The sequence below is a fragment of the Panthera onca genome, chromosome D3, assembly GCF_046562875.1.
Source record: "Panthera onca isolate mPanOnc1 chromosome D3, mPanOnc1 haplotype 2, whole genome shotgun sequence".
In the NCBI taxonomy this organism is placed as follows: domain Eukaryota; kingdom Metazoa; phylum Chordata; class Mammalia; order Carnivora; family Felidae; genus Panthera; species Panthera onca.
The window spans coordinates 16,070,534-16,213,381 of record NC_138350.1 but is presented as its reverse complement, the minus strand read 5'-3'; the positions used below and the strand labels follow the sequence as shown (position 1 = coordinate 16,213,381).

The window sequence follows — 142,848 nt, the reverse complement described above, 5'->3', positions numbered from 1 at the left end:
GCCCACAAAGCCTAAAATATTTGCTATCCAACCCTTTACATAAAATGTTTACTGATCTACTCCAGCGAATTGCAAACTTTTATTAGCTGATGCAGGGGACGCTTTGGGTTGCCTATCTGTTGCACGTCAGGTTTTCAGAGAAGCAGGCTCTGAAATGGAGTTTAACGTGCGGGATATTCCTTAGGGCATGCTTTTGGATCACCACTTGTGCCAGGTGGGGAAGGAAGCAGAAAGAAAGAGGTCGATCTGTAATGCAGGCTCAGTGATCGCCTCAACTGACCCCATAGAGAGATAGGATGGCCTTTTGGGGTTGTCCTAAGTTGGGGTAAGGTGTTCAGGTGTTCAGCCCTTGAAACCCTACATTAATCAGTTGTTGGATGTCCGCCGTCCCGGGAAGGGTGCATGGTCCCTGGTGAGGTGGTTGTCTGCAGCTGAATCAGTCCTTAAAGGGGCTGACAGCTGAGGTCAAGGGCTTTATTGAAAGACTATATTGAAAGGGGTGGTGGGGCACCTGGCTGGCTCAGTTGGTTAAGCGTTCAGGTCATGATCTCATGGTTCATGAGATCAAGCCCCGTGTTGGGCTCTGCACTGCCAGCACGGAGCCTGCTTGGGATGCATATTCTCTCTCTCTCAAAATAAATAAATGTAAGAAAAAAGAAAGGGGTAGCAGATTCCACAGTCTTCTCACTACCCCACAGATCTTCTTGACATCTGCCTTGCCATCAGAACTCTGATTTTGTTTGAAGCAGCAACATGACGAGCCCCCAGGATACATCCTGACTCTGTTAAGCCTCTCCTGCTTCTCGCCTGGGCCTGTGCCACCTATTTATTCTTCAGCCTCCTTTACAGCCAGCAGTGGTTTACTGGAGTCTAGTTCTGGCCAATAGAGTAGAAGGGGAAGTCCGCAAGGATGGGGCAGTGTGGTTCTAAGAAAGATAGTTTGTTTTATGATGAAAAGGGACAAGCATGAGAGAAGGAAGAGTTGGCTGGCAGCCCCCCTCCGCTTTCTTCCTGCCTCAAATGTAGGCATTGATGCCTTGGGCTGTGGCAGCCATCTTGAGGCCATGAGGCAACACCTATGCATTCGTCAAAAGACAAACACACTAAGAATGGCAAAAGGGAAAGATAGAAAGATAGAAAGATTGGATCCTTGGTGTCATTATTTGAATCATTATATTGGGCCTGGAACTGTCTACCTTCAGTCCTCTTGTTCAGTGGGATAATAGTATGGCAGGTCATTCCTTGCCCCAGGCACTGGGTTTTCATTCTCCATCTGTAAAATGGGATAAGAATAATACTTCCCTTGTGGAGCTGCTATGAATCATCAAATATCTTGGCATATTTAAAGTGAACTATATAGGAAATAAAGCCAAGGAGGATTCTATGGTAACTGATCTAAAGAGAGGAATGACAAATATAGTAAAAGCCATCGTTACCAATGAGGATCACCAAATTCCTAGAAAGAAGCAGTTGGCAGCTTGAGGCAATTAGCTTTACAAGATTTCTCTTACCTTTTAAATATATAATACATGATACAGATATGTATATAAGGATCTATATAAAGATACGTATTACTATATATACACACACACACACACACACACACACACACACACACACACACTATGAGTTAGATATTCTAGTACTTACTGTCCCAAGCATTCTAAACTGATAAGGCAGGGGATTGTTCTATCATATGAAACCCTGCACAAAACTTCAATGTGTGAACAGAAAACTATCACAATTCTAGTTAAAACTAATTTGGCGGCTTGCATCGCCCTCCTCTACTCCCCTCCTTCTGGACACTTTCATAGACCTTTAGAACCCTGAGGGAACCCTAGTTTCAAACCCCTAGAATGGGTGGTATATCAGTTACCTATTGCTACAATGATGCTGTCTAGCAACACAAAATTTCAATGCACTTAAAAATCAGGGTTCGTTGCTCTTTCGTCTGAGCTGGTTGGCTAGACAGTTCTGCTGATCTTGGCTGGACTCCCTCTGATGTGTGGGGATGGCTGATTGTTGACTGATCTAGGATGGCCTAAGCTTGGGCAGTTGGGGAGAGCTTTGCTGGCATCCTCCAGCAGGGGTAAGAGGCATGTAAGAGGGAGATCAAAGCTAATCATGCCAAGTACATTTCCCGCCTCTGGTTACATCACATTTACTAACCTCTCTCTGACTAAAGCGAATCACATGGCCAAGCCCAGAGTCAGAGTGGGAGGGTGCTTCCAAGTTACATGGTGACCGGTATAAAGGAGGGTGAAAAGCTATGGCTTTATATATATATGGTGTGTGTGTGTGTGTGTGTGTGTGTGTGTGTGTGTGTGTGTGTCACCTGTGGTCTCTGAGAATCCTCCTGATTTTAAACACATGATCTTGAAAGCTCCATAGAAACCCCACCTTAAAAAGGTGGCTTTTTCTACTTCACTGGTTGGGCCTCATGGTTTGTTTGTTTTTTCCTTAGGGCTTATGCTTCAAAAAGTTATGTGCTCTCAGATGCTTAGGCCAGCTAGCTGTTGATCATTTCCCCCATTTGTGTGACTACAAATAGGACTTACCCACTATCTGTATCCCTAAGTTTAAGCACAAGACTAGAAGCATTGCACTAGGGGGATCAAGGAGCTTATGGTCCCAACTCAAATTGCCTGGAGTGGGGAGGGGTGACTCGTAGTTCAGCAACACAGGAAGACTGTCAAACGTCCTGATGGTATGAAATCAGCCATATAAAAGAGTGGAACTTAAGTCACAGTTCTGCTTGTTCTGTGATGCATAATTTCATCAGGATAAAAAGGAAAACACGAAGCATGCCTGTATAACTAAGTGAGGCTGGCACAGCAATTAGGCCCTGTTGGTGGGGGCTTGGTTTACTCTCCTGCTCTGAATAATTTCTTTATTTGTGTGGCACCCACACAGCTTTGTGCCACTGAGCACATGTGTTCTCACTCTCCTGTAAATACTTGATTTTTCTAGTCCCACTCCCAAGTGGTTTCTTTCTTGGGAGCTGCTACCACTTGAAAAGTTTGTCCAAACAAAAGTCTACCTTCACCTGGTCAGGCTTTTAAGGAAACTGTCCGCCTCTATGCATTTATGCATCTTGTTTTTATTCATGTCTTTCATTTTTCTCCTCTTTCACCTCGATTAAAATTCCCGGGAGGGTTGGCTTGAAGTTATGCGAGTCTGTAGAGAAACAGTGGTTATGCAGCATACATGATGTTTCAGGACCACGGACAGAGCACCTCCCGCTGTGTGGATCTCGTATGCCTACAACACAGCCTGTGGAGAACAAACCTGTTGTTTAATTTTCCTCTGTGTAGGGCACCATTTCATCAAGAGACGGTTCAATGGTTAACAGCTTGAGTCTGGGGTTAGAATGTCTGAGTGTAATTTTGCCATCTCTCCCGTTACTAACCGCTTGACTCAGCCTCGGTTTCTCATCAGTAAAATAGAAATCATAATAGTGTCTAACTCCCTAGAGTTGTCGGGATTAAATGGCATGGTAAATTGAATTATTGGCCCCGATTCTTCATTCCTACTGGTTTGCATGCTATGAAACTTGGCAGTCGACAATATGGCTTGTTCATCCTATAGAATGGTAGCAGATGAGATGTAACCAGTGACAACAAATATGCTTAGAAACACTCTCCTGTGCGTCTGTCCTTACCACGAGCAAAGCTTCCCCTAGGTAGTTCCTTCCTCGTCATCCTGGGCCCTGGGGTAAACCTATGGGGTCAAATTTGAACTCAACCCTCAATCTGGAACATAGAGTCTGGAGCCCCATCTATCCCTGCCAAGTTGCAGCCCACACCTAGACCCATGAGGATAAATGATTGCCGTATCGAATCACTGAGTTTTAGGGCTGTTTGCTATGCAGCATAATTGAGGGAGTAGCTAACCAATAAAAGTAAAACAAAGTATGTAATACACTTAAAACAGTGCCTGTACAAAGTAAGCGAATTATTCATTTTGGCTCTCCAGGTCATCATTATCAGGAGATGTGAAGATCAGTGGTACATGACTAAGATCTGGCTGTCTGGCCTTGGGCAAGTCATTTAACCTCACTGGTCCTCACTTTGCTTGTGTACAAAATGAAGCTAGGAATGCCCCTTCCGAGTATGTCTGAAATCATCAAAGGAGATCTGAACCTAAAATGGTATTGGAAACTATAGGTTGGTCAACTGTAAAAGCAATGTGATCAGGTGCTTCTAACACATCCTATGTGTTAGAAACAACATTCAGATTATGAAATCCAGTCTGAAGACCCAGTAGTACCAATGGGGGAAAGAGCCATGAAACCAAAAAGCTACTAGCTTTAAACTGATTTACCAGTGCAACCGTTTTTACGGATTTGATGCTAATTCCCAAGTACAGAGTCAGGCCTCACCAAATAAGTCACACACATTGTGTAATTTAGCATCAGGAGAAGATCCAGGTAGCTCCCATCCAAATAGCTCTTGGGTCCAAGAGACTCTCCAAGTAGTATCTTGTGATGGCTGGAAAAAAAATGCTTCCATGAGCAGCATTCTCTTGGAATAAGGATCTTGATTTTGCAGGTCCCTTTGAAAAGGTGTCTAAGTTACTAACGGACACACAACGATAGTTACACATCTAGCAAAAGATGAGCAAGCTGTCTACCAGCTGGGAGGGGGAATGAGACTGAGAGCAGATGTGTTCTGATGGTGGGGGTGAGGTAGGCTGGAGGGACAAAACACAAAACATGAAATCCAGTCAAGCAGGAGGAATTGGTGGGGGGAGGAAATAGACAGTGGTAATTGTGGAAGGTTGTAGGAATTCTCAATATGCCTGGGTTCATAAGAGCATGTGGAATTTACACAAAGATTTCTTAAATCGGATGCAAGAAATACTAAAACAGAAGAACTGATAAGTTGGGCTTTGTTACAATGAACAATTCTTCCCCTTCAAAGATGTTAGGAAAATGAAAAGGAAAGCCACATACTTAAAGCCCTTACACCTAGAATATACAAAGAACACTTATAACTAATAAGACAACACAATTTTTGAAAGGGGCAGATTATTTGAAATTCTAGTGTAATTAACATGCAGTGTTGTTAGTTTCAGGTGTACAATATAGTGATTCAACAATTTCATACATGACTCAGTGCTCATCAAAATAAATGTACTACTCTTCATTCCCTTAACCTATATCAAACATCTGCCCACCTCCCTCTGGAAAACACCAGTTTTTTCTCTATAGTTAAGGGTCTGTTTTTTGTTCGTTTTTTCCTTTGTTTCTTAAATTCCACACATGAGTGAAATCATGTAGTATTTGTCTTTCTCTGACTTATTTCACTTAGTATTATATCCTCTAGATCCATCCATGTTGTTGCAAATAGCAAGATCTCATTCTTTTTTATGGCTAATATTTCTGTGTGTGTGTGTGTGTGTGTGTGTGTGTGTGTGTGTGTATGTGTAAACACCATATCTTTATCCATTCATCTATGAATGGACATTTGGGTTGCTTCCATATCTTGGCTATTGTAAATAATGCTGCAAGAAACATAGGGGTGCATATATCTTTTTGAATTAGTGTTTTCGTTTTCTTTGGGTAAATACCCAGGAGTGGAGTTACTGAATCATATGGTAATTCTAGTTTTAATTTTTTTTAGAAAACTCCATGCTGTTTTCCACAGTGGCTGCACTAGCTTACATTCCCACAAACAGGGAACAAGGGCTCCTTTTTCTCCACATCCTTAACAAAACTTTTTGTCTCTTGTGTTTTTGATTGTAGCCATTCTGACAGGTGTGAGGTGGTATCTCATTGTGGTTTTGATTTACATTTCCTTGATGATTAGTGTTGTTGAGCATGTTTTCATATGTCTGTTGGCCTTCTGTATGTCTTCTTTAGAGAAATGTCTGTTCATGTCTTCTGCCCATTTTAATTAGATTGTTGGTGTTGTATATTGGTCTTGTATAAGTTCTTTATATATCTTGGATAATAACCCCTTATCAGATATATCATTTACAAATATTTTTTCTGCTTGGTTATTGTTTTTATTTTGTTGATGGTTTCCCTTGCTGTGCAGAAACTTTTTATTTTGATGTAGTCCTAATATTTTATTTTTTGTTTCCCTTGCCTTAGGAAACCTTTCTAGAAAAATGTTTTTATAGCCAGTGTCAGAGAAATTATTGCCTGTGCTCTCTTCTAGGATTTTCATAGTTTCAGATCACACATTTAGATCTTTAATCCATTTTGAGTTTATTTTTGTGTATTGTGTAATAAAGTGGTCCAGTTTCCTTCTTTTGCATGTAGCTATCCAGTTTTTCCAACACCATTTGTTAAAAAGACTGTTCTTTACCCACTGCATATTCTTGCTTCCTCTGTCAGAGATCTATTGACCATATAATTGTGGGTTTATTTCTGGGCTCTCTATTCTGTGCTGTTGATCTGTGTGTCTATTTTTGTGCCAGGGCCATATCATTTTGATTACACAGCTTTGTAGTCTATCTTGACATCTGTGGTTGTGATACCTCTGGTTTTGTTCTTTTTCAAGAATGCTTTGCCTATTTGAGGTCTTTTGTGGTTACATACAAATTTTAGGATTATTCTAGTTCTGTGAAAAATGCTATTGGTATTTTGATAGAGACTGATTGCATTAAATCTGTAGATTGCGTTGGGTAGTATGGACATTTTAACAATACTTGTTCTCCCAATCCATGAGCATGGGATATCTTCCCCTTTGTACATGTCATCTGCACTTGCTTTCATCAATGTTTTATAGTTTTCAAAGTACAGGTCTTTTACATCCTTGGTTAACTTATTTCCTAGGTGTTTTATTCTTGGTGAAATTGTAAATGGGAACGTTTTCTTAATTTCTTTTTCTGCTACTTCATTATTAGTATATAAAAGTGCAACAGATTTCTGTATATTGATTTTGTATCCTGTGACTTTACTGAATTCATTTGTAGTTCTAGTAGTTTTTTGGTGGCATCTTTAGGGTTTTCTATACATAGTATCATGTCATCTGCAAAAAGTGAAAGTTTTACTTCTTCCTTACCAACTTGGATGTCTTTTACTTCTTGTCTTCTCGTCTGATTGCTGTGGCTAAGAGTTCCAGTACTATGTTGAATAAAAGTTGTGGGAGTGGACATCCTTGTCTTGCTCTGCATCTTAGGGGAAAGCTCTCAGGTTTTCCCCATTGAACATCTGGATTTTTCATATATGGCCTTTATTATGTTGAGGTGTATTTTCTCTGAGCCTGCTTTGTTGGAGGTTTTTATCATGAATGGAGGTTGTACTTTGTTAAATGCTTTTTCTGCATCTATTAAAATGATCATAAGGTTTTTGTTCTTTCTCTTCTTGATGTGATGTACCACATGGATTGATTTGTGAATATTGAACCACCTTTGCATCCCAAGAATAAATCCCATCTGATTGTGGTGAATGTTTTTTTAAAATATATTGTTGGATTTGGTTTGCTAATATTTTTTGAGGAATTGTGCATCTATGTTCATCAGAGATATTGGCTGTAGTGGTTATTTTTTTTTTATTGTTTGTTTTTGTACTGTCTTTATCTGGTTTTCTTATCAGGGTAATGCTGGCCTCATAGAATGAATTTGGAAGATTTCCTTCCTTTTCTATTTTTGGAACTAGTTTGTGAAGAATAAGTATTAAATATTTTTTAAATGTTTGGTTGAATTCACCTGTGAGGCCATCTGGTCCTAGACTTGTTTGCTGAGAGTATTATTATTATTATTGATTGAATTTCATTGCTAGTAATCATCTGTTCAAATTGTCTCCTAATGATTCAGTTTTGGGAAATGATATGTTTCTAGGAGTTTATTTCCTCTAGGTTGCCCAACTTGTTGGCATATAATTTTTCATAATATGCTCTTATAATCCTTTGTATTTATGTGGTGTTGGTTGTTTCTTTGCTTTCATTTCTGATTTTGAGTCCTTTTTTTATGAATCTGGCTAGAGATTTATTAATTTTGTTGATCTTTTCAAAGAATAAGCTCCCAGTTTCACTGATCTGTTCTATGTTTGTTTTGTTTTTTGAGTTTCTATTTCACTTATTTTTGCTCTACATTATTTCTCTCCTTCTACTGTTTTTTTTTTTTTTGTTTGTTTGTTTGTTTTTTTTTTTTTTTTCTTTTTCTGGCTCCTTTGGTGTAAGATTAGGTGTTTACTTGAGATTTTTCTTTCTTCTTGAGGTAGGCCTATATTGCTATAATCTTCCCTTTTAGAGATGCTTGTGCTGCGTCCCAAAGATTTTGGACCCTTGTGTTTTTATTTTCTTTTGTCTCTGTGTATTTTTAAAATTTCCTCCTTGATTTCTTGGTTGACCCCTTCATTGTTTGGTAGCATGTTATGCTACCGATATGATTAGATTCCTCCATGTATTTGTGTTCTTTCCAGATTTTTTCTTGTGGTTGATTTCTAGTTTCATAGTATTGTGGTCAGAAAAGATGCATGATATAGTTTTAATCTTCTTGAATTTGTTGAGACTTGTTTTGTGGCCTAACATGTAATCTATTCTGGGGAATGTTCCATGTGTACTTGCAAAGAATGTGTATTCCACTGTTTGGGGATGGAATGTTCTGAATAGATCTATTAGATTTATCTGGTCCAATGTGTCATTCAAAGCCACGGTTGCTTGTTTTTTTCTGTTTGCATTATCTATTAATTGGGATGTTAAAGTCCCTACTATCATTGTATTCCTATCGATTTGTTTCTTATGTGTGTTAATAGCTGCATTATGTATTTGGGTGCTTTCATGTTGGGTGCATAAACAGTTATAATTGTTACATCTTCTCTATTGGATTGTTCCTTCTATGAGTATATAGCATCCTTCTTTGCCTTTTGTTACAGTCTTTTAAAATCTATTTTGTCTAATATTAGTAATGCTATCCCAGCTTTCTTTTCACTTCCATTTGCATGATAAATGTTTTCCACCCCCTCGCTTTCAATCTGCATGTGTCATTAGGTCTGAAAGGAGTTTCTTGTAGCCAGCCTATATATGGGGCTTCTTTTTTATCCATTCCATCACGCTATGTCTTTTGATTGGAATGTTTACTCTATTTACCTTCAAAGTAATTATTGATGTGTTTGTACTCATTGCCATTTTGTTATTTGCTTTATTGTTGTTTTGTAGTTCTCTGTTCGTTTCTTCTCTTGGTCTATTTTCTTGTGGTTTGATGGCTTTCATTAGTAATATGCTTAGATTCCTTTCTCTTTATTTTTTGTATATATGTATTACAGGTTTTTAATTTGGTTACCATTAGGTTTATATATAATATCCTACATAGAGAGTAGTCTATATTAAGTTGATGGTCACTTAGATTTGAACCCATTTTAGAAGCACTAAATTTTTACTCCTCCCCACCGCAACACACATGTTTTAGGTATATGGTGTCATATTTCACATCTTTTTATTTTGTGAATCACCTGCCTGATTTTTATACATACATTTCGTTTTCCTGATTTTCTTCTTCCTACTTTTCTTACCCCTGTTTTGGTCTTTCTTTGTCATTCAAAGAATCCCCTTTAGCATTTCTTGTAAAGCTGATTTAGTGGTAATGAATTCCTTTAACTTTTGTTTGGGGAAACATTCTCTCCTTCTATTCTGAATGATAGCATAGCTGGATAGAATATTCTTGGTTGCAGGGTTTTTTTTTCCTTTTAGGACTTTGAATATATCCTGCCACTCCCTTCTGGCCTGCAAAGTTTCTGCTGAAAAATCAGCTGATAGCCTTATGGGGTTTCCCTTAGATGTAACTGTTTTCTTTTCTCTTGCTGCTTTTAAAATTCACTATCACTACATTTTGCCACTTACTATGCCTTGAGTGGACCTCCTTAGGTTGCTGTTTTGTTTTGTTTTGTTTTGTTTTTTTTTTTGTTTTTTTTTTTTTTTTTTTTTTTTTTTTTTTTTTTTTTTTTTTTTGAGGGCTCTTTGTGCCTCCTTGATCTGGATGTCTGTTTTCCTTCCCCAGATTTTGGACGTTTTCAGCTATTTTTATTCAAGTAAATTTTGTTCCCCTTATTCTCTCTCTTCTCCTTCTGGGACCTCTATAATGCAAATGTTATTACACTGATGATGTCATTGAGTTCCCTTAATCTATTTTCATTTTTAATATTCTTTTTTCTTTTTCCTGCTCTGCTTGCTTGATTTCCATTACTGTCTTCTAGCTCACTGATCCATTTTTCTGCTTCCTCTACTCTACTATTTATTCCCTCTAGTATATTTTTTAATTTCACTTACTGAGTTAATCTGATTATTTTTTATATTTTCTATCTTTTTGTTGGCAGTCTCCCTGAGATCCTAAGTCTAATGAGTATCTTTAGGACAATTATTTTATCTTTTCTGTCAGGCATATTGCCTATCTTTTTCATTTTGCTCTCTTGCTGTGATTTTGTCCCCTTCTTTCATTTGGGACTTAGGCTTCTGTCTCCTCATGTTGTCCAACTTTCTGTGTCTGTTTCTATATATTGGGAAAGTCAGCTATGTCTCCTGCTCTTGAAAGTAGGGGCTTGAGGAAAAAGAGGTCCTGCAGTAAAAAGGACAGAGTATTTGAATAGACACTTCAGCAAAGAAAATTTAGAGCTAGTGAGTGTGTGAAAAGATGCACAACACCATTCACCATTAGAGAGATGCACATTCAAACCACAGTGAGTACCACTCACATCCAAATAGGATATCTAAAAGTAAAAAGACAGACAACACCAAGGGTTGGTGAGGATGTGACTTCTCTACTGCTGGTAGAAATAGATAATGGGACAGCCTTTTTGGATAACAGTTTGGCAGGTTTTTTAAAATAAAATTAAACATCCATTTGTGATCCAGCAGCAACTCCACTCTTAGGTATTTACTCAAGAGGATGAAAACTTGTATCAGCACAAAGATCTGTATGTCAACATTTATAGCAGCTTTACTGATAATAACTCCAAACTGGAAAGAAGTCAAATTGCTATCAATTGGTGAATGAGTTAAAAAAAAAAAAAAAAGATGTGGTATGTCCATACAATGGAGTACTACTAAGCAATGGAAAGGAGTGAACTCTCAATACTGATCATGCAATAATATGGAAATATCTCAAAAGTGTGAAGTTAGCTGAAAGAAGAGAGACTTGTATGATTCCATTTATATGAAATTCTGGAAAATTATAATGATAGAAAGCAAACCAGTGGGGGAGGGCACAGTGGAAGGAGGAAATCAACTGCAAAGGGCATGTCAGAACTTTTTGAGGAAAATGGTAATGTTCTATAGCATGAAAGGGAGAGTAGTCCTATGATTATCTCATGAGTATTAAAATTCACCAACTCCTATATGTGAAATTGGCAAATTTTGTTGTATGTAAAATATATTTCAATAAAAGTGACCAAAAAAACCCACCGAGCTCGTGGTAAAGAAAATATTAATATTGACAACAATAATTAAACCCCTTTAATGAGTCAGATGCTCTGCATACATTTGTCTTCTTTTCTAGATCTAGGAAACACATGCTCAAAGGTATGAAACAACGTTCCTAACGTCACACATCAGGGAAGTAAGTGGCAGAGCTGGGACTTGAACCTGGAAAGGTGAAGGCACAGCCTACACATTTTCTACAGGACCCCTCAACTGGGCTCTGAGACCAACAACCTACCATCCTGTGGCTTGGAAATGGAGTCAATTGCTGGGGAAAGATGCAACCCTAACACCTGAAGAGCGTCTGGTTTCTCCTTGGGAATTAGCTAACAATTACCAAATCCATGCATTTAATGAGGTGGAAAGTGGCCTATGATAACAGCAATTAGCACTTAAACATTGCTCTTTAATATTAGCTTGCTTTAAAGGCATGTTTATTAAACACTTTCCACAGCCCTGGGAGGCAAGAGAAGGATGGAACGGCTGGCTTTCCAAGAAAGCCAACCGAGGTGAGGAAGTGGGCACGTTATCTTCCAGGCCAGTCTCCTACCAGTCCATAAGAAAACAGTGGCCTCAGTTCATTCAGCCAACAACATACAGAGAAAGGGCACATGGTGAATGAAAGATCTCTGATTCACAGCTTTGATGTCAGGGAAAGTAGGTGTGAAATGCGGTATGCCTTTTGGCAAGGCCCTTCCCCTCTCTGAGCATGTTCCCCCAGTGGGTCAGTATGTGTGATTCCAAGCCCTGCATATGCCCCTTGAATTCCCATTCCAGGGATGACTGAATCCTTAGGGGATCACCCAGTTCAGCACACTGGTTTTGCAGAGGGAGTGACTGAAATCTTGGAGAGGGTGGAGCCTTGTTTAGGCAGTCTTTCCGAAGCAAAGTTTAGTTCCATGATTTAGGGAGGGTGGAATGAATAGGTTTGGAATGAAGGAGGAGTGGCTGAAAAAGCCACTCTGTGGTTCAGTACTTTTGGGACAGCCTGAATCTGAGGGAGGGCTAAACACATTAGGGGAATATGTTGGATAAATAGAACTCACCAGTGAGTGAGTAAGGGTGTGATGATAAGTAGGTTGTAAGCCAATGAGTTTCCAAGGAGCGAGTGACCAAGCGAATGAATGAATGATGGGCCGTACTTTCCTGTTTCTTTGCATGCTTTGTGAATTTTTTGTGGACAGCCGGGCATTTCGAGTATTGTGGTAACTCTGGAAATCAGATTTTCCCCCCTTCCCTGAGGTTTGCACCTGTTGATGGTCAGGGGTTGCACCTGTCTGTTTAGTGACTTTTCCAAACTCCCCCACCCCCTATCCCACAGAGATTGTATTCCTTGTCAAGTGTGGTCACTGAAGCGTCCACTTGGCTATCCAAGTGCCAAGACCTGAGCCCTGTCATTTCCTTAAAATGCAAACATTCAGTCCTTAAGTCATTTTCTTCACAAAGCATTGTCCTGGTTGTTGGAAGTCTTGGGTTAGGTGTCAAAGCTTTGATTTTTGTCCAGAGTTGACTTCATCAGGGTTTGAAAGTTTGGTTGTTTGAGTGGAGGCTCTGATTCTCCGAGCGGCTTGCTCCATGATTTTTGGTAATGCCAGTGGGATACAGAATTCCCGGTTAGTCACGGTTCCCCATCCTTCCTATTGCCCCCCACCCCCCGTGCCAAGTTAGCAACCATGTAATGCTGTCCTGGTATATTTTTCTCAGAGAACTACCTCTCTCTACGTGTCTCTAATAAAAGTGTGAAAATTAAATAAGGGATATGAGAACCCCGTGTTTTAAGAAAATAAAAGGGGGAGAGTATATTTCTATATGGAAAAGAGGAATATTATTTTGTGCTCCATGTGTGGATTGACTGCATGCGTATAACTCACTTGCGGTTACTCGTGTGGTTTTTCTCCTTGGAAGAGTGGAGAAAGGGAGATTTTTGCCCAGTCTAGCTGAGCCAGTGTCCCCTGGAACCTGCTAGGAAGCGAGCCCACAGGTAGGGGCTGGGGGTGGGTCAAATGAGCTCTTCCGTGAAGATCATTATTGTGACATTAATCGCCAAAGAGCCTCTTGGTAACTCCCTCCCTCCCTTGCCAACCTGTCCTCCATCCTTTGTCTCAGAGTCCCTCCGGGTGACCCAATTTCACTTCCTAGGAATTCATTCTATGGCAGAAATCACGTCAGCCAGGCTCACAAAAGTGAGGCAGATCGCGGAGGCAGGAAAAGCCACTTTCAGGTCAGGGCTGCCGCTCAGGCAGAAGGGTGACCGCTCCGCTTTGCTGAGCACCTACTGTATGCTTTAAAAAACAAGCTCATCCCATCCCCCCCAGCGGCTCGGTGAGATAGGCACCATGACTTCTACCTTATAGAAGGGAAAACCAGGACGGTTTCATCACTGGCGGAGGTGAGATGTGAACCCAGCTAGGGAATTGTATGTCCATGGTGCCGCACACTTGTTTGCTCACTTCTGTCTGTGCTCACTTCCAATCAGTTGCGTCTGGTGTGGACAGTTCTGTGAAGGCCCCTATTCACATCCTCTTTCCTGCCTTGCCTCAAGTGTGTGCTACACACTTTGCTTTTGGTCCTAGGCCTCTTGAGTGCCATGAACTCCTGCTGCATCTTGTGTGGACCCCCACAAGGGAGTCTGAAGCCCCGCTGAAAACCCTTGACCAGTGAAGGTGGAGAGCTGATGGGCAGATGGTCCTGGGAGGCGTTCTGTAGACTTCTCAGGAGGTCCTGGTGAAATGGCCCCTTCCCTTCCCCCCATGGCCCTCAGCCAAGACACATAATACACATAACATGTAACATTGGCCTTTTCTTCTTCTTGTCTTGTTTTCTCTGCTCCCCGGGGTCGCCCCTTGATGAAAGGACCTGCACGCAAAGCCTCACCCCAGCTTCTGCTTTCAGGAGACCCCACGCAAAGGCAGGCACCATAGATTTCTTAGATCAGGAAGCATTCTGGAGATGGATGTTGGGATTCTGATTGGTGAATGTAGGAGGCTTAGGTATGCAATTACAAGGTGGAGTTTTACACAGACTGCCAGACCAGACATGCCCACAAGGGGGTTGTCTGTCTTCTTCAAGACAATCCTTATGACCAGTGTCTTGCTTCACACGGATGGCAGAAGTTCCTACACTTTGGGGCTAGCTTACAAGCTACCCAGGGGGAAACCGTACCATGAGCACACTGTTGTGCTAAGTTTTCGGTGCGACAAGACCCCTCCACGCGACAAGACCCCAATCGTGTCCATTGAGGCTGCTATAACAGAATGTCACAGACTGAGAGGCTTAAACAACAGACATGGGTTTCTCATGGTTCCGGAGACCTGAAAGGACCCGCTTCCTGCCTTCTTGCTGGGTCCTCCCTTCGTGGAGAGAGGGAGGGAGGTTGAGTCACTTAGTGTCTTTTTCTCCATTTATAAGGGCATTTAATCCCATCATGACCTAATCTAATCCTAATTACCTCTAAAGGCTGCCCATCCTAATACCATCACACTGGAGATTCGGAGTATACCTTTTGGGAGGACACATTCTGTCCCTAGCAGTCTCTGGTCCCTCAGGTTAGCCAGTGAGAGATGCTTCTCCTACTTACTAGAAACTGAATCCCTCGGGGCGCCTGGGTGACTCAGTCGGTTGAGCACCCAGCTCTTGATCTCGGTGCAGATCATGACCTCACCGTTCATGAGATGGAGCCTTTCATCGGGCTCTGCGCTGACGGTGTGGAGCCTGCTTGGGATTCTCTCTCCCCCTCTCTTGCTGCCTCTCCCCTGCATATTCTCTCTGTCTCTCAAATAAATTAAAAAAAAAAAAAAACACAACAAATCGACTCCCTCATTTGTGAGATCTTCCCCAACACCATTAATAACAGTCATGCTAATAAAGAGAATAATACCCTTGTTCTTTCCTTCCCCTGTAGATATGGTCCTGTGCCCAGGACAGCAAGCCCTGTAGTTCTATTTCATAATCTCCATTTTAGAGATGAAGACATGAAAACCCAGAATGTGTAGCAGCTGGCCTCAGGTCACACAGCTGAGTCCCAACGTGAGTCAGGTTCGATGTCAGAGGAGCTCTGCATCCCACACCTCACCCAGTTCACTGAATGAATGAATAGCTCCCCTTTAAAGTATTTTTTTAATGTTTATTTTTGATAGAGAGAGAGAGAGAGTGAGCGCATGAGTGGGGGAGGGGCAGAAAGAGAGGAAGACACAGGATCCGAAGCAGGCTCCAGGCTCTGAGCTGACAGGGCTTAAACCCACGGACCACGAGATCATGACCTGAGCTGAAGTCAGACACTTAACCGACTAAGCCACCCAGGCACCCCTACCCTTTTTTGACATTATCCCAGAGACTGTCAACCTTGGCACTATAACATTTTCGGTCAGGTCCTTCTGTGTCATGGCAGGAGCCGTTCTGTGCTTTGTGGGGTGTTGAACAGCATTCCTGAACTCTACCCAGTGGATGGCAGTAGCACCTCTCCCTCCCCCCACTGCGACAGCCAAAATTATCCCCGCTCATTGTTAAATAACCCCTGGGGTGCAAGATCGCCCCTGCTGAGAACCCCACTATTGGAGGTATCTCGTTCGGTTTTGATTAAAGCTAGGATTCCGTTGTCCTCATTTGGAAACCACTAGATTAGATGATTTTTTAATTTCCTACTTCAGGTCCCAAGGGATTTACACGCTTCCCCGAAACTACACACAGAACTCTGTGTGCGTGGGTACACGTGCATGCTCACGTCTTGCCAGGGAGGTAATTCATATTTTCATGGTATTTTTAAGGTGGCCTGAGAACTGCCTTCTGCAGTCCCTTTCCAGTCTGATGACTGGGCCTTTGGGGTTTTCAGCCCCTCTTTCTCTTTTCTTCTGCCCTCTATCCCAGTGTCCCTGCTCCATTGTCCAAAAAAAAAAAAAAAAAAAAAGGCATCTTGGTTCATCCTTTCTCCATTCCTCCTGGGGAAGAAGCTGTCACCTTGCCTCTGGGGGCTGGGGAGAGTGGCAGTGAAGGGAGGAGGAAAGAATTTCTAGAGAATCACTGAGCTGTGGAGTAAGAGATTATTGCCTAGCTGTTGCCATGGGGATCTATAAATCAGCCTTGCTGCTTAGAACCCAGAGCCGTCTGGCACACCAGCTCCCTGCCTGCTTCCCCAGGGGCAGCCTCGTTTCCTTGTGCGCCCCCCCCCCCCCCCCCGGGGTCCTCAGCCCCGGAAAGGCCAACCCTTCACAGGGTCTCTTTTCCTCTCTCATCTCCTGTGCTTCGGCCTGTCTTCTCCCTATTGTCTTGCCAGACCTGCTCCTTCCTTCTTGGCTTGGGGCTCATTTCTCCCCCTGGGAGGCAGGGTAGTGATTAAATATACAGACGCTGAAGCTCGACCGCCTGATGTCAAAGTCCAGTTCTGTCATTTCCCAGCTGTGCGACCTTGGGCAAACTACTTACCTTCCCTGACCCTCAGTTCCCTGATTGCAAAAGGGGGAGACTGAGTCTCAGCCTCCCAGGGTCCTGGTCATGACTCAGGGACGTTACACGTGTGAAGCTTCTAGCACAGTATATCTATAACTAGTACTCCAGAATATAACTAGTTCTCCATAAATATTAGCTCTTCTCGTCGCTGTGAGTAGTTTCTCATTTCCATTTCTTATCAGCCATTGTCCAGGCAGCTAGATCCTTCTATCCATTCACTGCAAAGTTTGTGAGAGCTGAGGTTGGTAGATAGTGTTAAATGTGATTGAACAATTCATTCTTCCATTGGCTAAATGTTTGTTCATTATCTAGTCTTTGTTCAGAGGTGAAGGCATGGTTTCTGTCCAAATAGAGTTCATACCCTGGTGAGAGAGAGAAGGGGGCGGGGGGGGGGGGAGATCCCAAATTACTGAAGTGATAACAATGGCCACGTCCAATGCTGTGATCCAGGGGGTTAGAGGAGGAGCTGAATTTGGTCTTTGTAGCCAGGGGAGGCTGCCTGGAAGAGGAAGAGCCTGAGCCAGATCTTAAGGAGGCAAAGATGTTAGCCAGATAAAGCCTTTCCAGGAAGAGGGGACAGTAGGAGTAAAGGCACAGAAAAGAAGCATGAGGACAGTGTGCACCTGTGTGTTTGGGGCCACCCCCCCACCCCCCCACCCCCCGCGCCGCCAAAAAAAAAAAAAAAAAAAAAAGACAACCCTGCTTGATTTGGAGCATTTGCCAATATCCACGGTGTAAATATTGTCACCACTGCCAGTTTCAAGCTCCCAGTGCGACATCACGGAGTGTGAATATGAGAAGAGATGTGCACAGTTGGTTCTCAAGGGTCCGTAGGAGTGGGCTATGCCACGCCACTGGCTTTGGGGACTCAAGCAGGGGGTCAGTAATTAATTCAGTATTGCTGCAGATAGAATCCAGCGCAGCTAAGGCAGTAACAACTCAGGTCTGCTTTGGCCGATGATTTGTGGCTCTTCTCTGAGTCCCAAAGCATCAGCCTTGAGTATTCCTTAACTCCCTGAGAACAGTCCACCCACACTTCCGTCACACTTACTATGTGCCAGGCGCTGAGCTAGCTCCGGGGGGGTACAGAGATCATAATGCCAAAGAGCCAGGATGCACGGATGATAACGATCACGATGCACTTTCTGCTGCAGTGACTGCCCAGGCTGGCAGGTGTAGACACCCCTTTGCCTCTCGGTAAGCACAGAGGGTCCCTCCCACCTACTCCTGGGCTCCGTCGTTGGGGGAAATCTGACTCTGAAAGTCTGATCTCAGGCCTGGGCATTCCGAGTTTTGGAAGCCCAGGTAACTGGTTAGAGGTTGGGCGCTAACTTGGGTCACAGAAGAGAATTTGGTCCCGGAATTGCCGCCCCACCCCCTCCCTGTTTAGAACACCCCCAAGTGTGGTCCCCACCAAGATGGACCTTCTCTCTCGCTTCCGGCCGACTGTTCGTTCCCCATAATTATTTAGCACATGACTCCAGAAGACCCCCCGAAATCATTTTGTTACACCACATTCCATTCTATAACGACTGTTCGTTTCAATTAGCCGTCAGAGGCCTGAGGCAGAGTCGCTCGGCCCTGCTCGGATACATCACCACCTTTGTTTGAAATTGGATTTAAGGCAGCCGGGGCGTGGGGGGTGGAGTGGGGGGATAAATATTTTATCATTTCTTCCTCCCCGATGTTCTGCCGGTTCTCATTTCCATGTTTCTCCCCCTGCACGGCAGCAGATTGCCGACTATAAATTTGAAGGGAAATAGTAAACGTGCGAACATGATAAATAAACATGTTGCTTTTGCGGGGACGGATATTATCATCCAGATTTATGGCTCTCCTCGCCTGCCCGTTTTATTGCATTTGGGGAAAAGCCGAGCGAGGTTTCCGTGTTCCATTGATCAACTATCTGCCCTTCGCCCTCGTCACCCCCCACCCCCCCTGAGTCACTGAAATATCAACCTGGACCGGGGACACAATTTCTCTCCCAGGAAGTGAATGCATCTTGACAGGTGTTTTCTTTGGGGACAGATATTTATAGCTGCAACCACGACTGCACCGCTGGGCACTATTGTCTACACCCGCCCCTTCCTCAGTTCTCAAAAATTGAACATATTTTTGTTCTCCTGGTGGGAAAAAGTGGCAAATCAATGATTTAAATCTCCATTCCTCTGTTTCTCTCTTTCTGCCTCTTTCTCTGCCTCTCCCTAGTCTCCCCCTCTCTGTCTTCCACCTTCTGGACGGTCTCTGGATCATTCCCAGGTTCGAATCCCAGCGTTGCCCCCGATTTTTGTGTCACCCGAGCAAATGACTGACCTTCTGTGAGCCTCTCACCCTCGGGGCCACCGCGCCTTTTCTCTGGTGTTCCATTGGTGTCACCAATTTACAGGGAGAAATTCGGGAATTATTTCTATGCCTGTCTCCACCTTCCCTCCCCGGTCTCACCCAACTCGCTTGGGGACGAGGGGCTACGTCAGCTTGCCTTCTTTTCTCCCTCCCGCACCTGCTCCTCCGCCCCATGTTCTCCGTCTGTCACCGGACCTGCACCCGGGACCTGCCCCGGCAGAACCTTGGTGGCCCCTTTGCCTTCTTGGCTGCTGCCTCTCCCCACTTCCAGTCTGTCACCAAGTCCTGCGGATTCCTCCTTGTGCCTCTCTCTGCACCCCTCCCCAGCCCTCCACCTCTAGTTTTGAGTATCCCCAAAGTGACAGGCATTGAGGGGGTCTGGACCACAGTCCCGTCTCAAGAGGATCACTCCAGCGGGGTCTCTGCCCCGCCCCCCTCTCCAGGCTTGCCGCGCCCCACCCCCACCACGTACTTACTGTAACAGCTAAGGGACACCCCGTGGAACCCAGGCCTGCAGTTCTGTTGCTAAGGAAACCACTTCCTTGGTTACCGGCCTGGGTAGCGCGTTGCCTCACTGTGTCTGCCTCCAGCAGCGTGGCCCCCTCTCTCCCCAGGAAGATGAGGAGGCGGCAGGAGAGGACAGCAGGGGTGGGGGGTAGTGAGCAAGAGACAGGCAGAGAGACAGAGATCGAGAGATGGAGAGATGCTTGCACAGAGCAGAAATCAAGAAGGCGCTCCGGACGAAACGGAGGCGAGGCGAGGCGAGGGGAGGGGAGGGGAGGGGAAGGGCGGTGAGGGCAAGACAAAAGAAGTTTAATGAGCAGCTGGAGGAAATAAAAGCACAAAGAGGAAAATGGAGCGCCGGAGGGCATGTAAAGACAAATAGCCAGAAAGAAATCGATGCGAGAGCGAGGGGATCTGGGGCTCCCCTGGGGCTCCCCGTGGGCCCTGCCCCCCAGCATCCCCTCGGCCTCCCCATCCTTCTCCCCCTCCCACATTGTGCCCCAGAAGCACGTTTGCAGCCACCTCCTGGGTTACTGGAAAATTCGGGAAATCCCAGCCGTCAGCAGACGCCGGGTGCTGCCTGGTCTCTAGAGGTGACAGAGGATGGGCCAGGGGTCCTGGCTTCCGGGCTGGGCATGCCACTGCGCTGGGCATCCACTGGAACCCCCAGCTTTCCTTCCTCCGATGCGCTGGTGCCGTCACTCTGGATGTGCAGAGGGACTTTTCGGGGAAGGCCCTGACTGGCCAGTTTCTGCCATCACCTCTGTGGGACGTGGGCCAGTTCTGGCTAGTGACTGGGCATCAGCACGCAACGCCCCAGTCCACTGGGGTTGAGAATACCCTCCTGGGGTCAGTCACAAGCCACCTAGGGACTTTCCTTCTTTGCCCCATTCCCCTCCTTAAAAGCTTTCCGATTACTTACAAGTATCTGCTGGGTACCTGGTAAAATGTAAACTGCGGGGACCAGGATTTTTCTCTTTTTTGTCCCTTTTTAAGCCTCTAGAAGCTAGAGGAGTGCCTGGCCCACTGTAGATGCCCAGTAAAATATTTGTTGAAGAAACGAGGGAATGAATGAATGTTGCCTTCGTTCCTTCTGGGTCTGACCTACAGATTTGATTCAAGAGGACTGCTGAAGTGTGATACAAATGGGCAGAAATTGGCCAGAGAGGAGGTTGCCTAACTGGCCATCTTGCCCCGGCCTAAAGGGGTGGGAAACCCCCTTGCCCCCTGCCCTGCAGTGACCTGTGGTGGGAGAATATGGCAGAGAGTCTGTGAGATCTGAGGAGGAGAGTCCGGGAAAGCGTGGGGCTGCAGGTTCCATGGCTTCCCTCCCTTCTGGTCAGGGAGGAACAGATCATAGAAAGGGGAAAGGAGATTGGCATATGGCTTCAGGGCTCAGCTTGGGACCAGAGTCAAGGCTCTGTCTGAGGTCAGATGAGGGCCCAGCCAGCGTTCAAGGTCAGGGCCCAGAGTGACCAAGCAAAAGACCCACCCAGGACTAGGCCTGGGGCTCAGTCTGTGGCCACAATCAAAGCAGTGGGCAGATTCAGGCTCGGTCTGGATGTAACATCAGCATCCATTTTGGAGGCGGGCCAGGGTTTAGCCTATGACCCAGGTGGAGTGCTGTCGGTGACTTGGGTCAAGACTCCGTGGACACTTATACCACACCCTCCCTCCCTCTCTCTCTCTCACACACACACACACACACACACACACACACACACAAACACACGCCCACTTGTGAAATCGCCTTACACAACACTCCATGACAAGGTAGAATACTCAACAAAACTCGCTTTTTAATGATGGTGTTGACCTGAGGAATCTTCGGACTGAGGCTTGTGGCCTGAGTGGCCACCAGCAGAGCTGGCCCAGGTCTTGGACCAAGAGTCACCCCAGAGAGCGCTGATCTCTAAGTGGGAGGGGAGGCCACGCCCTCGACTGCTTCTCAAAAGACTAGAAATTAGCCTGGGTGGGGGGTGGGGGAAGAAACATGGTATAAAATACATTCAGGGCCCCCTGGCTGGGCCCTGCAGTGGCCCGAATCCCACAGCTGAGGGAATCAGGGAAGAGAAACACAGGCTCAATCCCTAAGCCCTTCTCTTCAAGTGGCCAAGTGCCAAGGGGCAGAACGTATTAGTTCTATTCCTCTTAAAAAAATATATCTCTTTACACGCTCCTTCTCCCTAGTCTCTTGGGTATTTGGGAACGAGCATTTTTACCTGTCCCCCGAGCCTTCGAAGGGGCTGACTGGGGGGGCTGCTCCAGACAGAATAGCAAAGATCTGTGACCTATGGCTTTTGCATCTACGTGGTAGGGAATGAGACAGGTGCACGGGTATGGGCTGGATGTGAAGCCATTGGTATCCGAGGCGGGGGAAGATGGGTCCTGAATCAATGCTTTCAAAGACAGATAATTAGCAACCCAGGTCCTTGAGAATCCTTTGGTTTGAGGTCTTAACCACCAAGGGGGCAGTGCTTGTATGGAAATGAAGAACCATTCCCATTCTGAGGCAGGCCAGCCCCATTGGACTATGACCAAGGGGAGGTCAATGGGCTGAGAAGGTAGTAGGGTCATGGTCCCACCTGATTTGGAGCACTTTGCTCTCTCATCTGGATAGCAAAGGACCCACTGGTAGGGGTCAGAGGGCAGTGTAGGGCGCCACAACAGAGAGCTGTGTTACTCAAGATTCTGCATGTGGCCATCCTGGCGGGGTGACTGTTGGCGCCTGAGAACCCCCAGAAGGGAGATCAAAGATCCCAAGGTCACCTTCTGGCTACAGCAGGGGAAGAAAGGGCAGAATTCCGGCCCTAGAGGTGGCCAACCAACCCGATGGCTTCTCAGGAGCACTGTGGCGAGAGGTGGGCTCATGACAACAGCGGCCCCACGCGGTGGTGCCCGTTAACGTCCTGTGAGCATCATGGCCTCCGCACCCCACCCGGGCTGTCTGAGACCCTTCTTCAAACAGAAGCGGCCTGGGTAAGTGTTGGTGCCTGTGATTCCGGGGGTGGAGGGGAGAAGGTAGGGGGAGGCCGTGAATGTTCAGCCCAGAAGGGAAGAGAGTCTGGGGCCACTTTCTCCTGCTACAGTCCCTTCCACTCTGTCATCGAGGTCCTTGACATCTGCAGTGGGACACCCATGTCCTGGGGCCACCGTGAGCCCTCCCTCCCACAGGTGGGGCCCAGAGTGGCGGGGGGGGGGGGGGGGGCAGGGGCAGAGGAGACAGAAAAGGGTCCACGTGGCTAGAACATCTCCAAACCAGGGGCCCCCTGTGCCTCCAAGGGTGGGAGTGCCCAGTCTCTTCCCTCGAGCCTTCTTGGTCATGCAGGAACGTCACTGAAGGCCGACAGCGGCCAAGGGGATTGTCCCCAAGCCAGAGAGAGAGGACAGATGGGTTGGGGTGGGGGGGGGGGCGTCCCCAGGAGTCTCGAGACCCCCGCTCGGGCGGGACTCCCGGCCCCTTCCCTGCCTGATGCATCATCTGGGGTAGTAGTCGTCGGGAACGCCGGTGAGGTTCCTCCCCTTCAGGGCCGCGTCCACCATCTTGATGTAGGCAGAGATGACCTTCTGCATGTCGGCCGTGTAGGGGTCGTACTCGAGCTTCCGGAGCCCCGAGCGCTTGAAGTTGCCGTCCTTCTGGCTCTCCACGCACAGCAGCCGGTCCTCCCTGACGGCCACGCCCAGCAGGCTGACCATGCGGCCCAGCTGGACGAACAGGTCCTGCTTCAGGTCCTCGAAGTGCACCACCAGCACCTTCTTGCCGAACTTGAGCCAGTCCAGCGTGTGAGTAGCCCACCACGGGGCGTAGTTCCGCACAAACTCCGGCCACTCTGGAGAGAGGAGGCAGGGCCGGGTCAGAGGGAGGAGGGACTCTGGGGACAAGGGTCAGGTGGCAGCGGACGCAGTGACTGACAGCGACACCCTTACCCAGTCCTTCGGATCCCCAAACTGGCCTGATTCCTGCCCCCTCCGTGCCGCCGCTTCCGCCTGGAAGGTTCTTCACCTTGTCTTTGGGGATAACACCACCACTCGTTGGGTGCTCACTGTAGGCCCGGCACAGACTTATCCATAAATACGTGTATTTACTGTACCTTCTATATGCATTTGTATTCACGTACAATAAGCGTATGAATAGAGCTACTCATTCACTTATTCCTCATGATTCTGTGCGACAGGTACGCTCGTTTTCATTAAACAGGAAAAAAAAAAGAGGCACAGAGAGGTTAAGTCAGGTGCTCTTGGACACACAGCTAATCATCGGTAGAGCCAGGATGGGACACCAGTCTGGCTTCAAAGTCTAGGCTTTTCACCATCAAGTTACCCTGTGTAGTAGCAATTCTCCTCTTTGGTAACGGTTATCTACTCCCAGGTCCTACGATAGTAGGACCTTTGTATACGCAAGCGGATTAAAGCATAGGAGGTTTTGAGCATGGGGCCCCAGGCCCAGGAAGTGCTCAATAGATGTTGACTCAATACTCTTCCTGTCATTATCCTGAGATGAGATCTTGCCTTCCCCGGCTCTCCTGGCTCTGGGCTCCGCAACCCCCTTTGAACCCCCCGCGTATGTGGTCTCTGATGGACTGGGCTGGGGGTAGAGTTGAAGTCAGGTGCTCTATATCGTCATCTTTGCCTTCGTGTTGTTTCTCTACTTTGTATCATCATACACTATGTTTTGTTTTGTGGTGTGTTACCTGGCCATGGGAAAATGGCAGGGTGGATTGTCACCAGCAACGGGAAGGTGTTTGGGGATGGTCTGACTCGAAAGGCAGGCTACAGGAGAATGTGAGTGACGGCTTGGGGAAACCCTAGAGAGGACCTCAAAGAGACACCAGCCAGCCCTGGAGCTGCTGAAACTGACAGAACGAGAATCTGGGTAACTGTGGAAGGAGATCACAGAGGATGCTGGGAAGGCAGAAGGGGATTCCAAACCCCCACTAGGACAATCAGAGGGGGCAGGCGCCCCAAAACGCTGAAGCCAGACCCTCTGCTGCTCACAGAAGCACCACCCTCCAGAGGGATTTGTTTATTGAACGACAGTCTGGTGAGTTTTCCAAGCTGGGTGGGGGGTGCCCAACTGGTTCTTAATAACTAAATCCTCAACCTTTGCTGGGTGATGGGTGCCCATGATCTCATTTAATCCTAGAAACTACCCTGCAAGGAAAGGGCTACTGTTCACTTGTATCACCAGTGAGGAAACTGAGGCTCAGAGAGGGTAAGTGACTGGCCCGAGGTCACACAGCCCTAGGCAGCACCCTCCAGACCAGGCCTGTCTGATCCCAGGTCCTAATCCTTTCCAGGCACCAGGAGCCTCACCCCCACTGCCTTACACCCAGCAGGGGCTCAATAAATGCTTGTTGAACTAAATTGAAATTCCCAACCGCCAAACTGTGACGTGATAAAGGGCTCCTCTTTCTTTGCAGAACACATCAAGACCTGTGGAGAGGCTCCGGCTCTCCCAGTGGCCCCCCCCGGAACACCACCGCTGCTTGGGAAATCTATATCCTGGTGACAAGGATATATTTTATCCTGACGATAAATTATTTACAATGTATCTGGCTAATTGGGCCCACACTGTTGTAATGGGTTAAGACCAGATGTATGAGTGATTAAAAGAACATATAGCATGTGTATAGTTTTTTGGTTTTTTTTTTCTTTTTAAGAATCTCTCCACTCCTGAGTCACCTCACGACGTCCCGGATGGTTCAGGACACCTGCTGCTCTGATGGCAGAGGCCCAGGTGGACGGAGATGGTACTCAGTCACCTAGTAACACGCAGATCGGATTTCTAGGCTTGGCCACTTCTGACCATCTCAAATATTTGCTGGAGGGGGTGCTGCACGGTGGCCGTCGAGGAGAAGGAAGGACCCGCCTGCACGGTGGTCAGAGTCCTGCAAATGGGGCTCCTGGCCTTCAATGCAGGTGGGCGGAGACAGCATGGCATCCTTGGAGATCACCGGGGGATGGGACTGTATGTTGCCTGAGCACCTACTATGTGTCGGCCACCTCCCCTTTTCCCAAGAAGCCTGGAGAGTGAGACTTGGGCCCATTTTACACGCAGGAAAAAGGAGGCTCAGAGACACGAAGCCAGTGGCTCAAGGCCACACAGTAATCACCCAAGACAGGATTTGAACCCTGACTGAGCCTGGCGCCTGCCCTCCTAGGAAACCCTTCGGGATCAGCTCCTAGTTTACCACGGCTCACTTCACCTTCGGCTGTTGTTCTACGACTCGGGGTCCGTTCACGGACAACTTGGGAGTCAGACGGACGGCATTCGCAACCCCTTTCCTCCCTAGAGTAGCTGAGGGGCTCGGTCGGTCTCCCGGTGGCTCAGTTTACCCATCGGCAGAACAACTGCGCAAAGACCTCCGTCCTGGGCGTGCTGGGCAGAGGGAATGGAGTAAGCGCAGCAAAGACCCTGGCACCTGGCCTGGGATCCAGCAGGTGCTCCGTAAGTGCTGGCTACGGTCACGATCATCCTTGATGCTGGTGCCCCAGGTGCCCCACCTGTCGCATCAGAGCTTCCGGGCAACACCCGAGCTGCCTCGGCAACGGCTGTGTGCCTACCCCAAAGATGGCCATCCTGGCTGTTCCTAACCCACTTCATCAGAAAGAAGGATAAAAGGTGAAGACAGAAGCCCCGATTAGCACAGGATTCCCGGTAACTGATCGCTGCCTTCAAAGCGGGTAATAAAGGCGAGCCGAGCCACGGACCGTTGGTCACCAGTGCTGGTTCCGCCGGAACGGTCCCACACGTGCGCCTGGCAGGGCCCCTCGGGCCCCTCTCTGCTCCCTCTTGTCGAGAAGAACCGGGGCCTGATTAATAGCTTAACTGCACTTAATTCCCCATGGAATCATCAAACACAGTCTGTTTCATTAGACAGATCAGGACGATTCACCTTGTGTAATCATATCACATAAAACTTTGCTTTGGACCCACTCCAGGGAGATTGTAAAATTAATGTTATGGAACCCAAAATGGGGGGGGCGGACGGGGAGGGTTGCAAGGGCCTTGACCCAGCTCTAAAGGGGAAGGGGGCAGAGGCAGGGTGGGACGGATGTGCTCAGCAGCTAGGGGAGCTCTGCTCTTAGGGAGGTGACCGTCACCTGCTAGGGGAGGGCATTCTAAGCCAGGCGTTCTCAAACTTGCAAGTGCCTAGGAAGCTTCCCAGAGAATCTTGTTAAAATGCAGATTCCCATTCAGGGACCCTGGCAGGGGGTGGGGGAGGGCTGAGATGTGCTTTTTGAGAAAAGCTTTTTAGAAGCTTCCAGGTGATGGACACCACTGATCCACAGGCCACACTCTGAGCTGCGAGGTTTTTATGAAGGCAGTGGTTCTCACGTTGGGGCATCAATGTGTATCAAACATCTGGAGGGATGGGTAAGACCCAGATTTGCCAGGCGCCCGCCCGGAATGTGACTCCGCAGGTCTGTGGTGGGGGCCGCAGAATGTTTTTCTAACCAGTTCCCAAGTGATACTGATGTTGCTGATGCAGGGACCCTAAAAGCAAGGGTCTCAAGTCCCTCCAAGGGCCAGGCGTTAAAGCAGAGAGAGAAATGGTTCTTTGGGGGAAGGCTCTCAGAGCACTTAAGACTGGGGTCAGGCCTGCCTGGGAGGTGATGTGGTGGAGAAGCCCCCCCACCCCCCTCCCATCCTGGACTCAGCTTGGGACCCCAGGCCCCCAACTGGAGATAGATTTGCTGGAATCTCTTCTCTCCCATCCCCTGCAGCCTCGTGGTTGGGCCTGTCCTGACACCTCCCTTATCTTTGGTTTTCAAGCTCCCAGCTGCCTTGATCAGGAAAGAGGCAAGGGGCTCCTGGGAACTGGAACTGTCTGAATCTGAGACCAGGCGCTAAACCAGGAAAGAAGCAGTGAACTCATCAGGAGGTCAGAGACCCCTCAAGGTAAGAGAGCCCGGTAGCTAACGCCTGGGGTTGAACCCCAGCTCTGCCAAACCCTGGGGCCTTGGCCAGTGAGGTGAATAAGCCTTCCTGGGATGGTGTCCTCGCCTGTGCAATGGAATGCCACCTTGACCACAAAAGCCTTTCTTCCCTCTTCCGGGAATTAGAAGGGTTAAATGCCATGAAGCACGCAAAGTGCCTGGCCCCATGCGAGCCTCCCAAGTGAGTCCCCTCCCTTGTCCCTGGGGACATCGGGATACCTGGGAGCCAGAGAGCTGGATTCTACTCCTGCCCTAACGACCTTGGCAGGTCCCTGCCTCTCTCTGGGCCTCAGTTTCCCCATTAATAAATAGACAATCAGTGGTTCTCAGTCCTGCCTGTATCCTGGACGCTTTAAAAAATACCGATGCCTGGGATCCACCACAGCAATGGTCCGGGTGCTGTCTGGGCACTGGGACTTCCCCACACTCCTCCAGGGATGTTGGCGTGCAGTGGGGGCTGGGGACCCCTGGGCTTGGTCAGCCCCAGGTCCTTTCCAGCTGGACCAGCAAAGTCTGTGCTCAGGACAGGCCCTCTGTCCTGGGCGCCTGCAGACTTCTCAGCCTGGCCCCGAGTGGTGTTCATTTTCGATTGTTCTGTAAGTAAATCGGAGGACCTCTCGGGGAACAAGGGCACAAATGTCACCGCCTACGCTTCCACCCTCTGGGGGGGCTGGTGAGGCAAGGGAAGGCGCAGAGGAACCCCCTGACTGAACTGGGAAGCCAGGGCACGGTTGGCCGGACAGGCACAAGAGTCTTAATGAACGAGGTCACTGCTGCAGGTGTAACTGCCGGATTGCTCAGTGCACACCATCCCGTCAAGTTCCGGTCCTCTCTGGGGAGGGGCCAGGGCTGGAGAGCAGTTTTGGGGAGTCGGGGGGGGGGGATGTGGAAAGCACCCCTCAGTGTTGAGGCTGGAGCAGGCTGGGTAAGGTGGAGAGAGCTCACATTTACAGAGCACCTACTGGCCTGCGAACCCCACCGTTCCATCGACGTTTTGCCCCATCCGTTACCACTGTGGTGGTGAAGGGCCGGGGCTCAGGAGCAAGACTTTCTGGGGTCAAACCCCAGCTCTCCCGCATCCTGGAGAAGCCTCTTCACCTCCCTGAGCTTAGCTTGTCCCAGCTGTAAAAGCAGGGTCAAACGAATGGGGTTTCAAGACTCTCGTTACTGCGATGGCGATGCGGGTGGAAGCCGATAGGGGATGCTGAGAGCCAGAGGGATTAAAGATACTCAAGAGGACAGAGCTTGGGTCTGACGGTAAAGCTCTCTCCATTATCGTGGGCCACCTCCCTGTGAGACATTCATCCACACAGCTGTCATCTAAGTACCAGAGGTGAATGTCAAAGGCAGATCATATTAAGATTCACTGCTCGGGGGGGGGGGGGGGGGGGGGGGTCAACGCGGTCACCTCCCAGCTGTGTGACCAGGCGCAGGTCACTTAACCTCTTGGAGCCTCACAACCCAGAGTTGTTAGGGGTGGTTCACCGCAGTGCTGCTCTGCGAGTCCTTAGGAGCTCATGAGTGACCTCATGGCCACCAGCCACCGACCCGGGGCTGAATTCAGGTCTCCTGACTCCCAGGGGAAAGGGCTCCTGAAACGGTTTCAATCCATCCCATATCAATCATGTGAGGGTTTCTATCTCCATAACGAGTCACACTTACAGAGTGGTTTTAAAGGGTTAAATTCTTAGAGCCTCACGATGATTACCCCCGTCTTATAGATGGGACAAACTTAAGTCCAGGGGAGGGAAGTGGCGGAGATGGGCATTGAACCCAGGGAGTTGCTCCTGGGCCCAAGCCGAGGCCCTTGCCCGCTGCCCTAGGGCATCACACTGGCTCTCAGCAGGGGACGCTGGGGGCGGGGGGAACGCAGGGGGCCTGCCTGGATCCCTCGCGGCAGACAGCACCGGCCGCTCACCCCAACCTGCCGCACCCCCGCCTCGCACCCCCCTCCCCCTGTACCTTTGCCCTTCCAGTGGGCATGTGCAGCGAAGCCGATGTGGCCGCCGTACTTGCGATTGAACTCTGCCATGAGCGCCTTGTAGGGGTTACGGATGAGCAGGATGGCGGCATCGAAGGCCTCGATCTCCTTCTGGCCGCTCTCGTGCGTCTTGATGCAGATGGTCCTGCCGCTGCGCCAGTGGTCCCGCTCACCTTTGAACCCTTCCCACGGGCAGGGGAAGGGGGGTACAGGGCCATGAGCGGGGGAGGCGAGGAGTCCCGCCACACCCTGCCCACCCAGGCCGCCTCTGTTATCCTTCCACGTTCATTCACACTCCCATTCCTTTCCTCCTGTATTTACTGAGCACCTACTACGTGCCAGGCATTGTGCTGGGAGGTGGGGATAGACTCTGCAAAAAGACCCGTGCGTCTCGCTGTCGTTGGGAGCCAGATTCTGTAAACCGTGACCGAAATAAACGTAATGAACCACAGCGCTGCCGAAGAGGCATGGGATGCTCGCTGAGGCACAAGAGGCACCTGACGGTGACACACTGGGGGAGCCCTCTTTGGGTGGACTCCCCATCCCCAGGCATGGCCGGTGAGGCGCTTTGGCCGCTGGGATGAGGACAGAAGCGGGTCTCTGTCAAAGCCCCCAGGTGCCCCACATGCTTGTTTACTCTTGTATGCTCCTCCATCACTGCGAGACGGACGTGCACTAGCAGGCTGTTGGTCCCAGATGGTGAGAGACTCAGGGAACAGACACGGATAAAACCCACGGTCTGGAGCTGCGCAGCCCAGCCCGCCTAGCCAAGATCGCGGACCTAGTCAGGCGGCATCCGGCAAAGTTTCCTGGAGGAAGAGGTGCTTAGGCTGACATGTGAAAGCCAAGGAATCTACTAGCTCGACAGAGGAAGGGAAAGGTGGTGGGAACAGCGGATGCAAAGGCCCGGGGGTGGGTCGGAAGGAAGGTGCCACATGAGTGACTGCTGAGAGCAGAAAGAGGGGAGTGTAAAGCCAGATAGGACGGTAGGGGCTGTGACCAAGAGTTCAGCACGAGACCCCAAACATTAGGCAGCCCTTAAAAGGATTTAGGCAAAAGAGAAAGGGACATGATCAGATTTTCATTTCAAAAAATGGGGATGGGGCGCCTGGGTGGCTCAGCTGATGAAGCCTCTGACTCTTGATTTCAGCTCAGGTCACGATCTCGAAGTCTGCGAGTTCGACAGAGATGGGCGCCTGAAGGTACGGAGCCTGCTCGAGAGTCTCTCTCCCTCTTGCTACCCCTCCCCTGCTTTCTCTTAAAATAAACTTGGGGGGGGGGGGAAGCTGGGGAAATGGAAGAGATTTTATAGATGAGGAAACAGGCAGAGAGAGAGATCAAAGAACGTGCTTTGGCTATACAGGCAGCGAGAGGCAGGGTCAACATTCAAACCCAACTCATCCAGGCTCCTGAGACCGAGTTCTCCAAGTCGCTTAGATGGCATCTTGCAAGCCGCGTAGAAATGGTACCGTACCGGCACCTTCAGGATACCGGCTGTGTTTCCAACTCAATGTTATTTCTTTGGCCTCCGTGTCCTCATCCATAAAATGGCACCATGCAGCTTCTCTTTCACAGGGCTGCTGTGAGAAACCACTGAGGCACACAGTTGTACGTGTTTCGATAAACAGCAGCTCAAAGAGAACAAGTCTAGGGGCGAAGCCACGGACTGAGGAGCCACCCTGCCTCCTCAAACCTCAGAGTTCATTTTTTTCTCTCCTGGCCCACGCACGAAGGTTTCTGAGGCTCTGCCTTTGGCTTTTAAGGTGGATTAAGATGAGGCCGGCATGGGACCTACTTCTGTTCCTGGAGATCAGGCTTCAGAAAGGTCTGGCACCCCCCCACCCCCACCCCGGGGTCACAAGGTAACAACGCCAGGAATGGAATGTCATGTCCTGAGCCAGATTCCGTCCTGGGACTTGCCCAGTGAAGCTGTAGGAATTAGTCCAGCCTTGCACATCGGCGCTGGCCCGTGCCCACAAGGAAACATGAATCCACAGCCTTTGAGGCCCACGGGCAGCACAGTGTCACGGGCCACTGAGGAATGGGGTCTGGGAGCGTGAGCCCGGGACACAGGATTTCACGGCGTGCAGTCACACATGACATCGGTAAAGCCCCTCATGACGCGGACGAGGGGCTACCCGACTATGATTTCATTCTCTCTCTGCCAAAATCTATGTCACCACCGGCACAGCAACAGAAACACAGACGCAGGGGTTGCACAAGAGCGCATACGGGTTCTCAGAGAAGAAAAACTACAACGTGGCAGAGGGCTGAGACTAGTTTAAATCAGCCCCCGGGGGTTGCTGGGACCCTCAGTCACATTTCACTTTGCTACGGGATGGAGTCAACCTCGCACAATATTTGTCAAGATACAAAAAAACTAAACACCAGAGAAGACCTGCTTTGGTCTCGGGTTGCCTGAGAAGTTAGGCTGCAGGGTACCCTGGAAAAGTAGGGAGGTGGAGAAAATTCCACTTAGCACAGTGCCTCCCAGAGAGAGGAGTTCTGCATCTAGGAAGGCGCCTTTGAGAAGCCATATGGGATCCACATGCCTGAGGACCTAGCTCAGCTGTCCGCCAGGGAGGGACCTGTAGGTAATGACAGAGCAATCACGGGTGCAAGCCTGGGGCCAGAGCGGAATTGCGGAACTCTACCACCAGGGGGCGCCCTCTGGCGCCCTGTGGGACACAGGACCCAGCAACTCCACTGCATCAGTGTGAAATACTATTAGAGTTGTGGGTACATTTTGCAGTGAAGGAAACTGAGGCACAGAGAAGGGCAGAGACTCCACCCACATTCCTGCAGGCCCCGGAGTTTACTGGGGCAGGAAAGACCTACTCCTGGCTCTGGACACGGACACCCTGGAGGCTGGCAGTCCTCCGGGGATGATGGGGTTTATTTTGAGGCACTTCTCAGAAAACTGGTCCTGTGTCAGCAGGGCCAAGAGGCTGCCTCCCCAATGCCCTGCCCCACCTGTGGGCCCCCAGGGGCAGAGAAGGGCCCTGCCCAATCTGGGCAGTCACCCAGCCCCTCCCACCTCTGGGTTCTGACAGGCCACAGAGCAGGAGCCTGCACTTGGGGCTGTGGGGTCCCTGAGATAGGAAGGGGGACGGAAGCGGGGGGGGGGGTGGGGGGGGAGAGAAACAGACATCAAAATAAGGAGATAAAGATCAGAGGGAGACAAAGACCAAGTAAGAGATGGACACAGAGAAAATCATAGTTTGCAAATGACCAACCTCCCTGGGTAAGAGGAAGAGAAGGCAGAACTCAAGGGGTATAGACATGTGGATTCTGTGTGGGGAGAATCCATCTACCAGTCAGTCAGTCATTCTCTCCCTCCATCCCTCTTCTATTCAACAGTCCCTCGCGGGGGCAGACTGTTACCAGGATGAAGGAAGACGAGGTTGCCGAGAAAGTGAAGGACAGAGAAAATTCCAGGCAGCCCATCAGAAGTGGGAGGGCCCTGGGGGTCCCCCACCCCACACGAGTTTGTTCCAGAGGAGGAAATCGAAGGTTCAAGGGGCAGGGGACAGACCCCCAGTTATCCAGCTAGTTAGAGGCAGGGAGGAAGGAGGAAACTCCAAAAGTTGCCAACCAGCAAGAGTCCGTGGAGGCTCCATTCGTCATACAGAAACCACCCGCTCTGGGCCCATCCCTTCTAATCAACGTCCTCTTAAATGTCCCTTCCACTGTGCCCTTCTCCCCACCACTGTCTCTGCGGCCGAAACGTCCCATCCAAACTCTGTGGCCAGAGAGCTATTTCACACATGCACATCTTAGCACAGACCCCCCTGCCCTAGAACCCCTCTTCACCCCACTCCCTGCATGAGCCTGCGGCCCCAGGATAATGTGCACTGTCCTCAGAGGGCTTGCACGGGCTTTGCCTGTCCGGTCCCGGCTGCCCTTCCTGTGCCCCACCCCCCCCCAGCCCTCCCCCCTTCCAGCACCACCAGACTATTTGATTCACCAATCACATGGTCTCCTCTTCCGGCTGTTCCTCACATGTCCGCCCACCCCCGTGGCTTCTGCCCGGGACTCCCTCCTCTCCTTTCAGGTGAGTCCTGTCCACCTTCTGCACATACAACCCCCACCCAAGACTGAATCACAAACTCTGTAAGCACGCATCCCAGAGCCGGGCCCATAATGATCAGCATTATTAACAGTGACATGACATTTACAACAATAAGGGCCCCGCTACAAGGAAGGAGAGCGCTGGATACAAGGGAGAAAAGCAGGAAGAGGGGAAGTCGGCCAGAGACGCTGCAAAGGGGGATGTGACCCGCAGCTTGGGGAGCAGGTTTCCAGGCAGAAGAGCTAGGAAGGGGGTGGGGCCCGAGGTCCCAGGGAGAGGAAACCCGCGTGCAAATGGCTGGTGTGTTTTCCACCTGTGAAGTCATCATACCTGGGGTTGGATGTGTGAAAGGGGCAGCAGACTGGCCCCCCAGTGGGGGCAAATCCACCCCCCCCCCCTCCACTCCAGGACCCTCCAGCTCTGAGGACTTCCTTATGCTGTGGTGGTGGCTGGAACGTGGGGTTAGCAGAACCGACTGATGCTATGGGGGGGGGGTCCTCTATGCACCTGCCCCCCACTGCCAGCCCCCAACTCCCAGGGCCAACTCACTGTTCCCTGCAAGGGCTCAGGACACAGGAAGCATTTTGAAGCCCCTCACGAAAGGGGAGCTGCTCAAAAAGCTTCAGCTGCCCCTCTCGGAGGGACCTAAGGAAACGTGCACACGGTGTGAGCCTGAGGACCGGCCAGGGAGGGTGTATGTTCTCCCTCTCTCTCTTTTCCTTTTTAAAATTTTAATACACACCTCGCCCCCCTAATTACCAACTCTTGATATTCCCCCAAGACTCGAGTGTAAAATACACGGTATTTTAAGTTTATTTACTTATTTTGAGAGAGAGAGAATGAGAGAACAAACGGGAGGGGCCGGGGGGGGGACAGGGAGGGGCAGGGGGGGACAGAGGATGTGAAGTGGGGTCTATGCTGACAGTAGACAGACCGAGGTGGGGCTTGAACTCATGAACCGACCTGAGCCGAAGTTGGATGCTTAACCGACTGAGCCACCCAAGTGCCCCTAAAATACACAGTATTTTTTGAATGCTGTGGGTCCAGAGGTGAGAATACTGGGCTCCCGGTCTAGGAGCCAGGGGCCTCACTCGGTGCCCGAATCACCTGGAGAGGTTTTAAAAAACTGACACCCTGTTCCCCTCGTAGGATCCTGATGGAAATGGTCTCAGGTGCAGCCTGGGCATCAAGACTTGAAATGCTCCCCGGGTGATTCTCATGTGTTGTCAGAGGCCAAGCCCTTTCCTTTGCCTAATAGTTGACTGTCCCAGTTACAGGTCGCTTAAAAAAAAATGTATACTTTACAACATAGCCTCACACACACGGTCTCGTTATATTTCTTTCAAAACCGCTAGGAGTTCAGTGTGGACATCCCTACAGTATAAATGAGGAGACTGAGGCTCAGAGAGGCAAAGAAATGTTGCCCAAGGTCTTGTACCTGGTAAGAGTTCGGTCTGAAAATTCAATCCCCTGACTCCATTTTAAGATTGTTTCCTGTGGTCCAAAGTTAGGTTGAATTAGACCAGAGGTGGTAAATACCTGGCAGGTGGCCACACTGTTCCTCCTCCTACACCGTCAACAGACATCACTACTAGATTAAGGCACTTTGGTTTCTGAAAGAGAACAGAACCTCAGAATCCTTCTTAACACACAGATTCACTGGAATGGACGCATGAGGTGATACCACTTTGCATCCCTGGACTAAATGCTCCTGAAGGACCCTCCTATCCGTAACGTTCTAGAATTCCAGAAATAGGCTTGCTGCTGCAGCCACAGGAAGGTTAGAATGTGAGTCAGCCATGGGATGCTTTCGGAGTCGGCTTCCCCCCCTGCCGTTCTCCAGGGCAAACCGGAGAGAGTCCCGTCTGTCCCCGGGTTCCTCCCAGCAGCTCCCATAAAGGCAGCTCAACTTAGTGGTTAGGAGCAGAGATACTGTTGAAAGCCAGGCCTGGGTTCAAATCCTGGTATAAGCAAGCGAGACACCCAGTTTGGAGCCTCATACGTATTAAGTGCTCAATAAATGATCACTTATGCCAAAACTAAAGCCTGATCGATATACAGAAAGTCGGGATTCTAAGGCCAACCCCCTACCTGCTGCTAAGCCCATCCTTCAACCCGTCCCTTGTCATCCTTCTTGTCTTTCTTTCCTCCTGCTTCTTACCCTCAGACAGATGCCCCCTGGCTCTCCCGGAGCTGGGATGGAAGGATGGCTCTCTGTCAACACCAAGCTGCGTCCGGCCAGTGCTTGGACCATAGTATTCACAGCCTCCATTTACTGAACACTTACTCTGTGCTAAGCCTGTTACACATACCAACTCACTAACCTTCACAATGACCTCACCAAGTACATACTGTTAGCTCTGATTTGCACACGATGACACAGGCCCAGAGAGGCACAGAAGCTGGCTCAAAGTCACACAGCCAGGAAGTGGTCTTCATCTGGTTTACAGACATAAAGACCCACAGCCAAGGGCTGCCCCACATACGTCCCCTGATATTCCCCCGGCCATGTCTGGGAGGGGGCTTCACGACCCATGGGTATTTCATCCAAGACATTCAGTTCCCCAGTGCGAACCCCCAGGGCTTTCTTGCCTATGACGGAGAGGTAAGGATGTGGGCTCTGAAATGCAGACAAGACACCTGACCAACAGCAGGTGCTCCATAGGCACCCCCAGAACGAACCTAGTTTTGTTACCTCTGTATACAGCACAGGACTGCTGGTCAATAAAGGTCTGTGGTGAGGAACCTGCACCTAGTAGGTGCTCAAGGAACGTTTGTGGCGACCTCAACGGAGGGAAGGTACCACATGCGTGCAGTAGGTGCCTGATGGCACAGAAGCTGCTCAGGCGATGTTGGTGGGCTCTAAGCGAAGGGAGGGGGGGCCAAGCGCACAGTAGGTCTTGGCGAACGTGCCCGGGTGAGTGGAGTGGCGCACAGTAGGTGCTCAGGAAGGGTATTCCCATGCCCTCCCGATGGGTCCTCTCTGCTCCCCTCTGCCTCCTCACCTTTGTTGTAGAGAGAGCCGTCAAAATAGTAGCTGCCCGTATAGAAGCCAGTGGCCAGCTCGATGAGGTGGCGAGCCCACGTGTTGCCAGCACCTGGGAAGCTGGCCAGAGCGATGAGCTGCTTGGACTTGGCTGGGAGGAACCTTCTGTCCATGCAGCGGTTGTCTGCAAAAGGCAGGGCATGGTCAGGGGCGGACAGCGCCCGTCCGGAAGGGACCAGGGCCTTGAGCCCCATCCCGGCCCGCTTCCCAGCCATACGACCCAGTGCACAAGACAGAACTCTTTCCGGGCCTGCCTCCCCATCTTTAAAAGGAGAAAATGGTCCCTCATCACAGGATTGACGTGAGGGTTACATCAGCTCATGGATGAAAAGGGTTGATCACATAGCAGGGATTCAATGAACATCAGCTACAAGGAAGCGTCTTCTCTCCTGCCTCAGTTTCCCCCCGGAACAGCGAGTCGCTCTCTCACACCGCCCCCAACTCCACCGTCCTTCCCTCTAGATGCAAACCCTCATACGGCATCCACCTGCATGGGATCCAGTCCAAGGTTCTGATCTCGGCCTCCAAGTCCCGGGTGGCCTGGCTCCTTCGTCCTCCGGGGCTCATCCCACCCCCCACCCCCGCCTGCCGGCCCTTGGGGTCTCCGCACTTCCTATCTGTGCCCTGCTCCTTCCTGACTCGGCACCTTGGGTAGGAGCCTTCGCTGCCCTCCCACCTGCCTTTGCCAGGCAGACTGCTGCTTTCCTTCCACTCCGCTGAATCAGCACCGCCTGCCTTCCCTACTCCCTGGGCTATCATTCTCGAACACTGTCCGTCTCCCCCATATGGCTCATCTCAACTGTTACTCGAACGACTATTTGTTTAGTTGGAGACCCTGCCTACATTGCTTTCTGCTGCCTCCCCAGCACTTTCCGTATCATTTGGCATAGAGTAGGGACGATACCAGTGTCTTAAACGGATGGATGGACAGACACATAGATGGGCAGGTAGAAGGACGGATATCACGGCGGATGGATGGGTAACAATATTTACTTTGCAGGCATCTTGTACGGGCTGACATGATACATGTAATATGTTAACGCGCCAAAGTGCTCGGAGGGGGTAGTTGGTTATTTTTAGCCTTCAGCTTCCTCATCTGTACATGGGTTGGGGCAGGTGGGTACCATTCTGATCCTCTGGCTTTCCAGAGTCCTCCCAATGCCCCTGTTGTCAGAGCCTCAACACCTCCCACTGCAGCCCGCCCCGGAGCTGAGAAGGCACCGCGGTGGTTTCTTTTGGCCCCTACGGATGTAAGGGAAGCTGAGGGAAGGCCAGCACAGGGGACTCTGCAGTGGAAGGGGAGAGGAGAGAATCCTAGAGTTGGGGCTCCAGCCCTGCTCTGCACTCTGGGCCAACGACCTCAATCCTCAGTTCGGGTTGTGGACAACCCCCTCTCCCCTGCCCGAGCTCGCCACGCTGCTCCACATCCTACTTCTACCCTCTCATCCTTCCCTCCCACTCCTGGGGAGGGGCAGAGAGAGAGAGAGAGAGAGAGAGAGAGAGAGAGAGAGAGAGACCCAAGGAGGCTCCTCACCCAGGACTAAGCCCAATGTGGGCCTCCATCCCACGACCACGAAGTCATGACCGGAGCCGAAATCAAGAATCAGACACCCAACCGACTGAGCCACCCAGGTGCCCCCAGATCACTCCAGGATTAAACACTTCTGTTTCGAGGAGCCACTCCCTGTCCTCACCCCGTTTCCACCCCACTGCTGGCAGACTTGTCCACACTCTCCAATCCACTTCCTCCTACTGTTCCCAGCAGCGCCGTTCCGGGCTCCAACCCGCTGCTGCAGGGAGCCTGTCCCGCCCGAGGCACCGGTGACCGCCCCCGGCTCAGCATCTGATACCGCCCTCCATCCCGTCCTTCCCAGAATTCCTCCCCAGGTTCCACATGGTCTTTCCTGTTCTGCCAGACCTGCCATTACTGAAATCTATGAGTCACACTGGTGTCTCGTAATGGCCCCTCGAGGGAAAAGTTTGAAGTCCCGAACTGAAATTCCAATTCCTCCAGCGACTTGCTGGGTGGCCTGGGGAAAATGATGGATCTGAGCCTCAGTTTCCTCACCAATAAAATGGGACTACTGACAACCATGGTGTCCTTGGGAGGGTCAAATGAGGGCGTGTGCCGTTAGCACAGGGCTCTCCCACATAGGGGTGCCAATCAACTGTGGCTCCTACTACTAGTCCGAGGGCCGGTTCCCCTCCCCCACTGCCCAGGTTGAATCTGTGCAGAGCACAGCCGACTCTGGAAAAGAAGAATCCGGTCTTTGTTGAAGCCAAGGGGGTATCTGGGAATGGTTTTCGTGGAAACATACTGCAAAACAGCCTAGGTGTATAACTTTCTGGAGTATGGGAAGGTCTTCTATTTTGTTTTAATAAACATTTATTCATTTTTGAGAGACAGCGTGAGCTGGAGAGGGGCACCGAGGACCCGAAGTGGCCTCTGCACCAACAGCAGTGAGCCAGACGCGGGGCTCGAACCCACAAACTGTGAAATCGTGACCCAAGCTGAGGTCACAGGCTCGAGTGACTGAGCCACCCAGGCGGCCCAGGTCTTGCGTTTTGAAAGGGGCGTGAATTATCCACTTGTCACTGAATAGCCCATTTAAAATGTGTGCATTCTACGCTATGCAAAGGTCACTTCAAAAACCGTAAGCAAATACTGAATTAAAATTAAGGATACGGACCCTGAAGTGTCACAGTGTTTGCAACTGAACAGCTGACCCTCAAACAGCATGGGTTTGACCTGTGAAGGTCCACTCACCTGCAGATTTTTTAATAAACACAATAGGCTACCATAAATGTGTCTTCCTGAAGATTTTCTTAACGCTTTTTTTTCTCTAGCGTATTTACTGTGACACAGCATACGATACATGGAGCATTGAGGCTTGCAATCAAGAGCAAGCCGTTGGTAGTTAAGTTTTGGGGGGAGTCAGAAGTGACATGTGGATTTTCGGCTGTGCAGGGTGTCAGCACCACCCCAACCCCTGACTTGTTCAAGGGTCAACCGGACCTTGAAATGCATGACGAAGGCAAGGACCAAGGATGGCGAAATGGGAGGTGGAGGCTAAATGTAACAGAATGTTGACAAATGTGAAATCTATGGGACACATTATGGGTGTTTACGGTAGGATTCCATTTTTTTTGTTTTTTTTTAATTTCCTGGAGGCTGGACATTTTTCCATCATAAAATGCGGGGAGGGAGGAAAAAAAAAATCTGGCCCCTCAATTTCTCCAGAAAACAGAATGCTCCATTCAAATACTTGAGTGGGAGGCCAAGACCCTCCCTGAGGTATAAAGGCTGTTGTTTTCAGCCCTAAAAAGAAAGTTTGTTTGGTGCTTAAGCTCCGTCAATCAAACAAATGCTGGAGGCAATACTGTAGAGAACTCTGGAATCAGACGGACCTGGGCTTTAGTCTAGGGCTGGTAAGGGGGAGCTGTGTGATACTGAACGAGTCTCTTCCCCTCTCTGAGCCTGTTTCCTTACCTGTAAAATGCGGCTAGTCACCTTACAGGATTAAATGGATAAGATGTGTGAAGTATTTCCAATATATGCTGAGAAGCTGTGGTTAAGAGTGGAGCCTCAGGGGGCGCCTGGGTGGCTGTCGGTTAAGCATCTGACTTCGGCTCAGGTCATGATCTCACAGTTTGTGAGTTCGAGCCCTGCGTCGGGCTGTGTGCTGACAGCTCACAGCCTGGAGCCTGCTTCGGATTCTGTGTCTCCTTCTCTCTCCGCCCCTCCCCCACTAGTGCTCTGTCTCTGTCTCTCAAAATAAACAAATGTCAAAAATAAAAAATAAATTTAAAAGAAAACATTAAAAAAAAAAAAGAGTGGAGCCTCAGGACCCAGACCACCTGGGTTTGACTCCCAGCTCTGCCCTGTCCTAGCTGTGTGACTCTGGCCAAGCTACCCAACCTCTCTGTGCCAGGTTGCATCAATTGTAAAAGAGTAATGATAGCAATGCCTCGGTCACTGGACTATCGTGGAGGATTAGAGGAGTTAATTCGGTGTAAGTGGCTTAGACCGTATCTGGCACTCAGGTGTTCAATGACCATCTAGTTCCTGGCAGGAACATGAGTGTTTAGCACATAGTAAATGCTCAATAAATGGCAGCCGAGACGGACCAGGCTTTTGGCAGCCCTAACAAGCCACAGGCCTCTCAAACCTCGCCAGCGTCGAGGAGCTGCAAGCCTGACGTGGAAAAACTGGAGACCAGTAATGGCCTGGGGACACGGCACAGGGAAGGAGCAAAGTCATCAATGAGGGGCTCTTTATCTGCTATTGAAAAGGCTCCAGGGGCGCCTGGGTGGCTCAGTCGGTTGAGCGTCCGACTTCAGCTCAGGTCACGATCTCACGGTTCGTGAGTTCGAGCCCCGCGTTGGGCTCTGGGCTGATGGCTCAGAGCCTGGAGCCTGCTTCCGATTCTGTGTCTCCCTCTCTCTCTGCCCCTCCCCCATTCATGCTCTGTCTCTCTCTGTCTCAAAAATAAATAAACATTAAAAAAATTTTTTTTTTTAAAAAAAGAAAAGGCTCCAATGTCTGTTCCCCGTCCCCATCAAAGCCATTCGCGGTCATGGAATGATTAATCTATGTAGAACTCTCCGCTAGGCTAGGGGACACAGTTCTGCACAGACTGACAGACACTTCCTGCAGGCGAACAAAGGCTCGTCCCCCTCACGGGAGTGTAAACAAAGCCAAGAGCCACACTTGCTAAACTGATTCCCGCTCCCTGGGCTCTTAGCAGGACCTCAGGTGCCACGGAAGCAGCCACCGATGGCCACCCCTGGTAACCCCATGGGACCGAAAAGGGGACAAGATTTTGCTGGGGCTGCCACTAGCTTTTGGCACCTCTGTGCACATCAGGAAAAGGCGCTCTCTCCTTCCTCTGGGCAGAGAGAGGCACTTCCATCCAGAGGGCAGAGCACGGGCTGGCTTTCAGGCACCACCTTCCCTGTAGGTTGTGCCTGTGCAGTGCCCAACCTGCCCAACCATACGGGGTGGCCCGGTTCCTGGGAGATGAAGAGGAGTCTAGCCCAATGGTGTTCTACTGGGTCTCCAGGCTTCAGGGGGTATGGGGAGTGTTCTTTACACTGGGGCTAGGGCTTTCTAGCAGGGGCTCTGGAGTCAGAAACATGAAAACAAACCACTCTTGTAGATGTACAATTGTGGCCAGTTCTCACCTCCCGGGTCTTGCTTCTCCTACCTGGAAAATGGGGATGATATTGCCCTGGTCACAGACTCACTGCAGGCTTTACATCATGAAATGAGCTGAGGCTTCACACAGGACCAGCGCATAGTAGGTGGTCGGCATATTCAGACATCGGGGTAACCCCTCACGGGGCTCCCTTGGGCCGAGTGTCCTGTCAAGGCACCTCTCCAAGAGCCACCCACCCGTCGTGATGCCTCGGTCAGGGGGGATGGTTTTCATCTAGAAGTTTTCTCAGTGGCGTGACCTCAGGCAAGGCCCTGAACTGTTCTGAGTCTCAGTTTCCCTACCGTCAAGGGGCCGTGATGATTATTCCCGCCTCCCAGGAGAGCTGAGGGGATTCAGAGAGAAAGCGTGAACTAAGGACTCAACACGGACTCTGGCGCAAAGAATGTCCCGGAGACGCATCCTCAGCACCGCGGCCACGGGCTGGCAGCCACAAGGGGCGGGAGGGGAGCTGAACAGGAAGTGGGGGTCCCACCAGCAAAGGGAGGGAGGGGGGCAGAAGTGGAACGTGTGAGATGGAGAAAGAAGAATCTATACCTCAACAGACTCCTAGAATTCAAAGGGCTCTTGGAAGTCCACATTCTATAACTTCATTTTACCGATGGGGAAACTGAGGCCCGGAAAGGGGAAGTGGCTTGCCCAGGATCCTGCAGCGGCTCTGTGTTGGTCCCCCAGGTCCCCCACGCCCAGCCCTGGGGACGTCACACTCAAGCTCACTGCCTCCACTGCAGGAGAAGAGCCACCAAAGCGGGGGGCTTCAGTATGCGGGACAGAGATGAGGGTCTGCAGACCGCCCCCTCCCCCTCACCTGAGGCCCTCCTTCCGTTGCCCGTCAGGGTCGCTAAAGCCAAGTTCCCCAGCCCCCTACGCCCCGGTCTGAGCAGCACCAGCGGCATGAAAGGGGCTGACCCGGGCACCTCCGGGGAGGGAAGCCCCTGGACAGCATCCGGGGGTCAGCTGGCGGAGCCCAGGCTTACCTTGGACCTGCGTCTGGTACACGATGAAGTAACGGGGGGTCCCGCAGCTCTCGAACTCCTCGGCGCTGCACTTCTGGGCGCAGAGCTGCTCGTCCTCCCGCTCGTGAAGCGGGAAGCGCGTGGTGGGGAACCCGCAGTGGCAGGCGGTGCCCGCAAGGGCCGCCAGCGGGTACTCCTGGAGCGGGACACGGGGAGGAAGGAGGTCACCAAACCGCGGGACTGACCGGGCTCGCAATGCAGAGGAGGGCTGGCGTTCCCAGCGTCCCCTTCGCGGCCAACTTCACTCTTACAGCTCTGCCCCGCCCTGCGCGCCTCCTACGCGGCTTTATTAAGCGGTAACTGACAAATAAAACCAGCACCGGCGTCCGCGTCCACGCCGTAGCTGCCAACACTGGAGAAGGAAAGCCGTGTGATTCAATTGCATCGAGGCCCTGAGCCGGGTGGGCTCCGCTTTTCCTGCAAAGGCGGAGACTAGCGGAAGGCGGAAAGTACTGGAGACACCTGAGCTCCACGAGGAAGCTTTCTCCGGGAGGACCGGAAGGAAAACTTACCAGGAAATGTTCTTCTCACCGTCGCCCGCCCTGCCACCGTTAAGTCCCCCGGGCGGAGGGGGGACACGAAGCCCACGCCTTGGGAGAGGCTGTGTGAGCCCGTTCTTTGACGACAAACAGGATACTGACAGCCACGTGCAGCCACGATTTCGTGGCGACAGCTGCTCCCAATTGCTTCATTTGTCCCGAGGAGCGGCAAAGCGGGGGGGGGGGGGGGGGGGGGGGGGGGGGGAGGGGGACTTGGATTCGGAGGGGACTGGGCTGCCCCTTGCCAGACTGGCCTCTGCTCCAGATCCGCAGCCCTAAATCCTCCCCGATAGCGGGTCCCAGGAATAATCTAGTAACAAACCAATTCAGCAAGCGTGGCACCATAGGATCGGTTTCTTTCTAACAGACATTGAATAGGGACTTCACCTCTTAGCAGAGACAGAGAGAAAGACAGGGAGGGAGAGACAAAGACGCTGGTACGCAGGTGGGTCTGCGTGGGCCGTGACTGATGGCATTTTCTAACAGGTGATACGCAGCGAGCCTCCCCCGATATCCTAGATCTCCTCCACCCGTGGCGCGGGCAGTGCTGTACCCTCAGTCACTTAATCCCCGGGATTTTTTTTCCTGTGACCCCCTAAGGAGATCAGAAGAAACTGGAAGAGGGAGGTTTGCAGGGGGGGGCTTCCTATCCACCCACATACCCTCAATTCCCAATCCCACGTGCAGTCTGACCCTTTGTTACACGCTGCTTTGCCCTGGGACCTCATTGTCTCACTGTTGGCGTCCCACCTGCAGGCTCCAGGGCCCTCGGGGACCAAGGACTGTCCACCTGGAGGGGATGCCATGGAAGAGGGGCATCCATGCCCACCCGAGAGAGAGAAAGCTGGATCAAAAGCTGGTCAAACCTCCTAAGCCTATGAACTTGGCCCCTGACTTGCCAGGAAGTCTCTTAGGAGCAGAGCAAGCACTCAGGAAATGTTTGGTGACTTGAAGTTGCCTGCCTGGAGGCTCTGGAAGCCTCTCTGGGGAGGGGGAGGGAAGGTCTCTAGGGTAGCTCAGAAATTCAGAGCGTAGGTGTGGCAGGGGCCTTCCCCTGTGCGGGCCTTGGTTTTTGTCATCCGTGAAACGGGGGTGAAAATTCTCGAGTCTAAGCCTTGACGTGAGAGGTGAAGCGTGAGATCCGTGCTCGGTGAGTGGCAGCCCTCTGCGTTCCTGCGAGGTGTGCCTCATGGATCAGGGGCCCCCGTGAGGGCTGGGCCAAGCAGGACAATTCAGTGCAGGTGGGGCATTCGGGAGTTGGGGTCCAGGCTGGAGCACCCAGCAGGAGCCACGAGGCAGGCCCCCTCCACAACCGCCAGCATCTTTGAGGACAGACACGCCATCTTGGTGACCGTGCATCCCCAGCACCGAGCATGGGGCCTGGCACAAAGTAGGTTCTCGGCATGGGCAACCACCTTTCTGTGGTGGGGGAGGGGCGCTTCTGCTCGTGCAATGAGCTCACCTTGAAAGAAGGACAGAGTTCCTCAGACATCACTGAGTGCCAGTGTTGTGCCCAGCTGTGCTCTGGGTATGGGGGGGGGGGCATCAGTGTTCAAGGCACAGCCCCTACCCTTGTGGAGTTCACTCTCTGGTCAGGGAGGGAGGATCTCGGGCTGAGAAAGGACCCACAGATCATCTAGTCCAACTTCAATCCAACGCCCAACGTTCTGGATGCCACACCTGCCCTGACTCGACGTGCTTGCCTCCGGTGACGGGGAGCTCACTCTGTCCCAGAGTGGGGCTGCCCTTGCCTTTCCCTGACAATCGTCTACTCATGCCTGTAGGCCCAGTTAGGAGGTCAGCCTCAGGCCTGAGCATTCCCCACGATTAGAACAAACCCGCTTCCTCAGGGGGAAAGAAATCGACCTCCTGTAACTTCCACCCCTTAGATCCAGAGGAAACTGTTGCATTTCTCTCCCGTGTCACACATCAGAGGGATGACCCCCTCATCCTGCCCGAGCTGTGGCTTCTCCAGCCAAGAACCCCCTTTCCTCCAGCTGTTCCACACTGCCCCCCGCCGCACCCCACCCCCCGGAGCTTTGTGAACAGGACCCCGGGCTCACCTTCTCAGTGCAGAGATCCACGCACTTGTCCACGGACATGTTCGGCATGGCGGCTGTCACGGGCAAGGCCAGGGAGAGGTTGTCGGGCCTGCGGAAGCAGCCTCGGAAGACAGCGCTTCCATCTGGAGGGCCAGAGGGGAAAGCAGTGATCAGATCTCAGCTTGGCAAACCACTTTCTAAAGAAAAGTGCTTTTATGTATTTTTTATTGTTTGCTTATTTTGAGAGAGGGTGAGAGAGCATGTGCCTGTGAGTGAGGGAGGGGCACAGAGACAGGGAGAGAGAGAATCCCAAGCAGGCTCTGTGCTGTCAGCTCACAGTTCCAACTTGGGGCTCGAGCTCACGAACTGTGAGATCACGACGGAGCCCAGATCACGGGTCAGACGCTTAACTGACTGAGCCAGCCAAGTGCCCCGAAAAGTGCTTTTAAATCGAAGCCCAGAGAAGGCAAGAGTCTTACCCAAGGTCACACAGTGTACCAGAGCGGAGACGGATCGGCTACATAATTCAAAGTCTTCTCAACCCTGGCATCTTTGTCAACGGTCCCGGATGTTCCTGTGGGGCCCTATTGTCCCCTTTTGTCAGCGTTCCTGTGCCTTATTCATCCTCCACAACGGTCACCCCCCCATTCAGGGGGATGATACACGCCATGGAGGGTTTTCGTGATCCCCTCAGGAGACGGCTGCTCGAGGATCGAGGGAAGCAAAGTACCCAGGGCTGTCTTCTCCCTCCCATCATCCTCTGCCCACCCAGTGCTAAGCACCTACAGGTTACGAGGGACTGATCTGCCGGAGGGACCGCCTTTAAGATAACCCGATCAGGCACACAACAGGGAATTCGGAGGCCGCACAGTCACCCCAAAGCAACAGGCAGCGATGATGCCTGAGGCCCGGTTTGCCACGAGCAGGACCCGAGACAGTGTTTTCTTGAGGTGTGCTCTCAGGAGAGGGGGGCGGGGGAGAAGCAGGGCAGGAACCGAGCAAGGATGTCACCTCGGCTGGGTCCCACCCAAGCACGGATGACAAGCCGTGCCACAGCCGGTCCCACTGCAAGGAAAGGGGCCCGGCCTTGGCCGTGTGTCCCCCCTTCCCCGCCGTGCGTCAGATATTGGCCGCGGGACACAACGTCCTGGGAGAGCCCGCTCCTCTGGGGCCACGGTTTATTTTCGCACAAGTGGGCACCAGACGTGAACCACTGGCTGCTGGCAGTCACTGCAGGGAAAGGGGACGTGGGCGGGCCCCTGTGGCACCCACTGTGTAGGGCACACAGATGTATAAATAAGGACGTTCCCCACCACACTCACTCGCATTAACACGTGGAAGCCGGGTGTCCAATGACGAAGCACTGGGCAATAAAATACAGACCACCACCACAATGGGACTCCATGCCCCTGCCAATAATGACAACGGCATTCAAGGCTCCTTTAGAGAGCTAAAGATGCGTTCAAGATGCTAAATATAAGCAGAGACTATCAAGCTGCCCATATGACCAAATACCAATTTTGTACAAAAGTGATCTCTCAGGGGCGCCTGGGTGGCTCAGGCGGTTAAGCGTCTGGGTCTTGACTTCGGCTCAGCTCACGATCTCAAGATTCTGAGGCTGAGCCCCACGTCGGGCTCTACCCTGACAGCACAGAGCCTGCTTGGGATTCTCTCGCTCTCTCAAAATAAACAAACATTTAAAAAAGGCTCATTTATTTATTTATTTTTAACGTTTATTTATGTTTGAGAGAGAGAGAGAGACAGTGCAGGAGGGGGAAAGAGACAGGGAGGGAGACACAGAGTCCGAAGCAGGCTCCAGGCTCCGAGCTGTCAGCACAGAGCCCGACGCGGGGCTCGAACCCACGAACTGTGAGATCATGACCCGAGCCAAAGTCAGATGCCTAACCAACTGAGCCACCCAGGCGCCCCCATAAAAAAAGGTGCTTTTTTTTTAATAAAAAAATGAACCCTCAACATTAATCTCTAGAGGGACCTACGCAAACATGTTGACAGCCACAGTCATCTCTGAACAGCAAGCATGATGGTCGTTTTATGTCAACTTGGCGAGGCTATGACGCCCCAGTGTTTGATCAAACATACGTCCAGGTGCTGCTGGGAAGGTCCTTTGTAGATGTGGCTAACATTTATAATGAGTTCACTTTGGGAAGACTTACAGGAGAGTTTCCTTGAGCACAAGGGTGGGCCTCACCCAATCAGTTGAAGGCCTTAAAAGCAAAACCTGAGGTTTCCCAGAGAAGGAATTCTGCCTCAAGGCTGTGGCATTAACTTCTGAGTTTCCAGCCTGCTGGTCTGCCCTAAAAATGTCGGGCTTGCCAGCTTCCACAACTGCATGAGCCAATGCCTTAAATAAGCCTCCTAACGTATATATAAATAAAACTCCTACAGGTTCTGTTTCCCTGGAGAACGCTGACGAATGGAGTAGCAGCATAGGCAATTTTTATTTCCATCTTTTTAAAACCCTTTTCTTTTTCTACAGTGAATATGTATTTTTTCAATGTCATTAAGACAAATCTAAAAGTTTTTAAATGCCCCTGTCAAATTTCCCAAAAGGTTCGTGATGTCCATTTAATTTTCTGCTGTTGTTTGTTTATTTTTGAGAGCGAGAGAGAGCGAGCATGAGTTGAGGAGGGGAAGAGAGAGAGGGAGACACAGAATCCGAAGCAGGCTCCGGGCTCTGAGCTGTCAGCACACAGCCCGACCCGGGGCTCAAACCCACGGACCATGAGATCATGACCTGGGCCGAAGTCGGACGCTTAACCGACTGAGCCACCCGGGCGCCCCCCATGATGCCCATTTAAAATTGAGGTCAGCCGTGCTCATGTTTGAGTTATGTGAACCTTTCCAGAACACGGCTTTCACGTAAAACCAAGGACACCGTTCCCACAGTGTGCCTACCACGTGTGAGCTGCTGTGCTGGGAACTTCACAAACATCACCTCACTGCACCTTGGGGAAAACTCTGGAAGGCGGGGAGCAAACTCTCATTTTGCAGCCGACAGTGGCAGGACTTAGACCAGGAGGTCATGGGACCAACTTAAGGCCCCCACCGTTGGCAAAAACTTACTATGGATCGCCGTCAGCAACAAAATGTCAGCCCTTCGGAAAAAGGGAAGCAAGTTAAAGTTGCAAACATGTATATGCCCCCACTCTATAGTCTGTCTCTGGGTCTCTCCGGGGTGTCAGCCCACCCCGTTGGCATATACACATCTATTCACGTTCACGTGCAGGGAAAGGGCTACGGAATCGCTCCCCAGGCAGAAAGACGGTGGAGGAGGGGGAGGGAGGGAGTTCAGGAATGATCGGCTTAAATGTCAGCTGTCACCCTAGTGATTCCTTCTACCACCTGGCACCCAGTAGCCCGAAGTCATTCCTCGCGGAGGCAAATCTAGCAAACGGAGAAGACATCTGGAATTTGGTTAAATGGCTAATTTCCAGAGCGCGCCGCAGGCTCGCACCATCCAGTTCTCTCTTCCCTGCTTTCCTGGAGCTCTCGCTCCTGCTCCAGGCTGGGGAGGGAGGTGGCGGGGGCTGTGGAGGCTGGGGGTGGCCAGGATGCTGCTGACTCGCCCTGTGGTCCTCCAGGCCTCGGTTTCCCCCCTTATGCATGGCAGGGTGGGGGACAGACTATGCAGATTGCTCTTCTGGACAGGACAGCCCTCCAGCCCCCAAATGAGGAACTGCTACCCCCCAAAGGCCACCAGTGTCCTGTGTGGGGAACACGCGACAGTCTCCCATCCCGTGGCCCAGGATGCTCAGAGGGAAGCCCCATAAACTCATGAGTCATCCCGAGGAAGATTTGATCATGCTCAGAGAAATGTGCTACCCAAGGGGAGGTCAGGGAGGGGAGCCAGGCATTTGAGCTGAAGACTCGCAGCAGTGAGGTGGGAAGCCCAAAGCAGGTGCACGGACCCTCGCTTACCCAGAAAACTCAGTTAGCTGTCAGCCCACTCGGGTCACAGGGCAGAGACACCCCGCCTTGCTTTTAGAAACAAGGGAGTTCGCCTTCTCTCTTCAACTCTGCTACCATTCACTGAGTCTCCACTGATGCCAGGCTCCCTGCTGGGTGCCTGGGATCCACTTAACCCTCACAGCACCCAGATGGGGTAGATGCTGGGGCCTCTCCCGTTTCACAGACGAGGCGCCTGAGGCTCAAGGAAGCTGCCTTCCCGTGGCACAGAGCGATCAAATGACGGAGTGAAATGGAAGCCAGGTTTCTCTGTCTCCCAAGTCCATGCTCATTCCAATAATAACGATGCTGTTATGATAATGAGACGCTTATAGTAATATCAGAGTATCCCCGTTACGATTGTGGCTCCTGAATTATCAGTCGCGTGCTATCCTCCGGGAACCAGGCTGAGCGCTCCCAGGCGTGGCCTTGTTGAACACGCACATCGGCCTGTGATCTCAGGATCCCCATTTTGACAGATGAAGAAACGAGGCTCAGAGGGCTGAAACCACTCGACCCAAGTCAGCTGTGCCACTCGAAGAGGCAGAGGGGATACTGGAATCTAAGTGACACGTCTCCTCCACTCTGGAGGGTATTATCGGAGGCTGTGCGCCAGGCAATGTCTAAACACTTGATATACTTAAAAGAAGTTTTAGTGTTTACTTATTTTGAGAGAGAGGGAGAGCGTGTGCACGCAAGCAGGGGAGGAGCAGAGAGAGGGGGAGAGAGAGAATCCCAAGCAGGCTCCATGCTGTCAGTACAGAACCCAACGTGGGGCTCGATCTCACAAACTGGGAGGTCATGGCCTGAGCTGATATTAAGAGTTGGGCTCTTACCCCACACACCCTAACACTTGATATACTTGGTCCCCTATTCCCTACAAGGAAGGTCTCTTTCTCCCCATTATACAGAAGGGGAAAGTGAGGCTCAGAGGGGGACAGTGACTTGCCCAAGGCCACACAGGTGACAAGTAGCAGCTTCTGGATTCCAACCCAGGAATGTCTGAGCTCAGAGTTCTCACACTCTCTGGGCTGTCTCTCTTTAAGAAGCCACCCCCGGGCCTTGAATCGGCATTTTCAAAACACTGGGCCATTTATTTTGTCCCAGGATCCTGCCCTTCACGCTCGCTCCACTTAATCATTCACAAAGTCAAAGCTGTCGCCCTGGGACATCTGGACACTGGAATCGGATTTCTTGGAGCGCCAAAAAATGCCCAGGTCTTGACTCTGAGTCTCTAAACCCATATTCAAATTAACCTTCCTCTTTCCCACCAGGACGCGAATCAAGAGACCATCTCCCCCGGGTCATGGCTGAGGCCGTGAAGGTTGCTACGGGAATCAGTTTTGGGGTGGAGGCTAAGAGTGGCCCCTTTGGGACTGGGGCAGTCCTGGGTACACTGTAGGGATCCGAAGCCCACGATCTCTTGCCCTCTAGGGTGCTTCCTTCATGGATCCCCACCCCCACCCTTCTGAGACTGTGCTGGGGAAAAGAGTTGTGTCAGAAGCAGGGGGTGGGGGGGCGGTGTATGGACACCCGTGGGGTGAGTGCATCCGTCTGCCCATCAGCGGGGCGGGAGGGGCTGACCGTGAGATTAGCCGTGGGCCTGGTTGTAGTGAGGGTGTGTCTGGGAGGTGGGACGTGTGTGCATAATGCGTGTGACAAGGAGGCAGTGTGTGCATCTTGTGGACACGTGCGGTAACGTGAGAACCGATCTGTTTGGGCATGTGAATGCTGAGCACCGAGCCCACCAATGCGGCCACGTGGCTCTGTCTCGGTGGGAATGTAGGACCCTGAGGGTGTAGGCTGTCTCCTGATGGTGGGCATCTGTACGTGACCGTGTGGTTGTGCGTGGGACCTCTACCACGGGGCAGAGATGCAATCCTCGGTGATCTCTCTGGGTTGCCTGGCAACCATGTAGCTTGGGTGGAGAAGGGCTCTCTCTCTCTCTCTCTCCTAGCGGAGGGCCGGGCTAAGCCGCAGCCAACTTCCCCCCCAGACAGGCTCGATGCCACCAGGGGTTGGGCATTTCTCAAAAATTCCCTGAACAGCCAGGACCTCAGATCCTGCAAGCATGTCTGTTTCCCCAGTGCGAGGCTACTTCATGCTTATACCATACAAGAGACAAGATCACAAGGCTCTCCCCGGGATGCTGAGAGCACGGGGACCCCCACGCCTGGAGCGCGCAGCCGGGGCACTGCTGGGATCTGTTTCGGTCCTGTGTAACCCTGAACCTGACGTGAGTCTCTGCATAGGAGTGTGTCTGCCCGTGGGCACGTGACAGCTGGCGCCCCGCCCAAGGTGGTCTTTGGGTCACCACTGCTAGGAGTCACCCCTACATCCTCTTGCAGATATGACCTTGCGTAGCTGAGGTCACCGGGGCATCACTCAAGGTCCCGTGAGCCCACACGCGTGCATCTGGACCCCCCCCCCCCCGGCCAAACACCCTGCCTTCAACACCCCCAGCTGGGGGGGCCTGGCTCTTGGGCTCTGGCTGATGGGGCTACATCAGCATGCGTCTGCAGGTGGCCTTGAGGGGGTCGGCCCTGACCCAGGGGCTCCAGAAGAGGCACCAGTCTGGCACCACACCAAAAGGCCATAGCACTTTCCTGGAACTGACAGGCTCGGGACGAGCCGCCTAGCTAAGGAGCGGAAGCCTAGCGGCCAGGAGACACGAGCTCTGGTGCCACCTCTACTTCTCTTCCCTGGACCTCGGAGTCTGTGCCTGTCACGCAGACAGCTCTTCCCATAGTGCCCGTTGGCGGCTACCCCCTTCCTCGGTGTTCGCCCTTGGGCAAGTTTCCTCTCCTTTTGGAGCCTCGATGTTCTCATCTTTAAAATGGAGATGCGAATACTGGGTGGTTCACTCTGAGACGGATACGCCTGAGTCTGGCGAGCCGGAAGTAGAGTGGAAGGGGCAGGTGAAGGTCGGTGGACCGGTCTCCTTGCCTCCTGCCCTAAGACTTAACCCGAAAAGCAGTGGGAAGGGGGCAGGAACCTCTTCCCTGCCATCTCTCCAGGTGATTGCCTCCTTTTGGCCTGGACGCCTGGACGAAGGCCATCTGCAGGCCGCCAGACTGAGAGAGTGGGAAGGCGGAAGGAAGACCGTAAGCCCAGTTCCACGGAGGTTGTCTCCCTTTGACATTTAAGCATCTGCTAATGAGTCCCTGACCCTACCAGCTTAGAGAAGAGGGCTGAGTTGAATGCCCTGAATACCAAATAAGGTGAGGTTTCAAGGAGCCAGAGTGGGATCAGGAGGCATTGCTTCGAGTCTCTCTTTGGGCCATGTGTGTCCAAGGGTGTGGTAAGGAGGGGACCAGGTGCAGGAAGGTGGTTCCAGGAGCAGTTGGCCTGTTGGATGTGGGGTTTTCCTACAGTCCTGCCCATTCCGCTTTTGGGGGGGGGGGGACCGCAGGGTCGCAGAGGGCTTCCTGATGTCCGGCAGGAAGGTGGGGTTCTCAGGGATCGGGGGAGCACTCTGCAGTCCATTTCTCTCTGCAGGTTGCTATTATGGCTTGGTGGTCAGAACATGGAGAAGACATTTAATTCTCCCACGCCCCTCCTTTCCTCCATCTGTAAAATGGACAAGTGGTCCTCCCCATCAGCGGTGAGGCCTTCTCATTACTTGGGTCTGCAAAGGAAGGAGAGGTGGCCAGTCAGGATCCCTTGACCTTCCTAACACTCTTCTGTGATAGAATTTTGCACTCCCACAGCATGAACAGATGCCTTCCCGTTTGCAGAAAGCTCTGGTGCCCAGCAGAAAGAGAACTGGTTTTAAATTCAAACGGGGGCACCTGGGTGGCTCCGTCAGTTAAGCGTCCGACTCTCGATTTTGGCTCAGGTCATGATCTCGTGGTTCGGAAGTCTGAGCCCTGCCATCGGGGCTCCAGGCAGAGGAGCCCACTTGGGATTCTCTCTTTCTCCCTCTCTCCCCACCCCTCCCCCAATCGCATGCACTCTCTCTCTCTCTCAAAACTAACTAAATAAATAACTAACTACATAAATAAATTCAGACAGACCTGGGTCAGGTACTTACTAAGCTGAGTGTCCTTTTGGGCAGGTGTCTTCACCTTCTAAGCCTCGGTTTCCTCATCTGTAAATAGGGATCACATCTGCGCTGCACGGTGAGAGTGGAGGTCCCATGTGATGGCATTTAACGTGCCTAAGACCTAACCAGGACTCAGTAGCCCTCCCTGCTCCTTTCTCCTCCGCTTGTCCATGATGTGTGAAGGGTGGCTAGACTTTACAGAGCAGACGCTCTCAATGTCCTGGTGTCAGGGCCCCTGGCGTTCCCTGTCCCGATACAGATGGACAGCGACCCACAATATATACCCAGGACTCTGCCTTAGGGCTGGTGAAAACAGGCTGGGCCATGTCCCCGGGGGCCACCCTCAGCCAGTGATGGGGGTGTGCGGGAGGGTAAACGCTGCAGCTTCCTGCCCCTCCAGGGGGACACCTCTGAAGCACGTTCACCGCCGTCTCCCCGAGCTCCCCAGTGGGATTAACTTCGGCTGTCCTCAGCGTGCCCTGCCCTGTAGCGGACCTTGTTTCGGCTCTTTCCCTTCCTTGTCTCACTTCTCCATCCCTCCCAGAGATGCATCCTGGGGTCACTTCCCAAGCAAACCAAGGTTCCCATCCTTGCCTCTGGGGGAACCCAACTTAAAATATCTTTGGATCTCGGAGCACTAGTAATCCCCCAGGGAAACCCCACGTGGAGTTCAGGGCCACTGCTCTTCACAGCCCAGACTCTGTGAGAATGGTCCCCCTGGACAACAGCAGCAGCCCTGGGTCATGTCTTCCTCGTGGCCAATGTTACTACACACTCACGATGGTAATCACATCAGCTGTGCTACATCTTGTACACACTGTATCTCAATTAATCCTTGCAGCAGCCTGTGAGGTGGACCATACTATTATCCTGTTTTGCAGGTAGAGGCCTCGGAGATGTAACGAGATTCAACTGCTTTTTCCAGGTCACACAGCCAGCGGGGAGCAGAGTTGGGATGTGACCCCAATCCTATCCGACACCCCATTTTGGTTTCCCACCCCTCTGCCGTTCTGTGGGAAGCCTGCCCAATCCTAACACGGTCGGGGTTTCCAGAGACCCCATACCAGCCACCTGAATTTCCCAGAAACCCTCTCTGGCCCCGCAGCAGGGGCCCCAGCGTCACAAAAGCCCATGCCCCACATTCTGGTAATGTCAGCTCTTCATTGCCAGGCCAGCTGGGATGGTGCATGACCTCGGCAGCTTGAGGCTTTTACTAGCAAGAGGTGAACAGAGCAACTGTTCATCAACTCTCTTTGCTGGGGGCAGATGAAGAACAGCCTGGAACCAGCTGCAAGTATCTCTGAAGTCCTATCATCTCTTTGTTCCGGGGCTTCACAAAAATGAGGTAAATGTCACCAGGCATCAGCTTAAAGGCAGGCGTGGAAGAGTTCCCCTTGGTTTGAAAGAGGCCACCACCCCCTGGGTAATTAGGCCAGGCTCTACTGCATTAAAGATGCCAGCGAGGAGGAAAGGCAGTGAGCTGGGAGCTGCAAACGGCCACCTATAATCAGAGAGAGATTGAATTACACAAAGAGCCTAACTGTCCGAGAAGAATTCAAACCAGCTATTTTTAGGCAGCACCAAAGGCTCCTGAGGGCTGTTGCAAATTCAAATGGCTTGAATTGGGTGCTACGTGAAGCACACTAAGGAGTTTTCATTCTAGGAAGAAAGGGGCATCACAACGGCTATGTGCTCTCTCGATTTCATCTCACTTGGTGGTCACAGCAATCTTTAAAGGTTGGAACTGTCCCCATTTTACAGATGAGGCACTTGAGGCTCAGAGAGGAAACAACGTGGCCAGAGTCAACACAGCAAGTAAGTGAGAAAGCTGGGATAGAAGCGATGTCTTCCTGATTTCAAAACCTACGCTGCCCCCCTAGCCTTTGTGGACTCTGCTTAGGGGCAAAGAGCAAACCAATTCTCCCCCCTCAGGATGCAGAAGGAGGAAATTTTTCTAGCTGTCATCTCCTCAACCCTACACAGCAGAACTCATGAAGATTCATATGAATTATAAAATTCAGGGGTCCCGGGCACCTATTAAAGTGAAGGAGAGACCCCCAGAACTGGCAAAGAGGAGCTAGGCATGGTCCATCCATCCAGTATGACTTTCCACGAACATCTGAGGCTCCCCTTGGCAGAAGCCACCAGAATGGAGGATCAGTGAGCACAACACGAGTACTGCATGAAATTCCCCTTCTAACTTTCAAAGACAAAAAACTGCCAAGACTAACAGTATACAAAATACACTGTGTAAAGTGTGAGCCATAAGTCAAGGATCTATTTTTCCATGGTACTGTAAGCTTCATAATACTTCCACCAAGACAGAAAACAAACAAACAAGCAAGCAAGCAAGACGAAAAGGTGCTGAATCCTGGGAGAATCTGGCCTGCCTGCAGTTTTGGGGGCTTTAGGCTGCACAAAAGGATGGTCAGCACCATGGACAGCCACCCAATGGGCCCAACGTGTATCTAACACATTCAATGTAGTTCTAAGGAATCTTCTAACACAGATCTTGCAAGAATCTTTCAAGCAAATGAAATTTCTTGCAACATCCTGTAAAGCCGTAACGTTCTCAAATCGCTGGCAGGTCTCTGCCCCTGGGAGGAGAGCTACACTTGCTGACGCATTTAGCAAACTGCTGTGAAAAATGTAATCCAACCAAGAAGGAAGTCCATTTCTCGGTTCTTTTGTAACAAGGGCAAAGAGTCCACGTGCCTGAGAGTCTGTGTCAAGGAAGAATAGCAGGGTGCCTGCAGACATTTGCTCTGCTAACCTTTTAATGCTCTCACTACTTACTGTAAGAGCATTCCATCACCTCGGAAACAAGTAGGCTGCCTCCCTATGCAAGGTGTATGCCCCACCAGTGGTGCTTGGGAGACAAGAAGCCTCCTTTGGATCTTTCTAATCATTAAGAATTCTGTGCCACTGCTCAGGGAAACGCAGTTAAGATACATTGCTGGTATCAACTAATGACTCTACAAAGGGAATCCGGTTTCCACCATACCTGTTTCCTGGTGTGTTTACTCATTTCCCTGCCTGGTATAATACTCGCTACTATCGTGTGCCAGTACCTCGGAAGGCCTCCCTTTCTGATTTACTTGTGTATAAATCGTGCCCAGGAATGGGAAACCAAAGGTGCCACTGGGTTCTGACCCAGTCACAAGGACACTGGCAATTCTGTTTTGCTTCGAGTCCGCAAATGGGGCAGAAGGAGAGATCAGAGGTCAGGGAAAGAAGGAGGTAAGCTAGATCCAAGGAGTTCTCCCAAAAGAGAGGATATGAGGTCCAGAATCCCTTACAAGAGGTCAAGGTGTCTACAGCACTGTAGGGAGTGAGCACCCAAACTAGCAGTCAGGGAGCTGGGTTCCAGCCCAAGCTCAGTCCCTAAGAAGCACTGCGGCCTTGGAAAAATCGTGCCTTCCCATCATTTCCTAAAGCTACCTTTAGGCTTTTGCACACCCCATTCCCTTTGCCTAGACTTCCCTCCCACCCCTTGGCAACTTCAGTCTGGATATCCTCCTCTTCCACACCAGGAAAAAATCCCATGCATCTTTCAAGGCCCTAATCAAACAGCCTTCTTCTGTGCAGAGTTTCAGTTTCTAAAGCTGTAAAACGGGACATCAGCATATAGGAAGGTGCTTCCAATAGGGCACTCAACACATGACCTTTGCTGACCCTGGACTTTTTGTTCATGGCTGGAATATATGGCTCTCCCTCTCATCCAGAAGTCTCCTTAAAATGGGATCCTACCCAAATGTCGCTCCCTCGGCTCCTGAAGACAGAGCCCCTGCCATTCCCCCATATATACACCCCCATGCTTGAACAGACCCCATTGGTGCCAGATCTGTTTCTCCACTAGACCATGAGCTCCCCAACCGTGGAGACTGTGCTTTATTCTCCACTCATCCTCTCCATGCCTAATCCCCGTGGATGCTCATCAAGTGTTTTGGTTCAATGAATGGTCTCCATGTTCTCTCCAGACACCATGGTATCAACTGGGCGCCCACCAAGAGTCTCAATTTGGCACATCGTCAACCATCCATCTCCTTATCCAAGCCACTTCTGTTCTTATCTCAGCCATAGCAGCCTTGAGGTTAATAAGGCTTCAATTTTCTTCTGGAATCTCCAGCTGAAGGTGCCCAAGCTTCAAATCTTGTACAGTGATGATTCGGGACAACTGTGGTGGACTTGGAGAAGCCTAGACTCCACCCTCAGCAGACATGACTACGTTCCCCTCTTGGACATAAATATAAAAGACTCCTTTCTCAGAGGAAACAAAACACCATCCTGGCTAACTTTTCTGCTGCCGAGGTGGGCAAGCGGAGGGGTGCAGGAACATCCCCGCCAGCCTCAGGGGCTACTCTGCAGCACCCACACAGGCCCCCCACTGCTACAAGGGCAAAACATACCCCCTTGTACAGAATCTACTGTCTTTGTGTGCCGAGGCTTGTATATTTCAACGGACTGAACATCTTCGATGGCCTGTGACAGTGTGCGGTTAAGCGTCCGACTTCAGCTCAGGTCATGATCTCACGGTCCGTGAGTTCGAGCCCCACGTTGGGCTCTGTGCTGACAGCTCAGAGCCTGGAGCCTGTTTCAGATTCTGTGTCTCCCTCTCTCTCTGCCCCTCCCCTGTTCATGCTCTGTCTCTCTCTGTCTCAAAAATAAATACAAAAAGTTAAAAAAAAAAAAAAAAAAAAAACCTTGTCACGCTAGCGGCCAAACGAGGGACTCGCTGTGTGGCCATTCTCCCGCCTGGGTTTCACACGCCACCTCGGCCAGCCAGGACTCCAGCCCCGGGGGTGAACTGAGGCCCCCATGGGGAGGCAGATGGTGCTTCCGCCGGCAGCAACCCGCACCTCTGCAAACTGGAAACACGCGCCACCCTACTGCGCGGCAAAAGCCCGAGTGGGGCTTTGAACACACAGGATTTGGGAAACGGAACACATGGCCAAGCAGACCCGCCACGAATTTTTATCAACAATGGCATTCCCATGGGAAAAGCCTGTCTCTACGTTCCGCCAAACCCACCTGTGTCCTGGGCAGGCAGCGTCACCTCTGCTGAGGTCTGAGGCCTTATTATTCAAAGTGTGGCCCCTAGCCCAGCAGCCTAGCATCACCTGGGAGCTCCTCAGAAATGCAAACTCTCACCCTGACCGGCCGAACCCGAACGTGCTCCGTAACAACATCTCCATAGGGTTCACGGGCACATTCAAATGTGAAACGCTGGCCCAGGGGTCAGAGGTGTGGCTGCGGGTTCCTGTCCCTGCCTCAGGGACTGCATCAGAAGGGTAATCGGGAGAAACCCAGCCCTCCATCTCCTGTCAAGGTCATCAGCAATCTTCATAGGTTTGCGGATCACCTTTAAATAGACTGTGTGGCCTTGGGCAGGTTTACTTAAACTCGATAAGCCTCAGTTTCCTCAGTGCAAAATGGGAATGATTAACACTGGTAACCACTTACGGAGGCTGTAAGGAAGAGAGATGAAATTGGGCCTGTCGTGGGCTTGGGACAGTGCCTGGCACAGAGCAGATTCCTGCTAGACAGACATTACCTGTTCCAGAAGGGGGACCGCAGGACAATGTCTGCGGAAGAGGGTCCATGCTCACTCCCCTCCCTCCCTCCGTGTGGAAACTGGAGAGCACGTCCAATAAGACCGAAGCAGAGCATGAAAGACGTGAGCCCTGTAACTGGTTTAAGTCCTCTGCTGCTTATGTGACACTGACCCTCAGTTTCCTTTACTGTAAACTGGGAGTTAGAGAATAATAGAGCCCGTTTCCAGGGTCACCGTGAGGATGTGCTACTCCACATAAGGCACTGAGAAAAGGACCAAGTGTCTGCTTTTGTCATTATCTCTGTCTGCATCATTAGAGACAATACGCTTTCAGAAAACCAGGAAGGCAGGCCGAGCTCAGGCTCCAGCTCACTCTGTCAAGGAGGAAGACAGGGGAGGAGGCGGGAAGACAGGAGGCCGCTCTGGGTGGGAGGGAGGGGACACAGCTCACGGAAACATCCGAATTCCACGGATCAAAGCGTTCGGCAAGGGCCGTGGTGGAAGGTGGGGCGGGCGCAGGGCTGCGGGGAGTGCTGGGGAGCCCCAGCAGGCGCAGGGCAGGGAGCAGGCGGCCTTGCGGAGAGGGGCGGGGCCAACTCACGTACACCTGCGCGCAGACTCCTGGGCCAGCTGCAGCCGGAAGACGGACAGGCGGTTGGCGCCGCCGCACACGCTGCCGCGCTCGCCCTTGCACTCCATGTCGCACTCGGCCTCGCTCACGTTTGTCGCCTGGATCTTGTGGCCGCAGTAGCACTCCGCGCCGAACTCCAGCCCGGCATACAGGTAACCCCTGGGGAAGGCTGCTGTCAGTCCAGGGCAGCTACCACCATGCAGACCCCGGGGACACGGAGGCTCACCCAGCAAAGTGGAGACCTGGGGCAACTGGAGGGCTCTGGGGACAAGGACCCCCAGGGACCGCCCCCCCATAGCCACACCGTGTCCTACTGACACCCACCTTATACACTTCCACACGTGGCACACTTCACACACACGCGCATACACACACACCCCCTCCAAGCCCAGGGTCCTCCTGTCCCAACCCACTCCCTTGCTCCTCCCTGCCTAGAGCCGTGCTCCAGAGTCCAGCCCCTTTATTGCAGGAAACATCCCCCAAAATGATGCCTCCATGTCCCTTGAGAAAAGCTGGAAGGAAGGGAGGAGGCAGGGGCTCTCGTATCCCCTTGGAAGATGGCAAAACCAAGGTCACATATCCAGCCAAGGAAAAACATTCCTTTTCCTAAAACTAAACAAAACTCCAGGCACTGCAAGATTTTTGACTCATTTTCCCCTTGGCCTTGGGATCGCTTCCTAAAAAGGACTCTCTGGACATTCATTCTGTAAACAGATGAGACGCCACGGCCTGTCTTGGCTGTAGCGGGTAGGGGCGAAGGGAGAGGATTAGGACAAGCCCTCATCAGCCCCTCTCGCCTCGGAGGCGGAACCAGGAAGGCTCCTCCGGCAGCAGCCCGCAGAATGCTGGCCACATAAGGCTGGCCGGAGGGGAATGGTCAGCTCAGGTCGTGACTCTGGACACCCTCGGGCAGCTGGAGAGACAGACCCGCCTGGACTCGTGCCCCCACACGCCTCAGCGACTCCGGGTGGCACCTGCCCTTGCCTGCTCCACACACCCGCCTGGCCGGGTGCAGGGAGAGCAGCTTAAACCAAACGGGTGTCTCGGTGCCTGAACCCCACCGAAATCCTGGGGCTCGGCCAGCCTGCTTCCACCCGTCTTAGTCTTCCCATCTCTCTGAAGCCTTTGCTCTGGGGTACCCCGGACCCCTCTCATGTAACTGGACCCACTAACAGAAGGAACAATTTCCAAGGGAAAAGAAAAAAAAACCACTTCCAGTGGGTGTTATAACTCCAGAGCCGGTGGGAGCTTCCTCCTCGCCCCTCCCTTGGACAGGAGACACCTGCCACGTCAGGACGCACAAGCGGGCCCCAAGGACACGTCCGTGTGGTGAGGACCTGAGGCCTCAGGCCACCAGCCAGGTGTGTGCCTGTCTCCGGAAGGGATTCTCCAGCCCTGTCCAAGCCCTCAGAGGCCGCAGGTCTCCGCAGTCCCTTGAGAGCAAGCCCATGGGGACACTGAGGCAGAATCATCTGGCTAATCCCACTCCCGGGCCATTATTTCCTGACACCCAAAAATGGTGTGAGATGATAAACGTTTGTTGGTTTAAGACACTACATTTGGGGATCATTGGTTGCCCAGCAACAGATAACTAATTTGGGAAGGGAAACGGAGTGAGCCTTGCCATCCTTCAGGCCACTGGGGTGTCCCTGGGAGCGCCCCAGACTACTGATCCCGATAAACCTCCTGTTGCCCTTGCCGGGAGGATCTTTCCAGAATTAAAACAGATCATACCTCTCCACTCTCTAAACCAGCTCCCGCCCCCCGGGGCCTCCACCGCAGGCAAATAAGCTTCCAGATGGCTTGGCTCAGCCTACCGACCCTCCTATCTGGGGTTCTTTAACATGGACGGCCATTAGGATCACCCAGGGAGCATTTTTTAAATGCCACACCTGGCTCCCATTTCGAGACAGTCTAATTTAATTGGCACTGTGACCCTAACGTGCAGCTGAGTGTGAAAATCGGCGCAGCGATGCTCTAACCATGGTCCCAGGACCCGCAGAGCCTGGACAGTCTTGGAACTCATGAAAAATGCAAATTCTTGGGCTGTACCCCAAGCCCGCTGAATCAGAAAGTGAGAACGGGGCCCAGCAATCTGTTTTTGCAAGACTCTGGGTGATGTTCGTGTTCACTCCGGGCTGAGGACCCTGCCCTAGATCCACCCTCCCTGCCCCTCCCCTCCCCCGCCCTGCTACCTACTGCCTCATTCTCAATGCCTGGCATCGGGTAAATGTTAAATAAGTATTTGCCGAATGAATGGACACCACTCTCCTGATGAACGCCTCCCAGCGGTTCCCCCCTTGCCTGTGGCCAAGCCAGATGCTTCGGGTGGCATTCAAGGCTCCGTGTCAGCAGGCTTCAGCCAGCCTTGCCGCTTCCCCTCTAGACAACTCCCCTTGGACCTTCTGTGCACCCCCTCCCCACTGCCTGTGCAAGGATGCTGGCTATTTAGGATGTTTCAGGAGTTCTGATCTTTGAGTGTGCTGTGATTTCTGTCCTCCTAGGACTACCTAGAAAACTCCTGTTCATCCTTCAAAACCTGGCTTAAGATCTCACCTCTGTAACTCTTCCTGAGCCCTCCATTCCCTCAACCTTCACGGGCCCCCTGTACTTTAAACGGCACCCTCAGCCCAGCACCCATCACGCTTGAGGTCTCCATACCCTGGTTTCCTCGATCCGTGCAATGTGGATCACAACATTCCTGCCTCTTGGGGTCTCGTGGTGGATGAGAGTTGATAATATCTGCAAAGTGCCGAGAACAGTGCCTGGCACAGGGAAATGCCCACCACGTGTAAGCTGTTGGTTTTCTACTGCCCAAGCCTGCTCATGCCTCTGTCTTCCCAACTAGCTGGGGAGCCCCCCCACCCCCGAGGGCAGGGCTATGGCGGACTCATCTCTGCACCTCCAGCACCTCACACACACGTGGGCAGCGATAAACATTTGCTGAACTGAAGGGGATTAAATGAGTTCATCTGACTCGTCCTTTGATGCTTGGCTGTCACCTCCTGGGACTCCTTCCTGACACCCCAGGCGGGCTGGGGGCCCTCTTCTGCATTTCTCGTCTGCGATTCATTCCATCTGAACCCTCACCCCGCCCTACTGCCCTTCTCTGTTCACATGTCTGTCTCCCCATCAAGGCTGTGACTCCATGGGGCCATGGATGCTGTGGAATTCACCTGGGTCTCCCCACGGTCTGACAAATAAATTAATGAATCGATACCATCAAGGGCTCAGAGACCTTCCCAAGCTGGAGACAGCCCTGGGCTCAGGCAGATGATTATAAAGGGGATAGTGTTTCCTCATGAAGGACACAGGGAGGAGTCCCTCGGCCACCCACTTGCTCATTTCCACGACAGCCATGTAGCTGAGGTCCTCCAGAGTTGGTGACCTCAGGGCCAGCCGGCTAGAGTCTGAAAGTGAGCATGGCAGCAGCCTCTTCAAAGCTATTCCAGGTCCGGGGCGCCTGGGTGGCTCAGTCGGTTAAGCGTCCGACTTCAGCTCAGGTCATGATCTCGCGGTCCGTGGGTTCAAGCCCTGCATCGGGCTCTGTGCTGACAGCTCAGAGCCTGGAGCCTGCTTCGGATTCTGTGTCTCCCTCTCTCTCTGACCCTCCCCTGTTCATGCTCTCTCTGTCTCAAAAATAAATAAATGTTAAAAAAAAAAATTTAAAAAAAAAAAGCTATTCCAGGTCCAAGGCGGCAATGCTGGGGCCCGGGCTTGGACTGAGGGTCCCATCGCCACCTGCCAGTCTTCTGGGGCCTCATCCACCCTTGGAAAGTCAGCTCCCTCCCCCAATGAGTGTTCTCCTCAAGAACATCATTTTCTTCTTCAATTGGGAAACACTGTGTTTCTCCCTGGGGGAAGAACAAGGGATTACGCACCCCTGAGCCCCAGGCTCCCACCTCACCCTTCCCGTGGGCATCTTACAAGCCGCCCACTCAGATTCACACCTGTGGGCTTTTCCCACACACAGGCTCAAGTCCGGACCCTCGCACACACATTCACAAAGTCTCCTGCACACACAGCCGCTAGTGTTTAAAGACCATTCCGTGTGTGCACTAAGCTTACAAACATGACCCGCTGACTCTGCACGCTGTACATACAAACTCCCACCCAGGCCACAGCGTCCCACGGCTCCACGATCACAAACTCCCACAAACCACCTCCCGAACAGTCCTGCTCATCTGCACGTGTGCATGCGCATATACACTCACACGTGAACGTGCACATACACACACCCTCGTATCACTCTTTCCACGGGGCCACGGGCTCATCCTCCACTGTGCCCTTCCACGGGAAAGGAAAGAACACCACGGAAGGAAGGGGTCTGAAATGAATGGAGCTTGGGACGTCGGAGCCCTACCGTTCTGCACAGTTGTCCTGGCAACGGAAGATGGTCATCTTTTTGTAGTCGAAAAAGGACACGCCTCGCAGGGCCCGGCTCTGGGTGTCATCCAGGTAACAGCCGATGTACTTGGCTTTGGGGAGAGGAGAAAAATCAGGTCTGGCTGGGGACAAAGCAGAAAGGGTTTCGCAAACCAGGGGCAACCAGCGTCCCTCCGGTTATGTGGCTTTCTTGACCTTTTGGTACCAGCCGCTCCCTCTGAGCAGAAAAGCAGAAACGAGAGACTAAAAGTCATGTGTGCTGGCTGACCCTGATTCATAAGGGCAGCGCAGGCCAGCAGAGGAGGAAGGGACTCTTCTGGGTAGCCAGGGTTAAGACCAAGCCCCTGGGCTCTACTGGTGACAACAAAGCAGGCGGGAAGCCAAGCCAAGGTCATTCCCTAAGCGCCACGCAGATGAGACCCATAGTAAGACAGCTCTGAAGAGCTTGACATGGCTGAGAGCATGTTGTCATTTCTACAAGCTGCCTTAAAATGTCTGTTTTTCCCTGGACACGTGGACTGGGATATCTCAAAGGCACCGGGTTAGAGAATACTAACCCAGTAAGGTCGAAACGGAAGGATCTGCGTAAATGTTTCTACCACAGCGTCTGACACACGAGAGGCACAAAGGTACGATGAGTGGAACAAGAAACCGGCCATTCGCTGTGTCGTGCCGTGCTTCGTAGTTTGCCAACACGCGGGCCAACGTGAGTGCTTTCATCCAAAGAAAGACTTTACATGATGTAAAACCACCAGTAAGAAACCATACACAACAGGGGCGCCTGGGCGGCTCGGTCGGTAAAGCGTCCGACTTCGGCTCAGGTCATGGCCTCACAATGCGTGGGTCTGAGCCCCGCATCGGGCTCTGTGCTGACAGCTCGGAGCCCGGAGCCTGTTTTGGATTCTGTGTCTCCTTCTCTCTCCGCCCCTCCCCTGCTCGCTCTCTGTCTCTCAAAAGTGAATAAGCATTAAAAAAAAAAATTTAAACAAATAGAAACTATACACAACGTTTTCTTAAAGTAGTAACTGGGTTCCTGCACTTCATGGTAAACAGTAACTCTCACATGAAGACCACACTTCACAGTTTATACAAGTCTGTCCCCAAATGTTCTTATAATTATTATGACCTAGACATGTGCTTTGCTAAGTGGTTTCTACTTAGTGATCCTCCTCCAAGGTAAGTACTGCTATTCCCACTCTGTACAGAAGAGGAAACTGAGGCCCAGGGAGGTGAAGTCACTTGCCCACGGAAGCACAGCTGGTGGTGCCCACGCGGAGCCAGGGTGGACCTGGGCGATCGGGCTGCAGTACCGATGTTCTGAACCACTGCTCCCATCTTCTGAAATCCAAAGATCCTGCCGAGGACTCACATGAACAGTGGGGAGCACTGCCACGTTCATGCTCTTGGACAACTGAACAGAGGCCCAGAAAAGTCTGGGGGGGGCGGGCTCGCTCCTGGGCAGTCGTGCCCCCCGGCGCGGCCCTGCTAAGTGCAGATTTGTCAGCCCCGCTGGAGATGGGCCTCGTCCTGATCACTCTGAATTTCTTCTCTAAGACAGGTGATACGGTTGACTGAAGAAAAGTCCCTCTTTAAGAGAAAGCTCGCCTCCCTGGAGCGGGGACGTCAGATGGTGACAGCTCTGGAGAAGCCCACGTCTTGTCCCTGCGCTTGTTCAAGAATGTATGTCCCTGCCGTCACAGATGGGAATCCCAGCCCCTGGACTGGGGCGTGGGTGCTGTTCACACCTGAGCTGGGAGGCAGCCCCTCTCGTGAGCGTGTCACACTAACTTTAGGTCAATAATTCACTAAAGGGCAGAGTGTCCCATGTATGTAGAAGGGGTGGGCCAGGGAAGAGATTGGGGGAGGGAGAGAAAAGATAAAAGAGGGAAGGAAGGAGGAAGGGACAGGAGAGAGGGAGGGCGAGGGAGGGAGAGGAGGAGGAGGAAAAAGGTTTTTTGGGAGCATGAGGTCTTTATTGTCAGATCAAAAGATGGTGTGTGTGTGGGTGGAGCATGTATTGAGCACCTACTATATTCTCTCTACTAGGGGCCATTCCTCATTTTTAATTTTTAAACGTTTTTAAAAATTTAATTCCAGTTCAGTTAGCCTACAGTGTTATAGGAGTTTGGGGTGTACAATACAGTGATTCAACAATTTTTTTTTTAAGAATTTTTTTTTAATTTTTTTTTTAACGTTTATTTATTTTTGAGACAGAGAGAGACAGAGCATGAACGGGGGAGGGTCAGAGAGAGAGAGGGAGACACAGAATCCGAAACAGGCTCCAGGCTCTGAGCCGTCAGCCCAGAGCCCAACGTGGGGCTCGAACTCACAGACCGCGAGATCGTGACCTGAGCCGAAGTCGGACGCTCAACCAACTGAGCCACCCAGGCGCCCCTAAAGAATTTTTTTTAAGTTTACTTATTTGTTTTGAGAGAGAGAGAGAGCACGCGAGTGGAGAGGAGCAGAGAGAGGGGGAGAGTGAGAATCCCAAGCAGGCTCTGCGCTGTCCGCAAAGAGCCCAACATGGGGCTTGGCCTCAAGAACCGTGAGGGCATGACCTGAGCGGAAATTAAGTCAGACACTTAACCAACTGAGCCACCCGGGTGGCGTTCCCCACCTCCTTTTTTAAAAGTAGGCTTTATGCCCAGTGGGGAGCCCAACACAGGACTTGAACCCACAACCCTAAGATCAAGACCTAAGCCGAGATTAGAAGTTGGGACGCTTAACAGACTGAGCCACCCAGGTGCCCCTGATTCAACAAATCTGTACATTACTCACTGCTCATTGTGACAAGTGTCCTCTTGGTCCCCAATCCCCTATTTCGCCCATCCCTCTACCCACCTCCCCTCTGGTACGATCCGTTTATTCTCTGTAGTTAAGAGTCGGTTTCTTGGTTTGCTTCTCCTTTTTTTTCCCTTTGACCTTTCGTTTCTCAAATGCCACGTATGAGTGAAATCATATGGTGTCTTTCTCTGACTAGCTTACTTCGCTTAGCACTATCTTTTAAAATTAATATTGTCACACACTTGTGAACTCATTTTCTAGATGAGGAAACTAATTCCAATGACCGTCACACCTGCCTGCTTTAGAAGCGAGTCTGGAGTTTTGGCACATGGGGTATGTTCTGACTGCTCGCCATTGACCTTACTTCTGTTCCTCCTCTTTGCTCAGTAGAATTAGAAGCTATGGAATCTGCCCAGGTGCTGACACCCTGTAAGGGTCTCGCCTGAAATTTAAGCCCAGGTCTCTTCTCCAGCCCTTTCACACGGGGGGAGGGTCCACTTCCTTTTGGCCCAAGATCGCTAAAAGCCACACTGAGGGCTGACTCAGAGAAATGCTAGCGCCCCAGATAGGCCGGGCTTGAAGCTGGATGTGCTGTGGCTAAGGGTGGTCTCACCTAAGGGCGAGGGCAGGGGCGTTTGGCTGTATGTGGGGCGGTGGATCGTGCTAGATGGAATTTTTATAATCAGTCACACCAGTGAGCGTGTATACGCGCAGGTACAGGCACGTGTCCACTCTGGAGTGTAACGATACTGACTGCATCTTCAAAGGGCCCCCTCTTCCTGTTTTTCTATTAATAGACCTTACCCGCCAATTACATTGTCCCTCCCACCAGCCAGTGACTGATCGATTGCTCTGGGAAAGGGCACGCGGCCCCCACTTTGGATTCTCACAGATCAAAGACAGGAGAGAGCAATCTGTTTCCCCTGGGTTATGACGTCGGCAGCCCGTAAGCCCAGAGCTACGAAGCCGCGGTCCCTGGCACCAAAGCCTGTCTGTTTGGGGAGGTGCAGCGAAGGCAGAGGCAAGCGGAGATGAAAAGTCAGAGAGAGAGAAAGGGCACAAATCGCTCCTTTGAAACTCCAGTCCCTTCTGCAGCTGGTTGACAAGACACAATGCGTGTCCTTCTTTAGCTTCAGCTGGTTCAGGACGGGTTTTTGTCCCTCGCCACCAGTGTAGCACTCACGTATCAATACTCCAGCTAAGGTGCCCGAATCCACCCAGCCATGAGGGTCTAGACCAAGTCTACGCCCATGACTGTCTGTGCCAAAGCCGCCCCTTCCCATGTGCCACAGCAAGTCTCGGCTTGGGAGGAGGACGCTTCTGTCCCCACCAGAGAGAGCGCCCAGGGGAGGGTGGGAGAGAGAGGGTCCCTCGGAAGCCGGCTGGGATCTGACCTGAGGGCCATCTGCCTCAAAGCGTGGGATTTTAAATGCTGTACCACCCGCTCTCTGTCCCCCCCTCCAGGCCAGACATCAGTGTTCGATGTCTCGCACAACAGGTGCTCAAAGCCTTTTTAGAGGAACAGACAATCCTCCGTTTCCTCATCTGTCAACAGGAAGGGGGGGGGGAAAGAGACACAGTCTCTCCTTAACGTCCTGGAGAAACACAGGCGTGTCACACGCTGTGACCTGATGAACTGGCTGAGCTCCGCGGGTCAGGAAATGGACACTGAATCAGTTTCCTTCCCGTCCTTGGCAAGGGCTGGTTCCTCCTTCCCCCACAGACCCTTCTGCACAGGCTGTGGCCAACACAACGGCCATCCCCACCCTTGGCATCTGTCACCCTGCTGACCTCATCAGTGCACTTGTCGCCAACCTGCTTCAGCCAGCACCTTGCCTTCAAATCCTGCTGTGGCGGCAGAATCTCCCCCGAGATGTGGGGGGAGGTTAGGTATGCAAAACAGGGAGAAAATCACAGGCCACTCGAGGGGGGATAAATGACTGAGTTCACACAATCTATCAACTCATCTCCGCAGCTATCCAAATATCGCTGAAATGGCAGAGTCGTCCCCAGCTGTCCCATTTATCTCCAGCACAGGAACCAATGAGGGGTGAGCCCGGGAGAGCACAGGCATCTGGAAAAAAGCACTCCCGACTGTGGGGTTTTTCTTTTCCTTCTCTTCCCTTTCCCTTCCCTTTCCCTTCCCTTTCCCTTCCTTCCCTTCCCCTTCCCCTTCCCCTTTCCTTTCGTTTTCTTTCTTTTGCTTCAATTTATCTGCCCTTTCAGGAAATTTTGCTCTCTTCAACAAAAGTAATCTGTTAGAAGGATAACTAAACATGCACTGCTTTGTATTTCTCTGATTTACTGTTTGTGAGTAGATTCACAAGCAGGAGGCATTACGCTGAGCTAGAAGACAGCCAGCCCTGGAGTCAACCGGATGTGGGTTCCAATCCTGACACTGCGGGGGCCTTGCGGTGTGACTCAAGCTCTTGGAGGTACCGTTCTCTTGCCTGGGAAGTGGGAATAAGAAAGAGGTGATATGGGTTGAACTGTGTCCCCCTCCCCCCACCTGCCGCCACCAACCAAAAATCAGTAGATAAAAAGACAGGTTGAAGTCCTAAGCTCAGAAGCTCAGTGTGCGACCTTATTTGGAAATAGGGTCACTGCGGATGTGATCTGTTAAGGTATGAGGGCATGTCGGAGTGGGGGCAAGGCAATCACTGTGACTGGTGTCTTTATAAAAAGATGGCCATCTGAAGACAGAGCCACAAGGAGGACGCATGTGAAAATAGAGACAGAGGCTGGAGTTTTGCTGAAGCAAGCCAAGGAATGGCCACAGTTGCTGGTGATGCCAGAAGCCAGGGGAAAGGCATGGAACGGGTTCTCCCTTGGTGTCTTCGAGAGTGCACGCCCCTGCTGCCATCTCGATTTTGAACTTCTGGCCCCCAGAACTGCGAGAGAACACATTTCTGTTGCTCTGAGGTACTCTGTTACCACAGCCCTGGAACACTAATACAAGGGATACTGTTAAAACGGACTATAAACAGGATTAATCTATTCACGGAGCCTTAGCACCAGGATCGGCAAGAAACTCAAGAAACTCAAGGAAGAGTTCTCTTCTCCACCATCCTGGATTCTCCATCCTTCAAGATGACCCACTCCAGTGCTTTCTGGGTTTCCTGGCGCAGATAATGAAATTTTCTGCTCGTGCCTGGGCTTCTGTGGGGCAGAAGGGATGCATCTTTCCCTTTGGTCAAAGCATACAGATACTACAGACTCAGCTCCATAATCTCCTCCTCCAGGAAGGCAGCCATGATACACCCCCATGACTGAATGGGATCCCTCCCTTGGGATCCCAGATGCCCTGTCCCACCCTACCACAACGCTTTTATGAACCATTTTCCAGGTACTGGAAAATTTACTTTTTCAAATTAGAAAAAACTTAGACTTATCGTAGAATTTTTAACACAGTGAAAAGGTGCTGTCATGGGGGGAAGGCAAGATACGACGCTATATATATGTAGAAACAAAATATGTGCTTTGGAAATACGCACATGAAAGAAAGAGACAGAGGGGCACCTGGGTGGCTCAGTCGGTTAGGTGTCCAACTTCAGCTCAGGTCATGATCTCGCAGTTTGTGGGTTTGAGCCCCACATCGGGCTCTGTGCTGACAGCTCGGAGCCTGGAACCTGCTTCGGATTCTGTGTGTGTCTCTCTCTTTCTGCCCCTCTCTCTCTCTCTCTCTCTCTCTCTCTCTCTCTCTCTCAAAAATAAACATTTAAAAAAAAAAAAGAGAGACAGGAAGGTAAGACACCAACAGTGTTGATTGTGCTGCTGGTAGATGAGGCTCTGGGCCATTTTTATTTTGATCTCTTTCTATACATTTTCATTCTTCTACAACGAACATGGATGATTTTGAGAATTAGGAAAAATTATTTTTTGAACATATAACTTATGGTTTTACTTGCCTGTCTTCCCCCAGGGGCTGTGAATGTTCCTTAGAGGGGAAAGCCGTGTTGGGTCATTCCTGTGTCTCCACCTCCTAGCACTGGGCAGGGCACATAGTAGGCACGTGATAAATACAGGATGGATGGATGGATTGACGGAGTTAGAGATTATATAGCTCAGTGGCTAAGAATAAGAGCTTCTGGGGCCCCTGGGTGGCTCAGTCGGTTAAGCGTCCGACTTCGGCTCAGGTCGTGAACTTGTGGTTCATGAGTTCGAGCCCCGCCTCGGGCTCTGTGCTGACAGCTCGGAGCCTGCAGCCTGCTTCAGATTCTGTGTCTCCCTCTCTCTCTCTGCTCCTCCCCCGCTCGCACTCTGTCTCTCTCAAAAACAAATAAAGATTTTAAAATTTTTTTAAAAAAGAGTAAGAGCTTTAGACTCAGACAGAATTGGGCTGGAGTCTCCTCTGCCTCTTAGCAGCTGTGTGACACTGACTGAATCACTTAACCTCTCTGAGTTTCTGTTGAGCCCCATCTGTGAACGGGGCTCAAATTCCTGCTTGATGTGAAGCTGAGGATCTGGATGCACAGTCCCTGACGTAGACCAGACCCTCGACACCTGCAGCAACAGCATCTTCAGCTGGAGAAGACGGGGAGCGAGTGCCGGACGTTCCTTCCAAGAATACGGACTGACCCTCCCCAAGTCCTTCATGTTCGGACTTCAAAATCAAACTGGATTTGGCTTCTGGCTCTGCCTGTGACTGGCTGTGTCACCTCAGGCAGGCCACATCACCTGTATGCTTCTGCATTGTCTTCTGCAGAATTACGATATTGATGACAACAGCTGGCATGTATTAAGTGCTTACTGTGTGCCAGCCTCTGAGCCAAGTGCTTCCTGTGCCCCGAGAAGTGAGGTGATATGATGGTTAAGGTTCAGGTGTAAGACTCAAACCACCAGGGTTCAATTAGTAGTTTACCCCCTCCTCCAGCTTGAACAACCTTGGGCAAGTTACTTAACCTCTCTGTGCCTCACTTTCCTCCCTACAAGATGGAGTTAATAATAGTGACCTCACTGGGTTGCTACGAAAATTATGTGATATAAGAGATGCAAAGGACTTGGGAGAGTGCCTGGAACTTAGCACATAATCGATTTGTCTTACACAATCATCACGACAGCCATCTACTCTTATGGACTTATCCCCAAGAGGAAACTGAGGCTCAGAGAGGTGAAGTGACCTGCCCAAAGCTGCACAGTCAGCAAGCTGCAGAATTGGAAGGTGCACCCTGATTTGGCTGCTTAAAGCACAGGCTCTCCCAAGGCCGGGGGAGGTCAAGGACCCAGCAAGGTGCATGGCACATAGTAGGTGTCACTCCACCTCAGAGTGGACTTCCCACCCAGCCCCAGCCCCAGCCCCAGCCCCACCTCTAGCCTGGAGGCAGCTCCTCCCGCCCCTCCTGGCCCGTGATGGGCTCTGAATCGTTTACAGCTGAAGTCCCGCATCACTGCATCAAGCAGAGCCCTTGCCAGCTTCAGAGAAAAACCAAATGTGTTCAGCGTCAGGTCAGAGAAGCGTTCGTTTTTATTAGCGTTAATCTAATACGTTGTCTTTCCTCGCTGAACTCTGAATAAGTTAATCAAGGACAGGCTGGATTTGTGTTTTCTTAATAACGCCGCCTGATTCCGAAGGCTGCCTGCTGTGAGCTCTAGGCTCCGGGCATCTTTCTTATTTTCTCTTGCTTCTCTCTTTACATTTTATAAAAATACATAAGATTTCCAGGGGCAGAGGGGTGAGCGTGGCATAGGAGGCGGCCTGCAAGCTTTGGAATTAAATGAATCTTGTTTCAGATCTCAGTTCCTCACTTCTACCCGGGTAGCCTGCGTTTCTGAGTTTAAGATTTTCCTATTTGTGAAAGAAAATAACAATAGTGTCTAACTCTCTGAGTTGGGTGGTAATTAAAGCAATGAAGCTCTTACAACATGGTTCAGCCCATAATGATCACTCAATAGACAGTAGCTATTATTACCTCTACTGATAGTAACTCACTACCAGGTCACTATTAAGTGACCTAGAATCATGAACCAGGAGATGCGATAAGCATTTTCCATAGATCCTTCCATTCAAATACGTGAAGAGCAAACAGGACAGTGGCTGGCGTAGAGTAGGTGTTCAAGAAATGGCAGTCATTTCTGGTAGAAGTGGCTGTGACACTTTATTCTCACAACAAACGGGAGGTGTTGTGCGTGTTGTTGTTTATCGACGCACCACTCCATCCCCACTCCATCCGGGACCTCAAAAGCACAGGTGATCACCATTCACCTAATGGCCCTGATAGGGACCATACTAGGTGGGGGGTCAGGGACAATTTCCAGGAGGCGAGCTAAGCTGAGAGCAGAAGGAAGAGTGGCGTTGACCCTTGGAGGCACTCCAGACAGAGGAAGGGTCATTCATTCATGTGTCCATCCCATCATTCCTTCATTCCACAAGTATTGAGACAAGTATTTATTGAGCACTGGCTCTGTGCCGGGTGCTGTCCCTGGTGCTGAATGAAGAGACTGGGGGAAATAGGAGAGGCAACGTTTCTGCCCTCATGGCACTGACAGTCTGGTAGGGGAGGTGGACTACAAACAAGGAAGAAACACATAAACAAGACGCTTTCAGATGATGGTAAGGTCTGTGACAAAAATAAAACCAGGAAATATGGTTGTGACCAGGTACAAAGTGGGGCTGTTTTAGTTGGAAGGCCTCTCTCGGAAGGTGAGGTTTGACTGGGGACCCAAAGGAAGGGAGGAAGGGAGCCATGCAAGGATACGGAAGAAGAGCATCCCAGATAGAAGAAACTGGTTATACAAAGACCCTATGGTAGGAACAGGCTTGGCACATTCATCGAATGGCAAGAAGGACAGTGGGGCAGGGTGTGGTGGTGCGGGTGGCAGGGGGGGTGAGGTGGCATGCAGAGCCCTACAAGATAAGTTTGGAGCGGTGGCCATAACAGGGGGTTCTGGAATTTATCCTAGGTGGGGTAAGAGCATATCCTAAGGTGCAGGCTTGTGACGAACTTTGGGATTTGTAAACTACTAGGAGTTCAGAGTGGCTAGGGAGAGATACAGCTGGGTGGGTGAAGAGAAGCCACTTCACAATTTCTCCATTCTGTGTAGCACCTCGTACCTCACCTGGACCGAGAAGATGGGGTCCCTCCCGCCAGCAGATCCACGAGGACTTCCCGATCACCTCCAAGACCCACAACGTGCCAAGCACTGTGCTGGGTACTTTCCTAACCAGTGTCCCAGTGAGCTCTCAGGAGACGCCCAGAAGGGAGGGGTCGTTATCCCCATTTTGCAAACAGCAAAACTGAGTCATGAGAAAGTGAAACTATTTGCCTGGGCCACATGGCTGGTTGGGACAGAAGTGGAACATGAATCCAAGTCCCCCAATCTGTTCTGCCACGTCCCGCACTCTCTTCCACCTCCCTGTGAACGCCGGGTTCTTAAAGAAGCAGAATTCTAGGAGATCCCCGAGCGTGGGAAGGTGGGGTCCCCTGGATGGCTCCTGAGCCCAGTACAGGGTGGGACCGAAGCCGGGGAACGTGCTCCCCTGTGTGAGTCCGTGCCACTAATCCCGCTTCCCTCCATGGCGGAAGAAGGGGTTTTCCATGAGCTGAATCACAGCAGAAGTGTGATATATGGCAGGGAACACAAAGGCTGGGGAGGTTTTCCTTCTGTCCTGATTGGTGCTGGATCCTCCCAAACCATCTGGCCTGGATTCCCAAAACATGCCATGTGTGTTCATCTCAAGAACTGCAGGGTTGCAGGCTCCTCCCCCGCATGCTGGTCAGCCGGGCGGACGTCGGCAGACTCTGGAAGACGGTCCAGGGGCCAAGCGTTCAGGCCAGATGTGCCTCCCCCCAGCTGTACGGCCCTGGGCAAGTGTCTCCCTTCACCAAGCCTCAGTTTCCACATCTGTTACCTGGGTGGAGGGTCACACCCCTTGTTCATGAGGTATAGTGGAAACCGAGTAAGGTAACGCGCTCACAGAAGAAAGCCTTTTTCGACTGAAAGGCTAAGAAAATGCGAGGAAATACCTCCAGGGCAACGATGCCCTCCAACTGCCATCACCAAGAGATCGGTCAAGATGGGCCGACAGGCAACACGGTACAGCAGAGCCACGGCATGCCGTGGAAGCCACAGCTCACAGAGTTCCTGAGCCTTCTCACGGGCAATGCCACTGACTAGCTATGTCACCGTGGGCTCTTGGTGCCTCGGTTTCCTCATCCTTAAAATGGGAATAACAGCACCTTCTACAGAGTTGTGGTAACAATTCAATACACATTAAAGTGCTTAAGTACCTGGCACATCGTAAGTGCTCAGCAGATGCTGTTTCAATGTCCACGTGTATTTATTTAACAAGACTAAAAAAGGCTGCGAGGAAATGTCAGACTTTGAACTCTGGCAGATGTAGGGTTCAAGTCCACGCCTGGCTGTTTATAAGCTGTGTGACCTTGGGCAAGCTATTTAATTTCTCTGGGCTTCAAATTTCTCCTCTGACACAGGGATGAGAGCGAACCCCCGGGCACGTCTACAGCCGTGACTATATGGCAGCTGGTTCCTATTCAACACCGAAACCTGGTGGCGGTTACTGTATTCTTCTCACCCCCTCCCTTCCCCTTGGCCACCTTCCCTGTCTGCCCCTCTTACCTCGCTCCTCCTCCTTCTCCCGGACGATCCTCCCCTTGAGGGCTCGGCTCCAGGCTCCACCGTAGTCACCCAGCTTGGCCCTCTCGCTCCCGTCCTTGCCCTTGAACCAGGGTCCGTACCTGCGGGCAATGTTCGAGGCTTCACCCGTGTCCCGGAAGCCTCTGCCCAGATGCAGGTCACCCAAGAAGGGCAGCTCAGCGCCTTCGGCTTGGACCCCCGCGGCGGGGCTGGCCTGGCTCTGGGAGATGGCGGGCTGGCCCACGAAGCCAGAGTGAAGGAAGACCAGGCTCCCGGCCGTCAGGTAGAGCACCAGGAAGGTAAAGAAACGCACAGGCTTCCTGCGGAAGTACCGCTGGAATTTGAACCAGAGCTTGGCCATAGCAGGATCATTCCGGACTGGCTCGCTGGGGCTTGGCTGGCGGGGGGGGGGGGGGGGGGGGGTGTTCAGGAAGGGGATGGAGGGGGGCTGCGTTCCCGAAGCTTCCCTTCGGGATGGAACCCCTGGGGGTCTGCAGTCTTATTCCTTCCGCAAAGGTGATGCTTGGCTGATGCCAAGAGAATGGAGCCCTCCTGAGGTCAAGGTGAGCTTCCCGGAGCCACAGAAGGGACCCCACACCCAGGAGTCAGTCCCATTTTCCTACATCTTGTTCCTCACGTCAGAAAGCTCCCAAAGAACTTGGATAATGGCAGTCGCAGGGGGATTCTGTCGGTCACCAGCACTGCAGCTCACTCTGCGCCTTTTCTTGGCTCTTCCGGCCTGTCAGGGCTGGATTCTTTCACCGAGGGCCATTTTCTGGCCCCTTTCCCAGCTGGGGGACACGCTCGGTGTATCCACCTCGTGGAAACAGAGGCTGCCGGGTTTCCATCTGCTCACGCATTAGGGCTCAGGACTGCCACCTGCAAAACAGCACGGACACGGGCTTAAGAAGCCTCCTCACGGAAGCCAGAGCTCAAAGCGTTCTTAAGCCTTCTCACCGCGAATGCAGAGCCCCCAGGAAGGGAGGGAACCAATGGCCTGAAGCACCCAGCAAGTGCTTGGACGGAGGCCCAGTCCCGGGTCTTCTAGAACACCTGCCTTTTTCTGTAAGCCAAAGTGGGAATTTGGGGGCCTGTCTCCTCCTGGGTCCTCATTTTCGGACACACTTTACCTCGGACAAGCGCAAGTTCTTAGGGCCCACGTTTCCTATATATTTGTCATACGTACACTGATATGTGAATTACTTTAAGCCTAAAAAGTACTTCCTAGGGTCCCTGCCGAATTGCCTGCTGGACCTGGCTGATTCGGAACCAGATCAAATTCATTCTTTTTTGTTGCTGTTGTTCCAGCAAATGCTTAGCGAGCCCCACTATGTAGCAGGTACTGTCCTAAGCGCCGGACATAAAGCCGTGAAGCAGAGAGACCAAGTCCCTTCCTTCACGGGGCTCACATTCCAGTGGGAGAGATCAAAGCCACAGCCCCTCTCCTCTACCCAAGGAAGAAAAGGAAAAGAAATCTGATTTAGCGACATAGCCATCACTCAGCATTTATTTAGCACCTACAGTCCGCCCAGCTCTGTGCCGAGCCCCCTACATGCGTTAGCTCACATGGTCTTCCCAGGGTTCCTAGGGGAGGAACAATTTCCCCACTTCACAGATGAGGAACCTGAGGCCGCACAGCCAGTGAGCGGTCGACTTGGGAATTGAACCCAGGACAGTCCAAATGCAAAACCACAGCTCTTAACCACTGCGTTTTTGACCCGGCTTTTGTCCTACACGGACTAGATGTCACTTGGGGATTCAGAGATAGGCCCGGAAGCAGCAACCCACCTCCACAGCCTCCCAGGGACACTGCTCACTGTCTGACAGGGCCCCTCAGGGTGTGGCCCACGGAGCATCTGATGCATGATCACCTGAGAACCTGGTTAACTACAAAGATTCTGGACCTCTCCAGCCCAGATTTCTGGTAGAAGGGGAAGTCTACAGGTGTAACAAGGTGCCCTCCGGTCATGGTGATGGGCACGGAGGGCCGAGGGCACCGCTTTATGAGTAAACGTTAAGGATCATCAGCCAGGAGGAAAACAGAATACAAATTAGAAAACCGAATACTCCTGGTGCGATTTCATGTTATCACCAGCAGGGGGCCTCGTGACAGTCTTGGCCAATGTACAGGACTAACTGGCAGCCAATGGCTGATCTGAATGGTAACAGCCCCTCTGGAATGCAGTGGCATGGGAGTTTAACTGTGGTTCAGGGGAGATGCCATCAGTAGTCCATACGCCATCCCATTCATTCAGGTACTAAGTGCTAAGTACCTACTATGCAGTTATTGTGCTAGGCACTTGGAATAGATAAGTGGAAAAAAAAAAAAAAAACAGCTCCAAATTTTTGTGGGGCCAAACTACCCATTTCTCCATCGCTCCGTCTATCTGTCCACCGCTTTAACCCATCCATCAGTCCACCTGCCCACCCATCAAGTCACAATCTCTCCATCCATCCACTGTCCATTCCTTCATCCATCCATCAATCCATCTGCCCGTCCATCCATCCATCCACCATTAATCTGTTCATTAATCCACCCGTTCACCTACCTGTCCATCCAGACCGCTGCAGCCCATGCAACCACACCGTTCTCACCCACCCATCCACCTACCCATTCTTCCATCCATCCAAAAATGTGCATTGCTTGCCTACTGTGTGTGCTTGGGATACCGAAATAAATAATCCAGAGTCCCCCTTTCAGAGAATTCAGAGTCTGCTGAGGGAGACAGCAACTTTAAACCACCACTGTACGAAATCACTGCACTAGATCGTGCTAAATCCTGTAGGAGATGTACGTAGAAGATACAGAACAGCAATTAATAGCTAATGTTTACTGAGCTCTTCACAGAGCCGACATTGCTCTGAACACATACATACTCTGAATCCTTGCAACATTTCTATGAGGGAGATCTGTAACCATTTTACAGAGGAGAGAAACGAGGCTCGGAGAGATTAAGTAATTTGCCCAGGGCCACATAGTTGGTGGCGGCGGGGGCGGGGGGGGGGGGGGACTTGAATGCCAAGTCCAGGAGTCTGGACTATGTTCTATCTGCGTGCGTGCGGAACCACTGAAGTTTCAAGGTCACACTGATACTTTAAACCAGGCAGTGGGTGGTGACCCATGGTATTCCGTGGAGATCACACACACGCCAGATGTTTCTGCAGCTGGGCCAGGATGAGAAAAAGCCAGCAGCCATCGTGGGGATGGGCAGAAGGACACCAGCCCTTCCAGAAGCAGACGAGGGCATGGGCTTTGGAGGTGGACTGACCTGGGTTCAGATCCCGTCTCTTCCACCCGCCTGCTCGTGGGACTGGGTCAAGACACCTGTTCTCATGAAGATCCTCACCTGTAACGTGGGTGTAAGAATCAAGACACCTCCCCCCAAATATATTTGCTGGGAGGTCTGCACTTAAAAATGTAGGGAGAGTGCCTGGCACACAGTAGGTGCTCAAGAAAAGCACCCCCTAACCCCACTCCTCTCAAGGGCACATGTGAGCAGCCTTCAAAGGCATTTGCCGCAGCAGCTCATTTGCTGCCGTGGAGACGGCAGAGATTCTGGCTGTTGTGTTCCCTGTGGCTTTTTGTCTCTCTGAGGATATTTCTGGGTCTAGTCCTTTTTTGTTGTTCCCTTCTTGTTCTTTTCTATTTCAACACATCTTTTCTCTAAGTGGGTGCCAAATGGGTTTTAAGAGGATAATGAGCTCATTAGAAGCTGGCAGGGAACAGAAAGAGACAGAGACATTGGTGGTGTGGGGAGTGAAGGGGACCCATCCGGGAAGGGACTGTGGGGAGGGGGGCTCCTCCAGGGGACAGGGGGGCGGTGCTGAGCCACCCACGCCACCTGCCAGTGCTGGGAGGGAGGGCACCCGGAGGGAGAACACCCTGGAACCTGGGCAACATGGGCGTGGGGGCGTCCAGTTTGTTCTCTCTCCGTGTTAGCCCCAGCATCTGGCACACAGCAGGTCCTCAAGAGGTGCAGGAAATGAGTGAGAAGAGTCAGGGGACTGACCTCCCCTGGGGGCTTAAACCTAAACCCTGTCACCAGAACACTGGAGAATGACACTCAGGGCTCTGTGAAGGGAGTGCCTTTCGTTTCACAGCTCTGGGTGGTCCTGGAGTTCAGGGGGCCCCAATGAGCCACAGCCCCCCCCTCCCCAAGGGAACCCCAAAGACTTCTCTGCTTCTCACCACCCTCTGTCATCCTCTCCCCATCCCCAAGCCTCTCTCTGTTTCTTTCTCTCTCTCTAGACAGAAATCCTAACCCCAAAGCGAATGCGGAAATGAAATGAAAGGCCATTTATTGAACACCTACTATATGCCGGACGCTGCATTCAAAGACTTTACAAACACGTTCTCACCAACTCCTCCCTCCCAGCAACCTGTGAGAGCAATGGCTCTCCCCAGCCCACAGATGGCACATGGACAATGCCCCTGGGGAAGGGGGCACATGTTGGCCTCCACCTCCCCGTCTCCACTTGCCTGTTACACGTTGGAAGCCATAATCCCGTCAGCATCCTGTCCCCTGTCCTGTCACTTACAGGAAGCCTTACAGAAATCCATGAGCCTGAGCAGGGGGCCCGCCCTCCCTCTCTCTTCAGCCGGGCAGGGGCCCGCGCCTCTGTGAGCTCCACTCTTCTCTTGTGAGCCGACCACAGTCTTCCTGCTGGGGCCCTGGGAGGGTCCGATGAGATGCCCACCCCAGAGGCCTGGAGTTGGTGCTATGAGCGATCAGTCTCCATCCGTCTCCATTTTGCATGACAACCCCCTGAGCCTCAGTTTCCCCATCTACTCAATGTGGCAGATGACCCGATCCCTCCCCTGCCTCCGTCCCAGGGCTGGCGGGGGTTCCCACCGCCGTGAGGGCAAGACGTCCCCCCTCTGCAGGAATGGCAGCATTTGGTTACTGCGGTTCGTGTTTCCAGCCAGAGCCTCGCAGTGTCTAAACACAGCCTATTTTTAGCACCAGAATGAACTTCTGGTGTTGAGCTGCCAAGAAAATAACTGGTGGGGCAGAGCTACCCTGTGGGAAGGGAAAATAGGAGGTGAGCCGGCCCCGCGGCCCCCGGGTTCCCTGGGAGGGGCCGTGGCGCTTGTCCTTCCAGATGGCGGGGGCAGGTGGGTCTGGCCAGAAGTCTGTGAGCCTGAGCAGGGGGCCCGCCCTCCCTCTCTCTCTCTTCAGCCCCCTGAACTTGACTTGAGGGCCTCAGTTGACCCCGGTGACCATCCAAGCCTCTCCAAGAAATAGCTCCCCGGAAACCAGGTTTGTCAAGTTTGGGTTTCTCCACACTTCTGGGCAGGGGACACACCTGGGGATCTTCAAGCGACTGGGAGCCCAGACCAGAGACGAAATTTTAGCGCTGGCCTAATGGGGACGTCGGAAATCAGCAGTGTCTGTTGAGCGTTTACTATGTGCCAGGCACCGTGCCATTTAATCCCCTCTAGAACCCTGTGAGCTGCTTATTAACCTCTCTGTGCCTCAGTCTCCCCATCCGTAGAATGGGGGAAACAGTCCTACTTGTCTCGTAGGGTTCGTGTGGGGACTACGCGCGTTTCACCGAAGCGTTACCTCTTAACGGTAATAACGCGTAGGGAACGTGTATGGTTTTGTGTGCCCAGCACCCATTTTGTTTTACTGGTAGAGGGACCCTATTTGCCCTCACAGGGCTTCTCCGTCATCGGTTCTTAGCCTGTATGGCTGGGGTAGAATGAGTTCCCCTCCCCAGCTGCTGCCACACTCAACCCTGTCGTCTCCTGACGCCTGTGTAGAAGGGACGCAGGGTGCACCTATACCCGGGAGTGGTGTTCCTAGGGCCTGCTGTGTGAACATCTCACGACTGCCCTAAGAAATGCTGGTGTGTTTTCCAAAGGGCTGCAGTGACCAACTCCCCCCAGTAGCCTACGGGCGTTCCTGTTCTTCCAGATCGGCACCGTGGCTCAAGACTGTCAGCCTTTTGGAGTAATGCTACGATGAACCTCCTGTAGGTAGATCTTTGTCCAGATTCCTGGAAAGCAATACAGGACCGCTCAATAATGATGAGACGTAGTTACGATCACGCCCATTTTGCGGATGAGGCGGCCACGGCTCATAGAGACGAAGGGACTGGTCCAAGCACACGGCTTGCAAGACAAGAGCAGGGATTCAAGGGCAAGACTGTCGAAATCTCGATGTTGTGATGCAGTGGCCCACACCGTGTGGACCCCCTGAACAGCTAGAGCCCCTTACCCACTCCACCTCTCAGCTGAATCCCAGCCCCGATGGAAGGATCCTTCCCGAGCTTGGGGACGTGGAAAACCATCCCTCAAACACTTCTTGTCCAGGTAGTTTACTCAAAGTTCAACTGCTTTAATCAAACTTCCTTCTCATCCTTCTTGCTCCAGGACCAGCCCCTTGGCAAGTGAAAGAAGTTACAAAACAGCCCAAGAAATACCATTATAAATGACGACCTTGTGGTGATGGTCTTTAGGAATCTAGAATTTTATTAACCCAACTAACCCCGGGGAAGAACTTCACACCCCGACATGGTGTGTGGACTCCCTCTGGGACACACCCGTCCCCTCACCGGTGTCCAGAGTATAATGACATCATTGCGTCCGTGATGGACCCTCGGTGTCGTTCTCCCCATTGCCTGGCCCGCCCTGTGCAAAGGTGTGACGGGTACTTCAGTCAGTACATACAGAGTTGCTCTGGGAGCCAAAAAAGTGGGATTATCGTGTCCAAGACTCTGCACATCTGTGTGTGCGCCCACAGGGGAAACCTTGCTCTGGCCTCCTAAAACCCAAGCATGTGCTGCTTCCGCACACTCACCCGGCCGCCAGGAGGAGCCCCAGAGCCCCCACACTTCCTTCCTTCCGGTCCGAGGACAGGATGCCACCCGGCATCCACAGCTCACCATCCGTGTCCATTATCATTCATCTTTCCCCAAATTCAAGAAAAATAAACGAGAAGGCAAAGTGCCATTAGCTTAATGGCCTTTAACACCCAGCCATCTGCCATGATGTAATTAAATAAAAAAATCAAAAGGAGCATATGGGGCCCATTAAAAATAAATATTAAAATTTCGTTTCCCCGGGTAATGACTCCAATGCCTCCTGTTCCACGGGCAAACTTTATGGCCACCTTCACTTGTTGCAGAGAAATCAGGCTGCACCACAGTGAAGAGAAACCACCAGGGAGGAGCCACAGGAGGGGGTCAGACCGAGGGTCGGACATTTCTGGTTTGAACCTGCCCCAGCGACACGGCGGCTGGGATCTTCGGCAAGTGGCTTCTCCGAGACTCAGTTTCCTCATCTGCGAAATACGACCAATCTCCCCCCGCTGGCTAGAAAGGTCTGAGGGTTATATGAGCTAATGTGTGTAAAATACACAGCACCAGAATAATAGCACGTGCCAGTATGTACTAAGCACCTACTGTGGCACACATCCTCCCCCTGCCCCGGAACATGGGGTTGGGATTTGAAACATGACTATCTCTGCCTGTCACTTAGGCTAGAAGCCGTCATCACACGGCCAAAGAAAGAGCAAAGAGAGGAAAACAGATGAGCACAGAGACCGAGGCAGAGGAGCTGAGAAAGTCTGGAGTTCCTGACCCACGGAGGGCCAAGGGCCGGCCTCCCAGGGTCCAACGTCTCTGAATGAGACTGAGATGTCACTGAATGACAAAACTTGAGTACTTTTCTTACTACGGTGCTGGGTATACAGCAGGGACTCAATAAGAGCTGAAGGTAGTCTTCAAAGGGCAACCATACAAAACTAAACATACTCCTACCAACTTACCATACGATCCAACCATCATGCTCTTGGAATCTACCCAAAGGAGTTGAACCCTTAGGTCCACACAAAAACCTGCACACAGCGGCTTACAGCAGCTTTGCTCATTAATTGCCCAAACACGGAATCAACCAAGATGTCCTCCCGGTGGTAAATGGAGAAATAAACTGTAGTACACGTGGACAACGGAGTATTATTTGGTGCTACAAATCGAGCTGCCAAGCCATGAAAAAACACGGAGGAACCTTATGCGCAGATTACTCAAGTGAAAGATGCCACCCTGAAGAGGCTATATCCTTCAGGATTCCAGCTACAGGACATTCTGGAAAAGGCAAGACTACAGAGACAGTAAAAAGATGACTGGCTGCCAAGGGTTGGGGTGGGGGAAGGATGGGGAGGGGGAGCACAGGATTTTCAGGGCAGGGGAATATCCTGCATGATACCGTAATGGTGGAGATACGTCACTGTGAATGTGCCCAGACTCCAAGCATGTCCACCACCAGGAGGGAACCCACATGTCAACGATGGACTTCGGGTGATAATGACGTGTCGGTGTAGGTCCACCAACGCCCCCGCTCTGGCGCGGACGCTGACGGTGGGGGTGGCTGTGCGGGGGCGGGGAAGGGGGGTTTATGGGAAATCTCTCGACTTTCCGCTCCATTCTGCTGTGAACCTAAAACTGCTTTAAAAAGTCTATTAAAAAGGGGGGTCGCAGTCATACACCTGAAAAGGCGGGACCCAGAAGAGCAGATGTCAACGAGCCATGAAAACTCCGGGCTGGGGGAACGAGCTGAGCTGCAGGAAGGGACGAAGTTGGGGAGGAGGGGTAAGAGGTGAAATGACAGCTCTTCTCGTCCAATGGTGTGATGAAAGGAGCCTGATCCCCTGGCCTCCCCATCAGACAGACAGCTGGCAGGCCCTCTCGGAGCCCAGATCACTTTCCTCCCCAAGAGGGACTTCTAAAGAAAGGCCCTAAATTCCTATCATTAAGCCATCTGGAGTCATCCTTCTCCTCCAGGAGATGCTCTGTCGCAGGTCAATTAGTGCACATTTGCATAGAGTTCCTTAATAGGTTGCTAATTGTCTGGGGGAGATAATGGATGGCTCTGGTGGTTCTGGGCAGAATGTTTACCCACAGGGGCAGACCTACAGGGGGTATCAGAGAATAGGGAGAAAGTAGGGGAGCAGGGGAAAGGAGGGGAGGGAAGGGGAGGGAAGGGAAGGCATGGAGGGAACAGAGTGAACCCTTACTGACTCACATGCAGTGAAGGAGGCGTGTTATTTTGTGAACCCTTGGGTTCAGGTGTGTGTGTCCATGCTGGATCCTAGCGGAAAGTGCCTTTCTCTCTGTAGGTTCGTTGGAATTACTGGAAAGCCCCAGTGATGGAGAAAAGCATGGGGGGGGGGGGCAACTTTGGATACGGTGGGTGCAGACGGACCCACTGGGAAGGCGGCTTTGGAGCACGGAACTGAAAAAACCAGAAAGGGGGCAGCCACGGGAAGATCTGGGGCAAGACGGTCACAGGCAGAGAGGACGCGGTGCAAGGCAGGAGGTCGTACAGGGCCCAGCACATCCCGGAAGGGGGAGGGAGGCAGGGGCTAGGGAGTGTGTGGACCCCACCCCACAGGGGCCTTTCTGAATTACACTGTGACCCACGCCTGTTTCACCCGCTGGACCAGCGAGGAGGTGGAGGAGGAGGCCTCTAAGGACCCTCCTGTCCCAGGGGGCTACGGCCAATGACTCAGTGGCTCTCCAAGGCTGAGCCACAGTCAAGGAGTGTTTGTTGACTAGCAGAGCTGAGAGCAGGTCGAGGTCCTGGCCCTTAGCGGGGATCGGTGGTGGCTCTAGAATTTCCTTCTAGGTGGGGCTCAGGGGAAAACTCTGACCAGAAGGGCAGGCTCAGGGCTTGACCTGACACCATACAGGATGGCAATCACTTGGATGAGGTGAGAACATTCGTCACTATCAGAGGTTGGCAAACTCTGACCTTGGCCAAACTGGCTCCTGGCCTGTTTTTGTCAGCCCTAGAGTGAAGAACGGCTTTTATATTTTAAAGGGTCACGAAGAGGAAGAAAGACAAGCAGCAGCAGCCAGCATGCGACCCCCAAAGTCTATAATATTTACGGTCTAGCTCTTTACAGAAAGGTCTGTCAACCTTGATCTTTATCGGCAATGGAGGCTGACGGTGGAGATCACAGGGGAGAAAGGCTCAGGCCCGTCCCCAAAGCTCGAAGAGGAGGTGACAACGGGTTGGAAGGAAGTCTGGAGATCCTCGGCCTAGCCAACAGTCTCCTTTTCCAGAAGGGGAAACTGAGGCCCAAAGAAATTCAAATGAAATGACCCCCATCCGTGTGCAATGCCTCCCGTGGCCCTGAACCCAAGTGAAGGTTCTAGAAGTTTCAGCTCTTACTACTATTACTACTATTGTTATCATGTTCCCATAGTAGAGGTCAAAGGATCCTCAGAAGCCAGTTACTGCTAGTCTCACAGTTTACAGATGAGGAACCGGAGGCTCAGAGAGGTTGAAGGGTGGCCCCGGGGTCACACAGCCAGGCGAGGGCCACACCGGTTCCCAGCCCACACCTGCTGGCCTGCAGCTCTCTTCCCCATGCACACACCTCTCTCCCTGCTGCCCCCTCCCCACCCCCATCCCCACCATGAGCCAATCGACACTTGCTGGCTCCACACTGGCCAAGGCAGAATTAAACTCTAATTTAGGAACCTTGACAGCTTCCGTTAGCAACTCTGCCCGAGAGGAATTTTTCACCAGGGTTTCCCCCGCAAGAACCCTGGCTCTCACCCCCAAATCCTCCAGCCCAGTCTTTCTTCCCAAGCCAATGTGTGTGTGTGTGTGTGTGTGCACGCACATGTCAGTGTGTGCATGCCTGTGGCTGTGCAGGTGCGTATGTGTGTGTATGTCTGTATAGGTGTGTAGATGTATGTGTGCAGGTGTGTGCATGTTTTTAAGTCTGTGTCTCTGTATGTATGTATGTGTGTATGTGCATGCAGGCGTGTATGTAGATGTGTCTGTGTGTCCGGGGGGGGGGGGTCTCTGAGCCCCCAGCCCCAAGCTCTCTTCCCTCGCAGAGCACCTACCCCCTAGTCCTCAGAGCAGAATTAAAATGGGGGCTCACAGTCCATCAGAGCTGGAGGGAAGACCCTTCACAATCCCCAGGCCACTTTCCTCATTGACAGATAGGGAAACTGAGGCCCAAAGGGGGCGGTGGAGTCAACCACTGACTCTTCCCAGACCCAGGCCTCCTGAACCCCGGCCATGAGCCTTGACGCCCTCCCTGGGAAAGAAGGAAAATGGACAAATTACTACTTACTGTGCACCTACTGTGTGCCGGGCCCTCCCAACGACCCCGTGTCACTGAGCCTCCCCAGTGGCTATCTGGCAGGCTGGCTTTCTTCTCACTTTACAGATGAGGCCATCAAGGTGGGGGAGGGGGTCAGTCAACCGGCCAGAAAGCAGAGGGGTGAGTGGCACAGTAAGACTCGACCCCGGGCCTGTCCAACTCCAGAACCTTAGTCATACTATCCACATGTCAGTGCCTCTGACTACAGGACCATGCTCTGACCTCTGCAGGCTGGAGTGTCCAGAAGGCTTTTCTCTGCAGAGTCTGCTCAGCAAGCTGGTGCCCCCTCAGCTGGGAATGAGGGCAATGAGCCCCTTCTAGAAGCCACAGGGGTCCTCAGACCCCGGTGGTATCTTCACCACGTCCTTCAGTGACCCAAGGACACTGCTGGCATCCATCAGAGAGACGTCCCCTCCCACGAGGATAACTGCTGCCAGAAACTGACGAATACTTCAAATACTTCAGCCCCCTGGTTCACCCTCTGGATACCATCCAGAGGCGGCATGGGAGCACACACATCACCAGAGACGCACGCGTGCGTGAACACGTACGTCCCCACGCCCGTCACCTGCCCTCACGGCACACGCACATATGCACACACCCCTATTTCTCCATCTCCATTCACGGCACATGGCAGGGACGCTTCAACCCAACTCACGGACGAGAAAGAGCAGACACTACGAGACCTGCCCACACACGTTTTGGGTTGCAGCTAAAGCCGGAAACCAAAGCTTCTCATCCTGACCAAACCTGGTTTCTTATCCCCTGGGATTGCCAAAAGAACAGAGGAGTGGACCAGAACACCACCCCTGGACCCCTCGGACTCCGGATTCACAGAGTGTAGTCTCTGGTTCCGGAGCTCAATTCTAAGATTTTACCCCAGTGCTCTGTCGTAAGATTGACTATAAGGTTCCCTGCCAGGATCCCCCGTGCCCCCTGCACCTGACATTCTGTGCTGGGATACCAGGGTCGGCTTCAACGTTGGTAGGTTCTCAGATTCTGAAATTCCCTTCTGAGCCCCAAAGACCCCATCTCCTCCTCCCGTGCCAAGGTTGAAATTCTCCCCGGGAGACAGCCATGCCTCGCTGCCTTCCAGTGACCAGGATGAAAGATGTGCGCATGAATTATACATTTCCAGGCATCTCTAAATTGCTCGGCGATTACAGAACACCAAAGGTCAGCTTGCCTGGGGCAAGAATGTTCCCTTCGGCAGAGAAAAACAGCTGGATGGAAACTCACCAATGTACATAAAGACATTACCTCTTGCAGAGTAGGTGTAGGAGTGATTGTGTGTGTGTGTGTGTGTGTGTGTGTGTGTGTGTGTGTGTGTGTGATTTTGCCTGTCTTCTCTTTCTCCACTACTGGCCGTGGTTTAAAGAAACAGACGGAGGGTGCAGGAGTTTTGAGGTCACTGAGACTCGACTTGGTATCTTGGCTTTATCACGAGCTCTGAGAAGAGGAGGAAGCCACTTATGTCTCTTAAACTGTAGGCTCCTCATCCATAAGCTGGGATGACAATGGTGGATCCCCGCTGCATGGACTGTTTGAAGGATTCTTCCAAGTAACACATGTAAAATGCTTAGGCCAGGGCCAGGCACACCGCTGGATCTCAACAGGATCGCAACTACTGTTAACTTCGCGTTTGAATCAACATAGGCAGCCAAGGCTCGCCGGAGGGTGCATGGGTTCTGGAACATACTGGAGTCACTGAAACCCTCCTTGTCAGTTCATAACTCAAGACCACGGCGGGGCAGGCCCCTCTCTGAACCTCTGTCTTCCCAATCTATAAAATGCACAACTGTGCCACTTCTCAGGGTCCCCCATGGGCATCTGGCACCAGAAGACGAGCCTCACTATTGTTATTATTCTTCCAGCTAGTTAGCATACAGTGTTAACATTAGTTTCAGGCGTGTGATACAGTGATTCCACAATTCCGTACATCCCGCAGCCAGCGCTCTTCAGGCCAAGTGCACGCCTTCACCCCCGGCCCCTATTATTACCCTCAGCTGCCAGGGGACTGGCAGGCAAGGAGCTGGGCGAGGCGCACCTGGGGCGCAGAAGTTAGAACCGGAGGCGGCTCCTGCTGTCAACTTATTCGTGATTCTTCTAAAGGAGAGACCTCACCAGTCTCAACATTAATAGGCTGTTGCTGTCATGATGTCTTTAAATTTAGACAAACACCCCCCCCAAACACGCATCCACCCACGCACCCCCAGGAATAAATCTTCCCTGGGGAGGAGGGAGGAAGGTCTGTCTCCTTACATCCTGGGAGGGAGAAGGAGGCAGGGGAGCTGGCTGTGTGCTCAAGGCTGCAGCAGCCAGGCCCCCCGGGGGGCAGGGAAGCTCCTCTCCTCCCTGCCCAGAGCGCTGGACAGCACATCAGGGCACTCAGGTGCTCAGCCCTGGGGGCTCAGGGGCAAGGCTAGCACACTCAGCGAATGAAGCTGATGACCACTGAAGCCCGTGGGTTCGAATCTGGACACCGGAAGACAGGCGTGGTGTCCTGGATGAAATGGGCAGCCTGAGCTGGGGTTTCCTTGCCTGTAAATGACGTGGTCACAGGGCCCTTTCCCTGGGTGTGCTACCTGTGGGGTCCCGTGGGGGACCCCGCACTTGGTTCAATGCTCTGCTGCCGAGGTCTTGGAATTCGTAACAATTACGGAACAGGGAAGCATTTGCACTTTGCATGAGGCCCTGCAAATGACAGGGCTGCTCCCGGGGGGCTGTGAAGGTTGGAGGGAGCTCGTGTCTGAAACTCCTAGCCTGGTGCAGGCACGAGGTAAAGATTCATGTCTGTCTCTCGTTCCCTTTCCTATTCCTGTTCCAACCTGTCAAGCTCGTTCTATGACTGTGTGTCCCAAGGCAAGTGGTTTACCCTCTCTGTGCCTCCAGTTTCTCCCTTGGAAAGCACAAAAACTGCCCAAAATGTCTTCTGGCTCCTCTTTACTGATGACCGCGCCCCCCCACCCCCATTCAAACTACAATTCACTCACTCATTCCCTCAACAAGCACTCGCTGCGTGCCAGCCACCTGCCAAGCCAAGATGTGCCCCACAGGCCTGACCTGAACCCGGGGATCCCTCTAAGGTCCATCCTACAGAAAGTTCACAGATGCATCATCTCCGGGGGAAAACTTCTCCTTCATCACCTCAAACCGCCTCTGCTCTGATCCACGGGAGCCCGATAGTCTCCCCCAGACCCCTGTGGCGGGGGGGAGGGTGGTTTTATTTCTCCATTCGGCAAACATTTATTGCGTATCTATTGCGTGCCAGGTGCTGTGGACCCACCCCTGAAGAAGAGGCGGCCTCTGCCGTCAGGAAGAGGACAGACGACCTTATTTTTTAGCTTTTAAAGTCTTGGGAGTGGGGGGAGGGGGGAAACAGGCGAGGCACAGAGGGATTTTGAGGGGTGACGGATGCCTGTATATCTCGGTTCTGCAGGTGGTTCCACGGCCAAGTGCACTTGTTGAAATGTACAGAACCATACACTGGGTGAATTTTACTGTAGGTAAATTATACTCAAAAACCTGCTTTTTTCCTGCTATGCCGGCCGAGCGACGAAGGAAGGGATGCTTCCAAGAAAACCAACACCTGCTCTCTTCTCATCCCCGACTCCTGGGTGCTCACCTGGAGGGAGGGGGTGGCTCAGGCGGGGCAGGGACAGCTCCCATGAGCACCTGGGTCCCCACGTGACCCTCCTCTCCAGGCCTGCTGGGCTCCAAGAGCAGGAACAGTCAGGGTTATTTTTGCTCTGAGAAGGAGCAGCCATAGGGTACTTTCTCCCCAGGCCGCCGCCACCCCCTGCTGTGTTTACATAAAAACACATTTGCCCAGGGCTTTGTTTCTGCATTTGCTCCACGGAGGACCGGATCCTATGAAACGTGGGGAGGTCTGATTATCTGGCTGGAAGCCGCTGATGGGTGAGGGCAGGCTGAAGGAGGGTGGTTCACGCACGTGCTTCCTCCGGGTCCCACGGAGCCCTGGGGTCTCTGCGCAGGGGTGACAGGAGTGCTCACCGCCCTCACTGGTGCATGCACTGCGTTTCTCAACCTTGGCGTTACTGACATCCGGGCTGGGATGATTCGCCGTTGAGGGGGGCTACCCCATGCACTGCAGGATATTTACAAGCACCCTGGCAGACTTCTGCCTACAAGCAGTCATGACAATCAAAACGGTCTCCTGGGGGCGCCCGGGTGGCTCAGTCGGTCAAGCATCCAACTTCAGCTCCCGCCATGAACTCACAGTTCGTGGGTTTCAGCCCCGCGTCGGGCTCTCTGCTGTCGGTGGGGAGCCTGCTTCGGATCCTCAGTCCCCCCTCTCTCTCTGGCCTTTCCCCACTCGCTCACTCTCCCTCTCTCAAAAATAAAAATAAACTTAAAAAATGTCTCCACTGTCAAATGTCTCCACGCAACGATTCACACACGCAAGCCCAGCTCAGTATCCCTCTACCTTCCAAGAGCCACCTGAAGACAGAATTGACTCTATCTTTCTCACCTCTGTATCCCTGACTCTTTCCACAGTGCCCGACGCATTGGTATTTTATCATGTTTGTTTATTTTGGAGAGAGAGAGTGCCAGTGGGGGAGGGGCAGAGAGAGAGGGAGACACAGAATCCGAAGCAGGCTCTCAGGTCAGCACAGAGCCCCATGCGGGGCTGAAACCCACGAGCTGGGAGATCACGACCTGAGCCGAAGCCAGACGCTTAACTGACTGAACCCCCCAGGCGCCCCTCGACACAGTCGCGTTTTAGAGGCTCAAAGCCATCAGCGGGATGGGCTGACCGTGGCAGAAAGAGTGACGTTGATAGTCCCCAGCTGCCTTGGTTTGGAGGACGCTGTCCGGTAATCAGATTCCAGCCACCGCGTGTGGATTTGAACCTTGTGCCAGGCTGTTCCCACATCACCGCACCCAGCCCCAGGACGGAGGTCTGTGACGGTCTCCACTTTACAGGTATGGAAACTGAGGCACTCAGCTAGCGGCTGGTAGAGCCAGGGTTTGAGCCTAGACATGTCTGACACCAGAGCCCAACGTCTTAATTATCCAACTCTACTTAAGGCAGCTGCAGCCTTCATTGTTTTTTTAAGGACAAGACGGGGAATAAATAGTGACAAAGATTCTCTGCTTAGTGAAGCTCTACTCAGCTTTCCCTGAACTTGTCTTCAAGTGGGCATCTCTGCATTGTCCAATTTTAGCAAGAATCCTGTCAAGTGAGTTGAGCAGAAGCCCCAGCCCCCATACCTGATCACCTTCAATGCTGGTTCCCCCCCCCCCCGCCCCCATCCCCCAGGTAACGTCTGATCACCTGACCCGCCTTCAGCACGAATCCTGTTGGGTCAGGTTAGCCAGAATCCTGCCTTGTTCCCGATGTTTCCTAGTCTTCCATCCACTGACCACCCCCCGACCCTGGGCTCAGCTGTACGTCCCCGCTCGCCCTGGCGTGTTCGGGGTGGGGCTGCACCATCCCACGGTCTCTCTCCCCCTTGTTGCCACGGTCTTGAATCAAATCTGCTTCTATCCCTCCAACTCAGCTCAGTGGTCAAAACGCAGAGACCCTCCCAAGATGAATACGGTCAGGAGCGTGGACTTGGGTGTAAGACAGACCAGCATCCGAACGTCGCTTGGCCACTTACCAGCTCTGTGAGCTGGGGCAAGAGACCAAGCCTTGATTTCGTCATCTGTAAAATGGGGACAATGACAATAATGCAGCCCAGGGTTTCTGTAATGATTAAATGAGACAATGCTGTAAACGGCCTTTCCTGGAGTCTGGAAAACAGCCTGTGCACAGTAAGTATTGGTGGGATGGGTGTGCAAATAGGCTTAGGGGAGAATGGCCCCAGCTAAGGTGGAAACCAGAGATAGAGGGGACTTTGCATCAGATCAACCAACAGGGCAAGCGTGTTCAAATCCCAGACAGTCCCCACCACACACACACGCACACACACAGTGAGCCAGCAGCCAGCTACTCCTCAATGGCCTCCTGCCCATTTGGCCGCATCAAATGAAGGTCCGCTGTGTGTGCTGACCAATGACAGGCTGCCGCGTTGGGTAAGAGGCCCCTCAGGCCCCTCTGAATAGGCGTCAGAAGCCAGCTGACCCCCCTGGAAACTACATTGCCTAATTCAGCATCCCCTGGCCCCTTCTAAACACACACCGAACACAGGCGACTCTGACCTGGTCTCAGCTGAAACCGCTCTTCTGGGAACCACGGAGAGGCCCCACCATCCCTCCCAAGCCTGACCAAGGGCCAGGACAAAGGGGGCGGGGGGTCCAGGCCATCCGTCATAGAAGGTTCCGCTTCTCCTCGTTAATTCAAGAGCATCCACGGCTCCTGCTGAGCAGCTGAAGAGCTCTCTGGAACCTCTTTTCAACTGAAAACAGTAATTTGCAAGAGCTCACAATGCAAGCAGCAGACGGGATGCACAGTTGAACCACAGCCACAGCGGCCTTTCTCATAGCCCGCAGCCTGAGGCTCTGAGGCTGGGCAGCTGCCACGGGCCACCAGGAGGGTCCGCGGACAGGAGGAGGGCACATGCTGACAGCTCCCTGGAACCAGCTGGGGTTTTTAATGTGAAGGGGCGGCAAGCCTATCGCGTCTGGAATATTTTCCAAATAAGAAATTACCAAACTAGGGGGCTTAATACAACAGAAACGTATCTTCTCATAGACCCGGGGGCCAGAAGTCCACAATCAAGCTGTCGGAAGGGCTGGTTCCTTCCGGAGGTTCCGAGGGAGCATCCGTTCCGTGCCTGTCTCCTAACTTCTGGTGGGTTCTGGCAATCTCTGGCGTTCGTGGGCTCACAGACGCATCAATCGAATGTCTCTGTCTCCACCTTCACGTGTGTTCCCTCTGGGTGTCTGTCTCTGTTTTCTCTTCTCATAAGGGCACCGGTCACTGGGTTGGGACCCACCCGATTCCGGTAGGACTGCACCTCAACTCATGGCACCTATTTCCACAAAAGGCTCAATTCTGAGGTTCCTGATGGATGTGAATTTGTGTGTGGGAGGTATCACTTCTGCCACTTGCTGCGAGACAAGTGACTTAGCCTCTCTGATCCTGTTTCCTCATCGTTAAATAGGAATAATTTTAAGACTGTTGGGATGACTAGGTGCCATAATGCACTACAGCAAGTGGTCACGAGCAAAGACCGCAGCCAGATGACCTCTGCCACCGACTTGCTGTGTGGCGTCGGGCAGGGTGCCTGACCTCTCTGGTCATCCGTTCCCCTATCTGTAAAATGAGGAGATTAACACAGATCATGGTCCTCCTCCCCCTCCCACTGTCCCAAACTCTTAAAGGTGCCTGAAGGCACCACAGGGGTCCATGGGACACCTTAGGATTTTTAAAACCCTAGAAATTACACACTAATCCTCAACAGTGGTACAACTCTGTGTTTGGGGGCTGGAATTGGATTAACTCAGTGCTATAGACCATCCCTCCTCAATACAAGCAGAATTTCTCGAGAATTATTAGTGTCTCTGACGGATTTGTTTTTTAATTTAGTGGGAAAAAAATCTTAAAATCATAGAGTTTGTTTAAGGAACAAAAATCCTGGGGTGCCTGGTTGAACGTCCAACTCTTGATCTTGGCTTAGGTCATGATCTCACGGTTCTTGAGATCAAGCCCCGTGTAAGGCTCCACACTGACAGCACAGAGCCTGCTTGGGATTCTCTCTCTCTCTCTCTCTCTCTCTCTCTCTCTCTCTCTGCCCCTCCTGTCCATATGTTCCCCTCTCTCGGTCACTCTCAAATAAATAAGTAAACTAAAAAAAAAAAAAAAGAAAGAAAGAAAGAAAGAAAGAAAAATCTTTCCAGTCACAAAAGGGAAAATAATACAAAGACCATTCTCAGGGCTGGAGAGGTTTGGGCTCCACAGGGTTGGTGCAGATCAACTCATTTAAAATTTTTTTTTTAATGTTTATTTATTTTTGAGACAGAGAGAGACAGAGCATGAATGGGGAAGGGGCAGAGAGAGAGGGAGACACAGAATCGGAAGCAGGCTCCAGGCTCCGAGCCATCAGCCCAGAGCCTGACGCGGGGCTCGAACTCACGATCCGTGAGATCGTGACCTGAGCCGAAGTCGGACGCTCAACCGACTGAGCCACCCAGGCGCCCCAGATCAGCTCATTTAAATGACAACAACACCTCTCAGTTACGGACTGCTCGCTCAACGCCAGACATTATTTTCACCACCGTCCACCTCGCCTCTCATTCACCCACAAAACAACCCTAGGAGGTAGGTATTAGTACCTTCGTTTTCCAGTTGAGGAAACGAAGGCCCAGAGAGGGGCGGTGAGTTGCCCAAGGGCACACAGCTGGTTAGGGGCTAGCTGGAGATCTGAATTCAGGTCTGAAACCCTCAAACAAGCCGTTCGATTGTTAAACTGTGAAATCTCACTTCACTGTAAGCTCTAGAACAGAGAACGGCGACGTGAGCCGTATGCATCACCTAAGATGTTCAAGCAGCCTCATGACAAAGGAAAAAACAGGTGAAACCAGTCTTAATCATGTACTTTAACCCAAAAATCTAAAATATTGTCATTGCAACATGAAATACACAAAACGTTGTGATTAATGACACCTTCTATATTCTTTGCTTCACACGAAGACCTCAGGCTCTGGCGGGTGCCTTATACCGATGCACATCTCAGATCACGCCATCCACACCTTGATGGCTTGGTAGACGCACGGAGCCGGCGGCCCCGCAGAGGAAGGTGTGGCTCGGAAGATCTGGCTGTTCGTGGATTTGCAGAGCCTGGAAAAACGCTCTAGACGCATCCCACTCCAAGTTAAGACGCGTCACGGCTGCCGCTCCACTGGCCTCCTTAGGTGGGAGGCGAGGGAACCGGCGAACTGTGTCTCTGGCATCCCAGCTCTCCAGGTACCAGGTGACTCACCCCATGTGCCCCCAACCTCCAGCTCTCCTGCGTTCCCCACCCCAACCCTGTGGTCGGTCCCGGGGCCGCTCAGCTGAGGGCCCGCCGGGGGGCTGACTGAGCCCAGCCCGCTCTGGGGCCAATCTGGGCTCACGTGGTCTCAGCCCGGGGACCCCAGGGATCCGACCGAAGGAGCTTCTGGCGGCCAGCGCGACTGGCACGGCGGCCCGTGCCCAGCTTTGAACCCAGCTCAGCTGCTCCTACCCGGCAGAGCTTGCCCCCGCCCTGTCCCGGAAGACTGGGGTCCTCATAAACCTCCTCCTTCACAGGCTTGACAGGAGGGCCCGATCAACAGCCGTGAGGATCGCCTTCGTCTCTCGAACATTTACGTCAAACACTGAGCATGTGCCAGAGATGTGCTATTTTTATCCCATTTTACAGATGGGGAAACCAAGACTCTGGGAGATGAGATCACTTGCCCAGCATTGCACGGCCAGCAGATGATGGATTCTGTGACAACAGACCCTTGTTCACAGGGAAGTGGTGGGGATTAAAGAAGTTAGTAAATTAAGTGAAATAATTCAGAAGAGTGCTGTGTATCTAGCGTGCTCAGTGGATTTTGCTCCCGTCACCATCACCCCATCCCCATTTCCATCATCCCCATCATCCCCATCCCCATTTCCATCATCCCCATCACCCCATCCCCATTTCCATCATCCCCATCACCCCATCCCCATTTCCATCATCCCCATCACCCCATCCCCATTTCCATCATCCCCATCACCCCATCCCCATTTCCATCATCCCCATCACCCCATCCCCATTTCCATCGTCCCCATCACCCCATCCCCATTTCCATCATCCCCATCACCCCATCCCCATTTCCATCATCCCCATCACCCCATCCCCATTTCCATCATCTCCATCATCCCCATCCCCATTTCCATCATCCCCATCACCCCATCCCCATTTCCATCATCCCCATCACCCCATCCCCATTTCCATCATCCCCATCATCCCCATCCCCATTTCCATCATCCCCATCATCCCCATCCCCATTTCCATCATCCCCATCATCCCCATCCCCATTTCCATCATCCCCATCACCCCATCCCCATTTCCATCATCCCCATCACCCCATCCCCATTTCCATCATCCCCATCATCCCCATCCCCATCATCCCCATCATCATCGTCACTGCCATTGTTTCATTCATCACGGTCACCATCACTACTGACGTTATTCCCGTCAGCCTCATCCTCGCCTTCTGCCTCCCCACAGGTGCTGTGACCACAAAGCAACACGGGGCACAGAGTGGCAGGGCTCACCTGGAGAAAGTAATAAAGTGACTTAAACCCAATCAATAGCACACAAAAACAAAGGTCAGGCTGAACGATGGTTCCGGTCTGGGACACACACACACACACGCCCTACACCCAGGACATCTGGTTTGGCCAAAGAACACTGCCAGCACACAGCATTGAGCACGCCTCGGGGGAGAGACAAATAAGCCAGCCGCCACGGGTCCCGTGTCATTTATTTTTCCCTTCCCAGTACAAGAAGGCTCGAGGAGCCCAGCCTCCATCTTTGGGCTTCTCGGCCACCCCTGGGGGAAGCTGCCACGTGAAATAACCTCCCTCGGGTCCTTAATGGTCTGCTCAGCAGAGGGGGCCTTGTTTGGGGGGTTCTAGTTATTTATTGTTAACCAGTGTTGCCAACCAAGTGTATATAAAGTCGCTGCAGGTCAAGCTCTGGGCAGAACCAAAGACGCCCTCTCCGGCTGACTTTGCTCTCAGCCAGGGAGGTGCCCGCTCAGTGTCTCCTTCCTCCCTCTATCCCTGACCCTGCAGAATTTACCAGGCCAGTGGCCTACCCCCCACAACACGCTGTTCTTCTAATGAGCTCTTTAAAGCCAGTGACACCATGGTCATCATGGATTCACATGCAGATATTTGCGCGTCAGCAAGGCCTTCCTGAACTTCAAGGACCTGGAGCCCTCATGCGAGTTACTTACCCGCCTTCCTGAACTTCAAGGCTCTGGGTGGGGAGGGGCTGGAAGGAGCAAATCGTGGAATTGAAGAGACGGGAAAGGATTTTAGCAATGCTCAAATTATTATGCACAAGCCTCCCACTCCCAGTTTCGCACCGGCCTTTCAAGGTCGGCATTGCTGGTGAGGACCCGTGGACAAACCCAGCTGCACAATTTGGGGCTCTCAGCAGAGCTAGGGGAGTTCCCTAGAACATCAGACATGGGCCATTTAGGCCACAAGTTTTATTGAGCACGTACTACATGCTAGGAAATACGTGAGTAATGACAGAGAGGAGAGAACGCTATGAAGCCCCAGTTCCATGGGTCTTACGTGACAGGGGACTAGACGCTTGATTTCATTAGCTCAATATTCCACTGAATGTCAGAACCATCTCGATTTTAAACTAGCATTTACTGAGCCCAGTTCCTGTGTTAAGTGCTTACTTAAGTTACACAGTGTAATGAACTGAGACAGGCACTACTCCCGTTATCCCCATTTGACAGATGAGACAACTGAGGCACCGCGAGGGTGACAGACTCGCCCCAACTCATTCGTTGAGAAGTTGGGAGAAACGGGACTCATACCTGGAAGCCTAAAGCTACAGAAGCACACGGAGGGACATTCAACCCACTCCTGGGATGAGAAATCAGGCTGTGACCCGAGACGTGTAGCAGTGACTAGCGAAGGAGGCGGGGACAGAAGGAAAGAACGTGAAGATACTGGCCCAGGGAGGGTAAGTAACATGAGGGCTCCAGGTCGAAAGTGGCAGAACAGGAGGAGCAGGCCCCAAGACTTCGGCCTCCAGTCCCATGTTTCCGGCTCCCTTTTTATACCCTTGACCTCATGAGCCCTGCTCTCTAACCAGCTAAGCTAAACCAGGGCTCAGCAAGGGCCCAAAATAGCTACAGCTCCCAGGCAAAATTAGTGCCGAGTCAATCTTGCCCCATTCATCACTCTGACTCCAACCTTGTTATTTTCAGGCCACACGGCACCGGGAACAAGGGGGAGAGAGGGGCGGGGAGGGAGGGAGAGAGAGGGGGGTGCTCCTTCAATCCTACTGCGCTGCTAGGTCTCTGATGGAAAATCCGTCACCTCTTTGTCTCAGAAAGGCGTCAGGACACTTTGACTGCAATCCCAGCATCCTTTTACCCCTCGCTCCCTTCTCCCAGCATCAGTTCCCTACAGAATCCACACCTCCTCCCCCCAGTGTGGTTTGAGTAGGGCTAACCCCAGATCCAGCTCCAAAAATGGGTCCTGACTGGCCCAAGCCAATCGACACAGCCCATCTCCCTTTCTCACTGCTGGCTGGTTTGGGGATGGGCAGGTAATCTAATTAGAACCAACAAGACTGGCTGGCAGAGGTCCTGGTCTCCAGGGGATGAGGGCATCCAGGAGAAGTGATCTCGGGTTCCTGGGAGTACCTTGCCACTATCGGAGAGCCAAGGACTAGGGAAAGGTAGAGATGCAGACAAGCCAAGATCTGATGGTCTCTGAGCCTGGATCAAGCCACACCTGAAGCAGGAAACATACTTGTGGATTTTAGTATCTGTGAGCCAAAATAAATTACTCTCTTGTTAGAAAGTCCATTCGAGTTGTGTTTTTGCCACTTTCTACATAAGGAAGTTTTACCTATGGCTGTAGCTGTTGCAAGATTTCCACACAGGATTTGTGAAAATCTGTGGTCTAGGCTGTGGGAAACAGAAATCTAAGACAGAATTACAGTTGAGAGGGAAGAGTTTTCTTTTTTTTGGTTTGTTTTTTTTAAGTTTATTTATTTATTTTGAGAGAGACAGAGAGAGAACATGAGCAGCGAGGGGCAGAGAGGGAGGGAGAGGGAGATCATCCCAAGCAGGCTGCACACTGTCAGCACAGAGCCCGATGCGGGCCTCGAACTCACCAACCACGAGATCGTGACCTGAGCCGAAACCAAGAGTCGGACGCTTAACCGACCGAGCCACTCAGGCGCCCCGAGAGCTTTCTGAAACAAAGATTTGGGATGATCAGGAATCCAAGAGGCAGAATGGGCTCTGCAGAGATTTTAAATGCAGCCCATGGCTTCCTCAACAAAGAATAATTATAAGCATTTTTGTCTATTGAACGTCTGGCTCTTGCATTTTGTGCATTATCTAATCCGGTCGTTCTTATGTCTTGAGGAGGCAGGGGTGAACATTCCCATTTACAGACAAGCAAACTGAGACCCAGAGAGATGTGGCATACCCAAGGCACAGGGTGAGTAGACCGTGGCACTAGGCTTGGAACCCAGAGGGGTCTGACAGGGACACCCCCCTCCCCACATCACAGTCTCCCTGACAGCAGGTGCATGGGGAGCTCCTGTTACCCTCCAGTGGATGAGATTTAACGTTAGGGCCTGTGAACAAATGACAAAGTGTGAATTTCACCAGGACCATATTCTCCACTTAACCTTGGCAGGATCCCAAGGGCAATAAACACTCCCCCAGAATGGCAGAGGGCTTTGCTGAAGCTAACAGATGACTTTGCTTAGGAGTAAGAACCCTAACAGAATTGCAATGCAGGAATATCCTGGGTGTTCGTTCCCGCTAACAGCCACAAGATTCATGAGATGTCCCCATCATGGTAATACCAAGGTCAGGGTCATTCAGTGGGAACGCCAGAGGCCTCTGAAGCAGGTGCCATGATGAGCCCCTTGTACCAGTGAGGAAGTTGAGGCTCAGAGAGGTGAAGTCACTGATGCAATATTACAGAGCTAGTGTAGGATTCAAACAAAGGTGACTTTTTAGGACTCCAGTGTTTTGCAAGGCGTGGACCTGACCTTGGCATGACAGAAGATTCCAACATTAACTGACATTCAATCGCAAAGTGAGAAAGTTATTCCTTTTTAATTTTCTTTCCGTGTCTCTGATGACATCTTGGGAAAGTCTTTGGGACGCCCGGATGGCTCAGTCAGTTAAGCGTCCAATTCTTGATTTCAGCTCAGGTCATGATCTCACAGTTGGGACAGAACCCTGTATCGAGCTCCTCGCTGACAGCACAGGGCCCGCTTGGGTTTCTCTCTTTCTCTTTCTCTCTCTCTCCCCCTCCCCCACCTCCTGCTCTAGCTCGCCCCACCCCCAAAATAAATACACTTAAAAAAAGAAAAAAGAAAGTCTCCCTTTGGTGCTAATAGTTCTTTAACGCATCCCCAAAACTTGCCAATCTGCCATGAAGACAGCGAAAAGCGTCAGGGGCGTGGCCCCTGGCTGGTGACAGTATCTGGCTAGAGCTGATCAACTTGGTTTTCCTTTCGTAAGTGTTTATCATGATTAACCTCTACTTAGGGAAAGTCTTATTGATTTCATATTTGCAGGTAAGTTAACTCCTTCAATGAGTAGTTTTTAGCAAAAAAGTAAGTCAATTCAAAGAAAAGCATGTAAATGTGGCAAAAATCTCAAAGGGAGTGTGCTAAGTTTGGAAGAAATGACCAGACTCAGCTGAACCCAAACTTATGGCTTACCAACTCAGCAAAATGGGGGAGGGGGCCAACATAGAAAGAATGAGTCCCGAGTGAAAAGCAGAGTGTCCCCCGCCCCCTTCTCCATTTGTACCCACGTCCCACCTGCTCTAAACCACCAGGTCAGATGATGCTCTCCTGGGCTGGGAGGCAGGGACCCTCACACCTCCCTGTCTCATAATCCCGGTTACCAGCACAGCACAGCGATAGGGAATGGAACTTCTGCAAAGAAAGCTGATGTGGGGGCAGAGAAGGCTAATCCTAAGATTAGCTGCAGGCCAGAGAACCGGGGGATCTACTGAAACTAAATACCCATCTGCCCCATGATTCTGCGACGCCACTCCAGGCATACACCTACGAGAAACGAGTGCTTCTACCTACCACAGGACTCGTACGAGAACATTCCTAGCAGCTCTGTTCATGACGGCCTCAAGCCGGAGAAACAAGCCACACGTCCTTCAACAGGAGAGCGGATGAACTTGAACGGCTGATACGTGTAACAGCATGGGTAAATCTCACAGACATAACGTGGAGCTAAGGAAGCGTGCACAAAAGAAAAGACGCTCTTTATGTGAAGTTCAAGGACAGGCAAACTAATCCTTGGTGACAGAAATCAGAATGGCGGGTTACCCCTGAGGGGTATCAATCAGGAAGGCGTGCAAAGGAACTTGCTGGGTGAGGAAAGATATTCTAGATCTCGACCTTGGCGATGGTGACATGAATTCTATAGGTTTGTAAAATGTACCAATATTCGATTTTACCATATGTAGGTTGTACCTTCATAAAAAAAAAAAATTCTTCAATCCCCCTTCCCTGAAGGTCTGGGGTTTAACTAAATGAAAAGACGGGGTGCCTGGGTGGCTAGTCTGTTAAGCGTCCGACTTTTGATCTCAGGGTCATGAGTGCAAGCCCTGTTCACTGGGCACGAAGCCCAGTTCAAAAAATAGTATAAATAAAATAAATTAAAATAAATTCATGAAGACTACTAGATCACAGTGACAATGCCAAGCACTCCCTCCCAGGGTCCAGGGCTGGGATAAGACTGGAACCCCACTGGAATGTCACCCAGGTCAGCATTAATGTCATTATCATTCATTCATTCAATATGGCTGGGAAACCTCTCTTACGCTGACGAGCTCTCAAGACATTCTTTAATCTTTTCGTTGAGCACCTTTTATTTCTTCTCTATGCGCAGTGAATTCATTCGCTGTGGCTGTGGTAACAGACACAGCAGCTTAAAACAACACAGATTTCTTCTATTAGACTTCCACAGGGCTGGCTCCTGGAGGTTCTCTCGGAGAATCTACTTCCTTGAAGCTCCCTGGGGGCCACCTACATTCCCTGGCTTGTGGCCCCCTCCTGGTATCTGTCTGACCTCTTGTAACCATCTTCACATCTCCCCTGACTCTGACCCTCCTGCCTCCTTTCTATAAGGACTCTTGAGACAACTCTGGGCCCTTCCAGGACAACATCCCCATTTTGATTTGAGATCCTTACCCTAATTATATCTGCAAAGTCCCCCTGACCACGTTCATGAGCTCAAGGGACTAGAACACGGACAGTGTTGGTGGGGTAGGGGGCTTACTCAGCTGACGTCACTTACAACAGCCTAGACTTTTTATTTACTTTTAATTTTTTTAATGTTTATTTACTTTTGAGAGAGAGAGAGAGACAGAGAGACAGCACCTGAGCAGGGGAGGGGCAGAGACAGAGGGAGACATAGAATCCAAAGCAGGATCCAGGCTCCAAGCCGTCAGCACAGAGCCCGACGTGGGGCTCGAACTCACGGACTATGAGATCAGGACCTGAGCCAAAGTCGGATGCTTAACTGAGCCACCCAGGTGCCCCAGCCTAGACTTTTTTTTTTTTTATTTTTTTTTTTATTTTTAAAAATTTTTTTTTTTCAACGTTTTTTATTTATTTTTGGGACAGAGAGAGACAGAGCATGAATTGGGGAGGGGCAGAGAGAGAGGGAGACACAGAATCGGAAACAGGCTCCAGGCTCCGAGCCATCAGCCCAGAGCCTGACGCGGGGCTCGAACTCACAGACCGCGAGATCGTGACCTGGCTGAAGTCAGACACTTAACCGACTGCGCCACCCAGGCGCCCCCCCAGCCTAGACTTTTAAAAAGAGCACAGATTTTGGAATCAGGTCAGACCCATCTGGGTTCAGATACCCATCCTACCACTATTAGCTTTGCGTCCTTGGGGGCGTCGCTCAGTCTCTCTTGAAGTCATTTCCCTGCCTATCCAGTGGGGGTATCCCTACCCTCCCTCTGGGGTGCTGGAGGACAGGTGATGTGCGAGGCAGCTGGCATGGATCCTGGCTCCCTGGAAATGCTTTTGGTGAAGAGCCTGCACCTTCGGTGACGTTCAACGAATGATTTCTTCTCTCTCAATACTTCCCGCGGTGAGTGGTCGGTCACCACCTGCCATCATCTAACGGTCTTACAGGATTGGTGACTGTATCCCCTGCGCTGTACTTTCCATCCTGTGACTTCTTTTAGTTCATAACTGCAAGCTTGTACCTCTTAGTTCCCTTTACCTACTTCACTCGCTCTCCCCGCCCCCACCCGCCTCGCCTCCAGCAAACCACCAGTCTGTTGTCTGTATTTATGAGTCTGTTTCTGCTTTTTTGTTTGATCGTTCGTCTGGTCTTTTAAACTCCACATGGAAGTGAAATCACATGGTACTTGTCTTTCTCTGACTTATTTCACTTGGCCTAATTCTAAGGCTAAGGCCCTTCCAGGTCCATCCGTGTTGTCATGGATGGCCAAGATTTCATTCTTTCTTAACAGCTGAGTAGTATTCCACTGTGTGTGTGTGTGTGTGTGTGTGTGTGTGTGTGTGTGTGTGTTTCTTGTGTGGGTGTATCAGATCTTCTTTATCCATTCATCTACTGATACACACTTAAGTTGCTTCCATATCTTGGCTATTTTAAATATGCTGCAATACAAACAGAGGGGTGTGTATATCTTACCGAACGATTTGCTTTTGTTTTCTTTGGGTAAATACCCGGCAGTGGCATTACTGGATGATATGGTATCTCCGGCTTTAATTTTTTTTAAGGAACCTCCAGACTGTTTCCCGCCATGGCTGCACCAGTTTACGTTCCCACCGACAGTGCACGAAGGTTTCTTTTTCCCTACATCCTCACCAACACTTGTTAGGTCTTGTTTTCTTGATACTCGCCATTCTGACTGGCGTGAGGTGACCGCGTTACGGTTTTGATTTGCACTTCCCTGATGATGAGTGGTGTTGAGCATCTTTTCATGTGTCTGGTGGCCACCTGGGTGACTTCTTTGGTAGAATGTCCATTCAGGGCCTCTGCTCATTTTTTTCATCGGTTTTTGTTGTTGTTGTTGTTGTTGTTGTTGTTGTTGTTGTTTCTGGTGTTGAGTTGTGTATGTTCTTTATATATCGTGGGTATTAACCCCTTACTAGATATGCCATTGGCAATTATATTCTCCCATTCAGTAGGCTGCCTTTTTGTTTTGTTGATGGTTTCTACTGTGCAGTGAATGAGTGATATTGACAGGGGGAAAAAGGCACCTACTAAGTTCTGGGTGCTTCTACTCAGTCTGTCTGACTCTAAAATCCTTCAGAAATGTTCCTGTAAGCCCCAGGACTGGGCAGAGCTGATCTGGAGATGAGAAAGGGAAGGACCGAGCCCCCAGGCCTTCCAGAAAATGGAGGGAACGTCTTCTTCAGAATGCTGGGGGAGGGCAAGAGCCGAGACCCTCCCCTAACAGGGAATACATAGGCATCTTAGCTTTTCTGGAGGCTGCCTATTGTTTATCAGAGGAGGGATTTCCTTGGTACTTTGAGGAAAGCACATGCCCAGATGCAGAACAAAACAGCTTTTTTTTTTCTTTTCTTTCCCCGAAAAGCAGAACGTGGCTCATACATGTGGAGTTGGAATGACGGCTTGGTGAGCCCTGGGGACCAAAGACGTCGTTTTTATCTGTGTGGGAAGCAGGTTAGAGGCACTAACGTACCTCCTCTCCCCAACCCCAAATCCCTTTGCCAAAGTGCATGCAGACAATTATTCCACTTGTGAATCTGAAGCAGGATCTGTGGACCCCCCCTCCCCCACCTTATCTTCCCCAGTGAATGGGCAGGACTCCCAAGAGCCTGGGGAGTGACGGGAGCTACAAGGTAAAAACACTGGATAAGCCCAAAGGAGGAAATGACAGCAATATGGCCAATCCCATCTTCACACCCGGAGGGAATCTGAGACCACCCTCTCTTTTTCCACCCAGAGCTCTGTGGCCAATGGCCTTAGCGTGGACAGTCTTGCGTTTGACCCCATGTCTGCCACTCAGCCTCAGCATGACCTTGGGCGGGTAACTTCTTCCGTCTGTGAGCCTCAGCGTCCTCATCTGTCAAATGGGGACGACGGCAAGTCAGGGAAGAGAGGGCACAGTGGAAGGGGAAGTGATCTCTACACACAAGGGGTCCCATTATTCTCATCACACAGAGTGTCCACGTTACAAATTAGGGAACCGAGAGGCCCAGAGAGGGAAAGTGATTTACCCAAGTCACACGGCCTCACCAGTAAGGGGACGGCTCCTAGCTCTGGCCAGCTCCTGACCCAGCATGAGCAACACAGGAATGGCAGGACATACCAGGGACAGCAATCACAACGAGCACCGCGCAGCGGGCTCTCTGCGCCAGGCTCCGTGCTGAGCCCCTGCGTTCATTTCTAGGGTTGCTGACAAAGTGCCACAGGCCGGTGGCTTCCACAACATGAATTTATTCTCTCCCTGTTCCGGAAGCTGCAAGCCCAAGATCTGAGTTGGCCCCTTCCGAGGTTGTGAGGGCAAACCTGTTCCACGCCTCTTGTCCAGCTTCTGGCGGGTTGCTGGCAATCGCCGGTGGCCCCTGGAGTATCTCAGAAGCCCCGCCCTGATCTCTGCCTTCTCGTCCCCATGGCGTTCTGCCTGTGTGTGTCCGTGTCAAAATTTCCCCTTTTTATATGCACACCAGTCATATCGGATGAGGACCGCCCCCCACCCCCCGCCCACTCCAATAGGACCTCATCCTCATTTAATGAACTTTAACTACAATGACCCCATTTCCAGTTAAGGTCACGCTCTGAGGTACCGGAGGGTTAAGATTTCAACCTACGAATTCTAGGCGGAGGACACCATTCAATCCCTAATGGCCCCTAAGTGCCCGATGACGTTTTCCCGCGACAGCTCTACGAGGTGGTTAGAGCTAGTAATTCTACCTTACAGATGGGGAAACTGAGGCTCGGAGAGCAAGGCTGAGGGCCGCAAACTTGGGAGGTAGATGCCTGGGTTCAGATCCTAGCTCATCGGGGGCAGAGCTGGGATCTGAACCCAGGCATCTACCTCCCAAGTTTGTGTGCCCGATCATCCTGCCGCTCTGTTTCTGTGGACTCCTGCGTTTATTACATGGTACAGTGTAGGTAATAAAGTATAATATAGATAGTATAGTATGCGATAGACAGCATAGTATGGATGGCTTAATATGCACCGTTAGTATAGAGAGTATAAATAATGCAGCACAGACAGGAGAGCACAGATAGCACAGCACAGATAATACAGCGTAGCATAGAATACTCTAGTATATATCATATCACATCTAGCTACACCATAACCGGGAGAAGATTTAAAGCAAGCCGTGCGCACCCCAGGCCTCGGGCTCTGAGATGAGTCCTTACAGCAGCCCTCCCTCTGCTGCCTGTCCTACCTGCCACCCTCCTGCAGGACCCACATTGATCTTCACCTGGGGTCTCGAAAAGACCCTCACGGCAGCCTCCAAAGACCCAGCAGCCCTCACGTCTGGTCCAGCATGCTCCTAAATTGACTAGAAGGCCGTAATGAGCTGCGGCCCCCATGTCCCCACATCGGCGTCTAATCTCTCCAGGAAGGCTCCGGCAGGGCCTCGGCCGAGCAAATCCCGTGCCTCAGTGCCGGGGTGACCTCTGGAGTCCTTGCAGGCAGAAATCCCCACAGTGATATCGAACCCTTGGACTCCACTCCCCACCGCAGGCGGTCTATACTGGAAAACAGTCAACACTGACAAAAACAAATGATGGCAAGGACCTTCCTCCCACACCCACATTTCCTGGTGAGAGAGGCCTCGGCGGCCGCCAGGACCCCCCTGGGGCAGGGAGACTGGATTCCTCCCTTGGCTGAACCAACTCATCGTCCAACTGGAATAATAAGAACCTCTTACGATCAGACAGTCCGGAGCAATTCAAGTAGGGCTTGGACCACGATGAGCTCACTGATTTCATAAGACAGTCATTCATCATGTAGTGAGAGTTTGTCGAGCACCTACTATGAGCCAGGTCCTGTGTGCTGCAGATGCAGAGACAAGCAAGACACGGTCCCTGCTCCAGGGGACTCATGATGGGAGTGGCCAGAGGCAACTATAATACTGCGGAGCCCCAGCAGAGCCACTCTCCTCTCTGTGCCTTGGTTCCTTCATCTGTAAAATGGGCACAGAGTCAAAATATACAGAAAGCACGGCGTGTCTCTTGGCTATTATTCTCATCAGGGCTGTGCTGGGGACACAGACAGGGCTAAGGAGGGCTGGCTGGACAATGAGGTGGCAAGAGTGACACCTGAAAAGAAGATGACGTCACATGAAGAACAGGAAACCAGGGAGAGGGAACAGCCGGGGCAAACATTCAGGCGCAAAAGGGGCTCCATCAGTCTCGGACAGAAAGGAGGCTAAGGCGGCTGGTGCGTGGTGAGTTTCCATTTTACGCTAGGGGCAGCAGGGGGCCCTGGATTCATCAGATCTGTGATTCAGGAAGAACTCTGGCTGCAGTATGGAGGGTGTTCCAGGAATCCAGGAAAGAGAGTGAGGTGGTGGCCTGGATCAGGGTAGCTGGAGGTTGAGTATAAAGACACAGGGAAGGTCCCAAGTGGGATACTGGTTCCCCCAGGGCAGGGACAGGGTCCATCTTGTTCACCACGGTGTCCCTGGTACCTAGGACAGTGGTGGGCACATTGCAGGTGCTCGGTAAGTACTTGTAGACTGAGTCAATATGGAGAGCGAGGGAGACAGAGGATTTGAGTAGGACGACCCGGACAGGGGCAGAATGTCGGTGCTCTGAGGACGGATGCAGGGCTGGGGGGAGACACAGAGAGGACCCCCCCCGGGATACGAGAACCCCACTCGTGCTCCTGTAGGACCTTACTGCCACCTTCCTCTTTTCCATCCAGAGATGGAAATGGAGACTCAGACAGACAAAGCAACTTGCCTAAGATCACACAGCACAAAGGGGACAGACACTGGGCTCTACATCAAGTGTTCTTTTGACCACTCCTCAGCCCGTCCCGGGGGCCCTGAGCATAAGGACCGCAGAGGGGCTTGTGGGGCGGGAAGAAGGGAGCATGCTCGCATCATGCCAGCTCGTGTTTCACTGCTTAGAGATGCAGGGTTTCGTCCGAAGTAAAACCTTGCAGCCAAGTTAAAGCACCGCCTTCGGTCCTGGCTGTGTCTCAGCGACGCTCTGGCCTTGAACCTCCCAGAGTCTCCCCGTGCACCCGCCACCTCCACTCCAGGGGCAATGTAATCTCTGGGTGTCCGGTTCCCCGCCACACTCCGGGAAGGAGGTCAGTAGGGTGAACTGCAGCATTCGCATAAATAATTGACCCGAAGCGGCAGCAGCCACTGAAGGACTTTGTGCCCAGCCCACGCCAGGGTCCGTGGCCTCAGACAGCCGGTAGCTTCAGGTTGTATAGAGAACACAGGAAAAAAAACAAAAATCTGCTGAGTGGAGGATGTTGGCGGACTTCGTCCTAGCCTCAGATGGCCCTGCAGCTGGCTGTTTGCATGGCTTCGGGGGAGCCTCCCACAGCTTACAAGACGATTTCCAGGGGTGGGGAATGAATTTGCGTTTGCTCTCCCAGGTTTCGGTCTTCCCCATTTCAAGCAGGCGTCCGGGCTCGTTGTGAGACCTGGCCTCGGGAATGTATTTGCAGGGCAGGAAACAGAAGCAGACCACAAACCAGAGGCTGTTCTGGCTCCGTGGGAGGCCAGAGCAGGACTGCAAACTCAAATGCCTAGAGGGGCCAACGAACAGAGAAGGGGCCCGCAGGCACAAGGCCTGGGGGAAAGGAAAGGAGGGCGGTGCCTTGTACTCAGCTCTGGCCTGACTGAGGTTAGCGGGGACATCACACTTCTTCAAGAGATACCGGACATCTGGGTTTTTACATAAAATATTCCACTTGTTGTTTTTTTTTTTTTAATTTTGGAAGCTAAACTAATTTCAAAAACACAGAAAAGGCAAACCTATGGAAAGATTTAAAAGATCAGTGGTTGCTGGGGGTGGGGGGAGGGAGGGGACCCAGGAGTTTCAGGGCATGAAGCCGGTCCCTCTGATACTCTGATGGTGGGTGTAGGTCATTACACGCTGGCCAAAGCCCACAGAACGTGTAACACAGAGTCAACTCCCAACTCTAGGACTCTAGGTAATGACGACGTCTCGGGCACATCAGCTGTAACAAAGGAGCTAACAGAAGGCATGAATCACAGAGGAAGGCAGGGTGGGGGTGGGGTCGAGTTGAAAGACTACTTCCTGAACTCGGCACTTCCTGTTCAATTTCTCTAGAAGCCTAGAAATGCCCACTCCCAAATAAAGCCTATGAACGACACAAACTAACAAGCCCGGCAAGCAACAGTGAAACATCTGGGGGGCTCCTCCAACCCCAACAAGCGCCCATCTGCAAGGTCTTGGCAATGCTGGAGGCGAGTCGGAAAACCCCAGAGCCAGAAATGCCAGTCTGGACACAGGTTGGCTCCCCCCACAACTCCCAGCTTGGCCCAGAATGAGCAGAGTTTCCAGACCTGGAGGAAACACGCAGGCTGAGGGCATCGTTTGATGGTGCAGGTGGATGTCCCTGGGGATGTCCCAGGGTCAGTCCCTGGGGATGTCTACACATCCAGGGTGAGGGAGCCCCAGCAACGAGGAGGCTTCTTGCAACCCAGTGGAGACTCCACATCGGATTTAAGGTTACTTACAGAGATTTCAGAAAGTTAGAATGTCTGGCAAACCCGAATTTGTTGGCTTAAATAGATTCCTCGATACCCACCACCCACACCTGTCCTCTACGGAATGTAGCAGTCTGTCAAACCGGATTCCTAAGTGTGCTGGTTCCTGAAATGGTTCAACCCATTCTTGGAAAGGCACTGCTCAAATCCAACCAAAATTCATCCGCAGACCCCTCTGCTACTGGGTCCGGTCCACAAGGAAACCAACCCGTGGGTAGCTGGCTGTCGAAAGACCAACTGACGGAGAGAAGAAACGGCCGTGACGGTCCCAAGAGGGCAACGCCTACCGAAAAGCCCCTCCTGGAACCGGAAGCGCCCCGAAAATTCAGCGGTGAACACACGGGCTCTGTGAATCAGACAGACCTGGGATCAAATCCCACAGCCGGCACTTCGGCACTGCCTACCACGCCAGCCACTTCGCCAGAATGGTCTTAAACACCTTCTAACGGCTCCTGCTGGTTGGGCCAACTGGGCACTGAGCTGGCCCGGCTGGTTACCCTGGGAGTGACCCACGGCAGAGAGGAGGCAACAGTTCAGAGACCCTAGGGGGCCGTTCTGAGGTCACCTGGTCGTAAGCAGCAGAGTAAGGGGTGTAGCCAGCACATGCTCTTTCTCCCCCTCTTGGTGAGGAACCGAACCCACTGCCTTCAACAATCTATTCGCGTCACGCAAAGCCAATTAGCAATGATAGTTTTCGTGCACGTGGGGTTTTTAGTTTTGGCAGGCATTTAAGAACCATCTTAAAAATAGTTTCGGAATATTACATCTGAGCACTATCTGAACCGCCCCAGAGAGCTTGCTGGTGCAGAACGGTAGGGGAGTCAATGTGCGTTTCAGAGACCCTCCCCCCCGCCACACACACACACACACACACACACACACACCTCCTATACGTAGGGTCTCCAAAAGTTCCCCACGGGCCCTGCATGGCCCTGGAGAGGCACAGGCTCTTATCTGATCATCTACATCTTCCCCAGACAACGTGGATGGCAAGGTAATGATAACAGCAGTTCCCGTTTAAGTTTATTTATTTATTCTGGGGGGGTGGGGAGGAGCAGAGAAAGAGAGAGAGAGAGAGAGAGAGAGAGAGAGAGAGAGAGAGAGAGAATCCTAAGTAGGCTCTGAGCTGTCAGCGCAGAGCCCAACACGGGGCTCGAATTCACGAACCGCGAGATCACGCCCTGAGCCGAAAAGCAAGAGCTGCACGCTTAACCCACTGAGCCACCCAGGCGCCCCAGGAACTCACTTTTGTTAGTATCCCCTTTGTCCACCCGAACACTGAGGCTCAGACAGGTGGCGTAATCCACCCAAGGTCAGGCAGCTCCTAGGTGGTGGCTCTGGGATTTGAACCCAGGTCTATCTGATTCACAGAACCCCCATGCTCACCACTGAGTTTTCAGCGAAGGGGAGGTTCTAGTCCCAGGAGGGGCTTCTCAGCAAGCTCTGACCTCTGGGGACTGTCACGCCTTTTCTTCTCTCAGTCAGCTGGTCCTTCAACAACTAGATAATGTGTTGAATCCTTATTCCGGGTCGGGCGTGATGGCTACAAGGCTGGATAAAGCTTGGTCTCCCCTACTAAGAGCCACGATGGATACGTGCACGTGGTGCGAGGTGAGGCCCAGGGAGAACACGTAAAGCTGGTCCTGGGGTGGGGTGGACCCCCCCACGGTGCCCCTGACAGCATTGCATAGGCTAACCATCCACGTCAAAGCTTTCCAGTCTCGTTACTGATGCACCAAGGGGCTAAAAGCAAAAGCTCCCCATGTCTGAGAACCCAAGGAACGGTCCCCATCACACAGACTAGGAAACTGATGCCCCCGGACAGAAGGAGACCTGCCCGACATTACAGAGCAGACCCAGAACCCCAGTCCCTTCACTCCTTCCTCTGAGTTCATCCCACAATGCCACCGTCATGGCTAATGTTATGTGCCAACTTGACCAGGCCGTAGGATGCCCAGACATTTGGTCAAACATTACTCTGGGGGTGTCTGTGGGGGGTGTTTCTGGATAAGATAAACATTTGAATCAGTAGAGGGAGGAAAGCAGACTGCCCTCCCCAGGGTGGGTGGGCCTCAGCCAATCCTTTGGACGCATCAGTAGAATAAAAAGGCAGAATACGGGCGCATTTGCTCTCCCCTCCCCACCAGTCCCCCCACCCCCACCCCATTTCCTTCTGTCTTCAGACTCAGACTTACACCGGAACCCACACCATCGGCTCCCCTAGGTCTCCAGCTTGCCGACCACAGATTAGGGGACTTCTCCACCTCATAACTGTGTGAGCCAATTTCTTGTAACAAATCTGTCTCTCCCAGCCTCTGTCTTATACATATACGCACACGTACTCGTAGTATTCTGCAAAGCACTTTTAGGTGGTGCATGTATCAGCTTTTCTTAAAATGTCACTAGTTATGTAATTGTTTTGATGGGAACAGTGAGAAAAATTACGCGAGAAAAATCACAAATGAACATCAAGCCTTGGTTTTACATGTATTGTCGCTTACAATGACGCTGAGTAAAACAGTGAGATGATGTGAGAGCCATTTAATGGCACATATGCAGATCTGGGGAAAATTTTTTTTTTAATGTTTATTTATTAATTTTCGAGAGATAGGGAGGGAGAGAGTGTGGAAGCCGGGGAGGGGCAGAGAGAGGGAGACACAGAATCTGAAGCAGGCTCTAGGCCCTGTCAGCACAGAGCCTGACACGGGGCTCAAACTCACGAACTGTGAGATCGTGACCTGAGCCGAAGTCGGACGCTTAACCGACTAAGCCACCCAGGTGCCCCAGATCTGGGAAAATTCTTGAGGCCAAATCAATTAGTGCTGGAGTCTGGGAACATGATTAATCCAAAAAAGAGACATTAATAGAGGGGATTTTAGATTTCTGGGCATGGTGGTAGGAATACGTTTTTCCCTCTAAGAAGATTCTAGAATGCTTTAGTAGTGGACAGAACTGGCAGAATAGTGGTTCCAAAGATGTCCAGGTCCTAATCCCCAGGACCTGTGACTCTGTCACCTCATATGTTAAAGGGACTTTGCACATGGATTGAACTAAGGTCCTGAGGTCAGGGAGATTATCCTAAATTATCCAATGGGCCCAATGTCATCAGAAAGGTCCTTGTAAAGAAGAAGCAAATAAGGCAGAGTCAGAGAAGGAGATAGTGACAACAGAAGTGGAGACCAGAGTGGCACGACTGATCAAGATGGAAGGGGGTATGAGCTAAGGAATGCGGGCAGCTTCTAGAAGCCGGAAAAGGCCAGGACCTCTGGACCTCCCCCTGGAGTCGCCCAAAGGAACTTGCCCTCCCAACACCTTGATTTTAACCCCGTGAGACCCATTTTGGCTTCCGCCCTTCAGAACTGTAAGAGAATAAATGTATGCTGTTGCCACCCATCAAGTGGGTGTTGATCTGTTACAGCCGCAACAGGAAGTTTCCAACAGCTTCCAACACCCGGGGTGGGGGGCTGAGCCCTCCCTTGCAGCGCATCTGCCTTCCCTCCCTCATTAATGACGACAATACCTTCACCCTCTGGCTCCCACTGGGTAGGTGTGCGGCCTCACGCTTCACCGAGACTAAGGAAAGCCTTCCAGAACTGAGGCTGGTGGGGACATCGCCTGTCTCCCCTCTTCTCCGCCACGCTCTCTGCCTGGGCAGTGGTCCACACGGACCCCATCAACAGGCTCTCTGGGTCTCTGGCTTCCACCAGTAGCACAGCAGGAGGTGAGAAGGTGGGTAGTGAGCGGTCAGGGCACGCCTTTCCCCAGCGCCGCTCTCTCTGCGGGACCCCCAGGGTTGGCTGGGCCCCTCTACTGGATGAGGCTGGCTGAACCCCAGCTCCTGGAGGTGGTCCTTTCTACACAGCTATTTCCTACCTCCATTCCGAACCGGCACGGGGAACAGCTTCCTCTGTTACTCACCCTGGGGTGCTGTCCCATCCCTTGTGATTTCCCCACATCGCCCCACATGAAACTCTCATCCTCTGCCCAACGTGAGGGATCCCTTCCCGCCAGCCTCCCGACTGATACCCCAGACAACGCAAACGTGACGCAGGCAAGTTGAGTCGCTCGTCCGAGCTCCAGAACCAGGCCATGGGAGAGCCGGCGCTGGAGCCTGGGTCTGCCCAAAACTCTCCGCCAGAAGTCGGCCTGGGGTGGCCCACAGGCTGTAGGCTACAGACAGCCAGGAGACGACCCGTATTTACCTATTTTTCTATTTGAATTCATTGCCCACCTTAACGGACCTGCAGCTCTTGAATACAAACCCAGAGCTCCTGCTTCTCTTAAAAGAGAAAATCAACCAGCACCGCACTAAGAGCTTTTGTGGGTTAACGGTTTAACCCTCACAACAGCCCTATCAGGGAAGTGCTGGCACTAACCCAGGTGTCCAGAGGGGGGAAACTGAGGCACAAGGTTACACCGCTTGGGTGAGGTCACTCAGCTAGCAGGGGGAAGAGCTCGCATCTGAAGCTAGCTCCCCGATCAGCGATCAGTGGTGGTGACTAGAGCGGTCGGAGGTGGCACGGGCTCCCTACCTCGCCACATCTGTGACAAACCTGCCTGGCCCCTGAGGGCGTGAGTCTGCAACCCCTTCCCTGGGCTCTTCCCCGTCTCCCTCTCCTGGAGGCGGTGAGGGAAGAACACCCAAGCCCTCCCCTCAGGGCCCTGGGATGGACCGGGCTCGTTCCTGGAGTCACCTTTATCCCAGGGGAGGCCCGGCCACAGACAGGCGGAATCCCCTCACGCCACAGCCGGCTCGCTGTGCAAACCCTGCTCACGGCTAGATCACACTGCTGCCACCCAACCCCGACTTCTCCAGCCACATCATGGATTTCTGGTTGCGTCCAGCGCCGGGCTGGAGCCGGGGAGCATGTGCTGCCCAGCCCTGTGCCCAGAAACACAGAGCCCTTGTTCTCCTGGCCCCCACGCTGCCCCGCTCGGGCTGGACCCTTGCCTCGGCGTGTCTGAATGAGGCCTCTGACTCTGTCCTTCCTTGGGCACCATCCCCTATCAGCCCGCCCGCCCATGGGCAGAGGCACTTCCTAAAAAAAAAAAAAAAAAAAAAACAAAATCCCTGAAATCTGAGCTGGCAGGGCCTCCTTCTCTTAGCGCACGGCCTTCGGAATGGGCAGTTTTGCTGGGTTTTGTTTCCTCTCCTTCTCCTCCTGGCTATTCCTCCAGTTGCTGCCTCTGAGGGTCCCAGGAGAGGAGAGGCCAGCTAAATGCCCTCATTGTGAGAGAGACCGAAGCACCCAGACGCCTTGAGACGGGTCCAGGAGGGCAGGGCCGCCCGCAAAAGGGGATCAGCGGCCCTCTTATCACTGAGCAGCTCCCCCAGTCTGGCCCAGGTGTGGGCAGGGGGAGGGCGGGGACAGAGAGAAGGGAACTACCAGAACGAGCTGGTCGGACCTCAGGGGAGGTGAGCGCAATTTCTAGAAAGAAAAAAACCAAAACGATCAGAAGTGTTTTCTGGCCGAAGAGAGCGATGAATTGGGCTATTAGGCTGTGGAGTAGGTTTTCATCTTCCAAACTCCCAGAGATTAGAAATGGAACTAGATTAGTCCCAGGGAGCACCTCGGTGGAGTCCCCGACAGGCGTGTGGTTACTCAGTATTTGTGTGGTGCCCTCTCGTGCAAGGCATTCTGGGAGGTGCCTGGAGAGAGCGCCACACGGAAGGGGGCACCAGGCAGAGTGAGGTCTGGATGCCAACCCTTGAATATGATTCTAACTGGTTACGTACCTGGGCAAGCCCCTCCCAACGGAGAAGGTAGGTCAGATGATCATAGCTCATCCACGTGCAAACAAGAAAAGAGTTCTGGAGGTAGATGGTGGTGATGGGAGCCCAACATTAGGTACAGCTGACCCCTGCGAACAACACGATTCGGGCTACGTGGGTCCATTTACACACAGACTGTTTTCAACATACACAATACGGTATGTGAGCGTATTTTCTCTTCCCGATGATTTCCTTAGTGATGATTTCTTTGCTCTGGCTTACTTGAAGATTATAGTATATAATACACATATTATATATAGTATATATATAGTATGATACACATACAGTATATAATACACATATATAATACACGTATATTTTACATAACACGTAAAATACGGTATTAATCGACTATTTCTGTTATCGATAAGACTTCCAGTCAACAGTAGGCTATGAGCAGTTAAGTTTTGGGGGAGTCAAGTTATACGCAGATTTTCAACTGCAAGGGGGGGGTGTCGGCACTCCTTAACCCCAGAGCCATTCAAGGTCAACTGTTTTAATACCACTGAACTGTATGCTTAAAAATGGTTCAGATGGCAAATTTTATGTTACGTGTGCAGCTGACCCTTAAACTCAGGTCAAAGGAGGGATCGAGGGCCACGTCGTCCCTTCCAGCGGCTACGCTGGGAGGCTGGTTCGTGGCTCCAAACAAAGGGGCTTTCCTTCCAGAGCTCACGGAGGTCCACCCAGAGTATGTGCCCAGACTGGCCACGCTAGGCCACGGTCGCCACCCACGTAAAGTGCTGAGGACAGTGCCGGCACATTTAGGTGACTAGTAAGTACTTGCTCACTAAATTTCCATGTGAGGAGTATACAGCCTAACAGGGAGGCTCCATAATGTTCACATGGTCTGGCTGGGGCTCCACAAAGAGGTACTTAGGATGCTTGGGATTCCAGGGGCTCCTGGGTGGCCCAGCCAGTTAAGTGACTCTTGACTGCGGCTCAGGTCATGAGCTCATGGTTCGTGGGATCAAGCCCTGCGTCGGCCTCTGTTCTGGGTGGGGAGCCTGCTTAGGATTCTCTCTCTCCCTCCCTCTCTCTGTCTGCCCCTTGCTTGTGCACGAGCGCTCTCTCTCTCAAAATAAATAAGTAAACATTAAAAAAAAAAAAGAAGTGAGAGAGCTCCCCTCCGTCTCTCGGGAAGGCTGGTCTCAGCTCCCTCATCCGTCCAGCAGGCTGTGCACACGGCTTGGGGGCTGGCTGGGAAATCTTAGGTGGTGCTGGCGTCTATTAAATGCTTCCGCTCCAGGCTCCCTGGGAAAGCTTCCGCACGGAGGGCGGGAGGAGAAGAGAAAATGTGGGGGAATTAAAACAATCCAAACCAAACCAAAAGTGCAAAGCGACTGCTGCAGTCCGCTTCCATCCCAGCGCTGAAGGGAGCTAGAGTGGAGTCCTACTGTCTTTGGCTGAAAAGAAATAAAATCCCCTCCATTTGCTCAGGGGTGCGCTGACCTCACCTCCCAGGCAGGTCGGCTGTGACGCCCCGGCCCCATTCGGCCCAGTCCCCTGCGCCTGGCTCTGGTTGAGATCAAGGTTGAGGTGGCAGAGGTTTCTCTGGCCAGGGGGCCTTGTGAATTTCACAGGCAGGACGCTGGGAATTGCGGCCTCGATAATTAACGTGTCGGTGGGAATTTTTGATCACTTGTCCTCAGCAGACAAAAGGGAAAGGTAAGACTCTTCGGGGTGATGCCATTATCTGGAGTGGGCTGCGGGGGATGGGGCGGGGCGGGGCGGGGGGCTTGTACTTGCTTACAAGTCGGCCTCAGACTCCAGAGTCACACAGGCCCATCCCCGGCTGTACGCTCGGGGCAGCTCACTCCACCTCTCTGAACCTCAGAGTCCCCACTGATAAAGATGGGATGATGCCAGTAATCTCATGACGTCGTCGGGGCCTTCCATAACACCATCCATCCTGGGGGCACCTGGGTGGTTCAGTCTCAAGCGTCTGACTCTCGGTTTCGGCTCGGGTCACGATCTCCCGGCTTCGCGAGTTCGAGCCCCGCGGCGAAGTCTGTGCTGCAGTACAAGGCCTGCTTGCGATTCTCTCTTCCTCTCTCTCTGCCCCTCCCCCACTCGCGCCGTCTCTGTCTCCCTCGAAATCAATAAATAAGCTTAAAAAAATGTTTTTAAAAATCAGGCGATCCGTCCCAACCACGGTGGCTGGCAGGTAGCAAGTGCTCTGTAAATGACAGTCATTACGATGTGAGGGTGTCTGATGCTTGAAAAAACACTCTGAATTTGGTTTCTAAAGACCCAGGGTCTAGCCTGGTTCCACCACCCACTCCTGTGAGGTTTTTCCTCACATCACTTAACCCCTCCGACCCTCCTCTGCCATACCATGAAAGAAGTACAAGCCGTGGAGAGGATTACGACGAGGACCGGGATTATCACTGTGACAAACACAATGGCAGCTGTAGTTATCGATCAAGCCTACCGCTTAACTACTTCCCAAATCCTTCCCTTCCGTGCAGGCTCGGGCCGCTACTCCCACTCATTCATTCAACCAACAACTGTTCAGGAGGCACCACTGAGTCAGGCTTCACATTCCAGGCGCTGGGGGGAGACGACGGCAAAGGACCCCAACGGGAAACCAACGTTCCAGCACGATGGGGTTTTTTTTTTTAATATATTTTTTAATGTTTTATTTATTTTTGAGAGAGAGAGAGAGACAGTGCGTGAGCAGGGGAGGGGCAGGGAGAGAGGGAGACACAGAATCCGAAGCAGGCTCCGGGCTCTGAGCTGTCAGCACAGAGCCGGACACGGGGCTCGAACGCATGAACTGTGAGATCGTGACCTGAGCCGAAGTCGGAGGCTTAACCGACCAAGCCACTCCAGGCGCCCCTCAGTGCCACAGTTCTTAACTGGGGGTGATTCCGTCCCCTTCCCCTCCTAGGGACACCTGCCCACGTCCGGAGATGTGTCTTCAGCTGTCAGTGCCTGGGGGAGGGGATGCTACTGGCATCCGGCAGGTAGAGGCCAGGGAAACCCCTCAACATCCAACAATGCACAGTGAGCCCCGTCCAACAGAGAATTACCAGGTCCCAAACATCAACAGCCTCGAGGCTGAGAAACGCCATTCTCTGGGAAAGCAGCAGAGAGTAAACAAAGTCAGTCAGTCAACCAAAGGGGAGACTGGAAGGTGGGAAGGGCTGTGGAGGAAGAGCCAAGCTGGGCCAGGATGCCAGGATGACAATGGAGGAGGTGAGAAGTGGCCAGATTTACTGAAGGTCCTTTGGGGGGCAGGAGAGGAAGCAAGAAGTCAGAGGTGAAGCTTCGAGCCTGAGCATCTGGAAGGATGAGGAAGTGGTCCCTTTACATCCGCTCTTACCTGCCCCCTCCCCCTGTCAGTCTCCTCCTTTGTCCGCATGGCAGCCAGGACCATCTTTAATTAGAAACTTGGTGCCTCCGGTCCCCTGCTCTGTTCCCTCACAAGGTTCCCAGATGCCTGGTGGGTGCCCACCCTGACCCAAAAGGTCTACCGTCACATGCCCCTTCTAGTTCTTGCTTCCCCTCCAGCCCTACTCACCTCCACCCTCCAGCCACAGTGCACCTGACTCACCTCTTCACCACACCAGGCTCTGTCTGGCCTCTCTCACCTGTCAGGAACCCCACCTCCCTCCCTGCCCCCCACCCTGACCCTTCACTCCTGCCTGACCCTATTCCTCCCGAAAGCCTCAGTTTAGATGCCACCTCCTCCAGGAAGTCTTCCTGGACCCCCTCTGCTGGGTGAGAGGTCTCTTCCGGGCAGGCTTTCACACCACCAGGTGCTTTCTCCCCTGAAGTGCTAATCTCCTGGTTTGGATCTCCTTGCCTCCTCTGCCAGGCTGTGAGTTCTGTGAGAGTGGGCATCAGAAGCATCTAGCTCACCGTGGGCCAGCCATCCAGGTTTGCCTGGGACCCAGAGGTCCCCGGGATGCTTAGACTTAGTGGGAAAACAGAAAATCCCAGGGACACCTGGGTGACACAGTCGATTAAACATCCGACTTTGGCTCAGGGCGTGATCTCGCGGTTTGTGAGTTCAAGTACCGCGTCGGGTGAGCTCGAGACCTGCTTCACGTGAGCCCCGCTCCTTTCTCTCTCTCTGCCCCTCATGGGATTCTGTCTCTCTCTTGCACCCTCTCTCTCTCTCAAAGCAAAACCAAACTAAACAGAAAATCTCAGACAAACCAAACCCAGTGGATCGCCCCAACTGTATCCCTGATGCTTTGCAGAGTCTAGCCCGAGGTAAGATCAATTCACGTTTGTTGACAGAATGGCGAGCAGGAGATTTACGTATGTTTCCTAAATGGATGGATGAAGTTCGTCATCAAGGAGTTAATAATCCAAACCATGAGCCAGACTTGCAGAAGCCTCTGGAAGCCCTTGACCCCATTCCATTCTGGCCCAAGCTCCAAGGTCCGGTAACAATCATAGCGTTCCTGCTCTCCGGCCAGGGCCCAGATTCAAGATCAGGATCCAGGCCCACCCTCCTGTCTGCACAGAAAGGGAGGTCAAGGCCGTGGGCAAACAGCCAGGACAGCAAGTCCAAAGACCTAATTCTTCTGGACCTCTAGGCCAGCCCACCCTGGGCAGCACTCAGCTGCCCCACCTCGGGGCCCCACGTCCTGATTCTTATCCCGTCCCAGCCCTGTTATCTGACCCCTCCATCCAGGACGGCGTATCTCCCTCTTTTGGTAGCCTACAGAACCAGAAACTCGAAAATGCTTCTCGGGTTTTATTTTTCTCCTTCTTTCATATTTTCTTTGTCTACTTTTTCTGGGCCAATCAACCCTCCAACCTTATCACGTTCTGAAAAAAGGGGCTAATCGTGTCCTCTGGCCAGGTGGAATGGTTTAAACTCGGTGTGCAGGCACCCCTCAAACACTCAAGTCAGGCTTCTATTTCAAGCCTGTTGTAATGAGAATTGTATATTATGGGATCATCCGGGAGCGTCTTGTTTGCCTGGCATTGCTCTTCTGTGATCCACCCTTTCATGGCAGGTAGCCGGACCGTGTTCCTTTTTACTGCCGTGTGTTATTCCACGGTGCGACGGAACTTCCCGTCCCGTGGCTCTTTTACCGTAAAGCACATCTGGCTACATTTCGGCTTTTTCACTCTAACGGTGTTATTATATGAGCATACGCATATCCTCACATACCTATCGTGACAGATTCACCAGGAAGTAGAGAATATATACATACACCCTGATTTTTGTGGAGTCTATCGTCCCAAAGTGGAAAAGAAGATTAGAGGCGGTCTCATGCCACTTCGGCAAACACTGCCAAGTGGTCTTTCAAAGCGGCCGAGCTAATTCACGCTCCTGCCGGCAGTGTATGAGGGTCCTCGGCCCCCCTTTTGTTTATTTTTTTTTTAAGTTTTACTTACTTTGAGAGAGAGCGCGCGAGGAGAGGAGGGGCAGAGGGACAGAGAGAGAATCCCAAGCAGGCTCCACGCTGTCCGCACAGAGCCCGATGCGGGGCTCGAACTCCCAGACGGTGAGACCGTGACCTGAGCCGAAACCAAGCGTCGGATGCTTAACTGGCTGAGCCGCCCAGGCGCCCTCAGCCCTCCTTTTAAATTTCAGGGAATAACCACACCCTTTTGCTGCACCATGTGGCAGGTCTGGAGTGTGAGCCCAGCAGGGGGGGCTCGGGGGTGTTGTGACCCTCACCCAGAGCAGACAGTCCGGTAGAGGCAACACAGGGCAGTTTATATCGTCATTCAGCGCTAGAATCACAGACCCTGAAGGGCTGATCCAGAGTCTGGAGAGCTCATGGCAGGGGAGATCTGACCCGGTCTAAGGGAGCCCCAGAGGAATTCTCAGAAGCAATGCTTCAGCCAAGACGCAAAGCAGGAGCTGCAATTAACCAGGTGAAGAAGGGTAGCGATGGGGAGGGAAGCATGCCGGCCAGATGACACAGCGTGTGCAAAGGCCCCGAGGTGGCGGAAGGGAACGAGGTCTTTTCAGGAGCGAGGGAAAAGAGGGCCAGAGAGGTGAAGAAATTTTCCTGAGGTGACACAGCATGTTAGCAGCAGAGATGGGTCTAGACTCCGCAGCTAAGGGGTCCTTACACCCATCGGTTTGGTGTATATGCCCAACTGATTCCCTAAGGAGGTAGGCCCCTCTCCGAAGAGCCACGACCTCTGGATGCACACAGGCTGGAGTTCAAATTCAGCTCTGCGTGCCCTCACTCTGTGACCTTGGCAAATCCTCTCACTGCTCAGGGCCTCAGTTTCCACACCCGTACAAAAGGTGATCGTGATGGTAAAGCCGCTAGCCTCAGGCTGCTGTGAGCAGAAAAGGGCGTCTGTGCTGGGAAAGGGCCTGGTATGTAGTATGTAGAAGGAGCAGAACCAGCTCCCAGGAGAAGCTGAGCTTTGCTGAGTACCTACTCTGCGCCTGACCCCTCCTTAGGAGGCAGGAGCTCCGAGGATCCCCGTTACCGAAGAGAACACAGAGACTCAGAGAGGCAAAGCGACCTGCCCTCAGTCACACAGCAGAGAGTGGGAGCCAGGATTGAATCCTGCCTCACCTGAAGGAACGGCGGTTGAATTACCTTCTCAGCCTCTGCAGGGAAAGGTTTATACCAGGATATCAACAGTGTGAAGCAGGAAATCAGAGAGAACATTAATAATCTCGGGCAGCAAAATGAACCGCGTCTAAGCGGCTGTTCTCACAGAATTCCATCCACAGAGCCTGTTACAAACGGTGCAGCTCACAGTGTAAAGGTCCCCCTGTGACCATCCAAGGGGATGCTGAACGTGCATGACCCCGGTTTCCAGAACACCGAGCCGGGTGTGTCTTCTGAGGTCATCCACAACACAAGCTCTCTACGGTTCAGGCAGGACAGGCTCCGTGTCCCCTTCGCTGGGGACACCTGACTTTACAGCACGGATCCAAATACACCCACAGACATGCTTGTTTGGTCTGTCCTGTGTGTTACAATCAGTATTTCCTACTATATGAAGGGACCATGAATTTGACTAAAAACCTGTATGTTTCTAATAACTTTACAAATAGCATTTTAAAATCTAGGACAGTAACTGTGCTTTTTTTTTAATTTTTTTAAATGTTTATATATTTTTGAGAGACAGAGCACAAGCGGGGGAGGGGCACAGAGACGGGGAGACACAGAATCCAAGCGGGGGGGGGGGGGCAGGAAGCTTCTTTGTTTGCATATACTAATAAACATGAAAATTATGTTTAAAAAATAAAATAAAATAAAATAAAATAAAATAAAATAAAATAAAATAAAATAAAATAAAATAAAATAAAATAAAATAGAAACATCTGAATTTGGTGGCCAACATTTACAACTGGATGAATTTTGCATAAAGCCTCGGAATCCTCTGGGCGCCTGGGTGGCTCAGTCGGTAAAGCATCCGACTCTTGATTTTGGCTTGGGTCATGACCTCACGGTTCATGGGTTCAAGCCCCACATCGGGCTCTGCGCTGACAGTGTGGAGCCTGCTTGGGATTCTCTCTCTCCCTCTCCTTCTCTCTGCCCCTCCTCTGCTCTCTCTCTCTCTCTCAAAAAGTAAACAAACTTAAACAAACACAAACCTTGGAATTCTCTTGGAAAAAACAGTGGAGACAGGTGGCCACCCAGGGCTCGGCACTCCCCTGAGACAGTGGGCTGGGACTAGAAGCAAGAGCCTCCGATGACAAAGCAGCTGGTCTCTGCTTCACTACTATCCCTCTGCTCTGTCTCCTTCCCATGGGACCCGCCCGCCCCTGTAGGGGTCTGCATACGCGACCCCTCCCCACCTCCCCTGAGCCATCACAGCTTTTGGCTGGTCAAGTGACACAAGAGGGGAACGTGTTAGGGACAGTGGCTTTCAGAGACCAGAGCTGGAAGGGAAGGGACAGGTCCAAGGCTCGCAGCGGTCAAGGGGACATCCAGGCCGAGTCTCCCGGGCAGGGGTGTCCCCATCACCCTAACTACTTGCAGAGCGCCCCCACCGCCCCCACCCCACAGCTTCTAGAATCCCGTGCTGGTGGCAATCATCGCCATGGCAATACTAACGCGAGTCAGCACATACCGAGGACCTCGCGTGCTTGAACTCACTTCAGCATCCCAGCAACTGGTGACAAGCTGTCTACCAAGAAGTCATTTTAGCCTGCCCAGCATTCACTTCCCCTTCTTCGGTTCCCCGGGTCCTGATTTCCCTTTGGGGACCCATCCCTCTCCCCCCCGTCGGTCTTTGTGGCTTAGGAAGCAGCCAAGAGTATCCGCCCCACCCCCACAAGGCTCCAGGGGTCACGTGACTTAGATTGGGGCCAACTTACATGTCTCTGTTTCTTTGGCCATGGTGACTGGCCCCAGGAGGCCCCAGGGCTCAGTTCCAGCACTTGCTGGAACTGGGCTTGCAGCTGGCACCATGTAAACATGGAGACACTGATGGGCATTTGTGCCCAGAAGACAGCCAGAGCCTGCCTCAGTAGGAAGCGCACACAGAGAAAAGGAGAGCCAAAAAACCGTGAGGGAGGGAGGGAGGAGGAAGAGAGAAAGAGAGAGAGAGCAAGGGAGAGAGCTGTAACACAGTTGAGCCCCTGGACCCAGCCACACCTGAAGCTAACCTGCTAGTTACACAAGCCCAGATGTTCCCTTTTGTGCCTCAGGGTAAGAATGTAGTGACGTTTCAGTTGAATCTTCTGTCTCTTACGACCAAAAGAATCCTGGTAAGTATAAACACTAACGTTTTTTCCATTTTACATGAGGGACCAATTGCAGGCTAAGGGGATTGACGTAAATTACCCAAGGCCACACAGCTATGAATGTGTGCTAACAATGAATTTGAGCAAGATTTTGCCCTAAACCTAAAGCACTTAGGTCAGAAATCTCACGGGTCTCTTACGGCCGTCCCCGCGCCGCTCGGAGCACCGAGTTAAGGATTTTAGGGACAGTGTATGCGCAGAGCTGCTGGGAAACTGTGTTGTGTTGGGAAGGCCAGGAAGGGAGGGGCGGTGGCAGCATGATGAAATATATAATTATTATTTAAATCAGTTCAGATGCCATAAGGAGGAAAATCAAAGCTTTCCGTGGCATTTCCCCAGTGCCATTTTTAATTCTATCTTATCAAGACACGGCTGGGATCTGTTTTTCAAAAAGAAAAAACTCCTTTAATTTAAAAAAAAAAAAACAAATTCTCTAATAAAAGTTAAAATAGCCTATAGGCCATCAGGTGACAATGGAAGGAAGACGGGGCATTTCTGCAACTTAAAGCAGATTAAAAAACTAATTTGTTGACTCTTTTTTCCAAAGCTCACCTCTCCCTTGGAAGGCTGTGTGTTTTGCATAATGAGGCTGAAATCCTGAAATCACTGGTGTCCGCTCAGCTCCCTCTTTGTTGGGATTTCAATGGGCTCCCACCTCACATGGGGGTGCGGGGTTTTTCTTGCAGCTCTGACCAGGATTTAACGGAATCATTTCACACTCTGCGCTTAAAATCTTTACAAGGCTCTCCACTGCTAGAAGGATAAAGAACAAAACACATACGCAGTCCACAAGACCCTGAGAATTGTCCACTTACATTGTGTACCAGCTCCTCCCCACCCTAAAAGGCCCAGCGTCCATGTCCCGGGTTCACGCCACTCTCCTTCCTACCCCAGGACCTTTGCACATGCTGCTTCCTCTGTCTTCCCATCCTTCGCCTGGTTAATCCTGCTCAGCCTTCGGATCCCAGCTCATTTTTCTCTTTCTCAAGGCAGCCTTCCTTTCAAAGGCCCTCATCTGTGCCTTCCCGGTGTCGGGCACCTTGCCTCCTGACAGTTACTTTGAATTGTAACCATATGCAGGACAGCGTCTTGTTTTTTTCTCCACTGCCTTCGCAGGGCTTGCATACAGCAAGTGCTCAAATAAAAACTTGTAGAGCAAACAAACGGGTGAACCCCGCCGGGGGTCGGCATGCCACGGATTCTCTCAACACCAGGACTTCCCTTTCCTGCATCCACAGCCCCGACCCATCTCCTCCCAGCTTGTCTCAAAATCTGCTCGCACGTCCGCCTTTGGGTGTGCATGGCGCCCGAGGCAGGAGACCAGGCTGAGAAAGACTATGGGCTCTAGGGTTGGGTCCGCGTTCGAGTCCCGGTTCTGCCCCTCTAGCCTGTGCCTTGCTAGATTCGTTGTTGTTGGATGGTTTGCCAGTTGGAGTCACCTTCCAGGGCCTAGCACAGAACCGGGAAGCTCTCGTGTGAGGTAGGCACCCAATAAAGGAACGCCACATAAATGAACGGATGCCCAAATGTGCTTTCGAATGGAAGAGGATGCTCAAGTTCAAAGAGAAAAACTTGCTGGCGATGCCCCAGCTGGTCTGAGGAAAATGCAGCAAATGGCAGCCTCCTTTCCCCCACGGGTCCTGAACAGAGGCCCAGGAGACACCTAAGCTACGCCCACGTGAGCAAACGACTTGTCTTCTGGCTTAGATGATCACACCGTGTACTTACTAGCCACCGGGCGTGATCTCGCTGAATCCCCGTAACAACTCATCCCAGCCGGCAGGGTCGTTCCCATTTCAAAGATGGGGAGACGGAGGCACGGTGCGCTCAAGCAACTTGCCAAAGGTCGCCCAGTGGGTAAGTGGCAGAGCTGAGAACCGAACGCAAGCCTGTTCAACCGTGCAGACCAAGGTCTTGGTCCCTACTCCAAAATCAGACCGGAGTGAGGCAGGCTACAGGACACGGGTGTAGAAGGTGCTGCTGTCGTTCTCTGGGGCCGTGGCATCTACTAGGCTGGCTCATCACCCAACTCCATCCCAGTGTCTTGTGCTGGAGGGTCTTTCTGCAGGCGAACCACCCGACAGCCAGAACCCCGCCTCGTAATGCCCCCGCCAGCCTGCTTTCTGCAGACGGCTGGCTCCCGAATGAGATACACGCGACGGAAGCAAACGTCCCAAGTCGGACGCCGAGCACAGACAGAGGTGCTCTGGTTTTTCAGCAGCAGCGTTAGCCCGTTTGCAGCTGCGCACCACCCCCCCCTTAAACAGATGAGAACACTGAGGCCAGAGATGGAACCGCTCACTGGCTGTTGTTAAGAGACCAGCACTGGAACACCCAGATTTGCCTGGGTGTTTCAAAGAGTGTTTATTTCCTGAGCTCCCACCATGTGCCAGATAGTCTTCTAGGTACGGGAAGATGTCACTCACTCAACACCGTAAGAAATGAAGAGTTCCGTCTCAGAGAATTTTCAGACACCTGAAGCATCGTACACAGAAACATTTACCAGTTAACCACGGGGACTGAAGTATTTTATACAATGAATGATTCTTCACCCTTCGCTCTGCCAACCGAATGGGGCTCACTGGTCCTTAACGCCATCACAGAAGCCAGCACCTTTGCTGTTCTCCGATAGGCCACACGGTGTGACACTGAGTGGGAGAGAAGAGGACAGAAGGGGACAGAGGATTCCAAGCAGGTTCCAGGCTCTGTGCTGACAGCAGCGAGCCTCACGCAAGGCTCGATCTCACAAACCGCGAGATCATGACCTGAGCCCAAGTCGGATGCTTAACGGACCAAGCCACCCTGGCGCCCCTTCATGCTCATTTTTATAATCTCTTCATCTGTACCTTGTTCTCAGGCTGCCAGCTGTCACTCCTGGCTGCGGTCACCATGTTTTCTCTACCCACCCACACACGTCCAATCTGCTCCCTCTAGAGGCTACAAGTCTGGGAAATCAGGTCACCGAGCTCGTCAGAATGGTGTGCAAAGTATGAGTAAATAGTCTCTGAGCGAGAAATGCTGGCTCTTTCCTGATAGAGACACTGTGGCAATTGAATGGGATGCCTTTCTTGTTCTATTTTTTTATATAGCAGAGTTTCCAGGAAATACGGCCGCAGTTATTACGGTGTTACGCTTAAAAGCTTTATGAGAATGAAAGCAAGTCCGATGGTTCCAGAGATTCTGGATTTTCTCTTTGTCCCACAAGATGGGCATTCAAACGACAAAGAACCCAGGCCATTCGCTCATCAATGGACACCTTGCGCAGGGAGACATCAGGGCCATCCCGGCACAGTAGGGCTCACCTTGGGGACAATCTAAGAGAAGGAGAAACACGAATGTTCTGCCATCTCCAGAAACTACATGGTTCATCATGGCAAACGTCGTGTGGCCCCAGCTTCCTGGAGGTCCAGGGGCTGTGAATCTGCCAATGCACACAGTCCTAGCACCTCAGGCCCATGTGAGTCAACTGCCCTTCAGTGTCCTGGTGGGGGGGGGGGGTGACCCTCTGGCCATGCACGGTCACTCACTCCCACCCAGGCCACAGCCTTGCCCACAGACCTGCACTGGCCATCATCAGGCCTGTGAGAACGGAGCCCGGTCTGGCTCGTGACACGCCCACGTTAATAAATCACAGGGAAGAGAAAGCAGCCTGCCTCTGAGGGGTTCCTGAAATAGCTCATCGCCTCCACCTGGGAAAGCCAGTGGCCACACAGCAGAGGGGGGACACAGGAGAGGCCGGGCACACAGGTTTTGGGGTCAGACAGACCTGGGCTCAAACCCCAGCTCTGCCCCTTACTGGCTGTGTGACCCTGCTAAGCGAACGAACCTCTCTGAGCCTCCGTGTTCTCACCTGAAGAGACAGGGGTCCTTTAACTCACAGGACTGACTGTCACAAGGACTCGGTCAGAGAACAGCAGTGAAGCTCTGATTCACCCTACAAACGGAGGCCAGGAGGATGATTCCCATTAGCATCACCATCATTATTCTCATCCTCAGGAGGGTCCGCAGAACAGGATCCTGCAGGACAACCCTGGAGCAGAGGCATAGCCCCTGCGCCTACGAGAAAGAAAATGGGACCATCAAAGGCCTTACTGGTAAAGTCCTTAGCAATTACGTATCATTCCTCTCCCATTCTCCAGATGGAAAAACCGAGGCCCAGAAAGGGGAAGAGACTTGCTCAAGGCCACAAAGTCAAAGGGTGGCAGAGTGGGGACCCGGATCCTTCACTTCCCATCCGGAAGCCCTTCTCGTCACCTGCACTCGCGGGGCTACACAGAGAATTTAAAGGAATCAGCAACCTTAACAATATACCTGGGAGCTGTGCTAGAAACTTGAACACCTGGACGTGAGAAGCACACGGGGCCGGGCCCTCCTGCCGCCTAGGACTCCAGGATGCATTTGTTGGAGTTGGAGGTGAGAAGAGCACCCAGCTATACTCCAGTCGCCAGGTATTAAGACCCTAGTCACCTGCTTCCCACTGGCCCTGGAGTGTCTTCCCTTCTCTGGGTCTACATCTCCCCATCTAAGAATTCTCCAAGCTCATAAACCTCTGGAGGTGCTACCCTCTTCCTGAGCCCCTGGAGGCAAGCCCTATGTACCACCTGATCCACAGTGATTCAGACAAGTGCACTGACTTCTTGCCTCCCCACTCCTGGCTGACGCCCAGGACCCTGGCTGGGCTTTTCAGCTCGGAGGTCGGCAATTTTTTTTCCTGTAAGGATCTGATACTAAATATCTCAGGCTGCACAAGCCATATGGACTCTGCCACAACTACTCAACTCGGCAGTTATCGCCGGAAAGCAGTTATAGACAATGTATTAACGAATGGCTCACCTGTGCCCCAATAAAACTTTATTTATAAAAGCAGTCGGTGGATTGGAGTTGGCCTGTGTTTACCAAGCTCTGTTCTAAATCGTTCCAAGTGGGGTCCAACACCTCCTCTAGGACTAAGGTAAGTAGCTTTTCCTGGTTTGCATGGGATTCTTCTGGTTTTGGCACTAAATCCCGCCTCCTGAAATACCTCACAGTCAGACAAAGACGGTTATTACCCGTGACCCCTGGTTTCGGCTACCTGGGCATTACTCTGGCTATGACATTCAACTGTCTCCTCCATAAGAAAGAAGAGGAAGAACACGAGGAAGAAAAGATACCGTTTATTGGGGTTTCCCATGTGCCAAGCACAGTGTGAAGGACTTAGTCAACATGACGACCTTTGATTTTTCAACAGGCAGATGGGAGGGCTGAAGCTGCTCCCAGGAAGAGGTCAAGACTAGGCTGGATCCCAGTCTCTTCTGCCTCTTTCCTCCTCTCCAAACTGTAGGCGCCTGAGGACAGAACTGGGGTCTCTTACCTCTGTATCTTCTGTGCCCAGCACAGAACAGGACAGTTGTAAGATTCTGAGCCAATACGGATTATCAGCAATCACGGACGCTGAATGAATGAATGTGGGAATGAATGAATGAATGAACAAATCATTCCTCGATCCAGACAGACCCTTCCCACTTCGATGACATGATTCATTCCTGCCTATCCAACCTCCAGGTGCGTTAAACGGAAAAGGCCAAATGTATGCTATGCCGTCAGTCCTGTCGAAAATGCCTGTGGGCACTGGGGAGGCACTATGACATCATCGTCTTTAAACACGTGTCTCTGGGGGAGCCTGCTTGGCTTGGTCACTTCAGCGATCTGCTCTGAATGTCAGCTCTGGTCATGACCTCATGGTTCACAAGATCAAGCCCGGCATCGGGCCCTGCACTGACAGCACAGAGCCTGCTTAGGACTCTCTCTTTCCCTGTGTCTCTGCCCCTCCCGCTTGCGCTCTCGCTCCGTCTCAAAATAAATAAATACGCATGAAAAAGATTTTTGAAAAAATGGTCTATGACGTCGGGGATCTGGGTGCAAATTCCCCGGATGCCTCTTCTGGGCTGTGAGATGGGGCAATCTGTGGTAGATTACAGGAGAAGACAGTAACAGAAAACTACCTCCCAGGGCATTGGGGCATGATGTCTGGTCAGCACTTCCCAAAACATCATGTGTCATCATCCTTATCACCGCTGAGGTTGAGATGAGCAGAAAGCAAGGTAGGAAGGGGGATATCCACGGTCGGAAGTACAGGTATTGATGACGCAGCGAAAGAGGAGGAAATACAGACTGCTGGTAACTGCATCGGTTAGCTACAACCACAGTAACGGTGCGTAACAAACAACCATAAAACCCCAGGAACGCGCAATAAGGAGCACTGACCTCGCTAACCCGCTTGTGGCCAGCAGGAAGGAGCTTGGCTGAGCTTGGCTCTTTATTGAGGTTTGGGCTCAGGGTGGTCGGACTTGTGTTCATTCTGGGGCCAGGCTGAGGGGCACCAGCGGCCTTGGGGGAGCTCTTCCCTTCGCCACGGCAGAAACGCACAAGGCCCCTCGAGACCTAAGCTTGGAACGGACCCGCAGTCACGTCCACCTCCCGCTAATGACCAAAGTCAGTCACGTGGCCAAATCCAAAGTGAAGGAGCACCCTGAGGGAGAAAAATGGCAGAGCCTCACAGCTAAGGGCAGGGGTACAGGCCACTGATGCTTCTATACCCCAATCACCAAACACCAGCCAAAGCTCAGAAAGGGGGCCCGACGCTGGCCCTGCCCTCCTCACCGGCTTCCTGTCCTGCCCCTGCCTATCAGCATGTGGTCAAAATCTGGAAGAGACCCCAAGCGCTCAACACTTATAGTCCTTGGGGACCCCATCCCCATCTTCCCAACATCTGGACCTGCTCCGGGGAGCCATTAATCTCAGGCAATTTCTTTCCTCACTTGATTTGTTTATTTAAGGAAAACAAGTTGCTCCTAATTAGAAACACTGCTGTCGAGACGTTCAGTGCATCCTAGGCTGCCTATTTTCAGACCTTCTGCCTAAAATTATACCTGCGCTCTTAACATCTGTGAGTTTTTCAGCAACCGTCCTGAGCGCGGGCTTTGGGTGAGAGAGACCCGAGGTGCCGGGGGGTGGGGGGGGGGGGGGGGGCGGTACAGGGACTTCAGAGCAGAGGCACTTGAAAAACTGCACACACAACGTCACGACAACCTGCTCGGAGCTGGCACAGATCACTGAAGCAACACCTGGTGGGTGCACAGCACAACACGGTCCCAACTTGGGGGGGGGGGGGGCAGGGCGAAGAGTGGTTTTATTGTTTTTTTACTGTTTTATTTCTTTTTGAGAGACAGAGTGTGAGCGGGGGAGGGGCAGAGAGAGAGGGAGACACAGAATCCGAAGCGGGCTCCAGGCTCCGAGCTGTCGGCCCAGAGCCTGACGCAGGGCTCGAACTTGCGGACCGTGAGATCACGACCTGAGCCGAAGTCAGACGCTTAACTGACTGAGCCCCCCCAGGCGCCCACAAAGGGCAGTTTCAAAGGTTCAGAGATGTTTTCTGTTGAGAAGCTCTTGGTAGTGCTTACACCCCCCCCACACACCCTTGTGGACACTCAGACATATCTACAGAGACACACATGCTCAGAACACACACACACACACACACATACACACACACACTATACACACAGAAATCCTACCAGCCCCACAGACAGGAAAATACACCCCAGGCACACACACACTCAGAAACTCACTCATACACAGCAGATGTGTGCAAAAGGTACACCGCAACCCCCCAAACACACGTTCAGAGACACCTGCACACGGACACACGCTCAAATGGACGCTGCAACGAACACACCAGTACCGACCCTCAGAAACACACACGTACACGCAGAGATACAATCAGGTGTGCAATGCCACACACAGGCACACACGCCCTCAGAGATACACGCATATACACACGGGGATGCACAAAAAGTTTACCCTGCCACACACACAGGTAGACACCCACAGAAACACACACAGACACAGACGAGCTCACAGAGGTTGCACCCCAACAACCAGGTCCACACATATACACAGAGTCGGGCAAGTGTGCAACGCTGTATACACACGTGCACAGACACAAAGGCACCCTGGAAGACGTGCAGGCTCTAAGCGCGTACCACAAGTCCACACCACATCCTTGCACACGCGTGCAGGCGCTCACAAACACCCACACACACAGGTGCAGGCAGCTCGCACAGCTGCTAAAGCACGTCGCACCCAGGCAGACCTGCCTGGCCTCTCCGATGCACACATCGCCACACAGACCCGCCAGACCCGGGTGTGCAGCCGAGCGGCCGGGCACCTGCCCGGTCACAGACACACGTCCAACTCGTATACACCCAACGGCTGCATGCTCCCAAGTGTGCACACACACCCACGCTTGCTCTGACTCACGCAGGCACCCGTTCCCTCGCAGGCACATGCACACACACACACACACACACACACTCGTAAATCCACGGACATGCAATCTCACAAGTACACACCCAGCCTGACACTATTCACATGCGCACACACACGTAAGGTTTCTATGTAAGTCAGACTCCCGTGAGCCCATGTGCACAAACCTGCGTGAGAACGCACTCGTTTACACACGCGCTCACACACGGCATCAACACACACACACCCACGTCCTACTCCGCCAAGAAAACAAACTGCTCATTAGAGTCCTAAAAGTCAAGGCCACGGACTGAGCAAGCTCCCTGCAAGAACTGCCTCTGCCCGAGTCCCTACCGCACGCCCATGAACTCACTCTGGGGCGGCTGAGGTGAGGTCTGCCTTCCCTACCAGCGGGCTCAGCATGGACCCAGGGGAGCCCTAGCGTGGGGAAGGACACAGATGTCCCAAGCCTCGGAACCAACTCAGAGAGAAAGAAGACTGACCCATCTACTGCATTTCTCCGCAATCTCAGAAACCCTTCTCCCTTACCCCACCCCCACCCCCCACCCCCCCACACACAGCACTTTCCCTGGCGCAGCTGTTCCTGTAGGGAACAGCAGCTTCGCCTGTTCCAACAGCCTCAGCAGACCGGGTGCCTGACATCCAGACGCACTGAACTTCCTGGCCCCGGGTCCCTACACAGCCGCAAAGTTGAAGCCATGGAGACAGCTTACCTCCACCTTCTGTTGTCATGGCGACGCAGCAGCTGGGTGCAGGCATCCCTCCCAGACCTCCCCGAGCTCCCCTCTAGGAGCTGCTGGCCCAGCTGAGCTCTTATGAGGAAGCAGTAAGGGGGTGGGGATTGCAGGTGTCAGCTGATTGGAGAGAACAAGGGCCCTGCCCCCCCCCCCCCAGTCGCCATCACCTGGCGCTCAGGTGGGACGGGGACAGCCTCCCCGGGGAAAACGGCACCCGCGTGCTCGCACACGAGACCCGAAAACAGACAGCCCTGCTGCTGCCTGCCCGTGTCCGTGGAGCCCCAGTCCTCACCAGACTCTACAGTAAGCACTTTCCACGCACCATGTCGGTCCCCCACCCACACCCTTCCTAACAGGAACAGGGAACTCCCCGCCTTACAGAGACGGCCGAGGTTCGGAGGGCGAAGTGACTGGACGCACTCAGACGCCTCTTACACACCGAACTACGTTACGGGGTTTTGAAAACCTCATCCCTGACGAGCGCTCAGGGCCGAAGAGCGTCTGCACTAGGACCTCCGAGGACGCGTGAAATCTCTCCATCTTGCAGAGGCGGCAACCGGAGCCCAGGGACGTCTAGCGATTTGCCCAAAGTCACACAGCAAATGGACTGCAGTCTGGCAGCTCCGTCTTCTGACCCACAGACGAGGCTGCCCTGGGCCAGCGAGCACCAGCCTCTGACCTCAGGTCTCCGCAGCCCAGGGAGGCAGCTCCTAGCAGGGTCCCAGGTCAGAATCCTAAGCAAGAACAGAAGGTCCTGAGACCCCTACCTCAAGAACAGTCCCAGCATCGCACAGCGATGCCATTCCCCGGAGGCAGAGGCCCAGCCCAAGCAGGACCAGCGAACTATTTCCACCCTTCAGGTCACAGTCAGAAGCACTTCCGTCCATCGAGATGACCCGAGCCCTAGGCTGTAGCCCGGCTAAGAAGCACGATGCATCTAGAAGGCTGTGACCACTGGGGTGGCTCCAAAATGATCCTCAGAGACCAGGTGGCCTCTGTAGACCATGCTTCTCATTAGGAGGAAGAATAATCTGGCCGAACTCATGAGCTATGTGCCGGGCTCGGCAGAGCCTCGAGGGATCTAGATTGTGGGGGGACTACCCACTTCCCCAGAGCCACAGATGACGATGCCAGGAGCCTCTACCCAGCTGTCCATTCCAGCCCCTTTTCCACACAAAGTTGGTCCCTCCCCAGGCTCTGAATGGTCTCATTGAGCGGCCCAGGTAACTTCCGCCGTCTTTTGCTCATCTAAGGAGCTGCAGTTAATGGGAGGTGATCCCCACCTCTCCTAGTGTATCCGCCAAGGAGAGGAGTTTCTTCCTGGGATGACACTTGGGGCCGTGGGATTCTGACTGCGTGGGTCCCCCTGTCCCCAGTCCTCTCCTCGCCTCCTGACACACACAGGGCAGGAATGGACAGAAGCAAGCCTGCAAAGCACTCACACAAAGCCCGTCCCCTGGGCAGCGCTGGATGCCGGCCAGGAAACCGCATGCACCCCAGCATCACCGCAACAAGCACCTCGTAAAGCCAAACTGGAAACATGACCAGCTCCTTCTCCCTCGGTACTCTGAACTGGCCGAGAAAGGGGGTAATTCGTGAATTAAATTAAAGGGGCCCACCGCCTTCCCCGTGGCCCAGCTGAGCCTGAGAAGCCTCGAGTGCCTGCCTGCCTGCCTTTGGGGACCCATTGGGATGCCCGCAGGAAGGCCGCCCGGAGGAGCCGGAATGTCCCACCCTCTGCCAGAGGAGAGAAAGTTTGTCATTTACCAACGCTGGGTTGTCACCACTCGCTCGGCTTTTCGCTACACACCTGACTCCGGGCGCCGAGCCCCCAGCCTGCGGGGAAGCGGCTGGACCTGGAAGCCCGGTCTGGGGGCGGCAGGAATCTTTCGCAGCAGCTCGGCGCCCCGCTCCCCTCTGGAGCCCTCCCGCCCGGTCGGGGCGCCTCAGTCCTTACCTGGGGTCGCGGCCACTTGCAAACTCTGCCAGCGGATCCCAGCAGGCGCCGGGGTCTCCCTCCGCGGCTCGCGCGTCCCGCTCGGCGCGCCCGCTCCGTGGGCGCCTTCCCGGCTGCCAGCTGCTGCAGTGGCATCAGGGAAAGCCGAGTCCGGATTTCCTCGCTGGCCGCCGAGCCCGCTCCGGCCGGGGCCCCGGGGCGGGGGGGGGGGGGCGGCTAGCTCTCCGGGGCCGGCGCGAGGGGCGTCCTGCGCGCCGCCAGCGGGAAAGTGGAAGAGTGTGCGTCCTGGATTGCAGCAGCGGCGACAGCGGCGGCCGGGGGACGAGGAGGCGGTGGCGACGCCAGCCGGCGAGCCGGGGAGGCGGGCGGGCGGCGGCGCGAAGTGGAAGCCGGGCTCCCGCGAGCCTGGCGCCCGGGCGGGCGGGCGGGCGGCACTGCGGGCGCCCCGCGCCGCGACGAGGCCCCGCGCGGGCACCCGGCCCGGGGAGGGCGAGCCCGGGGCGCGCCGGGCGCGGGCGGCGGCTGGGCGCGGGGCTCCGGCCGCCTCGCCTCCCGCTCGCCGCCTCGCTCGCCGCCCGGACTTCCCGTCTCCGGCCCGAGCTCCCCGCGCCGCCGCCGCCGCCGCCGCCGCCGCCGCCGCCGCCGCCGCCGCCGCCGCCGCCGCCAGCAGCGCGCCTCGACCGGGCGCGCTCCTAGCGCGGAGCCACAGCACCGCCGCCGCTTAACTCCTTGCGTGCCACCCGGTCTTCCCGCAGCCGCCAGGCCTCCCGGCCTCGGTCTGCCCGCCTGTAAAATGGGCTCGCAGACCCGCTTCCGGGGTGGTTCGGAGAATTAACGGAGCCGATGAGGCGAAGGGCCAAGCTGCTGGCATTGAGGAAGCGCCAAATAGCTGGCAGAGGGTTTGCTCCTGCTGCTGCTGCTGCTGCTGCGGTCAGGAGGCTTCGCAGGTTACCTTGCAAATAGCAACTGCCACAAAGGGCAGTTGGGTCCGTTGGTACTTCGTCTCTTGTTTTTACAGGAAGTAGGCTTACGCTGTGTGACCTCGAGCTGATCACTTACCCTCTCTGAGCCTGTTGCAGAAGATTCCTTCTGAGCTCTGTGACCCTGGGTCTCAGCACCCCTCTGAGCCTCTGGATCGTCCTCTGTAAAGTGGGAGTGATAGAGATACTGCCCACCTTCAAAGGAACTCCAGCAAATCTCCCGGAAGGGAGCTGCTGTCCTGGGAACCACCATGGAGAGAGAGCCTCCTAAATGCCAAGCACCTGGCCAATGTAGTTTCAAATACATCATCGCCTTAAGTCATGGAAACCGCCCTAGGAGGAAGCTAGTTCCAAATCCAGTTTTTCAGATGAGAGATTTGATTCCCGCCCCCCCCCCCCCCAGGGGGGTTAAGAAGTTCACCCGAGTTAGCTCGGTGAGAAGGTGTCAGAGCTGGTCCCTGGACCTTCTGACTCCAAAACCAGTATCTGTTAAGCCTGGGACTGAAGGGGAAGCCCTACCATGGCCTACTGTTTGTTGGGAGTGGCAGCAGGAATTAGCAGCTGCATCACTTTAATCAGAGCACATTTTTTCCCAATTAGAAAATTAATTCTTGTCTGATGTAAGTATTTCAGAAAATAGCAAATCACGTGAAGGAAAGGAAGTCAACTCTATTCCCACCATCCAGAGGTAGTGATTAGTAAGATCTTGATGGAGCTCCTCGGATCTCGTTTCCATACCTGCACGCAAAGGCGGTTGGCGCAAAGGGAATCATCCCGTGGGCACCATTCTGCATCAGGGGATGGGGAGTGCAACTCATGAATCCTCTGCTAAGGCTGTACCCCCCCCCCCCCCCGTTTCCCCCAACCCCAACAACTCCAGATGCAATTACCCTGCTGCTCCAGTAAAAAGCCTACCAGGGGGGCACCTGGGTGGCTCAGTCGGTTGAGCTCCTGACTCTTGGTTTCGGCTCGGGTCATGACCTCCAGGTTCGTGAGTTTGGACCCGGAATTGGGCTCCGAGCTGATGGCATTGGAGCCTGCTTGGGATTCTCTCTCTGTCTCTCTCTCTCTCTCTCTCTCTCTCCCTCTCTCTCTCTCTGCCCCTCCCCACTCATTCTCTCTCTCTCTCTCTCTCAATAAATAATTTTTTAACAAATAAAAGAAAGCCTACCAGGCTGGAGATTGGGGCATCGGACCCAGTTACCACTGGACAAACCCTGCTCTGACACCTTCCATTCTCCCACTGCTCCTGTGCTCTTAGAAATCCAATTCACTCATTTGCCTGGGGTGCTGACACTTCGGAGGTCACACACACCTCCTAGCCTGCCCAACCCCATCTGGAGCAAAGCATTCCCACCTGGCCAGCCCCAGAGGGACAGAGGCAGGACAGGGTCTTAAAAGTGCAGGCGACCTACATTCACATTTGGCCTCTGTCCTGAGCAGCTGTCAACTCTCAGAGCCTCTGGTTCATGTCCACAACCTGGGACGGAACACCAACCCCCTGGAGTCGTTGCGAGGATTACATGAGATAAAGACCAGCAGACGCCCAATTCACAGCAACTGTTGCCAACAACTGTTGAGTCCTTCCTAAGTGACAGGCACAATTCCCACTAATGCTTCCCAAGCACCTCAGGTGATAGGTATTGGAATTAGTCCATTTAGAGAGGAGGAAGCTGAGGCCCGGGGCGATGAAATCCTCTGTCCAAGGATGCACGGCAAGCTCATGGCAGAGTTTCGATCAGACCCCAGCTCTTCTGGCCCCTGCCCACCCGGTGGCCAGCACGATTCCAAAAGGCAGAGGCAGCACCTTTCTCACGTCCTCCCGGTTCCTCCCCAACTCAGATCCCCCTTGCTCTGTCTAGGGGACAAACCTCCTCCTAGCCGAGGTCTAGGGACTGACACCTCGCCAAGGTGAGGCAACTGACACCTTGCCCACTGCAAGGTGGTGGAGATCTGGGGAAAGCCCTACTGCTCTCCAGCCGCCCCCAGTCCGGTGCTACCAAAGCCCACTTCCCCCTACCCCTCCCGAACCCCCCTCAGGAATGGGCATCGGGCCCGTGGAGAAGCGGAAAGAGACTTGGAATCAAACAAGTGAAGTTCAAGTGCTAGGCAAGGGTCTTCGGGTTGGGCACTCACCCTTTAGAGTCGGCTTCGTTGTCCACGAGAGGACGGACAATGTCTTCCCCGACTCTTCCTAGGCGTCTGGGAAAATTATGCATTGGAAACCACTCTGAGAGCGGCACAATCTGTAGACGCGTTAACAGTGATGTTAGAGTCTGTACAGGGATCGTCACACAAGCACATAAGGACAGAGCATCGTGGCATTTTGTAGCAGTGAAAAGTGGGGGGCTCTGGAGACAAGTTTGTTTTCCTCCATACAGACGTCCAGTTGACCCAAAACCATCTTTTGGAAGAAGTGCCTTTCCCCCACCTGCCCTCTGGGGTCAACGCAGTCAGAAAGCCCATGCCACCATGTTGGGGGGTAGGGGGAGAGGGCTGCTGGTTCTGCTTCACCCCCTGGCCTAATTCTTGGGGTTCCCAGGGCCCCCGACAAACATCGTTTAGCCCCACCGCTGGCCTTTGAAACCAGGAGATTGTGATTAGCTATAAAAAAATGAGTGGTAAAGCTGGAGGGTTTTTTTGTCTAAAACACACACAGCCCGTTTGGGCAGGAAGCAGCAAGGTCTGCTTCGTCTAGACCCAACCACTGGACAAACTCTAATTGTTGCTGAGGACTGGCTCTGCTCACTCCTTATCCAGGCCATCATTTGTGTTCCAGGTGGCTGAGGGAAACCTCCTCCTCTCCCCACACCTTCTACTTCAGCTCAGAATCTTACTGTTTCTGGCCCACGTCTGTTGCAGCATTCACGGAGGAAAGAGAAGCAAGAAAGCAATCCTTGAAATAAATTATAAAGATCAAAACGGTGATGTAAGAGAGTTTCCGTGCGTAAGATCAGGTAACACCTCTAAGCTACGTTTGTAAAACAAGTCGCTAACCAATACATCACCGTCCTTTGAGCCACAGCGTCTAAAAATAGGATTTGCTCTAATTTCCTGAGTAGCTGGTGTAAGTGGGGAGAATGTTAGAGTAATGAGCGGGCTGTGTCCGGTGGTAAGTAAGTCCCCTTTGATTGTATTTTTCTCAAGTGGAGAGGAAGGGACTGGCCTCCAGAAATGTCAGGCCAATCCTAGCAGAGCTCAGAGGGTTAACACGAAGGAGGTTAGAGTCAGCCAGAGCTCGGTGGCCTTGGGTAAATTAATTAACCTCTCTGGGCCTCATCTTCCAAAAGCCAGAGGATAGTGGTTCCAACCTTATGAGGGTTTTGTGCGGATTAAATGATAGGCATGTATAGACCATATCACAGAGCTACTTGCATTGCGCACGTGAGGCACGATCTATTATCATGGAGACGACAAATCCGAGGCAAAGTACGGATGCCATTCATTCAGGGCTCTGGACAGAATTCTGGAATTCAAGCCTGTGTGGCTTTCCCAGAATCCAATTTTTTTTCTTCCAGGCACTAAACAACTGACTCACGCGTTGCTGTTAATGTGTGGAAGAGAGAACGAGATCGAGAAAAGGGGCTTGCAAAGGTCACTGTGACTTTGCACTAGGTGCAGATACACAGTGGAGGAGGTCCCATAACTGTAAGGGGTTTGGGCATGATGCCCAGGATGGGCTGATCACCTCCTCTGCAATCCTGCATCTCTGCTTTCTGCATGGAATCTCCCTCTGCTCCCTGGCTTCTCCATTCAGAGCCCTCCTGTGAGTCCCCTGCATCCCCCTCTCCCATCCCATAGTGGTTGGTCTGCACACAGACTCCCGGAGTTCAAGAGCTGTGCCTTTCAGCCACTTTTGCGTCCCTGGCACTGCGGTGCTGGGCACGTAGTAGGCTCTCTTAGTCCGTTCGGGCTTCAGCAACAAAAATACCGAAGACTGGGTGGCTGACGGACAAATAGACATTTATTCCTCCCAGTTCCGGGGGCTGGGAAGTCCAAGATCAAGGCGCCAGCAGATTCAGGGTCTGGTGAAAGCCCACTTCCTGGTTCACAAACAGCCATTTTCTTGCTGTGTCCTCTTACGGTGGAAGCGGCCGAGGGATTTCTCTGTGGTCTCTTTTGTAAGGGCAAGAATCCCATCCATGAGGGCTCCACCCACGTAACCTACTCACCTTCCAAAGGCTTCACCTCCCTGGACTATCTATCACATTAGGAATCAGGTTTCAATGTATGAATTTTGGAGGAACACACACATTCAGTCTAGAGCACAGGTGCTCTGGAAAAAAAAGGATGAATTAATCAAACTGTCCAGTCTGATTGCAGGGAGACGCAGATTAAACGAAAATCTGGTATGATCAGGAGAATTGACCCATTAAAAATTCAGTACAAGAGGCAACGGCACGTAAAAGTGGAAGAATGTATACTGCAGCACCTTTTAATGGCAGAACGCTGGAAAGAATCTGAACGCCCAACAGCAGAAGAGAGGGATCCATTCTGGTATTTTCTTAAAGGGAAGGCACCATACAGCAGTGAAAATTAATGAACTCGAACTCCATGTATCATCATGGATAAATCTCAAAGATTACAGCATTGAGTGAATAAAAAAAGCTAGTTGCAAAAGGATCCACATGTGATAATACCATTTAATAAAGTTCAAAACTATGAAAAACAATTCAGTATATTTTTACGAGCACATACATGTGGAGTACAAGCATAGATACCGTGAACACCAAGTTCAGGAGAGGTGTTATTGCTATCTGGGTTGGGGAAGGGTGGGGAGATGGCAGAGAGCTTTAACGGTTTTTAGTGTGCTATTTCTACTGCAGTTTGGTGGACACATAGAAGTTTTATTGTTTTCTGGACTTTTCTGTGTGCCTGAAATACTTTGTTAAAGAAAAAGAAACTGGTAGCAGTTGAAAGTAAAGACCTAATTCCAACCCCCGTTCTGATATTTGCTGTGTGTCTCGAATAAGGGATTAAACCCCTCTGAGCTTCAATTTCCTGAACATTAGAATAGGGATGATAAATCTTGGAAGAACTAAATGAGGTTATGGGTGTTGGGGCACCTGGGTGGCTCAGTCGGTTAAGCATCCGACTTAGCCTCAGGTCATGATCTCATGCCTTGTGAGTTCGAGCCCTTCGTCAGGCTCTGTGCTGACAGCTCAGAACCTGGAGCCTGCTTCCGATTCTGTGTCTCCCCCTCTCTCTGTCCCTCCCCTGCTCATGCTCTGTCTCTCTCTGTCTCAAAAATAAATAAAAACATTTAAAAAAAATTTTAATGAGATTATGGGTGTAAATTGTTTACAGAAATGGAAGCACTCAACAAATGATAGCTATTTGTATTTTATATCATAATTGTCAATGGCAGTTAATTTGAAATTGTTTGAGAATCGGAGACATCCAAGAAGATCAGCCATCTCTTTTTTTTTTTTTAAAGATTTCATTTTTAATTAATCTCTACACCCAACGTGGGGCTCGAACTTACAACCCCAAAATCAAGAGTTGCATGTGTTAACGACTGAGCCAGCCAGGCACCCCAAAGATCAGCCATTTTTAACTGGTCTTTACAGATGAAACCCCTGAAGTTAGAGAGGTGGGGTAAGCTGTCTGAGGTCGTGGGGAGCATGGGAGGCAGTATTGAGGACGGGAGGGGTGTGGAGGGCCCCCTCTGGGTAAGGCGATGTATGGGGCTTCCCACAAAAACCTGCAGAAACCCTCACTTCCTTCCGGGGAACCCACAATGGTCACACGGGACACCTGCTAAAACAGAGACACAGATCCCAGAGGCAGCGGGACGCATCCTGATGTGGCTTCACCCCTTCCTTTCCTAATCCCAAGGCATATTTATATCACCATGAAAGAGATCGAGAACAATTATGGCTTAAGGGCATCCCTTTCTATTTTATACTTTTTTAAATAGTAAAAACTCTGATGCCTAACACACATATGCATGCATCTTCAAAAATACACCAACGAGAATGCACTATTTGTAACAGCCCTGAAACTGGAGACAACCCAAACGTCCATTGGTGGAAGAATGGACAAATAGTGTTGGATTCCTTCAACAGAATACTCTCCAGCAATGAGAATGAACACACGTCTGTCACCACGACCACACAGATGAATGTCACAAACGGTGCAAACAAAACCAACCAGCCCCAAAGTTGCTGTCTGCTGATATTCCTATAAAGTTCACTGCAAAAGTAACCAGGATGCCAGAAGTCAGAACAGTGTTTATGCTTCAGGGAGAGGTTGGAAATACGTCTGGTGTGGCGTGGGGGGTGGCGGGGGGGGGGGGGGGGCTCTTCCGGGAACTGAAAGTGTTCCTTTTGTTGGTCTGACTACTGGCTTCAAGGGTGTGTTCTTGTGAAAATGCATGAGCTGTATGCATTGTTTGTA

The 142,848-nt window shown here is 52.2% G+C and overlaps 1 protein-coding gene across 5 annotated transcripts; it reads right to left on the bottom strand.

Moving 5' to 3' along the window:
- Positions 1 to 21,431: 21,431 nt before the first annotated feature.
- WSCD2 (WSC domain sialate O sulfotransferase 2) lies at positions 21,432 to 136,817 on the bottom strand. Of its 5 annotated transcripts, none has more exons than XM_078435700.2 (9): positions 135,470 to 136,704; positions 75,449 to 76,345; positions 64,065 to 64,179; positions 59,676 to 59,860; positions 45,527 to 45,648; positions 42,886 to 43,060; positions 36,652 to 36,816; positions 29,556 to 29,756; positions 21,432 to 23,482 (listed from the first exon to the last, which is right to left on the bottom strand). In XM_078435700.2, the coding sequence occupies exons 2-9, from the start codon at positions 75,825 to 75,827 to the stop codon at positions 23,130 to 23,132; spliced, it is 1,695 nt and encodes a 564-aa protein (XP_078291826.2). In that variant the 5' UTR covers positions 75,828 to 76,345; positions 135,470 to 136,704; the 3' UTR covers positions 21,432 to 23,129. The 5 variants fall into 5 exon arrangements, with proteins under 5 accessions (XP_078291826.2, XP_078291827.2, XP_078291829.2 ...); XM_078435701.2 differs by lacking the exon at positions 135,470 to 136,704 and adding an exon at positions 133,489 to 133,604; XM_078435703.2 differs by lacking the exon at positions 135,470 to 136,704 and adding an exon at positions 107,277 to 107,394.
- Positions 136,818 to 142,848: the final 6,031 nt, after the last annotated feature.

Coding starts and splice junctions, on each gene's coding strand:
- WSCD2 (XM_078435700.2), bottom strand. CDS start 75,827: ATGGCCAAGCTCTGGTTCAAATTCCAGCGGTACTTCCGCAGGAAGCCT. Junction 64,180..75,448: donor GGAGAAGGAGGAGGAGCGAG/GTAAGAGGGGCA, acceptor CTCTCCCCAAAG/CCAAGTACATCGGCTGTTAC. Junction 45,649..59,675: donor CCAGGAGTCTGCGCGCAGGT/GTACGTGAGTTG, acceptor CTGGCCCTCCAG/ATGGAAGCGCTGTCTTCCGA.